The 144,179-nt window shown below is 41.4% G+C and overlaps 1 protein-coding gene, 1 long non-coding RNA gene and 1 pseudogene across 2 annotated transcripts; 2 read left to right on the forward strand and 1 right to left on the reverse strand.

Annotated features, from left to right (window-relative positions):
- Nucleotides 1-7,549: 7,549 nt before the first annotated feature.
- On the reverse strand, nucleotides 7,550-102,598 carry LOC147021223 (uncharacterized). Its single transcript, XM_085890425.1, is given in 5 exon segments — nucleotides 7,550-9,086; nucleotides 66,358-67,468; nucleotides 67,604-67,732; nucleotides 98,516-98,948; nucleotides 101,684-102,598. Coding segments are annotated over 5 exon segments (3,312 nt in total). The 5' UTR covers nucleotides 101,786-102,598.
- Nucleotides 10,277-34,755, forward strand: LOC147021224 (uncharacterized). The gene is made up of 3 exons (XR_015061335.1): nucleotides 10,277-10,549; nucleotides 10,650-10,829; nucleotides 27,548-34,755. It is a non-coding gene; the product is annotated as an uncharacterized LOC147021224 (long non-coding RNA).
- On the forward strand, nucleotides 23,553-23,698 carry LOC147021225 (U1 spliceosomal RNA; annotated as a pseudogene).
- Nucleotides 102,599-144,179: the final 41,581 nt, after the last annotated feature.

Genomic DNA, 144,179 nt, shown 5'->3' on the forward strand with positions numbered 1-144,179 from the left:
CTGAAGTCCTCCATCCATGTTGGGTGACTTTCAGTGGCATGTCCAAGGCAAAGGGATCTGTTCTGAATCCAAATTGATCCGAGAGGAGGCTGTTGAATAAAAGCTTTGATATTATGTCAACTGTATTGATGGATTCACTGACTTAGCTTCTGATTGGAAGAGAGCTCGAGTTCTGGGGTTCGGCTTTTCCCCCTTTTTACGCAATGCAGTGATGTTAGCTGATTTTCAAGGAGATAGAAGGTGACCTCAGGCAAATGATAGAGTGAAAAGGGAGAAAGAGGATGTGCAACAGCCCAGGAGAGGAGACCACTTTTTAGGTTTTTGAGTGCAAAAGTTTGGTTAGGTGTTTTTGGGGTGATAACGACTGGGGAATCTAAATATGCTTTTCTTGTGAGCTGCAACCCAGGCGATGATGGTGAAAATTGCACATTTCCATATGACCATTGCCCCCCGTTTTTCCAACAAAATTGTGGTGTTGGGCAAACACAAATGGGCCGAACTGGATTTATTTTTTCTCAAAATATTACAAATTACCCCGATAAATTGATCATATCTAACCCCCCCCCCCCCTTCAGACGATGTAATCACTTTCTCAATTACATCACTCATTCGGTCAGTAAAAGTTACAAAGTCACAACATTCAGATGCTTAAAATTGGTACAATACCAAAAATTTCAACATGAAATAGATTATTGATATTTTCACAATTCCAACAGCTATATTTTCCAGAGGAAAGACAAAGAAACATTTTCGAATGGATTAGATCATTGTAAAGAGCTTGACACACCATAAATTCTCAAGTCAGAATTGAAATGTAATTGTCGGCGATAGGAATAACAGTATATAGAACTGGGTGTGGCAATCACAATAATCAAAACTTTAAATGGTGTGCCTATTCATCAGAAGACCATAAATTACCCCCTCAAAATGATTGAATTTGTACGTTCTTCTCACCTCTGCCACCTAAGGTGGATGGAGGTTATCTTTTTCACCCCTGCCTGTTCGATTGTTACTTTATATTTTATTTTTTTCCCTTAGTGTTTCGATCAGTTTGGTTAGTTTTTGCCAAGTGTGTTGGTCTTTTGCATTTGTCTGTCTGTCTGTCACACAATTTTTGGACAGTTTTAAAGCAATCGTTCTGAATTTTTTTGTGTATGTCGATGACTGGCCAAGGACAGCAACGCTTCATTTTGTTGGAGATCCAAATCCGGATCTGAGAATTGTTTCAAGCAATTCTGTACCATTGAGAGACGGGGCCACATCTAAGTATTGACTGATATCTCGAATTGTTGTGGACGATTTGTGATAAAACGAGGTGAAAGTGTTGGTAAGGTGACAAGAACAAGGCGATTCCGTTTGGTTGAGGTCTGGATTCAGATCCGGTCTATCAGTGGGATACAAAATTTAAACTGTTCAGCCTCGGAGGTAGGCGCTCTACCGTGTGCCGTTCCGTTTCGTCAAATGTGATTTGTATTCCCGCGCTTTCGAAGAAACGTGGGAATATTGTGATTGTCTCCGCCATCCGTCTTAGCCTGTAACTCCTCCTACACCGTTTGAAATAGGAACTTGACACTTTGGGAGATAGTAGATAGATGTACGGGGAAGTGCACAACACTTTCGGATGTTCGATATGACCCCTCGGGGCTGGGCCAGAGGGGTTGGGGTCATGGGGGTCGATTAAAAAAAAAAAAAAAATATATATACATATACATATACATATACATATACATATATATATACATATACATATACATATACATATACATATACATATACATATATATATACATATACATATACATATATATATATATACATATATATATATATATATATATATACATATATATATACATATATATATATATACATATATGTATATATATATATATATATATATATATATATATATATATATATATATACATATATATATACATACATATATATATACATATATATATACATATATATATACATATATATATACATATATATATATATACATACATATATATATACATATATATATACATATATATATATATACATACATATATATATATATATATATATATATATATATATACATATATATATACATATATATATACATATATATATATATATATACATATATATATACATATATATATACATATATATATATATATATATATATACATATATATATATATATATATATATATATATACATATATATATATATATATATATATATATATATATATATATATATATATATATATATATATATATATACATATATATATATATACATATATATATATACATACATATACATATATATATATATATATATATACATATATATATATATACATATATATATACATATATATATATACATATATATACATATATATATATATATATATATATATACATATATATATATATATACACATATATATATATATATATATATATATATATATATATATATATATATATATATATATATTGTCTTATTGCTTTTTAAATCAAACATATTCATGAGTTGTACATTTAACAACATACTTTTTTTAAACACATGATGATCAGAGGGTGCTTGGGGGAAGGGGGTGCTTAGCGGATCGGGGTTCAAAATATCTCCTCCTACACCGTTTGAGATAGGAACTTGAAACTTTGGGACGTGGTAGATATATGTATGCGGAAGTGCACAACACTGTCGGATTTTTGATATGACCCCAAGGGGCCGGGCCAGAGGGGGTGGGGTCATCGGGGCTGATTTTTTAAAAAGTGTATTTACCATTGTACATGGTAAATTCTTTTATAAAGAACTTACTTATGTGGCCCCCGTGAGTGACAAACAGTCAAAGGTTTTACTGTATTTATCTAATTGATTATGAATAATTATTATAATTAATATTATACACAGTTAGCCTGGTGTTGGCGCAGTGGTTAGGGCAGTGGCTTGGGATCCAAAAGGTCCTGAGTTCAAGCCCCGTTGGGCCACTGAATTAATACACCAGGGGGTTGACTCAGCCTGTCATCCTTCCGAGGTCGGCGAAGTGAGTACCAGTGTACTGGGCCGGTGTATACCCCGGTTAAAATAGGTGTACCATATCCCTGTGTCATAAGAGGCGACCAGGGTTGCGTCAGGAAGGGCATCCGGCGTAAAACATGTGCCAAATCAGTATGCGGATCATACGGATGATCCGCTGTGGCGACCCCTAACGGGAGCAGCCGAAAGAAGAAGAAGAAGAATATTATACACAGTTCATTCCTCTGATTAAATTGATGCACAGTTCTATATTGCTGGACAGTGTTAAATTAATGTTTCATGAAATGTTGACATGCTTGCAATGACTTCTGATTTAGTAAACATAGTAAGTCTTTGGTCATAAAGCACATCAAATAGAAAAGAATAGTCAGTCCATTTTGCAAGATAAAATTTCACCTTAATGAGTTAACGAGTCAAAGCAGTGCGTGCAGGGATATGCGATGGTGTGCCATCGACAACGTAGTTCGAGTTCATGAGTGTGATCAACCATGAGTGATTTTTTTTTTTTACTTGGAGAAATATTTTTTTGCCAAGTATGTTTGTTTGTTCCATTTGTCTGTCTGTCTGTCTGTCAGTCATGCAATTTCTGGCCAGTTTTAAAGCAAATGTTCTGAATTTTCTTTGCATGTCGTTGACCAAACAAGGACACAACACTTAATTTTGGTGAAGATCCAAATTCAGATCCGGATATAAGAATTTTTTTAAGTGATTCTTCACCATTGAGAGATTGGACCAAAAACTATGAAAAGCATGATATCTCTAAAAGTTGTGGATGACTTGCGACAAAACGAGATGGAAGAGTTGGCTGAGGTGACAAGAACGACCCCATTCGATTTTGGATAAGGTCTGGATTCAGATCTGACCTATCGGTAGGACACAATCGCCTTCAGCCCAAACCACTCAACCGATTGTTCTGAAATTTTTAGGAGATGAATGTCACCGACCTTGGAATGGTCCTGCATTGAAGTTTCATAAAATTATGTAGACAAAAGGGGTCGACATGAACGAATCTGCCAATTTGAGCCAAATTTTGTAAAATCCTCAAATTTCATCCAATTAACTGGAAAATTTGAAATTCGGCTGAGACCAAGATATTCCAGAGGTTGCGACATGTGTGAAAACGAAATAAAGCCACAAACTCTGGTGTCTCCAGGCATTTATAAGCATTGCAATGCAATCAGGCATTCGATTATATGAATGAGGAAAGTGAAATTTATCATAAAGAAATCGTTGCGGCCTGTTCCAAGTCAAGGCATTGCAGAGCAGGCCAAAAGCAATGGCGAATCAAAATCCCAGCGATGTGACCAAGGATAATGCTGCCTTGATAAAGGAGAATTAAATAAGTCCGTAAGTTATCTTCAAAAGGTGTATAAATTAACCCAAACACCCAATTTTCATAATGCACGACGTTGGAATTCCCTTCGTGTGCATGCAAAGTTTGGAGTCGCAACATTTCATGGTTTTGAAGTGATGGAGGAGACGTATGGACGGACACACACTGACATTTATTTTTGAAGATTGAAATTGTGATTATGTTGTCTGAAAAGAGAGTTAAGATGCGATAAATGACAGTAGTAATATGGAATCCTGTGACAAAAATCAATCGAGTTATGCTTCTTTATGGTTGCCCTCCCCCATAATTTTGTTGGGAAAGCGGGGGCCATGGCTGCATCGAAATCTGCAATTTTAACCAAGGTCACCCCAGGTTGCCGCTTGTAAGACAAGCATATTTGAATTCCCCAGACAGTGTGACCCATAGAACACCGAACTAGACTTTTGCACTCAAAAACTCAACTCGTGGACTACAAGAGCAGCAGAGCAGGTTTTTAGGACGTGTGAAAATGAGAGTCTGAACTGATTCCAAAGGTCATGAAATGCCATCATGTTTGCTTCAAAATCTTGTGTCCCTTAAGGTGGGTTTTCATGGGACAACTGAATGGTTCGCGAAGGATGCAAATGTCGAAAAAATGGCAAAGTCCAACATTCGTATTTTAGGCTCCAAAAGTTCGCCAAACATGCGCGGGGGTTCGTAAGCATCGTCAATTGTCCGCAGAAGTCGTTTTTAGTTTGGCGGGAATTTCAAAAAAGTTTGATTTGTTTTTTTTTTCAAAAAAAAAAACAAAAACGAATGTTGGACTTTGCCATTTTTTCGACATTCGCATCCTTCGTGAACCGTTCGCGCATCCCGTGAAAACCCACCTCAACCAACCTCTCTTTGCACCCATCTTACCTCATCACAGCCAACTGCTCCGGTCTTCTGTGTCTTTTGCACCTGATAAGTTATTAAAGTTTCTTGCAAACATTGACTCTGCAAATGGATTGGACGGCATCAGCTCATGTGTCCTAAAATCCTGCTCTGCTAATCTTGCACTTCCTCTCTTTGCCCTTTTCACACTCTCATTTACAACCGGTAATCTTCCATCTGCTTGGAAGTCAGCCAACATCACATAAAAAGGTACAAAAAATGGATTCCCTGAACGACAAATCAATCACCTTGCTTCCAATCTTAAGCAAGGTCATGAAATCCATCATTATAGTTGACATAACATCATCCCTTTTCTCCAACAGCCTCGACTCAAATAATCAATTTGGATAAAGACCAGGTCAATTTGCCTTGGAAATGCTGCTCTCACTCTCCCAACAATGACTTGAGGCCTTTTTGGCAAAGAACATGATATCAGGGCTGTCTCTTAGGGTAGGTCTCGAGCTTTCAATATGGCCTGGCATCCTGCATTTCTCTCCAAACTGTCTGCCTCTCGAATCCCGGGCCAACCCCAGCTGAATGGAGTGCTACTCTCCCATCTGGGCTCACTCCCCTGACTCACATCTTGCTCAGCTTGTTGCTGTGGAAACCAAGGCTTTCAACATCAATGGAATCTCTCACGATGAAGCCGAGTCGAGGGGCTTATCACTTTGCCACCACCAACAGATTGGTGGTTTCCATCTTCCTCTGACTCATTTCTCATCTTGCACACTCCACATGCTTCCTCTCACCCTGTTATACACAAGAAACAAGCAGTGCACCAGTTGAATGTCATTGGTTATCACCAGTTGGATTTGAGGGGGTGGGAGGAAGTTCTCAGAGAACTCAAAATCTCCATGCCCGATTGGTAAAGGATCATGATTCATGAACCGAACTGTGAAATGTCATTCTCATATTCTGGTTCCAAGGGCTCTTTTCAAAATCTTCATGGGACCTCCGATGACCTCCACTTTTCCTGAAATGATTTATCAGGACTCAGTCAGGATTTTTTTTAATCATTCCTGCAGCTTTGACTTTCACTGGAATCATTTCAGATTTCTTCAATTTCCAAGTCCTCTTGACCTCATTTTACAGATCCTGGTATTTGTTCATGTTCCTGATTTTTGGAGCATTTAGTCCAAAAGTCATTGGGAACTGAAACCGCAATCAACAATGCTGACTTTTCCTTTTTGTGTTTGAGCACCATTTGCAGACGCAACGCTTTGTTTCTGATGTCGACACTTGACCGGATAATTTTGTCATGAGTGAGCATTACTTTTTCATTTTCAAGGATCGGACTTGGTTTGCATTTCCATGATTGTTCTGGGACCGGGATGTTGAAATGTTTACAAATGTGCCAGTGGATTACTCATCAGACGCCGTCATGTCTTTCTGTGTACAGCTTTTCTGGCAGGAATTGTTTTTACATCCCAAAAGGAGGTGACTGGTACACTCTGTTTCTACCCAACAAAACCTGCATTTGTCCGATTGGTTCAATCGTGCAATTCTCCAAAAGGCATTGGTGTAGAGTCCTTGATGTTGAGCATTTATGATGACTCGTACTCTATACTAATTAATTTGACCTTCTTTGCCATTCCAAGGAGCATTCCTTGTCGATCCCTGATCTGTCCAGCTCTATTTAACATCTTCCTGCACTTTTGTCATTCTCCCATTTGTTGGAGTATATCTGCTGATATTTATTTTTGCAGTCTTTTTTTTTTCTTTGCAATCAACGCGGCTGGGTTTGTTTCTATTTTGTTTTCCTGTGTCGTATCCATCAATTGCACCTTCTTTTTAAAGTTTGATGCTCAATGGAGCAAGGATCCCTTTTCTGGTTTGTTTTCTTGCCCTTGTACAAATCTCATCCAAAAGTCTGTTGAGATATTCACATCCTTCGCTCGTCCGACACACGGTGTTCTGTGCACTTGGTTAAACTCCATCATACCGTCGCCTCCTTCTTGTCTTGCTGACGACAACCTCAGTTTGCATTGGTTTTTGGAAAAGATCTTATGAATAGATCAAGTTTCCTTGTTTTGGTGTCTAAATTGTTGATCTCCAATTGTGACCAGTTTATAATTGCATGGCTGTAGTGGAATACGGGCACTGCAAGTTGGTTTATAGCTTTGGTTTTGTTGGAGAGAGGGATTACTTCAGAATTAGTCTTATTATGCAAAGATACTCTTCGCTGATTATTTTGCACATTTTTTTTGTGTTTAACCTGGAAGCCTTCTTCTGTTCCGAAGTATATAAAGGATGCTTCATTTTCTCGTTCCTGTATGCCCTTGTGTGTGGATCCTCATATGTTTCTTCAAATTGCCTTAATGAGAGAAACCATCATCACATGTGGAGCATTTGAAATGACACTCTCCTGCGTGGATCCTCATATGTATTTTCAAATGGCTTTTTCGAGAGAAATCTTTATCACACATGGAGCATTTGTAAGGACGCTCTCCTGTGTGGATCCTCATATGTATTTTCAAATCGCCTTTTTGAGAGAAACCTTTATGACATATGGAGCATTTGTAAGGACGCTCTCTTGTGTGGATCCTCATATGCATTTTCAAATAGGCTTTTTGAGAGAAACCTTTATCACATGTGGAGCATTTGTAAGGACGCCCTCCTGTATGGGTGCTCAGATGCATTTTCAAATCGCCTTTTCGAGAGAAAGCTTTATCACAGCCAGAGCATTTGTGAGGACGCTCTCCTGTGTGGATCCTCATATGCAGTTTCAAATCGCCTTTTTGAGAGAAACCTTTATCACATCGAGAGCATTTGTAAGGACGTTCTCCTGTGTGGATCCTCATATGTGCATTCAAATGGCCTTTATGAGAGAAACCTTTATCACATGTGGAGCATTTGTTAGGACGCTCTCCTGTATGGGTGCTAAGATGCACTTTCAAACTGCTTTTATGAGAGAAACCTTTATCACATGTGGAGCATTTGTAAGGATGCTCTCCTGTATGGGTCCTCAGATGCATTGTCAAACGACATTTATGAGAGAAACCTTTATCACATATGGAGCACTTGAAAGAATGCTCTCCTGTGTGTATCCTCATATTTGCATTCAAAGAGCCTTTTTGAGAGAAACCTTGATCACATACAGAGCATTTGTCAGGACACTCTCCTGTGTGGATCCTCATATGTGCATTCAAATTGCCTTTATGAGGGAAACCTTTATCACATGTGGAGCATTTGTTGGGATGCTCTCCTGTATGGGTGCTCAGATGCATTTTCAAATCGCCTTTTTGAGAGAAAGCTTTATCACATATTGAGCATTTGTAAGGACGCTCTCCTGTGTGGATCCTCATATGCTTATTCAAAGAGCCTTTTTGAGAGAAACCTTTATCACATATGGAGCATTTGTCAGGACGCTCTCCTGTATGGGTCCTCAGATGCATTTTCAAACCACTTTTATGAGACAAACCTTTATCACATAAGGAGCATTTGAAAGGATGGTCTCCTGTGTGGATCCTCATATGTGCATTCAAATTGCCTTTATGAGAGAAACCTTTATCACATGTGGAGCATTTGTTAGGACGCTCTCCTGTATGGGTGATCAGATGCATTTTCAAATAGCTTTTTTGAGAGAAAGCTTTATCACAGATGGAGCATTTGAAAGGACGCTCTCCTGTGTGGATCCTCATATGTGCATTCAAATGGCCTTTATGAGAGAAACCCTTATCACATGTGGAACATTTGTGGGGGCGTTCTCCTCTGTGGGTCCTCATGTGTATTTTTATGTTTCTTGGTGAAGTAACTTCCACACTGCATATATTACACTTATAATGCATTTGCCTTTCGATCACATTTTTGGGTTTGTTTAATTTAATATTGATCTTTGTGCTGTTTTCACCAGATGTGCACTTGAATTTTGAAGGTTGTGAGTCTGGTTCTTGGAATTGTTTCTTCAAAATAGACATCTTCTTCACTCTTAATCTGCTCCTGGACCTTATCTGTTCCACTGGACTTCTTGTTTGTTCTTCAAAAACAAAGAAGAAGAAGTTATTTTACCTTTTTTGTCAAACTGAAAATGCAAAATATTAAGTGATTTCAAAATATTGAGAAACCTTGAATTCAAAAGATTGAATGTTCATTTTGAGGGTTTCTGCTCACCGGCTGCAGAACAGACAGGACTGCCATTTGTCAAATGAAGCAAAATCTTCATCTTCCTTTTCAGAAGCAGATCTTAAAGTTTCTGAGAAAGATAAACCTTTGTGTCTGGATTCCACATTTACAGGACAGACATCTGAAAATAATAAAGGACATGAAGTTTAAAACACTGTAAATATAAATCTGGTCAATTGGTTGTATGCAATTGATGTCACTTCCACTCCTTAATGCTGTCACAATTACAGGGGACAAATCGAGGTGCTTGATACAAAAACGATAAAATACATACAAGTCGTAGATTAAAGGGGTTTCTAGTGCAGTCATTCAAATGAATGGGGAAAAAGGGGCAACTCTCTGATTTAAGGTTAAAAAGCCTGAAACAGGAGTCTAATTTTCTCCCCGTTTACCCCATGCATATGAATGGGGGGGGGGGGACTCTTATTTCACCCCGAAACCTCTAAATCGGAGACTGGGATAATACAAATGAATTGAAAAAAAAAACTCTGTCTCAAGGCTCAAAAGCTCGAACCAGGAGTTTCGTCTCTGCCCCCTTCCCCTCTTCCACCCTTCAACCCCCCCCCCCACCACCCAATGTTAAATTGGGACTAACTTAAGGGACCGACTTAAATTGGGATTATAATTAAGATCTCTGTCCCATTGAGACACAGATTAAAACATTTCTTTTATATTATCATTCCATTCAAAGAGTGAGCCAATAAATGGGGAAGTTTTTTTTAAAGTGTTTTCAGTTCATGCCGTGAAGATGAGGAAGTTTTCTGTGAGAGACAAGGCCTCATGGTTATATTTTAAATCAGAACACCAACAGGCTAATAAACGGAAGTTTTTTTCAAAATCATTAAAAGTATTTTCATTTTAGGGTTAAAATAAGTTCGATTGCTTGAGAATGTATCGCCCACGTATTTCACAAGTTGTCTCGCCCAAACCGGCATTTTCCATCTAGTACACACCCTGGAAATTCCAAGATTACGTAATCCCACTTCCTCAAAGTTGCTTTAAAAGTCGACGCTCACTCATGCACCGTTTGAAGGCTTTATAATTTTTCTCATCTTGTGGATTGAAAAAACGACTGAAACATGAACTATTTTTCATCTGATGAAGAGTCCTGAATAATCTGGAGAAAAATATTGGTAAGTTTGTGTATGCTTTCTCTGAGAATGACAGTGATGCAACTGATTATTAATTAAATCACTGTATGATTAATTATTATTATTTGTTTTCTCCTAACAGCCTATCTTCATTGCTAATCGCGTCTGTGGAGAACGATTTATTTGAATTACACAACAAATGCATACAGATGTATAATGTTATTCAAGAGATTTATTCCTTTCATCTTCAATTGAAAGGAATCATTACCGAATGTGAAACATTGTTGACACCTCCTCTAATCTTAAAAGGCCCGACTTCAAGGTGAGAAATACGCACGTGAATGTATGAGTTTGTGTGAGTGTGTTTATCTGTTTGTCTCTATATTTCTATTTATCCATCTGCATATATCTGTTTATATGTCTCTGTCTATTTATTCATCTGCCTATATGTCTCTGCTTATCTCTGGCAATCTCCATTTCTCTGGAGTTTTGTCACATTTTATTTCTATTTTTCAGTTTAAACCCTTGACTGGATGAAACAAGCATACAAGTTAATCATCTGCGGGAATCTGACATGAAACTCAAGGCATCTGGCGCAGACTGCTTGGAAATATTGTTACGAATTCGCGTCCGCCGGCGTGCGACCGCCGCGTAACTCCAATTGCAGCCGCGTCGCCCACCATTCGGACAATTGTCGTGAACCTCCTTGGAACTACCACCAGGAGCTAGTCACGGGTGGGGGTTTAACCTCACCACAACCAGTCCGCATTCTACCCGCGTGAAATAGGGTGAATCGCCGAATGTCGATATACCTAAATACCCGCGCGGGTAACCTACCGAGGAGTTGCACCACGCCGCAGGTCGGCTCAGGACACGAACCGCTTAAGCGGTTCGTTCCGTACTACAGGGATAACCGAGCGGTGTTATCGCCGACCTCGACGGTTCCGATTACTTTACCAGGTGTTTAAAACTCACTACCAATTATTCCACGATTCAAGATGGCACTTTCAAAAAAGGGAATAGGACGCAACGAACGGGGAACAGTTCGACAAGCACATTTACTCCACAAACAACACAAGCAAGACCATTTATTATGCAGCACACGTATTCACAAGCAACAATCAAGGCAGTAATGCAATTTACAGGCAAGAAAACAATACAACCAAATAAAGCAAAGTTCATTTACATGCACAGACACTTTAGCAGTTTCTACTTACAGACACGGCGCCACAGCATCCATACAAAAATAAAAGAAAAGAAAGACCTCCCTTTAGAGGCTCTTGAGTCCACCTCCCACGACCGTTAGCGTGGTCTCGCCTGGTTCCGACCTCCCACGCGGCCCCCGAACCCTCTCCGGCACCCCTCGTCCAGACGCGCAGGTCCACCACAGGCCGCACTGCGGCGCCTCCCATCCACGTCTCCACCAACAGGCCACGCCGGGCCACGAGCGCTGGAATGAGCGAGGAGGAAGGGAGCGCGAGCTTTTTGGAGGAGAGACAGAGAGGGCAGAGAGAGCATCCGAGACAGCGAGCCCCACATCTGTTCGCCTTTTGTAAGACGGGGCTCCGCCCTTCGCTCCGCCCCGTTCGCGGCTCCTCCTCCCTTCTCGAAGCTTCCCAAAAAGTGGCGTTCCTCACTCCCGACTGCGTCACACTGCGCGTCCACCAATCGGGGGCGAGCCGCCCCACCCGCTTCTGTCACACTCCTCGGAGAAACAGGCCAGAAATATCAGCGCGCCATCGAAACACCTTCTTTTTTTCCCCTTGCGTTCGATGGTTTTCAACACGGTTTGGGTTGTAGCGTGGACAGTGGAGGATGGCGTTCGTCAGCGGGGGTAGTGGCGAAGATGGTGGTGGTTGTTGTGATAGTGATTTGTTGCGTGGTTGTTGTTTGCGTGGAGGTTTGTTGCGTGCTTGGCATTGCGGTGTACTTGGTGGCGCTCGTTGTTGTTGGTGTGTAGGTTCAAAATAACGAGAGGAAAAAGAAAAATGGCTACCTCAGAGTCGCAGCCCGGTGAACACACAAATTCCCTTTAAACAACGGTGTGGAACTAACTGCACATAAACTTACCGGCATAACTGATCTAAGGACCTTTCTGGTGTTGTGCAGATTTCCATAGCCATAACAATATTATATATTTTTATAACTGAAGATTTTATATTTTCAATGTTGTTTAATTATAAATGCATCCCTTACAATTATCTGATTCTTAACTACAAAAAAGAATAAAGACATGAAAATGAGGGGGGGGGGGGTAGGTGCGCTCCCCTCAACGACCCATCACCTCCCTCATCCCACCCCCTCCCCTCCCCGTGTGTGTGTGGGGAAGGGTGGGGAGTGGGATGAGGGGGTGGTGGGTCAAAGGTGGGGGCACACAGGGGGGATGAGGGGGTGGGGCTTGTGTGGGTGGGGTTTGTGTAGGTGGGGTTTGTGTGGGCGGGGTTTGTGTGGGTGGGGCTTGTGTGGGTGGGCCTTGTGTGGGCGGGGCTTGTGTGGGCGGGGTTTATATGGATAGATGGATGGGTGGAGCTTGTATGGATGGGTGGAGCATGTGTGGATGGGTGTAAAAATATTTGAATAAAATAAACATGTTGTGTGTGGAGAACTAATTAACTAATTATGTGAATATGATGAATGTGGGTGGAGCTTGTGTGGGGTGGGGATTGTGCATGGGGTTTGTGTGGGTGGAGCTTGTGTGGGGTTGGGTTTGTGTGGGTGGAGCTTGTGTAAGGTGGAGTCAAAGTCAAAAAAAATTCAATTTCTCTTTGTCTTTTGCAATTCCTGTGAATAAAATGAACCTAAAATCTCTTCCACTTCTAAATCATATACCTGAAAAGTCCAAGGAACTGAATCTATTACATCAACAATTTTAAAAAGCTCATTTGTCCATTGCTTTGCATATCCCTTTTGAAAATGAGATTTTCACCTATATATTCTTACAATTTCACCAACATTGAACTTAGGTTTTCTGACATTAATCTCTTTTTCATATTCTAATTTTGTAAATGTTTCTGACGGTTTCATTCGTTGACATGTGAATCGTGTCATTATACTTATCTACAATATCCTGCAGAAAAGATGACCATTGTTGAGAACCGAGTTGTGTGAATTTTTTATATGGTCTCTCTTTTAAAGAATGATGAAAGTGCTCAATAACAACAGCTTTTCCTTCATTAAAGGTACTGTATAATGTAATGCTGTTATTTTTTAGAAAATTCATAAATGTCTTGTGATAAAACTCTCTACCCTCGTCAGTTCACAATTTTTTTAGGTTTTCTCTTACTTTTATTAAATATCTATTGAAAGGCTAACATAAGAGTATTACCTGTTTTGTTTTTTAAAGGGAAAACCACACATATCTACTCCTCAAATCAATAACAGTTAAAGCATACTTGTACCCCTTATCATTATTGAGTTCAATAAAATCAGCAGTTGTTCAACAAAATCAAAGTTCAACAAAACCAAAAACAAAATCATTATTGAGTTTAAAAAAAACAAAAAAACAAAATCAACAAAAAAAAAACAAAATCAGATATAATCAACTTCCTTGGAATAAACCTTCCTTCTATGAAACTTTGTGAATATTGGTTTATGTAATTCATCAGCTAATTGCTCTTCAGTCTTAATGACATCATGAGAGCTTATAAGTTTTTTGAATTTCCAAGCGCCAAGTTTCAATTTAGTACTGATCATCTTCTTCACGATTAACCTATCAACTTTTTCTCTCAAGGTTGGATTTTGTATCAGAGACAAATTATATAACATTTCTCACTCAGCTTCATGCTTTTCCTCCAAAGTTGTGGTATTCCCATAATCAATACCATGCCTCATGCCCACTTCATCAACCCCATTGATCGGTTTTTTACTGCATGGTGTAGGATTGTCTGCCTCATCTAATCTTTTCTCCAAGTTTGTGCCCGGACCACAGAAAGAATACCCTGGGAGATGCAATTCCCCTGGTATTCCAGTAGTGGAAAATTTACTTCCTGACAAAATCTTTTGGAGATCTCCTCCGAGTTTGTGTTTGGAGATAAATTGATTTTTTTTTGAACCACACACCGAACATGAACCTTTTTGTATAACCCTGTTATTTTTACTTTTAAAATATGAAATTTTTTAGTATCAGTTTTCTTTTTACATTTGAGACAATAACTCATTTATTTATGAGAAAAATTCCTACAGAGTGCAAAAACCTTTTTAGTTTCCAACATGCACATTTGAATCTAAATTTATAAAACATAAAGAACCCTTAGAAACGTCTTTACTCTCTCCTCCATTTATTCAAGGAAAAAATGAGAAACTTCAATTAAATACAATATCTTTCTCTTGAAAACGATGTCAATAGTCTTGTCGAAAAAATTTCTAATAGACTCGTCAATTCTTTGTTTTCCTCCTCGGTGCGTTGAGATTCATTAATTTTCTGTAACACCCCCAATCTTTGTTTTATCTCACTGGTTTCCATATTTTTATATTTATTTATTCTCTCCTTCTCTCTCTTCTCTCTTTCCTCCTTCTCTCTCTTCTCTCTTTCCTCCTTCTCTCTCTGCTCCCTCTCCTCCTTTTCCTCCTCTTCTCTCTCTTCTTCTGTCTCAGTTTCTTCAACTCCTTCCTCATCCCGTACTATCCTTGAATCACTTACACACCATAGAATATCAGACATATATTCATCTTGTTATTCCTGTACCCAAAATAATTTTTTTACAACAGGATACCAATAAAATTCTCTCTGAATTTCTAAAGGAGCCTTACGTTTTCTTAACTTTATAATTTTTTAATTAAATCCAAAGTTGTCAGTTTATCAACATCAGTATAAAGCCAATCTTTTATTGAAAATACCTCATTCTTATGTTGTAGAAAATATTTATTAAAATACCGAATACCCTTTTGTTGAAGGTATGCTTGGACACAGAAATAATAATTTTCTTGAAGCCTTCTTGCTGTCATTTATGTTTTAGAAATATATGACAGAATAATATTATGACATGAAACACCTCCCCATCTTCCCAGAGTTCAATCATTTTGTATTTCCTTACTTATTATGAAAAATCCTGTTTTTCTGTTTTCATGATATAAACTAGGGCAAAACCATTATTATATTTACCCTTATTAAATTATTTTATTTGTTGTTCAGCAATCGTGCTTCCACAAAACTCATTCTCTATACCAAGTGGATAAAATTCTTCCTTGCGAGGCTGATTTTATTGTTCCAAGTCTTCTCGGTCACTTTCAAATGACCAATTATACCCGAAATCATTCATATCATACCCCCATTGTTCTATTCTCATACAAATGAGACGCCCTTCTTTATAAAAATTTATTTTAATTGGAACTGTGAATTCTGTATGACCTGAAGATAAAATCAACACTTCTGTGTCTTTGGAATACACAGCCATTTTATTTAAGGATATATATTGTGATAAATCACTTAATCTCACAAAGTCATTCGCATCAGTTGGGCTTGGATATTTTATTAATTTGTCAGCATTTTTCATATCAATATTTTTGTTATACTATATTTCTGTCATTCAGCCTGTGCCTTTGTGTAATAATTTGCTTAATCAATATCCAGTTCTTGGGATACACCAAAAATAGAAACGTCTTTACCAACATAAGTCATTGATATGAGATTAAAAATAATTTCATTAAAAAAATATTTTTGTTGAGTTGAAATAACACATATAGGCATAATTGACCACAACACTTGGAATTTAATTATTGGACTTGAAATGTTTGATAAACACCATTATGTAAGAATTTTATGACTTCAACAGGTGGTGGAAGACCAAAACTATCAAAATAATATTTGGCTTGATAATTAAAAATACAAACCCAATGAGAACCTTTCCCATTATTATCTTCTAAGTTCATAATAAAATTCTTTGTATGTTTTGGCATGTTTGTTAATTCATCTCTCATACAAATAACCACATTATGAATTTTTCATTTCTTACAATATTTGACAAGTTGTAAATTTGATGTTGTATTCTTTCCAAATTCTTTAAACCACTCATCAATGCTCATTTATTTATTAGAAAGATATAATCCATTTCCCCTTTCAGTTAATTTTACACCTGCTTGTGTGATAGAACAAAGCATATCTCCAACTAACAATCTCGCTTTATCAGGCAGACTTTCAAGTTTTTCAGCAAAATCAACAATTACACGACTTGCATTAATTTGTTTCTACAACTCTGTTGTCTTTCCAATTCTTTTTGAGCCTGGAGTTGAGCCTTCCTCTCATTGGAAGCTTTCGCCGCTGTTGAAATACCATCCGTCAATGCTCCAGCCGCAGTTAAACCAGCAAATAAAGGAATTAGAAATGGGAGAATTCCTCCACTCGTCTCTCTTATTGAATTTTTTTTTTTACATTGGTTTTGTCATTTTAATTTTAAGTGAGCCAGTATCGTTCAAGATTTTCACCTGTTCTCTTGTGAGAAAAACTTCAATTCTTACACCTTTTCTCTGAATTGTATTAACGTTAATCGTACAAGGTTTTTGATTTTGAACACAAGATGATAGTTTATGAAGATTGATTTGATGAACATATACCCCGGTTGGTACTTTGCCACTCATTTATTTCACAAAAAATTACATGAGACTAATCATAACAGCATTATCTGTAATTTTGTTTCTTCCAAAAGCAAACAATAAGTATCAACTTCTTCACTCTCCCCAATTTCAATGTATAGGGAAGTATCCACTCGATTAGACTTTATGGTTTCCTTTTGTCCACTCACATCAAACGCTTAGATTGGATACAAACTTTTAAATGCCGTAATATCCAAAATAGGTTCTTCATTTCCATTACTTTCACACACCTTGTATGCTTCAGCAAAATCATTTTTTCCCAATTAATTTCCAATCTATCTCGTGGATAAAATGTTCCATCAAGAGAAACACAAAGTTGTTTCACCTTAGCATTATCACTCAATGCATTATTCTTATCAGTAGTAGTATCGCCATCTGGTTTAAAAAAAAAAATGATCCACAGACATTGTGGCTTTCCTTCCAGAACACTTAAATTCCACGTGTACGTGGTTTAGTTTAATTTGACGTGTTGATCTTCTTTTAAGGTATGATACATTGAGTGGTTTCTTTGAGTTAAGTCTTCTATTCAACATCTCTTCTGTTTTAAGATTAGGAGTATATTCACCAATATGCCAATTCATTTCATCAATTACAAATTTATTTTGATCACCAAAAGCACATGCAACACCAAAAAGTAATCTATTTTCATTATCATTCCTTTGTTGTTGAAATCTAATTTTAAGACCATGCAGAACTTTATCATGATCACAAAATCCAAATATACCTTTAAGAGGAACTGCCACAGTAAAACTATAAACTGATTTTGTATCATCATTATACATTCCTTTCCTTTGACTATATCCAGGGTCAGTGTTTGTTCCCGTTAACATATCAGGAATAAAACCTTCTACAGCCCCCTTTCCCGTTCTATCACTGAATTAATATTGTGTAAATTTCATCATTTCAGATACAGCAGAGACATAATCAACCGCTTCAACTTCTTGTGTCCCAATGTATAAACGAACACTATCAAACATTTTCCAGAAGAAATCATTTACGAGTGTAGCGTTTGTGTTATTTCCAGCCTTAGTGAATTTAAATTTACACAACAAGAAACTTTTGGATAATTTCAAATAAGTTTGTTGATTATGTATTACAAAACTTTTTGTACCATTTGCATTCCAGTCTGTTCCAGTTATTGCATTTATCTTGAAGTAATCTTCTTTTCAATGGAGTTTGAGATGATAATAGTATCATCCAAATCATAGATACTATCAATTGCTTCCCTACTTGTATTTATTTAGGAAAAAAAGATGTTAAAACTTTTCAAACCTTGACCCAAATATTTGAATTATTTTCTGTCGTTCTTGGGGAGACAACTGAGTTTTGCCTTTCTAAATTTCTTTTATTGCTTGTAATTTATGAGATTCCTTTTGGGCATCTTTTATACTCTTTATAGCACCTGCTACATTTCCCACAGCAGAAGCAGTTGAACCAATTAGGTCTTAATGTTTAAGAGTATTTGAACCGATACCCATTGGAGTATCAATTATCCCATCTCCTCTAAATTGATGTCCAACACCCCTTTGTCTCTTTGGTTTAGAGTATCCTCTACCAAGATACATACCGTCACCCTTGTAGTATGGGGAAAGGAACATCCCATCCCGTGGAATTATTTTATATTTGCCCAACTCGTGTTCCCTCACAATAACCATCATATTTATTTATTGGAAAACTTCACACAGGTGAATTCTGATGGATTTTACTTCTCCATAAAAAGAAATCATACAATAATCTTGGTCGGTTATCCTAAAATTTACTCTGTGTATGGTTTTTCCTGACACAGGGAGATAAACCAGATTTTTGGGTTCCATATTGAATTTATAACCAATTGGGGTTGAGTATGCGCTGAATGAAAATATTGTATTTGTTCTTATTCCATCATTATAAGCACCATCAATCAAATCACAGTGAATTAATACCGAATTTATTCCTGAGGATATTTGAATGACATTATCACTCTAAAACATCCCATTAGTTTCAATCTTTTTTGAGGAGAAACCCAAAAACTCTCAAAATGAATTATCAATTGTGAAATCAACCTTGTAGTTATTTTTAAGTTTAATCATTGATTTTGAAGTATGTTTTTGAATATGTATGACAATATTTTTTGGTTCATCTCCCTGTTCTTTCATAAGACGAGCAATTTCGGAAGATATTTGAGAAATCTCATATGCTCCGGGTGAGACTGTTATCGTTTCGTATCCACTTCCCGGATTATAAATAAACTTGTCATTTTTCTCGGTAATATTAAATAAGTTATTATAAGTTTCCATGGATAATAAAGATGCCTCATATTCTTTTGTTATGTCAAGTTGAAGAGGCTATTGGAACGAAGATGTGTGGTCATTTGTTATGAAATTAAAACTAAGGATTGTGCTTCTCATCTTATTTAATACAAGATAAAATGTTTTTATATTGGAATTTATTAATTATTTTCATGTTCATCATCTGGTCTAAAATGGCAGATAATTCATTAAAACAATTGTTATTTCCAGCCTTCTTACTACCTAACAACAATAACAGTCCATTAACTAATTGTGATGGGTCATTTGGAAGAAAACTAATACCTGAACCAAGGATACTTAAAGCCTCAATAATACGTTTCTCCTTCTCATTTCACCAGAAAGACTAACCCTATAATTCACAGAGTCCAGCAGATCAATATATACTCTATCATCATTAGTTTACATATCCAATGGTTAATCAAAATACTTTGATTCATTCCTCACAGATGAAGCTTGTCTTCCATCTTTTGTGAGAAGAAACATTAATCTGGGGGTTAATTAAACAGGGGGTTGAGCAGAACTCAAGAACCTTAATTCATCATTAAATATCAATACCTTTTCTTGAACAAGATGAAATATTGCTGGTTGTTCTGTTGGAATGAGTCCTGCTTTGGTTTTTGATTCCGTTGAATATTCATTGTTTTGAAGAGCATTCACAATATAATCAGGTGGTTGATTAACCTCTCCCACTTGTTGAAATAATCCTTAATCATCATATTCTAATTTTCCTATAATATCTAATTCTTCCTCTGTCATTTGACTGAAATCTTTTAACATTTGAAGTTTTTTAGGAGTATATTCTATTGTGGGAACTGTGGAAACATCTTTAATTTTTTCTTGGGAAGTTTTTAAAAGTGGTTTAAAAATTTTCTCTTGTTTTCTTTCAAATGCTTCTTCACCCGTTAGTTTCTGTCTGCGTTTCTTCTTTGTCTTCCTGTTGTTTTGCAACTTTTGAAACCAACTCTTGATGTTTTTTTTTTTTGTATACCTTGGTCGAGGCTCGTATGAGAGCAAACACACAACTCACAGCAAGGAGGCATGAGACAATAGGGGCGGGAGTGGAAGGGACAAAACAGTGGGGAACAGACACATTAGGTGAACTGTGGAAGGGAGAGGGATGGGGATGGGACGGGGAACATGGCGAAGAGAAGATGGACATTTCAGGGACTTTCAGGAAGGAAAGCAGGAGAAATGAAGGAAGTGGGCTTGGGTGGATTATCGGGGGTAGAAAAGATCGAGGATTTGGATGGGGGAAGATAAGAGGTGGTGGTGAACAGCTGTTTTGAAAGCCTGGAGGGAAGAATGGGAAAGAATAGAATGTTCCTTAAATCTTCTTTCTCTTTCTTTCACATCCATTTATTTATTGGAAAATATCATTTCATGAATTATAAAGATCAACAGGGAAATTTTCCTTTTCTTCATCATCCAAGTAGATGTGTTCAAATAAATCCTTGTCTTTAAATATTTCATCAAATTCTTTATTAACATTAATACGAGTTGTAATTTCTTCTTCACCAATACTTGTATCTCTGCTTTTCATACGTCTGCGTTGAGTTTCTTCATCAACATCAAAACCGAATGATAAAATCTTAACCCCACTCAGATGTTTAATAATTTGTCTCATTCCTTCTGGATTAGTTCCTAATATCCCAAGACCACCAGATTTTAGTTTCTTTAACTCACTCTTACAATGTGAATATTTTGTTGCACCAAGAGAAACCTGCTCAAATATTTGGCCTTCATTCCTCAATCGCATATGCTCCTCCACTGAAATATAGTGATAATCTTCACCTTTTACTTCTCCAGGTCTTATTACTCTAGTTGTTGTTGATACAATGCGTATCACGGTGTTTTTTTTTTTTAAGTAAATTTACGATATTCTCATTTGTACTACACAAGAACCTTGATTTATGAAAGTTTTTTCCAGAAGCAGATTCACCCACAAGATTTATAATAATCGTTGTCATTTATATATGTAATCGTTTATAAAACAAAAAATATATCCCTTAATATCTCATCTTGTTTCACAACAATATATTTATATTTTTCAGTCGTGTGCTTCATGTAATCCCCAAATTCCTTTTTACTACATAATGTAGAACAATTATCTCTCCAAAAATTGTTTATCTCTTTTGAATTTAACTTGAATAAAATAAATGTATTAGCATTGTTTCTTATGGAACGACGAGGAAGTTGAAATTATGATTGATAAAGATAAATAAAATTACAAGAAGAATGTCTCCCTCTTGTGGTGTAGCTGTCCATTACCGTTTGGTTCCTCTCAACACAATCATCAAAGATAACGAGGTTCTTTTTTGATTTATCCAAATTTTGGGGAGAAGGTATATCATCCGTATTATCACGAAGAATACAAGTTATCAGTTTTGATTTCTTTTTATATCTCTGTGTGTCATAAAATAGTTGTATTATGTCTTCAATGATACAATCATTTAGATTGATTTGAAGTTTAAATAAACTGATTATATCTTAATTTTGAAGACCAGCATTAAAACCTTGTGATAGTCGTTGATACTCAGGTTGAAAACTCGACTTTGTGAAAATTATTAAATTATCATAATCTCAGAAGTTGGGAGTCAGGAGCATCTTCAAAAATAAGCAGGTTTTTCTACATCTGCTTGAACCAACTCTGAGACATCTTCATGAACTTGGAAGATTATTATGATTGTTAAATTTTATCTTATTTTCCCATATGGGTAAAAAAACCATTCATTTATATATTTGGAAAACAGGTTATTTAATTTATTATTGGCTTTTTTAGAAACTCTATATTTTATCCTAAGTTCGGGTTTAAATTCAAGATAATTCATTATTTTATTTATACAATATCTTGTGTTGATATTTCCCTGAAAATGACAATCGTGAATAATATACTGTATAACAACAATCCTTTGAACATTTCTCTAATGCATTCAGCTTCTTCCCTTGTTAGGAAAGGTATCTTATCACCCTCATACTTTACATTCATTTCTCTAATCAATTTTGTAAAGTAATTCATTTTTGGTGTAAATCTAAAAGAATTATTTTCCTTTTTATATTTTTTATAGTCTTGAATTAGAAGATAATCACAGAATATACATTTTTTTATAGGCTTTTGACTCTGTGTTTAATCCTACTCTATCACATGCAGGACAATTCTCAAATTTGTCATATGGAGAATCAGGGAATTCAAGAGTCTCAAAATCTAACATATTTACAAAGTAAAACTTTTCTTAAACTGAAATTCATCTTCGGTATTGTGGAGGAAATATTTATATTAATGTATTCTAAATTGTAATTGAGCTGGTGTTCTATAAATTTAAATTTTATGCTGCAAGTCGAATTGGCTGTCAAATGAGATTTCAGACTATGCTAAAAGTGCCCCCTTCGCTTTTTGGCCAAGAGTCCTTTGCCCTAAATGTTGATAAAATGTCTTGTTGTGGAACGATTTGACCTGGGCTGATAACAGCCAACTCTTGCCATGAATTGTCATTTGCTTTTTCACCTATAAGACACGTATGCAGTTTGAATTGGCAGCCCCCACCACTCTCCCATGAAAGTATAAAATGTAAAATTGTTTTAGTGCAAGCACGTGTGATGTATGGCATCTGTGGCTTGTACTCCTTGGGATTGACCAAGTACCAAGTAATAATAAAACTCTCTGATGTAATGTACTTGAGATGTGGAAAGTGAATTAATCGGATTGGTTTAGTTAACTAAAAAGTAAGATAAATACAAATAGAACCAAATAATATTGCAACAAAAGGGGGTTCTGTTTGTTCATTGTCTGAAGGGATTTAAAACCGAGTCGGCTAGACGTTAAACCCTGGAAGTTAAATAAGATTCCACAACAACTTGAAGAATTCTAACAACGATCACTACGAGGTTCAAGGTGAAAAATCCACATCAGTTGGTGCTGTGACTCGGATGTGCTTAATCTGCTGGAGGCAGTGCCTGGAGAAACGACAAGTGCTTGAGCAGAGGTAAGCAGAGAGCGTTCCTCGAGGGTGAGCTCTCTTAGCGGGTAACGAATTCTCGAACAAAGAAAAGTACATTGTCAGATAATTTTATTGATCGAAAGAATAGGGTCCTGCAGAAAGAGTCCGTTTTAAAGTAAACGATAAGTACTGTAGTTGTTTTATAAAAGTGCTGGAGGAGAAGAGGAGTGCAGAGGACTTACCTGATAGGAGAGATACTGTGATCATTGAGGCAGTATTCTCAGGGCGAGGCCTATCCATTGCACTTCATATCAGGAGGGAGGTTGACCCTTGCGATTTCCACAAATGTGGGAAACTTGACTGTACAATTTGAGGAGTGCAGAGGGCACAGTACAAGAAGAGGTTCGACGAGGAGCCAGAGGAGCAATTAAATGGGCATGACGAAGCGACATGCCACAGACCGCGCAGAGGATGCGTGAGATATATATATTTGCATTGATACGGACCGGCTGAGAGAGAGGCCGAGGACACGGCTGAGACGCCGAGATAGGGTTATGTTTAAGTGGAAAATAGATAAATATTATAACTTACCTGTTTGTAAGAGTTATAAGAGTTACCTTTTGTTCATTGAACTCACTGGAAGTTGTTTGCAGTGAGGTTGTTATAATATATTGTGTGGAGGTTTTACGGATTTGTAAATGCAATAATTTGCACGAAACATTTTGTAGAGTGCAGGAGACGATTGACCGGCTGGGAGCGTGGCTGGTGATTTGCATTGAGATGCATGTGTTGCTGAGTGAGTGTGAATTCAATTCAATGGGAGTCTGAATTGGAAACGATTGTGAGCTCGATAAGGATTTAAAAGATTACTGGACGATGTGATACATGAATGTCTTGTTAGAAATAATAATATTGCAGCAGATAAAGCGTGAAGAGAGATGGACATTCATAAAATAATATTAATAATTGTGTGAATTACTGTGGGATCTGAGATTTTTGCTTCGACCGATGTTATGGGTTCGTTTTAAAGTCAATTTAAATTCTGTTTTTATTTTTGATAGTCGTTGAGCATGTTTAATATTTGATTGTCGAAAATCTGTAGAAAAAAACTGATATTTTATGGGGTTTATGCCGAGTGCAGTGTCTCAGCGAGGCAATTTGATCGAGCACGTAAGAGGGTTGCAGGTTGCAGATTTGTCACGGGTCACGTGATGCCGTGGGTTTTTGCAGACAAAAGCCTGAGAATTGTCCCATTGGTGGACTACTTATCATGAGGGTCTACGAGATGAATGATAACACTTTAGAAGGTTTAAGAACGTCCTTCATGGGTTTCTGTAAAAAAAATTCCGATGAAAAAATGAATATTTTAAGGTTTTGTAAAAATATTTGTCACACGATCACAAGCGAGTCTGAGACGCAATGTTCGTGAGTGTGCGTGTTGAAGCCATGACAGAGTAATGCCAAACTGGGGTTTTGCCTGTCTTAGAGTTTTTTTCCCCCACCGGATGTGGAGAGAACTTCCTGTTCCTTGTTGCTTGGTGTTTGTGGCACACCCTCTCCACTGAATCTGTTTTAAGTGAAGTCCATTTAAGGAAAAAGTGTTGAAGTTTTATTTAAAAGCCATAGGGATTTTGGATAAATTGAAATAACAATTGTGAATGTTTCGAAGATTCAGGAGGTGAGCTCTTGCTGACATTGTGATGATTTGTGATTACTCAACCCGGCATGGTTGAGTGCTGGGCAAGCTCTGAGGACGTGTCAGAAATGTTTCGAAGATTTTGATTTAAATGTAGAAACGTGATTTGGAATGATTTTAAAAATGATTTGATGATGTTTAGCACGTGGGGCGATTCACAGATAATAGATGATGCCCTCGGATGGACGTTGAAATAGGCATATTGCTTTATTCGTCTGCGAATGTTGAGGGTGCCTGAACTAGTGCTGGGAAGGCAATGGCAAACAACCCAGTGTAACACTTTGATTGATCCAGTCAAGATAAAGTCATGATTTAATTGGACAGACGCTGAAGATTTTATTTTTGATTTATGGATTTTAAAAGAAAATATTGTTACGCTGTGGAAATTCGCAAAACATCATAAAGGTCCTCAGATCAGTTATGCCGCTAAGTTTATGTTCAGATAGATTTCCCCACCGTTGTTTAAAGGGATTTTCTTCGTGTTATCTGGGCTGTGACCCTTTGAGGTAGGTTTTTCTGTCGCTATCGTTATTTTGAACCGACCATATCTCGACCACCATTACAACAACCACAACCACCACCAACCACGCCACAGTGCCAACCACTCTACAATCACCCAAACAACAACCACCATTTAACCATCTTCGCCACTACGCCAGCTTTCAAATGCCATCCTCCACAGACCACGCTACAACCCCCTTTCCGCGTCGAAAACCGTCCGAGAACGCGGGCGTAAAGAACAAGAAGGAACTCCGATGGTGCGCGGCTTCTCCCGCCTGATTTTCCCACCTGATTTTTCCCCGCGCTTTGGTGTGAAGGAAGGGCCATGCGGGTCAAAGTTCAAAGGTCATGTGAAGGAGGGGTCTAATTTTGGGGGAATAATTCCTTGGACCTGAGCCAAAACTGACTTCCCCCGTCCCCCGCATGGCGCGCAGGGAGGGGGCGAGAGGGCACGCCCCTTTTCAAGAAGCCTCTCAAAGAAGCTCGAAGGGAGGCGGAGCCGAAAACGGGGAGGGCGAAGCGCTGAGCCCCCTGGAGATACAAGGCGGACAGCACACGAGCTTCGTGGCTCTTGTGTTTGGGTGGTGGAGTTCGTGCGGTCTTGTCTGGTGGCTGGTCCTGTCATGGTCAGGGTCTGCGAGGAAGCGGTCCGTGGAGCCACCCGTTCATTGGAGGTGTGGGTCGGTGGAAAGTCCGGGCGACGCACCGGAGACGCGGACTGGAGGCGCAGCTCTGCCAGCTGTGTGGCGCGAGCCTGCGCGTCCATGTGGGGAGCGCCGGAGAGAGCTTGCCGGCCACGCGAGCGGCCCGGGATCAGCCGCGGCTACGCTAGCGGCCGTAGGGACGGGACGTCGTGATTCACCGACCACCGAGTGGGGGGTGGGGGGGGAGGTAACCTGCTACAGTCTCGCGGGACCCGTTCGGTCTTCCAGGTCCCGTGTCATAAAGGTCCACGGACCCTGTCTGCCACTCTCGTCTTTGGGGGTGGCCATTCCTTTGCTTTTGAGTGAATGTTGTGGCGCCATCTGCCAAGTAAAACTGTTTAAGTGACTGTAAATAATAATAATATTCGGTTGTAAGGCTTTTGTTTCTGGCCTGTAAATTGCATGACTGCCTTGGCTGTACATACATGCGCTTTTAATAAATGTGCTTGTTGAAATGTTCCCCGTTCGTTGCGTCCTTTCCCCATTGAAAATGCCATCTTGCATCACGGAATAAATAGTTGGGTTTTAAATACCCATTAAATAGAATCGGATCTGGCGAGGTCGGCGATAATACCCGCTCGGTTATCGCTGCAGAACGGAACGGACCGGTTAAGCGGTTCGTGTCCCAAGCCGACCTACTTGGTACGTACGACCCAAGGTACGGTCGCCAGGTTGACTACCCGCGCAGGTACTTAGGTATATCGAGTTCGGCGAGTGACCCTATCTTGTGCGAGCAGACAATTGGCACGGCCGTGGTGAGGTTAAAGACCCACCCATGACAGGGTTCCGGCGTAAGCTCTGGAAAGTCATGACTGAATTGTCCGACCGGTGGGCGACGCGGTTGCGAATCAAGGTTCACGGCTGATCGCATGCCGGCGGGCGCGAATTCGCAACAATATTTTATTGTTTTGACCAAAAGTTGTTTCAAAAAGATTGGATGTTTTATTAGTCTGAAGTTTAAGATGCCTCCCCAAGACCGTGATGAAGTTTGGGAAGGTTCTCGTTACATGTGTGGACGGAGTGTTTGAGCTGAAATTTAAATGATATTCGCCTGACGACAAATTTGACAAATGAGTTGACAATTTTTTTTGTTCAACTTTTAAACTGTATTTAATTGCTTTGATAAAGGAAATGGATTAGTAATTGAGAAGATCAGAGGAAGTGATGGATGGTTTGTGTATGTGAGTTGGAAATGGCAGCAAATTGCTGTTTTGGTGAGAGAGAAGTGGATAGATGGAAAATGTCAGAGATTTAAAATGTCGATGGAATTCAGTGTTGATGATAGAGATTCGTTAAACATTATTTTTGAGATATTTTACGCTCTGCAGCCAAGGTGTGATCTGCAGCTCAGCAACTCAATGTGAGGATGGCCGAGCGGAGTGGAACTCCCATCCTGGGGGGGGGGGGTGGGGGGGATGGTTGTACACTGTTTTGTTTTTTTGACCTGTATGGTAGTGATGGGAATAATCTTATGGTCAAAAGGACCAACAAGTGATACTCATGATAATGTTTGGATGCACGGGGTTTGTTGTCACATGCTTAAACTTGGGGAACAGTAAGCAAATGGTGGTTGTGCAGAAACTGTGTTAGTTACTTTCAGATTTAGCTCATTAAAAAAAAAACTCATTGAGAACGAACCATCATGTTTCTCTTGGTTAAAATTTGAAATGAACTTTCGTTTTGAGATTACAATTTGAGAATCCTTTTACCTAAGGACTTTGATCATCTGTTAAATGAGTATAGGGAAAAGTTACTGAGTATTGAATCAAGATAATATAATGGCAGCTGCTCTGGAACTACTTGTGAATGAAACTGCAAATTGTTTAGCAGATATGAATGTTAAAATGGTAACTGTGCAAAATGGAATTGCTTTGGATTCGGTTCTTGAAAGAAGTAGCTAACTTTCATATTTTTTTGTATAGATGATGGAATATTTTTGTGAAAATAATTATTGATTGGAAATTGGGACCCTGAGAAAGACCATTTGCTTTTACATGGGAATAGCAAATGAGATGAATGTTTTGAGTACACATGCAACTGAGATTTCTGTATATTTTAGTTGTCATTTAGGGAAATAATAAGGAAAGAGATAAAATATTGATAATGCAAGTTGAATGCTTTGTAAGAACCTTTGTCAATCTTGTGGAAATACATGAACCCATGACGTTTACATGATGACATGTTTAATTGATGTTAACCTTGATTTTGTTTTTTTTCGGAGTGTTGAGAGCAGTTTAACTATGCAAATGTACAATTTCGTCTAAATGAAGCTTTGAAAGAACTTCCACCGAACGATTGGACGATGGGGAGAACCCAGATTTGGATGATTGGGCATTCAACACGTGATCATGAAACTACCCCCTTCCTGAGGAGATGAGATGAGCAATGTGAAAAAAAAGAAAACAAAAAAACCCACTGAGGAGAGGGTTGAGCAAAGTCTTAACGTCGCCGTTGTGTGGTGCCTGCCTGGAGGAATGTCTGCTCTGCAAATACATCGTAAACTTGCTGCGGTTGCTTCAATAAATGACGAAGGCCTGGAGGTCCACACGGCGAGTCCTCTGCAACATGTGTTCAATGGTGCAAATGGGGGCTCATGCTGCCACCGTGACTGCATCTAACATGCACAGCTCGCTTGGTGAATGACACCTGATTGCACAAAGTGCTGCTGCGAGGCCCCAGGCTCTGTTAGGGCTGAATCTCTGTTCACCTCTTGAGTCCTTTTCATCTCCTTCAACCCAGTGTCAGGCCCAAGCTCATACTTGCCAACATCTACCTTCTCCTCAGCTCAAGGAGTGCTTCGACTGTGTTTCCCCTTGGGTGCTGCTTTATCTACACCCTGACCTGTTTATCTTCTGACTTCGGGTAGCATGTTTTCAATGTGTGACACATGCTAATGAACAGGCCATAAATTAAATGGAAACGCACTCACTTTTCTGATATGAGCATTCGCTGCCATTGTTGATTAAACTTGAGTAATGAATATCTTTTCTCCTTCAGGAACGGGATATGGTAATCGTGTGTAATATAATTATTCAAATTTTCCTGAGAAGGAAAAAATGGGGGACTGTGGAGGAAATATTTATATTAATGTATTCTAAATTGTAATTGTGCTGGTGTTCTATAAATTTAAGTTTTATGCGATAAGTCGAATTGGCTGTCAAATGAGATTTCAGACTATGCTATAAGTGCCCCCATCGCTTGTTGGCCAAGAGTCCTTTGCCCGAAATGTTGATCAAATGTTTTGTTGTGGATCGATGTGACTTGGGCTGATAACAGCCAACTCTTGCCATTTGCTTTTTCACCTATAAGACACGTATGCAGTTTGAATTGGCAGCCCCCACCACTCTCCCATGAAAGTATAAAATGCTTTGAAATGCAAAATAGTTTCAGTGCAAGCACGTGTGATGTATGGCATCTGTGGCTTGTACTCCTTGGGACTGACCAAGTAATAATAAAACTCTGATGTAATGTACTTAAGCTATGGAAAGTGAATTAATTGGGTTGGTTTAATGGCTAACTAAAAAGTAATATAAATAAAAATAGAACCAAATAATATTGCAACAAATGGGGGTTCTGTTTGTTTATTGTATGAAGGGATTTAAAACCGAGTCGGCTGGACGTTCCACCCTGGAAGTTAAATAAGATTCCACAACAACTTGAATAATTCTAACAATGATCACTATGAGGTTCAAGGTGAAAAATCCACATCAGTATAATCTTCGGTACTTTCACAATCATCTATAAAACTACTTTGATAACTATCGTTTGCAAACACAAACTCTCGGTATCATAATCACTCTCATAATCTTCAAAATCTTCAGTTGAATAACGACTCATAATTAATTAGTAGAAAAAAACATTACCATCTATGTCTATATACTTTTTTTCATTAACAGATTCAACTAATACATTTTTTATATTAAAGGTAATTTTAAAATGATCCATAACTACAATTGAATGAAATGTCATTTCACCTGATATATTAACATCCTTTATTTCATCAGGATTTATATATTTAGGGTTGTTGAAAAAAATACAAATTTCTCCTTCCATATTACAGATGGTCTTATGTTTTCTTTCTTAAGCTTCATCCATAAGGTTTTTATTTATTGATACTTTTCCTTGTTTCATTGCTTTTTCTAGTTTTGAATATATTACCAGAAGGACAGGAGAAACTTTTGTTGGAGATACTTTCATTGATGTTCTTCCAGATATACTAAAAGCCCTTCCACTGAAGGAAATTGAAGAACTCATATTATTTACCATAATTGTTTTTATCCAATAGTTGTTATATTTATCTTTGTTCAATTTTACATCCTTGACATATTTCTCAGTATCTTTAACAAATGAAGAGATTGCTGGAAACTTGTCTTTTGTGTCTTGAAACATTGTATTTATTAAGTGAAAAAAGTTGGAGGATAAAATGGTTTTAAGCACAGATTCACCAATCAACAACCACCATTTAACCATCTTCACCACTACGCCAGCTTTCAAATGCCATCCTCCACAGACCATGCTACAACCCCCTTTCCGCGTCAAAAACCATCCGAGAACGTGGGTGTAAAGAACAAGAAGGAACTCCGATGGTGCACGGCTTGTCCCGCCTGATTTTTCCGCGCGCTTCGGTGTGAAGGAAGGGCGATGCGGGTCAAAGTTCAAAGGTCATGTGAAGGAGGGGTCTAATTTTCATTTCACGAAATTTTCATCAAGAAAATTTTAGTTTAAGTAAAGTTTTATTACATAAACATGGTGAATACAATGTACTGCAATGTTTGTAATCATGAATATAAATATTATAAAAAACACCTTCACACCAACAAACACACATTCAATCTCTTCAGACAAATAGCTCCACTTGACCAAGAAACAAAACATTGTGATAGATGTGATAATGATATTCTTCAAAAGAATTATAATAAACATCTTCAATCACGCAAGCACAAGAACAATGAAGAAAGGGAGGGCCCCACTAAATTCTCCATTGAAAACACTGATGAAGCATTTAAAGGACATATAAAAATAAGATTGTTTTGCTTTCAAGACCCCAGACCATCCTCAACCATGGAAGCTGTTGATATGGTAAAACAAAGTATTGAAACTATAATAAAAAACACATTAAGTGAAATGAAAACTTGTAAGTTTTATATGGGAGTAAAATTGAAAATGGTAAGACAAGACGATGAAACTACTCCCCATATGAGCACAAACCTTCACTTTATCTCATAATTTCAACATTTTGTAAGATGTGATGTTTTCAATGATATCCAGAGACAAGAATAAGATGGTGATAACAGTCTAGTAGGTAGTGGATTTACTATCACAAAAATAATCTTTTCAGATATACACATCTTAAAATCAGATCCTCTTCAAGCATCTTCTTATATTGATTTCACAAAAAAGATAAAACTTAAGAAGGCGGTTGTTAATATTCAAAACAAAGATAATAAATGTTTTCTATGGTCTGTTCTTGCTCACTTACATCATTCACAATGGAATCGTGAAAGGGTTAAACATTATAAGAAATATGAGTATACATTAAATGTTAAAGATTTAAAGTTTCCAATGTCATTGAGAGATATTCCTAAATTTAAGAAAATGAATAATCTACCTGTTAATGTATATGGATTAAGGTATACAAACAAAGTTCAGATATTAAAAATTTCAAACAACTATAAAAATGATGAAACACACATTGACCTTCTCCACTTTACTTCAGAGGAAAAAAGCACATTATGCTTTCATCCAAAATTTCTCAAGATTAACCAAATCACAAATATACAAGATAAAATGTAAAACGTATCCTTGTAAGAGATGTCTCAACTCCTTTCACACAAAAGAATGATTAAATCAACATTCAAAATATTGTAGTAATCATAAATCAACCATAATCAATTTACCAAAAGCAGGTTCAAACATATCATTCAAAGATTTTAACAAATCTATAAAACATCCATTTGTGATATATGCTGATTTTGAAAGTATCCCTGAAAAGATAGACACTGTTTCTCCAAATCCAAATGAATCATACACAAATATATACCAAAAACATACTCCTTGTGGTTTCTGTTATTATATCAAATCATCTGTTGGTGATGAATACAAGTTAGAACTTTATAGAGTGGAAGATGCCTCAGAGGAGTTTGTAAGACGAGTGGAAAAAGATTGCATAAGACGAAGAGAAATAATGGTGAAAACCTATAAACCAATGTCAATAACAAAAGAAGAGGAAAAGGAATTTAGAGAGAACAGTACCTGTCATATTTGTGATGAGGAAATTGAGGGAGAGGCCCAAGTTAGGGATCACTGTCATCTTACTGGTAAATATAGAGGTCATGCTCATTCTTGTTGTAATATTAATTGCAAACCTCCAAACTTTATTACCGTCTTTCTTCACAACAACGCTCACTATGACACACATGTATTTATAAATGAACTTTCAAAGACATTTGGAAATATTTTCATCATTCCAAACACAGATCAAAAATACATCTCATTCACAAAAACAATTTATACATACCCCATAACCCATATCAGATTTCTTGACACATACAAGTTTATGGGAGATTCATTATCCCAGTTAGCATCAAATATTAAAAACTTCGAGTCTAAAATCATGTTTCTCAAATCAAGAAGAGATTGATCTCCTATCACAAAAGGGAATATATCCGTATGACTATATGGATTCATTTGAAAGGTTTAAAGAAACACAACTTCCTTCAAGGGAAAGTTTCTATGGTAAGTTGAATGAAACTCATATTTTCTGATGAAGATTATACACAAGCTAAAAAGGTTTGGGGAAAGTTTAATATTAAGAATCTTGGGGAATATCATGATTTATATCTTTTATATATGATTTATATGACTATTACTATAAAAATTTAAAATTAAAGTATAAAGATAATGTGTCATTGTTATAAATGGATACAGACAGTTTTATATTAGAAATAAAGACTGGAGATGTATATGAGGATATGATTGATAATATTGATATTGTTACGGCTGTGGAAATTTGCGGAACACCATAAAGCACCTTAGATCAGTTATGCCGCTAAGTTTATGTTCAGGTAGATTTCCCCACCATTGTTTAGAGGAGATTCTTTGTGTTAACTGGGCTGTGACCCTTTGACATTGGTTTTTCTTTTTCTATCGTTATTTTGGACCAACCATATACCAACCCCCAGTACAACCAACTTCACTCCCAAATAACCACAACGCCAACCACAACCAAATCACCACAACCACACCACCATCACCACAACCATGATCGCTACCATCAACAACCACCACCAACATCGTTCCCAAATGACCACAATGCCAACCACGCTACAATCACCACAACAATTACGCCACCACCCAACCACCTTCGCCGCTACGCCAGCTATCGATTCCCTTCTCCTCCACCCACATGGCAACCCTCTCCGCTCATACAACCTTCTCCACAGAGCACAAGGAGCGAGGGTATTCGGGAAACGCGAGTGGAAAGACAGAGAAAAGAAGACCTCCAGTTGTGCGCGGATTTTTCCCGCCTATTTTTCTCCGCGCTTGGTGTGGGGGAAGGGTGAGGCAGATCGCTCGCCATTGGTCGGTTCATGGAATGAGGTGCTGGGAACTAAGAAACGCCCCTTCTCTCGAAGCTTCTCGCAGGAGCTCGAAGGGAGGCGGAGCCAAAAACGGGGAGGGCGAAGCGTTGAACCCCAGGAGATACAAGGGCGCACAAGACGCCAGGGGAGGTCTTCTTGTAGTGGACGTCTTCGTGGTGGTTCAGTCTTTTGGTGGCTTCGTGGAATGACATGGTTTTGAGCTGGAGCTTTGTCTTCGTCGTGGTGCTGATAATGCCAAGTCGCGAGGGTTGTGTGCGGACGACCAGCTCTGCCGTGCAGTCGGGAGGAGAGTGCCGGAGAGAGCTCGTCAACCATCGAGGAACCTCGAGGGTGCAGGTAACCTCAACCGTCTCGCGGGACCCATTTTGTCTACCAGGTCCCGTGTCATAAAGACACAAGTGGTGCAGCCTGACCCCCTTGTCTGTGAGGGGGTCTTTTCTTGTGTTTATTTTAGGCTTTGGAATGAATGTTGTGGGCAGAGTCTGCGAAGTAGCACTGTATAAGTGACTGTATATTTATTAATTATATTTGGTCGTAGTGCTTTCTCCTGCTTTTGTTTGCCTGTATATGTGCTTGCTTGTGTTTCATTGCCTTGCTGTACATACGTGTAAATTACAATAAATGTGCTTTGTTGAAATGTTCCCTGTTCGTAGCATCCTTTCCCTATTGAAAATGCCATCTTGCATGGCAGAATAAATAGCTGGGTTTTAAACACCCGTTAAATAGAATCAGATCCGGCGAGGTCGGGCGAAAATACCCGCTCGGTTATCACTGCAGAACGGAACGGACCGCTGCAGCGGTTCATGTCCCAAGCCGACCTGCGCCAAGGTATGGTCGACTGGTCAGCTGCCCGCGCAGGTACTTAGGTATATCGATATTCGGCGAGTGACCCTATCTTGCGAGGGTAGACAATTGGCTCGGCTGTGGTGGGGATTAGAAATCCACCTGTGACTGGTTTTCGGCGTTAGCTCCGGAAAGTCACGACTGAATTGTCCATCCGGTGGGCGACGCGGCTGCTATTAGAGACACATGGCCGATCGCACGCCGGCGGGCACGAATTCATAATAGTGCGATTGATAACCGTAAGAGTGGACACAAGATTTCAATGCAAACATCGAGTTTAGGCATTCAGCTTTTTCACGTGCGGTGGTAGCAGTGTGACCATTTGAGATAAGGGAGGGGATTGGAGGGGGAACATACACCAGAAACAGATTTGATTAGATGCCACCAAGATTTGGAGGAGGGAGAGAGGTTTGAGAGTTCAGACTTGAGATTAGAAAGATGTTGTTTTCTGGCTCTCCTGAGGGTAGATACACACTTTTTCAGAGCTTTATGGAAGGAACTGAGATTCCCCTCAGTTGGGTAAGCTTTCCATGAGGCAAAGGCAAGTTGTTTCAGGACATCTGCATTATCACAAGCTTCAGTGAACCTTGGGTGGGAGGGAGAGTAGGACAACTGATGATGAGAGGGAATAAATCTGTGCCTGAGAGAGAACAAGTTTCTTTGATAGAATTCCCAGGACGAAGTGATGTTGGAGAAAGTAGCGACGGGAGACAAGTATGGAAGTTTGATGGCTGCTTGGAGACCCTGCCAGTCAGCCTGAGTGAAATGTAACTCGATGGCACTGAGGTGGTTCTTCAATAATAGCCAGAGAGAGGGCCACTTTGACAAGCACGTGGTCAAAAGAACCAATTGGAGGGGAGGAAGAACAGCAGATATTTTCAGGGAAATTTGTCAAAATCAGATCCAGAAGAGATCGAGTACCATTTGGTTGAGATCCGGGTCGGGAAGTTGATCGATCGAGTCAGTCTCAAAAGTCTTTTGCTGAAGTGCCATGGCAGGTGAGAGAGGTACCCACACCAAGCCAACTGGCATGATGACAATTGAAGTCGCCACATATGAGGAAAAGAGAATTCGGATGAGAGGAGAGAAGTTGGTCCATGTTTTCAGATAGTGAGGTGTAAATGGAGTCATTACTGTTTGGTGGATGGTACAGTGCACATATCAACATGAGGTGGGAGTGGAGGGAAGCCGTAGCCAGAGGTATTCCTGGGAGAGTGGGGAAGTGAGGTCAGTGCATGGAGAGTGAGGAATAGAGTCTTTGATGAACAGAGCAACTCCTCCACCAGGACGAGGCTCAGGTCCATCAACTGGAGGACAAAGTAACAGGGAGAGATACGAGGGAGTCAGATACGTCTTTTGGGAAGAAAGTTTCTGTTAGGCAGTGGCAACCTTTGCGGAAATATATGTCATGTTTGAGTGAAGGCACGGATATTTGAGGTCCACACTGTTAATAAAGAGGGAGGGAGGAGGCTTTGGGTGCAGGGGATGGGGAGGGTAGGACAAGGGTGGAGGGGTGGGAGGTAAGGAGAGTTATTGAAAGTGTGGGGGATAGCAGAAGAGCTCGTTGAGGGGGCCAGATGAGTAGGAGAAAAGGCTCTGTGCTGCTGGGTTGAGGTACAGTGGGGAGTAATAAGAGAGGGGCAGAAGGCAGTTGAGAATTTGAGGAGGTAGAGTGATGATATGGAGGGGAGAGGGCAAGGGAATGAGGCAGCTTTGTGGATGTGAGGGGGGGGAACTTTGAGAAGGGTGAGTGAGGGGTGAATGGAGGGAGAAGGGTGAGAGGTGGGGAGTTTTTGAGAAACGTGAGAGGAAAGCTTGGAGGGGAAAGAGTGTGATGGTTGTTTTGAGAGGTATGATGGTTGTTCTCACACCATGATAAAGGAGTGAGAGAGGTGAATTGGCACTGAAGTTGAAGTTGAAAAAACCCACAATGGTTGATGGAAAGAGAACACTCCAAACAAATTGGTTTTATTTAATTTTCCGTTCAGAGATTCAACCAAAGACATTTCTTGAGGGAAGTAATAAAGGGGAATTAAGGGAATGGAGAGAAGAAACGCTGCAACACAAGGTTTTTTTCGACAAGGTCTGAGGGAAAGGTCGAATTGAGAGAAGTCTGTTGGAATAGAAGAAGAATCGTGACGTGTGATCGTCATGGGAACCACACGTGTGGAAGAGGAAGATGAAGCACTTTTACAGATAGTTTTTATTATTATTATTAATATTACAATTTTGATAAAGATCACATCAGATGAGGTAAAGGAAAAGTTGAAGAAAAAATCGTGAGGTGAATTCGGATCGGTAAACAAAGGGGGTGGAAACAGATCACGTGGTTACGTGAGAATAACGTGGTTCTGGGAGGTGGATATCTCATTTGATTTGGAGATCAATTTGGATTTACAAGTTAATTATAAAAGGTTTCTGGAAGTTTTGTATTTAAAAGGAAGAATGAGGTCTAATGATGAGGTGATATAAAACGATGTGGTGAATAAAACAAAACGAGTGAAAAACACCTCATTAAATAAAACAAACACCTCAACAAACATTCGATAAAAACACCTTTAACTTACCTTCATTGCCATCACGTGACAGAATATTATTTTATATTTAAATTAACGGTTCACAGATCTTTCTCAGTGTTAAATGAGAATTCCGAAAATACCTCTTCCAGTCAGTTCCGTCCCGACCACGAGGACCTGAGTTCGAGTTCTGGTGTAATGGTTCAAGGGAAGATCAACCCGGAAGTTATTATTATTATTATTATTTTTTTTGCCATAGGTTCTATACACGACACGCACATAAACGTGGTCAAAATCGTTTATTTAATTAAGAAATTTAAATCTATTTCCCACAATCCTTCAGGAATTTTAGTGCCAGTTCACAGAGTTGAGGGTGTTTCTGGTTCATCAGAACCCGGAAGTTCTTCCTCTTCGTTTCCCGATGAACGCACATCATTCTTCTTCCTCTTTGTCGTAATCACTTTTATTAACATTTTAATCACTGATTTCCACCATCGGTATCGTTTACCCGATTCAAAGTTGTGTATTTTACCTGTTTGATTTCGTTCCAGTTTAGCTTCGAGGTTTGGTTGTTTACCGGACGTGACGTCATCTGTACCACGGAACTGAAAATCTCTCTTCACCCAAACTACACACGTGCACATTCTCTCGGCTGTTCACTCTCCTCCTACGTGTGTGTGTGTGTGTGTGTGTGTGTGTGTGTGTGTGTGTGTGTGTGTGTGTGTGTGTGTGTGTGTGTGTGTGTGTGTGTGTGTGTGTGTGTGTGTGTGTGTGTGTGTGTGTGTGTGTGTGTGTGTGTGTGTGTGTGTGTCATTTTGTTCATTTGTCCGTCTATCTTATATAATGTTAGTCTTCGTGTCTGTTTTTCCATATATGTGTCTATCTATCTCCTGGAAATACAGAATATGTGTCTATGTGTGATTTTTATACACACACACACACACACACACACACACACACACACACACACACACACACACACACACACACACACACGAGCAAATACCACCCGTCGCTTCGCAAATGATAATACTAAAAGGGGGAGGGAAAAATGGGGAGGGTGGTGGAGATAGAGTGGGGAAAATGAAGAGGTGGAGGGAGGGGGAGTGAGGAAGGGTGGGGAATGGGGAAGAGAAAACAGTGTGAGGTGAGAGGAAGGGAAGGCATGTGCGGTGGAGCGTTAATTATAATTCACACCATCTCATCATGATTCTCCACAGAATAACAGTGAAGATGGAAACAAAATAATGTCTGAAATCCATTTTCTATCAGTCATATTATAAACACGGCCTGCAGACAAACTCGTGTCGGCACATGTCTGGAGGCAAACACCGCTCAGACCCGTCCTGAGGCAAGCTGGCCAGAGACAAACATTGCACGGACAGGTCTGGAGACAAACCCTGCACGGACACGTCCGGAGACAAACACTGTCGGGATATGTCCAGAGAGAGAGAGAGAGAGAGAGAGAGAGAGAGAGAGAGAGAGAGAGAGAGAGAGAGGGAGAGAGAGAGAGAGAGAGAGAGAGAGAGAGAGAGAGAGAGAGAGAGAGAGAGAGAGAGAGAGAGAGAGAGAGAGAGAGAGAGAGAGAGAGAGAGAGAGAGAGAGAGAGAGAGAGAGAGAGAGAGAGAGAGAGAGAGAGAGAGAGAGAGAGAGAGAGAGAGAGAGAGAGAGAGAGAGAGAGAGAGAGAGAGAGAGAGAGAGAGAGAGAGAGAGAGAGAGAGAGAGAGAGAGAGAGAGTAAGAGAGAGAGAGAGAGAGAGAGAGAGAGAGTAAGAGGTGCGGAAGGAGGGTATTGCACTGTGTTGGGAGGGGATAGAGCAAGAATTCCACAGAGACGGAGAGAAAGAGAAAGAAAGTCCTTTTTGTAAATCACAAAATACAAAGATATATACAATTACACCAACCATTGGAACATAAAAGCAATGAAACAAAGGAAGCTCCAGAAAAATACTAAAATACAATTCAACAAATAGGAAATAAAAAAACGTAGAAAAAGAGAAGAAAAGAAATGAAGAAGGAAGAAAAGATTAACTTTATGGACTACCCACAGCACATCACAAAAGTATTTTCAGTTGGTTCTCAGGAACCTCACAAATTCCTTCCTGACACCAAGTATTGGTGAACTCATCAAGCGTTTTAGCATCTTGGGAGAAAAAATTATTCAACTTTTATTCTCACTCACACGAGAGCATGAAAGAAGAACATGGCATTGCGTTGCCCAATGGGTTTTCCATTTAATTTTCCTTTCTTTCAGAGATATGTTGCCAATTTGGCAGTTACTCCGAGAAGCCTCATAAGCATATTTAACTTATTAGGTCTGGCATGAAAACCAAAAATAAAGGAACACAACGAAAACACAACATTAATTTTGTGTGATACAAAATTAAACCAATGAAATACAGGGAGCAATCTCACACAATGAATGAAGGCCTGGAACACATCTTTCGTACATATGCAAAACGTGCAGCACGTGGATGCAGGAGAGAAATGATTAATTAGTCTCCTGGAATGTACTATACAGAGGATCAACCTTCACTGGAGATCACCGGACCTTTTACTTATGAACTTGCAAAACATAGAGTCCCAAGCAGGTTCAGAGGGGGTCCAGCAGACATCAGTGTCTTCCACCGGGTTACTCCCTTCAATGGCGTATCCTCTTTCAGATAATTAACACAAGACTTGCACAATTATTTACTGCTCGCCTTTTGAAAGAGGTTTGACCCCATTCTAATGGGGGGGGGGGTCAAGTTGTTGGGAATAAACTATGCACATAATCTGAGGAAAACCCACTCATTGAACAATGCTTCATGCTCCTGGGTCCAAACTAATCCCAGTTGGAACCCTATTCGTATGACCTTTCCCAAGACTTTTCCAATCACTCTTTTAGAGTGAGCTCCAGTTCGGTTGGCTATTTCTTGAGCAGATTTCTACCCACAACCTAAAACATGCCGGAGGTGCCATACTTTTGTAATGCCAGCTGATGTAAAATTTTGGCAGAAGTCCCAACTTCTGGAAATACTGGGGAAAAGAAGATTATAGAACAAAGGTTCTTGTGCAAATATCTTCGTGACATAGGTGTCCTGCTGGGGGCACACTGAAAGGCTCTGCCAGGCGTTCAACAGACTCTGATAAAAATTAGATAGAGAAGATATGTCAACACATTGAAGCAGGACCAGAAAACATTTACAGCCATATCCAAGCCCACCTGCTTGTTGCAGAATGTGAGTAGCCAGGAGATGGTTTGTTAATTGCTCTTCTGATAATTTTTGTGCAGAGCATAGCCGAAAGGCCATTATCCGGCTCCTGATGTCGACCATCCCCTGGCCACCTTCGGCCAATGGACGGCATACAATGTTTGGTCATAACCTGTGATGGCCTCCCCAAAATAAGTCCAACAGTTGCCTTTGCACTCCCTTTAACAAGCTTTCCGGTGGTTACAGGCAGATGAACCTGTGCCATAAAAAAGAGGCAACTAAATTATTGATTACCAGGACCTGGTCTCGACACGAAAGGTGAGGCAAACCTCTCTAATACTTACTCAATCTCTTATTTTTTTTTAACACGTTCAGCAACACCATCAACGGTTTTCTAGCCATAGTGTGGGGATCCCAGAAATACCCTGACATATTGAACACCTTCGTCCACCCATTTTAACATTGCAGGAAGGTGTACTGGCGGGACTCGTGCCATTCCAAGTGAATTGCTTCTCACACAGGGAACGCATTGACCTTTGCTTTTTTTCCCAGTTATATTTCAGAGACAAAGCTAAACAAAACAAATCTAAACACTTATCAAGAGCAACAATGTCATTATTATCTTTAACAACCACCGATACATCACAACTGCTGGCAGTGATCACCGGGTACCAATACTCCCCGCTTTGATTGGAGACCTGACCCTTTCCCATGCCATCTTTCATTACCGTTTAATTGATTTTACAATCCGATTAAAATAAATTAAATTCAAATCAAATGGAAGACCAAAGATATATTTCTGCTTTGGAGTCATCAGAAGGATCTCGACCAAGCAAAAAGCAAAGATGAAGTCATCAGGAGAAACCTGGATATGATTCACATACCAGTTGCTACTCCTCCACCCTCAATCCCATCCAAGCACAGCAAAGTGAGCCTTAAAAAAAAAAACCCCAATCAAAAAATCAAATTCTGGCTGCTCAACCATGTGTCCGATCAAGTTGAAATTTACAACATGTATTCCGCGTCACCACGAGATCACAATTGTGAAGTTTCACGTTGATCGATTAAGCGCTTCCAGAGAAAGTATTATTTAATATATTCTTAAATCCAATATGGCTGCCAAACCATGTGACATCACTCATCAATCGCAATATAATGGGCGTAAGCCTGGAACTTCAAACACACTTTTCTCCGAACATATTCTGTTCATACTTCCGAAATCTTCACATTATGTGTTCCATGTATTTACACAGATGATAGCGGATTAAAAAAATTGAATCTTGATAGAATTTTCAGAGGGAATCGATGATGTCACAGTTGGCAGAGTTCGGCAGCAAACCGATGGCAGGGTCCCAGACAACGTGCTTTACTTAATTAAGTCCGTGAGTTCAGGACATTTGTTCAACTCAGCAGTTACGACTTTTATACTGCCATGTTGTTAATCTGTTGATGGAGATAAGAGAGAAATGATGAATATATCAAATAATTCGTGTTACTCATATGGCACGATGTGTCAAGGCCAACAATCTAAAGCGACCGGTCTCAAACGCTGCCATGGGCACCCAGAGACACCACCAATATGAACTGAGCTGTTGAATGCGGCGCAAAATATCCAAAGAAACTACCATAACCGAGTATTGTGATCCATCCTGTACCCCATACCCGTCGTATACCTTAGGGAACATTTATGTAAAGTTTCCCCTTGATCTGTCCATCTGTTCTGGATAAGATTTTTATGTTTTCGGATAAATCCAATATGGCTGAAAACCTATGTGTCCGATTACATGATACGTGTGAACATTTTGTTCCTCATGAATTGGCAGTGATATTGTGCAAAGTTTCATCTCGATCTGTTCAGCTATTTCAGAGATGATTTTTGAAGGTTTTAAAAAAAAACGAAAAAAAGGCTGCCAAATCACATGACCAATGACGAGCCGAAAAAATTTTGATGGACCATTTTATCCTATGATGACACTCAAAATTTTCATGCTTGATCGGATGTGGTTTTCTATATATACAATTATGACATCATAACGAAGGCACATATGACGTCATAAAAAAATTATAACATTCCCCATGAGGAGAACTTGCTATGTGCCAATTTAGAATTTTTTCCTTTGTGCGGTTTCAGACACAGAGATCCAAATTTTTACCAACATGGTTGCCACACCACGTGACCGTTGACGTCACAATTATTAAAACATTCCACATAAGTAGTCGCACCAGTAGTGAAAATTTCGTCTCAATCCGACAAGAAGTTGTGTAGGTAAACATGAAAGTTCTGAGCAGATAAATAAACAAACGGACCCAAATGCAATTCCCTCTCTCCTTCTGCGAGGGTAATTACAAGCCCCCATTTTACTTGTCCTTTCTGACATGTATGGAATGCAGTGAAGAAGGTCTTGCGCTTATGAGCAGATTAAACAAGAAGGGCACTGGGAAGAGTGCAAACCTCCCCCAAACTGATTAGTTTACATTTTGGATCCCACTAATGGGCCAGATCTGGATTCAGACCTGAACCAACATGGAATCGGCTTGTTCTCGTCACCCAACCAACTCATCCACAACTTTTTGAGACATCCTGTGCACACAAGCAAAGAGAGGTGAAGGTAATGAACTGTTGTTATTTATTGGCAAAGAAGCTGTGAACATCCAAAGGATTTTTTTCGTGAATGAACATGGCTGGAAGAATGGCCTGGAGGTCCACACACTCGTATCAGAGCCATCCAGCCAGGGTTCGAATTTCGGACCAGCTTCAACTATCGATTGTGCTTTGAAGGCAGGGAGAGGTGACCATGTGTGCTGTCCAAAGGATGGAAGTTCAACTGGACATCCCATCCATGAATAATAGTTGGTGAACGTTGAAGATCTCACAGTGTCCTTCGCAAAAAGGTGACCTATCGTTGACCCACGAAACAAGTCACAAATTCTTGGCCTCACCTACTGGGGCCACTGCAACAGCAGCATAATCATGGTTACAGCAAAAATGCAACCAGTTGCCAAAGGCTGCCTTCAAAATAAGTAAATGAATGAGTGAATGAATGAACACGGCTGCTGCTCTTCATTGGTTCTTGCATTCTTCCCTGCTAAACTTGATGTTGCAGGATTGGTTGCTGTGGATGCATTTCCAGACTTGGATGTGGAGGACATCTTGCAGTTCAAAAAAAAAAAAAATTGAAATCATTGCTTGAAAAATAGTTGGAGAGTTAAACATAGTTCTGCTGCAGCCATGTTTTATGTGTGTCGTCACCTTCAGGGACACTGATAGGTTTTGTTTTTGATCAACATGCGACCAAAATCGATTATCGTGTGCCATTACATATTCCCAAGACCACAGAGAGAGCAATTCCGATATTAGGACTTTTCTTTATTCTGAAACTCTTGAAATATTCAAGTTTCATAATAAACAGTCTTCTTATTATAAACAATTTCAAAATATTCACGTTCTCCCAATATTCTATTCGAGCAGGTGCCCACACAACTTCAACGTAATGTAAAATGGCTGACTTCACAACACAATGCAAACAACAGTCAAATGTATACAATAATATCTGAAGTTAATAATATACAGCTTTCTGCTCTCAAAAGATGCTGCTTAAACCATCCGGCACTACATCAAGTTCTCAACTCCCCCAGCCCCAAGTCTTCAACTCCCCCATGTGATTTGCCCAAGAAAGATCATGGCTGATCATGAGAGAACTTCATCAAGAGTATGATGAAGAAAGTAGAGGGGGAGGGTTTGCCCGTTGATCCATTTGGAGAGAGATAGTGGGAGTGGGAGATGTGTCAGGATTGAAAGACATATTGCAAGTGTTGGACCAGCTTGTGATCTTTTTTCAAGGTCTGAAGAGAGGAAAGAGGTTGCTGCTTGTCTGTAAGAAGAATGAGGAATGTCATGGCACAGGGTGGAGTCATCAGGAAATCGATGAAGGGGATTTTACAGTCAGAGAGATTATTCCGGATTCCGGTGAGTCCCACACGTTGACTGCGCGGGTAGATGAAGTCAGGAAGGCATGTGTGGAATACCTAATTACTCACGTGGTCAAGCTCCCGGGGAATTCACACCTCGACATACATCGAGCAGAACGAGCCGTTACCGATCCGTGTGTAACCCGAGCGGAGGTTACCAAGGCCTGTCGGACCAAATGAACAATTTATGGCCTCGCTATTTCTCAACACACACCGGGCCAAGCCAATGAAAGAAACACAGAAACGAGCTGGAACATTTAACAAAAGGGATATTTATTTATAATGGGGCAGGGGGAGCACACAAGAAGGCAGAGTTAACCGAATAAAAGGAATGCAATTTGCACACACACGGCACTGAAACGCTTCTACTTAAAAGATGGGCCCACACGCAGACACCCCCCCCCCAAAAAAAATGGTGGTTGCGGCCTTTATTGAACCCCCAGCTCGGAAGGAAGGTGAGCGGGAGGGAAGGATCTGGCTTGGACCTTTCCGCTTCGTGCAGTTCTCGATGATCTGGCCTGGCGGGACTCGAACCCGCAACACAGTGATGTTTACAGTGATGACTCCATCTACACCTCACTATCCGAAAACATGGACCATCTTCTATCTTCTCATCCAAACTATCTCTTCCTCTTATGTGGTGACTTCAATTGTCATCATGCCAGTTGGTTAGGTGTGGGTACCTCTCTCACCTGCCATGGCACCTCAGCAAAAGCTTTCTGCGACTCATTGGGACTGACTCAATCGGTCAACTTCCCGACCCGGATCTCAACCAATGGTACTCCATCTCTTCTGGATCTGATTTTGACAAATTTCCCTGACAATATCTGCTGCTCTTCCTTCGCTCCAATCGGTTCTTCTGACCACGTCCTTGTCAAAGTGGACATCTCTCTGGCTGTTATCAGAGAACCACCTCACCTCCGTCGAGTCTGGCATTTCACTCAAGCCGACTGGCAGGGTCTCCGAGCAGCCATCAAACTTACAGACTGGTCTCCTATCACTACTTTCTCAAACATCAACTCATCCTGGGAATTCTTTCAAAGAAACTTGCTCTCCCTCATGCACAGATTTATCCCCTCTCGTGTTCAGTTGTCTTACCCTTCCTCCCGCCCTTGGTTTACTGAAGCTTGTGGCGAGGCAGTTGTCCTGAAACAACTTGCCTTTGCCTCATGGAAAGCAAACCCAACTGAGGGCAATCTTAGTTCTTTTCACAAAGCTCGGAACAAGTGTGTATCTACCCTCAGGAGAGCCAGAAAACAACATCTTTCTCATCTCAAGTCTGAACTCTCAAACCTCTCTCCCTCCTCAAAATCCTGGTGGCGTTTAATCAAATCTCTTTCTGGTGTATGTTCCCCCTTCATCCCCTCCCTTACCTCAAATGGCCGCACTGCTGATTCCACACGTGATAAAGCTGAATGTCTAAACTCGGTGTTTGCAGCTAAATCTTGTGTCCTAAACCCATCACTATCTCTACCCACTTTACCCAGTCGCACCCAACTGTCCCTAGACTCTGTATCCTTTTCTCCTGACAAGGTGGAGAGCTTGCTTTCAAACCTCGAGTCAGATTCTGCAACCGGTCCAGACGGCATCAGCCCACGTGTCCTCAAAGCCTGCTCTTCTGCTCTTGCTCACCCTCTCTCTGTTCTATTCACCCTCTCATTTGCCCAAGGTCATCTGCCATCTGCTTGGAAATCTGCTAACATCACTGCCCTGCATAAAAAAGGTGCAAAAACAGATCCCTGTAACTACAGACCAATCAGCCTTCTCCCAATCATCAGCAAGGTGATGGAATCCATCATCGCTTCAGACATGAAATCCTTCCTCTTCTCCAATGGCTTGATTTCCAATCATCAATTTGGTTTCAGACCAGGTCACTCTACCCTGGATATGCTGCTTCTGCTCTCCCAACAATGGATGGAGGTCCACAATGCCAGACAGGAAATCTGAGCCGTATCCCTGGACATATCACGTGCTTTTGATACAGTCTGGCACCCTGCACTACTCAACAAACTCTCTTCCCATGGTATTCAAGGCCATCTCCACTCATGGCTCGCAGACTTCCTCTCCTGTCGCAGTCAACGTGTGGCCCTAAATGGAGTTCTTTCATCCCCTCTTCCTGTCCAGGCTGGAGTTCCTCAAGGTAGCGTTCTGGGCCCTGTTCTTTTTCTGGTTTTCATCAATGATCTCTCGGAGTCTCTGGAAAATCCTCTATTTCTCTTTGCCGACGACTCCACCCTCTGCCGTACCATCTGTCATCCCTCAGACCGGCAAGCAGCAGCTTCTTCGCTCACTGCAGATCTGGATAAAATCACAAACTGGTCCAACACGTAGAACATGTCTTTCAATCCAGACAAATCTCACACTCTCACTATGTCTCTTCGAAAGGACCATTTACAAAACCCCCCCCATCCACTTTCTCAACAATCCTCTGGAAGAAGTCTTTTCTTTCAAGCTTCTAGGTCTCACTATCTGCCATGACCTTTCCTGGGAAAGTCACATTTCCAACCTCGCCTCAAAAGCCAGTCGCCGACTGGGAATCCTCCGTCGTGCTAAGTCCTTCCTCGGCCCTCTTGAGCTCCTGACCACTTACAAAGCTTTTGTCCGTAGCCTGATGGAGTACTGCTCTCCCCTCTGGGCTGGTGCTCCTGCCTCCCACCTTTCTCGGCTTCACGCTGTCGAAACCAGGGCATTTAAGATCATCGGCATCTCCCGCAATGATGCTGAGTCTTTGGGCCTCTCACTCAATCACCGCAGGTTGGTCGGTGGTCTTTCTGTCTTCTACCGACTCCTCTCCAGCCTTGCCCCCCCTGCTCTCTCTGCGATTTGTCCCCACCACATTTCCACAGGGCGCTCAAGGTCCGCCAACAACCCCCTTCTGGTAAAACTACCAAAATCAAAAATCACTGCTCATCTTCACTCTTTCATTCCTCCTTTTTCCCGCCTTTGGAATAAACTTCCTCACTCTATTCTTTCCCATTCTTCCCTCCAGGCTTTCAAAACAGCTGTTCACCACCACCTCTTATCTTCCCCCATCCAAATCCTCGATCTTTTCTACCCCCGATAATCCACCCAAGCCCACTTCCTTCATTTCTCCTGCTTTCCTTCCTGAAAGTCTCTGAAATGTCCATCTTCTCTTCGCCATGTTCCCCGTCCCATCCCCATCCCTCTCCCTTCCACAGTTCACCTAATGTGTCTGTTCCCCACTGTTTTGTCCCTTCCACTCCCACCCCTCTTGTCTCATGCCTCCTTGCTGTGAGTTGTGTGTTAGCTCTCATACGAGCCTCGACCAAGGTATACAAAAAAAAAACAAAAAAAAAAACACGATGCCGCTCCAAGCACCAGGTACGGAGGGTAGCGTCAGGCGCTGGCACACTCCACCGGCAAAACAGGCGATGAGGCAGGCAAAGTCAGCAAGGCCGGCAGGCAAGTGATTTCCTCTGGCTCACAGGCAGGCGATTCACGGCGGGAAGACTCTATCGGCTGGTCGCCCCTGAAATTTATCCTTTTTTCTTGACAGGTGGGAGGGATCCGTCTCATGTCATTCCCCTCCTCATTTGACAGACATGTCGGGAGATCTCCCGGCCATCCGAGATTGATCGGAGGGGGATGCTCATGTCTCCACCCATCGACCAGGAAGTCAAGCAGCAATATGTTGCATTGGCTCCCCATTGGCCGAGAGGCAGCAGATGTGCTCGCACCCCTCTACTTGGCTGAGAGGGGCGCCATGCCCATATTTGGAGTGAAATTCCAAGACGCCAAAGTCTAAAGAAACCCCGCCTGGCACAATGGAATCCGCCCACGGCTGTGCTTGACACGCATGCACGTGGGAAAGGCCGATGGTGAAGAAGCGAAGATGGGCGTTGTTGTTGTTGAAGTTTAAAATGTAAAAATCCGAGCTATAAAAATAACCCACAGTGCACGTACAATTAATCACCCATTAAACATAGGACGGGACCCTAACTAGAAACACATACTTACCGATACAACTGATCTATAGGACCTGGCTGTTGTCTGCAGTAAGCTTCCAAATTCGCAACAATATGTCCAAGCATTTATTTTCAATCAAGTGAGGAGAGGTATCTGGCACAGTAATTTGGGTTTCTTGGTATGTGCAACAGAGGACAGCAAGGAATTTGTGGGGTGTGACATAAGGCAAGCAATTTACAAAAGCAAACACAGAGCAGACTCATCCCGTTATCAATTCCACAATCCTAACTTATGCTTCGACAGGAGCCATCACACGCGTGCATGCGCGCGCACACACACAGTGAAGATTAGATAGCCAGAAAGAGAAACAGCAGATGAGGACAAATGGCCTCACCATACCTGGCGCGGTCGGACGACCAACACAACCCGGTATGCTTAGGGGGAGGTAGGAGGCAGAAATACTGATGGTCTGAAGTGTGGGAGTGGAAGGTGTGGTGTTGTGCAATTTGGGGGGGGGGGGGTGCGGTGTCGTGCTTGAGGAAAATGGGATTGCGAGTTGGTAATGATGCTCTTATGTCGGTCCACAGGGGACGAGATATAGTGTGGCGTGTCTGCTGGTGTGGTGTGTACCTCCATGTGATGCTCTGCTTGAGTGATGCCACCTCGAGAGTTGGTGGGTTATCTCCAGGTGAATCACTTTGCCAGGCCTCGTGGCAACGTGCGCTCCGCACCAGCCCTCCGGAATAAGCATGTGTCAGTCACACACCAACCGCGAGTGAAGAGCCAGCGAAGGGCAGAGGCAACGAGGAGCAGCCAACGCAGAGCCAAGACGAGCAGAGAAGAAGGTGGCATAGAAGAGAGAGAGGGAGAGAGAGAGAGAGAGAGAGAGAGAGAGAGAGAGAGAGAGAGAGAGAGAGAGAGAGAGAGAGAGAGAGAGAGAGAGAGAGAGAGAGAGAGAGAGAGAGAGAGAGAGAGAGAGAGGGAGAGAGTCTCAACACTCCCTTTATAAGTCCGAGATCAAGGGTGGGGTGACAACCTAAAGTCGACGTGCTGTGACCCAAATCCTGCTCCTCGATTGGGTTACAGAGGCCTGAGCCACGCCCTGCCAGGCTCTCATGGCCGGAAATGGTCTCATGTGCACAACTGGCATGACAGGGCCTGGAGCTCCTGACTCAACATGGTGTACAAGCCGGAAACCTTGCCCCAAACGTGCTCTGAGTGCAGTCTGAATGCCGAAGAGCAATGTACAACCCCACCCACAGGCTCCTTCCCATGAGCCAAAATGCACACCCGGGCCCCGTACCAAAAACTTATGGATCACCCTTCCCGTGACGTCTCCTCGCCGCCCCTGTCTTGCCGTGTTCTGGTGACAGGAGAAGGGTCATATCAATCCCGCGTGCTCACCCGGGACACTCCCGACGAGATGGGTTTGGTACGATTAACGCTCGTTGCTCGTCCCCGCATAACACAGTCCAAGTACAGCCCGAGTTGTGCAGCACACTTCTGTTTAGTGGGAAATTGTGGTGATGCAGAGGTATGAGGGTGTGCTGGAATATTTTTCCTGTGTGCTGGAGGTGTTTTGTATCGTCAGGTCAGGCCAGATCAGATCCGTGACTTGCTGCAGGTATCATGTAAAGCTGCACTAACCTGCTCCATGGTCAGGTTGGCGGCGAGTCAACCATCTCGCCCACCAGGTTTGCTGGTGAGGAAGGTCTTGGATATGGACACCCAGCAGGATTAAAAACACAACCTGTCAAAGGGTGGAGGAGCACCTTGTGAGCCAACGACCATCCATATCTCGTACCCAGTTGTGTCTGCGGACGTCCACCTGCAGTTGGGTTACTTCTTATTGGGAGGTTGGTGGCAGGAATTGCACTCCAGCCACCGAAAAACCCTTCATTCCAGAAAACACAAAAACGCAAAGAAATCTGAAAACCCACTCCATGGAAGTACCTCCTGTGCAGCTTCCCTTCACAGGGCAGCTCACCGGATGATGGTATTGGGGCAAAGCCTTCGGAACCCCCAATCTTTGATGAGAGGAGGGAAACCACAGGGTAACATTCCCAGGTCAGATTGCGAGAGAGTGTGTCAGAGTAGTGCTGAGGTGTCGTCCACGAGACAGCGGTCTCCATGGGTTAACCTGAGGCAGTTCCCTTTGGGTGTTGTTGCATCCCGAAGTGTGTGGGTGCCTGGAATGTGCCTTAAATCCAGGACAATGGTACCATCCCAGCTGAGGCTGGATGTTGGATGTTGGCAAACTCAAAGATGAGAGGGTAGCTGAGGAGTTTGCGAACAAGGTGAGTGGAGATTGGGGGGTCTGGGTGCTTTGGGAGATCCTGAAGAGTTGTGGAGTGCCTTCAAGACCACCATCCTTGTTGTTGCCGGTGGAAGTCTTGGAACTCACCGGAGGGCGAAGAAGAATTTTGACTCTCAAGGGATACAGGATACCATTGACCAGAGTCGCAGCGCCAGGCTGAATGGCAGAGCTGAGCTGCACAGGGAGCGGAGGCGTAAAACTGCACATGCGCAAAGGGTGGACAAGGAGGCCATTGTGTGAGGAATCTGTGAGGGGGTAGAGCATCACCTGTGGTCAAATGATTCTCATCCTGCTTACAGGGGAATTTGTGCATTTCGTTCATCCGAGCCCATCCCTCAGTATAATGCAGTTGGAGCAGAGTGTGGTTGGCTCTTGACAGAGGAGTCCGAAGTGAAGGCCCGTTGGGCCGGTTACTTTGAGCGATTGCACCAGGTTGATCCACCAGCTGTCGAGTTGGACGTCAGGGGTGTTACAATAACTGTTGCTGACCCTCCAATCAGCTGTGATCCACCTTCGCTTGTGGAAACACAGGCTGCGGTGAACCGGTTGAAATGGGGTAAGCTCCAGGTATCTGTGGCATCCATGCTGAACTTCTCAAGGCTGGTGGAAATGCTGCACTTGTGTCATTGCATGCAGTTCTGTGTTCTGCCTGGAACACAGGCATCATCCCAACTGATTGGAATAGGGGGACTTGTTCTCTCTCTGGAAAGGGAAAGGTGATCGTCAATACTGCAACAACTACCGAGGGGTGATGCTGCTCTCAGTGCTGGGCAAGGTCTTTGTTCGGATAATTATTGATAGGGTTCGCCACCATCTGCTTGAGCACCAGCGTACAGAGCAATCAGGCTTTACACCAAAGAGGTCAACAATTGACCGGTCCTCACCGAACGCAGACGACAGTTTCGCTAGGGGCTGCTTGCAACCTATGTTGATCTCTGTAAAGTGTGATTCAGTGAATCGGGATGTCCTCTGGAGGATTCTTGGTGAGAGTGCTGTGAGAACTCTGGTGAGAGTACTCTGGAACTGAGAGTGCTGTGAGATGTGGTCGTGCCATCTCTGACTTATTTCCATTTGTTACTGGAGTTCCTCAGGCGTGTGTTCTGGCCTCCACACTTTTCAGTGCTTGTTTTTTCTTTATGGACTGGATTATTGGGAGGAAGTCGGAGAGATCAAGCTGTGGTGCATTATTTGGGAATGCCAAGATCTCTGACCTTGATTTCTCAGATGATGCAGTCATCTTTGCTGAGACTTTAGATATCCTTTTGCAAGCCCTCGAGGTGCTGAATCAGGATTCGGAGGTGCTGAATGAGGAGTCGGAGGTGCTGAATGAGGAGTTGGAGCCGCTGGCATTCTGGGTTTCCTGGGTCAAAACTAAGATCCAGGCTTTCAAAGATATCTTGGATGCTGCTGCCCTGTCTGTGCCTGTTTGTGGTGAGTATGTTGAGGTCACGGAGAGATTCACTGACCTTGGCAGTGATATTCATGTTTCTGCTGGCTGCGAGTCAGAGGTCAACAGACATCTGGGCCGGGCCTGGGGAGTCACGCATTCAATAGATCATGGGGTGTGGCGCTGCCGGTACCTGTTCGGTAGGACGAAAGTCCGCGTCTTCAGGTCCTTGGCGCTTCCAGTCGATCTACAGATGTGAGATTCGGACTCTGACCAGGGATCTGAGATAGTATAGATATTTAATTTCTTTGGTACCACGTCTCTTTGGAAAAGCCTTGGCTATCGCTGGTCGGACTTTGTGTCCAATGAGCGGTTGCTGAGAGAGACTCAAATGAGATTTGTTCCCTGCACAGTCCGTGAGCGTCAGCTGTGGCTTTATGGACATGTGGCTCGTTTTCCTGATGCTGATCCTTCTCACCCGATTCTCTCAGCGACAGAGTCTCGTGAATCGATGAGTCCAATGGGCCGACCACGTGCCTCGTGTTTGCAGCACGTTGATCAGCATCTCAAGAAGATGGCGATATGCCAGGCATCTGCCTGGGGGATGGCCAGACGGAGGACCTTGGAGTACCAGAGGTACCAGTAACCTGACTTGACCTACTTCACAATCTGCAATTTTTATCACGTGCTTGAGATTAGGCAGTTCTGTGTTTACATTGACCATTAGGTGTAAACACATGCTTTCCAGTCAAAACCTGATCACTATTCACCGAGAGAGTTTACACACCTTCGGCAATCTTTATTCTTTGTTCCTTTCATGATTTTAAAAAAAATCTTTCTCCTTATTCATTCTCATTCTTGGTCTTTCCTTTTTTGAATCTCTTTTACGTTATTTCTCTCTTTCTTTTTCGATCTGTCGAGAAGTGAATTCTGGCAGAAAGTTTTCTGGAAAGGCTCACTTTGCTGCGTTTGGATGGGTTTGAGGGCTGTGGAGTGGTCGCTGAACCCCAAATGATATCCTGATTCCTCCTGATGACTCCATCTTTGTTTTCTACTTATTTTGATTCCTTCTGATGACTCCAATTCAGTATTTGGTCTTCTATTGGATTTCTCAATTCACCACTGATATACATCTTGTGAGCAGTAAGGAGAATACTGCATGTGATGCTTCATTAATTCGCAATATCAACACCATCGACACAAAAACCTCCTTCGATTTCAACAGGATTGCCAATACACAGCAGGGGGGTGAGGAACTTCAGCATCTCAGAGCCTGCTCCACCTCACTGAAATTCAGTGAAGTGCCTCTCTCAATTTCTGAAGGCACAGTACCATCTTTTGTGACCCATCCACTGCCACACCTCATCCTTAAGTTCTGGCCAAGTTCACAGATGCTATATTTGATAGTTTGCACAATCTATCTTACCTTCATATCATAGTAATGCAGCCCCTTGTGATTCAACATCTTATCTGGTGTGGAGTGGAACTGGAATGTGAGAAACTGGTCCAAAGCTAGTCTGTGGTGTGAAGAAGTAAAAGTACATCATCACCCACCGACACCATTATCTCCTGATGTCTGCTTTGAGCATGTACACATTGATTTTGTCTGTCCTCTTCCAACATCGACTCACATGTGTTGACCATTTTACCAGGTGGCCGGAACCTATTCCAATACCCGACAGAGTGGCGCAGACCATAACCAAAGCATTTGTTTGCGGATGGGTTGCAGTGTTTGGTGCTCCATCTAACATCACCACTGACAGAGAATGACAGTTTGAGTCCACACTTTTCAAAATGCTGACTGAGTTACTTGGAAGTGAACGTCCTGGAACTACCTCTGACCACCTCACTGCAAACAGGCTTGTTGAATGGTTCAATTGACAAAATAAATCCTCACAACTAAATCCACGTCGCAGGACGGAAAAACTACCAGTAGTGCTTTTGGGCATTCATGCCATGATGAAAGCCGATCGAGTTTGCAGAGCAGCCTAGTTAGTTTTGGATCAACACTTCCTCTTCCTGGACAATTTGTTACTCCAACAACCATTCATATCAGTTTGGACAAGCAATTCTGTGGACAGACTGTGGAGGACAATGTGAGTGACATCACACCCCCAACAGAGTTCATCAAAGCTCAACACATCTACACCATGATCTTTCGTATTGTGCTCATGTTTTTTTTTTTGAAAACTGTCGAGACTCATATGAGAGCGAACACACTATGCACAACAAGGGGGGGCATGAGACAAGAGGGGTGGGAGAGGGAAGGACAAATAGTGGGGAACAGAGACACTTGGAGATCTGTGGAAGGGAGAGGGATGGGGCAGGGAAGATGGGGGTATACACGATGGACATTATGGGGACTTTCAGGAAGGAAAGCAGGGAATTTGAAGGAGGTGGGTTTGGGGTGGATTAATGTGGGTAGAAAAGATGGAGGTTGTGGATGGGGGAAGATAAGAGGTGGTGGTGAACAGGTGTTTTGAAGGCCTGGAGTGAAGAATGGGATTGAAGAGAGTGTGAGAGTTCATTCCAAAGGCGGGAAAAAGAGGAATAAAAGAGTGAAGATGAGCAGTGATTCAAGATTTTGGAAGTTTTACCAGAAGGGGGTTGCTGGCAGACCTTGAGTGCCCTGCGGAAATATGGGAGGGACATATCGCAGACAGATCGGTGGGGGGGGGGGGGTGAGACGGGAGAGGAGAGAGTAGAAGACAATAAGACCATCGATTGACCTGCAGTGAGAGAGTGAGAGGCACAAAGACTCAGCCTCATTGCCGGAGATGCTAACGATCTGAAATGCTTTGGTTTCCACAGCATGATGCTGAGAAAGGTGGGAGGCAGGAGCACCAGCCCAGGGGGGAGAGCAATACTTCATGAGACTGCAGATGAAAGCTTTGTATGTCGTCAGGAGCTCAGGTGGCCTGAGGAATGACTTTGCACAATGGAGGATTCCCAGTCGGCAACTGGCAAAGGAGGCCAGGTTGGAAATGTGGCTTTCCAAAGAAACATCATTTTGTATGCGACGACACTGTCAAGGCTTCTCTGCAACTTCACTACTGGGGCCCCTGTTGAGTGATCACCAGGAAGCACTGGAATTTCATCCTGGATTTTAATGGGATGTCTGAAACAATCAGTTTTGACCAACTCAAGGTTGCCTACACAGAATGAGTGTGATTGAACTCATCCTCCTGCAAGAGCAGATCAAACTCCAGGTACATCATCTCCAACTGTTCTAATCAGCCACACAAAACAGCACCGAGTTCAGCCCAATCGACATCTGCATCATACATGAGGGAAACTCGTTCCAGCAGACATGTTCATTGGCTTAAAATAATTGTGCAGGCATTAAATTGGGGCTGAAGTTTCAGTGTCGATAGTTTCTTTCGTTATCGATCCAGTTGGGAGCTGGTGTGGTGTCTCATCAATTTTTCTTTGCATTTGCCAATATTGGAAATCAGATCGTGATTATAAAAAAGGAAACTCATGAATATCACTGGCCAATCCGTGGAGTTATTCCTGAGAGCCAATGTGTGATGTGGACACAGTTTATTTCCAGAGCTAGTTTCATGACATGGACCAGCTTGAGGTGCTCTTTCCCACGCAGGACATTCTTCGTTTATTTCAGGAGTGACACAGAATGTCAATATTTTATTGTGACAAATTCCACAGCACCACAACCATTGAGTGAAATGGATATTGTTTCCTGGGTTGGGCAACCACAGCCACAATGGACGAACACTCTTAATTTTGCATTCTGTGCCATCTTGAGGCCTCGGCGTCTCAACCACGAAGTAATCCATTGTTCTTTGGAAGCAGCTGGGGGCATGATAAATGATTTTTCATCAAAGTGACTTCATTTAAAGGAAGCTATTGAGTTTTAACTGTGCGTGAGTTTTCTTTTGTACTGGTTTTAAACACCATTTCAGAAAGACCACACCAAAAGGGAACATCACCATATGTCCATCAAGCCAGGCCTCAGTGATGAAGTACACACAGCAATTACAAATTCTCCCTGATATCAACATAGCATGTCTATTTTGTTGCAGAGGGAGCCAACATGAGCATGGATGGTTGGTAACGACAGATGAGCTTTGCACTTACGCTCTCGTTGAATGTTCGAACCGCAAGAACCTCGACTGGAATCACTGACAATACTACTGATCAAATTGAAGCACAAATTAACATCAGACTCCAACTCACCACAGTTGTTTTGACTCAGTAAAAGTTCCTCCCTGTTGTGGATTCATGACACACATTGAAAAAAACAAAAAAGAAAAAAACAATGTGAACACACACAGCCGTGTTGCCGTAGGTTGGCACCATATTAATTGGTATCCATCCTCCCCTCGCATCGAACATGAGGCACTGTATCAGCATGAACCCAGTCATCTTAGACTTCCCACCACAGCGGGTAACAAGACAAATAAAGCCCGACACCTTGCTGAGGATGTCCGGACCAACGTGCCGGTTTTGATGTGGTTGGTCCAATTCGTACCAGGAAACTGCGATGGCCCGATGACATCAACAGTATATTGAGTATCACGTACCTTGGTAATTGCTACAATTTTGAACATTTGTTCCACAAATGAAGAGTGGGTTTGTCCTGAAATTCCATATTAAACAAGAAAAAGAGCAATCAGAGATTGCAGCCCCTCACCAGGACTTATTTTGTGGTGTGTTTGTGGAGTTTTGTGTTTTGTATTTTGTGTGGCGTTTGTGTACTGGTGTGTGATGTAATTAATAAAAGACATAATTAGAACTGCTACTTCACAACTGCTGGCATTGATCACGGGGTACCAATACGTCCCGCTTTGATTGGACACCTTCCCTTACCCATGCCATTTTTCATTATTATTTCATTGAATTTACAATGCGATTAAAATAAATTAAATTCAAATCAAATGGAAGACCAAATCGGTACATTTCTGCATTGAAGTCATTAGAAGGAACCCGATCAAGCAAAAAGCAAAGATGAAGTCATCAGGAGGAACCTGGAGAGGATTCACATTTCAGTTACTACTCCTCCACCCTCAATCCCATCCAAGCACAGCAAAGTGAGCCTTAAAAAAATAAAATTAAAACCCCAATCAAAATATCAAATTCTGGCTGCCAGACCATGTGTCCGATCAAGTTGAAATTTACAACATGTATTCAACGTCACCACGAGATCACAATTGTGAAGTTTCACGTCGATCGATTAAGCGGTTCCAGAGAAAGTATTATTTAATATTCTCTTAAATCCAACATGGTTGCCAAACCATGTGACATGAATCATCAATCATAATACAATGGGCGTAAGCCTGGAACTTCAAACACACTTTTCTCCGAACATATTCTGTTCATACTTCCGAAATCTTCAAATTATGTGTTCCAGGTATTTACACAGGAGATAGCGGATTCAAAAAATCGAATATAGATCGAATTTTCAGAGAAAATCGATGATGTCACAATTAGCAGAGTTCGGCAGCATACCGACGGCAGGGTCCAAGATGACATACTTTACTTAATAAAGTCCATGAGTTCAGGACGTTTGTTCAACTCAGCAGTTACGACTTTTATCCTGCCATGTTGTTAATCTGTTGATGGAGGTAATAGAGAAATGATGAATATGTAAAATTGTCAAGGCCAACAATCCAAAGCGACCTGTCTCAAATGCTACCATGGGCACCCAGACCAGGGGTACAAATTAACATTGTTATCCACCGCCAGCAGGGCCGGTGACGAGAAAAATAAAGACAAAAGTCACAAATTTGATATCAAACACTTTTAATATACTCACATGAGTAAGTTTGATGAGTGAGGTTGGTTGGATGAGTGAGTTTAATGGAGGAGGTTTGAAGAATGAGTGAGTTTGATGGAGGAGGTTGGGTGGATGAGTGAGTTGGATGGATGGATGAGTGAGTTTGATGGGTGGGGTGGAGGTGGGGGGATGATGCAGGGAGGAGGTTGTGGGTGATGGGGGGCAGGGGGGTTGTGAGTAGTGCTGGGGGGGCATTTTTGTGGGTGATGGGGTGGTTGTGGCTGATGGATGATGGGGTGGAGGGGGGGGGTTGTGGGTGATGGACAATGGTGGGTGTACTACTCGTCCACCCAACATCACATATAAACCCACTCATCTACCTAACCTCACCGATCAAATTCACTCATTCACCCAACCTCACCCATCAAACTCACTCATTCACCCAACCTCACCATCAAACTCACTCATTCACCCAACCTCACCATCAAACTCACTCATTCATCTAACCTCACTCATCTAACTCACTCATTAACCCAAAAGCCTCATCAAACTCACTCATTCACCAAACCTCACCCATGAAACTCACTCATTCACCCAAGTTCACTCATTTAACCAACCTGGGCATGAGAAAATGCGTCCAAACCGTGCCAAACTGTCAAATCTCGCGAAATAATGTGTGATTTGGAACGAGATGAAAACAGAAAATGGCCGCCGCAGAATTGCTGGTGATTTCTACGGACAAAAACAGTAGTTCCAGTTGTACCTGCCCAGCACAAAAGTTAGGCGCCATTGGCGACCGGGCGGCTGTTAATTTGCACCTCTGACTGACGCCACCAATATGAACTGAGCTGTTGAATGCGGCGCAAAATATCCAAAGAAACTACCGTAACCGAGTATTGTGATCCGTCCTGTCCCCCATACCCGTCGTATACCTGAGGGAACATTTATGTGAAGTTTTCCCTTGATCTGTCCAGCTGTTCTGGAGAAGATTTTTATGTTTTCGGATAAATCCAATATGGCTGCCAAACCACGTGACTGATTACATCAAACGTGTGAACCTTTTGTTCCTCATGAATCGGCAGTCATATTTGCAAAGTTTCATCTCGATCTGTTCAGCCATTTCAAAGATGATTTTTGAAAGTTAAAAAAAAGAAGAAAAGAAAGGCTGCCAAATCACATGACCAATGACATGACCAATACATTTTTGGTGGACCATTTTATCCCGTGATGACACTCAAAATTTTCATACTGATTGGATGTGGCTTTCTACATATACAAAGACGTCATAACGAAGGCACATATGACATCATAAAAAATAATAACATTCCCCATGAGAAGTAATTGCTATGTGCCAATTTTCAATTTTTTTCTTCGTGCGGTTTCAGAGATACAGAGATCCAAATTTTTTCCAACAAGGCCACACCACGTGACCGTTGACGTCATAATTATCAGTAAACATTCTACATGAGTAGTCGCACCAGTGGTGAAAAATTCGTCTCAATCTGACAATAAGTTGTGGAGGTAAACATGAAAGTTCGGAGCAGACAAACAAACAAACGGACCCAAATGCAATTCCCTCTCTCCTTCGGCGAGGATAATTACAAGCCCCCATTTTCGTTGTCCTTTCTGACACGCAGGGAATGCAGTGAATAAGGTCTTGCCCTCATGAACAGATTAAACAAGAAGGGCACTGGGTTGAGCACAAACCTCCCCCAAACTGATTAGTTTACATTTTGGATCCCACTAATAGGCCAGATCTGGATTCAGACCTGAACCAACATCGAATCCGCTTGTTCTCGTCACCCAACCAACTCATCCACAACTTTTTGAGGCACAAGCAAACAGAGGTGAAAACACAACCTCTATCCACTTTTGGTGGGTGAAGGTAATGAACTGTTGTTATTTGTCGGCAAAGAAGCTGTGAACATCCAAAGGCTTTTTTCGTGAATGAACTTGGCTGGAAGAATGTCCCCACACTTATATATGAGCCATCCAGCCAGGGTTCGAATTTCGGACCAGCTTCAACAATGGATTCTGCTTTGCTGGCAGGTCGAGGCTTCCCTGTGTGCTGTCCTTCGGCTGGAAATGGGCATCCCATCCACTAACAATAGTTGGTGAACGTTAAAGATCTCATGGTGTCCTTCGCAAAAAGAAGGTGATCTATCGTTGACCCACGAAACAAGTTACAAATTATTGGCCTCATCTACTGGAGGAACTGCAACAGCAGCATAATCGTGGTGCCAGCAAAAATACAACCAGTAGCCAAAGGCTGCCTTCAAAATAAGTAAATGAATGAGTGAGTGAATGAACACAGTTGCTGCTCTTCATTGGTTCTTGCATTCTTCCCTGCTGAACTTGATGTTGCAGGATTGGTTGCTGTGGTTGCAGTTCCAGACTTGGGTGGGAAGGACATCTTGCAGTTCAAAAAAAATAATTGAAATAATTGCTTGAAAAATAGTTGGAGAGCCAAACATAGTTCTGCTGCAGCCATGTTTTATCTGTGTCGTAACGTTAAGGTACACGGATACATTTTGTTTTTGATCAACATGTGACCAAAATCGATTATCGTGTGCCATTACATATTCCCAATACCACAGAGAGAGCACTTCTGATATTAGCACTTTTCAATATTCTGAAACTCTTGATATATTCAAGTTTCATAATAAACAGTCTTCTTATTATAAACAATTTCAAAATATTCACGTTCTCCCAATATTCTATTCGAGCAGGTACCCACACAACATCAACTTAATATAAAATGTCTGACTTCACAACACTATGCAAACAACAGTCAAAAGTATACAATAATATCTGAAGTTAATATTATGCAGCTTTGTGCTCTCAAAAGATGCTGCTTAAACCATCCCGCACCACCCCAAGTTCTCAACTCCCCCATGTGATTTGCCCAAGAAAGATCATGGCTGATCGGGAGAGAACTTCATCAAGAGTATGATGAAGAAAGTAGAAGGGGAGGGTTTGCCAGTTGGTACATTTGGAGAGAAATCGTGGAAGTGGGAGATTTGTCAACCCATATTCCAAGTGTTTGACCAGCTTGTGAACTTTTTTCTAGGTCTGAAGAGAGGAAAGAGGTTGCAGCCTGTCTGTATGAAGGATGAGGAATGTCATGGCACAGGGAGTAGTCATCAGGAAATCGATGAAGGGGATTTTACAGATTCAGAGAGATCATTTCGGATTCCGGTGAGTGCAACACATTGACTGCGAGAGTTGATGAAGTCAGGAAGGCATGTGTGGAGTTGGCCTTGGACGTCATAAGCAGAGACTTTGAAGAGTAAAGAAGAATGCCAGAGTGTATCCAAAGCACTATGTGTACAGAGAGATGACCTTGATCTAATTTCTGATATTGAAGGCCTCCATCCATTGTTGGGTGACTTTCAGTAGCATGTCCAAGGCAGAGGGACCTGTTCTGAATCCAAATTGATCTGAGATGAAGCTGTTGGGGAAAAGGTATGATTTTATGTCAACTGCGATGACGGATTCCATGACCTTGCTTATGATTGGAAGTGAGCGAGAATTTAGGTGTTTGGCTTTTCCCCCTTTGCAGTGATGCAGTGATGTCTTATGCAATGCAGTGATGTTAGCTGATTTTCAAGGAGATAGAAGGTGACCTAAGGCAAACGAAAGGGTGAAAAGGGGAGAAAGAGGATGTGCAACAGCCCAGGAGAGGGGAGCACTTTATATGTTTTTTAGTGCAAAAGTTTGGTTCAGTGTTTTTCTGGTAATAACTACTGGGGAATCCAAATATGCTTTTCTTATGAGCTGCAACCCAGGTGATCATGGTGAAAATTGCACATTTCTATAACCATTGCCCCCGTGTTTCCAACAAAATTGTGGTGTTGGGCAAACACAAATGGGCTGAACTCGATTTATTTTTTTTTTTTATCATAGGATGACAAATTACCCCAATCATTGATCGTCTCGAAACCCTCCTTCAGACGATGCAATCACTTTCTCAATTACGTCACTAATTCGGTCATTAAAGGTCGCAAAGTCACAAAATTCGGAATGCTGAAAATTGGTACAACACAGAATATTTCACCATAAAATAGCTTATTGATATTTTCACAATTCCAACAGCCATATTTTCCAGAGAAGAGTCAAAGAAACATTTTCGAATGCATTAGATCATTGTAAAGAGCTTGACACACCATAAATTCTCAATTCAGAATTGTAATGTAATTGTAGGCGATAGGAATAACAGTATACAGACTGGTTATGGCAATCACAACAATTAAAACTTTAAATGGTGTGCCTGTTCATCATAAGACCATAAATTACCCCCTCTCAATGATTGAATTTATACTTTGTTCTCACCTCTGCCACCAAAGGTGGATGTAGGTTAACTTTTTCACCCCTGCCTGCTTGATTGTTACTTTATATTTTATTTTATTTTTTCCCCTTCGTGTTTCGATCGGTTTGGTTAGTTTTTGCCAAGTATGTTGGTCTTTTGCATTTGTCTATCTGTCTGTCACACAATTTTTGGCCACAGTTTTAAAGCAATTGTTCTGAATTTTTTTGTGTATGTACTTGACCGGCCAAGGACAGCAGCATTTAATTTTGGTGAAGATCCGATTCCGGATCTGAGAATTGTTTAAAGCAATTATTTATCATTGAGAGACGGGGCCAAATCTATGTATTGAATGATATCTCGAATAGTTGTGGACCACTTGTGATAAAACGAGATGCAAGAGTTGGCTGAGGTGACAAGAACAACCCCATTCGATTTTGGTTAAGGGTCGGATTCAGATCTGACCTATCGGTGGGACACACTCGCCTCCAGCCGAAACCACTCAACTGATCGTTCTGAAAAATTTTCTCAGATTAATATCACCGACCTTGGAATGGTCATGCATTGAATTTTGGTAAAATTAGGTCGAGCAAAAGGGTCCACATCGACGAATCTGCCAATTTGAGCCAAATTTTCTAAAATCCTCAAATTTCATGTAATTGACTGGAAATTTTGAAATTCGGCTGAGATCAAGAGATTCTGGAGGTTTTGGCATGTGTGAAAATGAAATAAAGCCACAAACTCTGGTGTCTCCAGGCGTTTATAAGCATTGCAATGTATCCAGCAATTTGTCGGTATGATGATCAGGCATTCGATGATATGAATGAGGAAGTGGAAATTTATCATAAAGAAATCGTTGCGGCCTGTTCCAAGTCAAGGCATTACATAGCAGGTCAAAATCAATGGCAAATCAAAACCCCAGGGAGGTTACCAAGCATAATGCCACCTTGATAAAGGATAATTAAATGAGGCCGTAAGTTATCTTCAAAAGGTGTATAAATTAACCCAAACACCCAATTTTCATAATGCACGACCTTGGACTTCCCTTCGTGTGCATGCAAAGTTTGGAGTCGCAACATTTCATGGTTTTGAAGTTATGGAGGAGACGGACGGACGGACACACACTGACATTTATTTTTGAAGATTTACATTGTGATGATGTTGTCTGAAACAGAGTTAAGATACGATAAATTACAGTGGTAAGATGGAATCCTGCGACAAAAATTAATCGAGCTGTGCCTATTTATGGTTGCCCTCCCCCATAATTTTGTTGGGAAAGCGGGGGACATGGCTGCATCGAAATCTGCAATTTTCACCAACGTCGCCCAGGTTTCCGCTTGAAAGACAAGCACATTTGAATTTTCCAGACATTGTAACCCATAAAACACCGAACCAAACTTTTGGACTAAAAAACTCAACTTCTGGACGACAAGAGCAGCAGAGCAGGTTTTTTAGGACGTGTGACAATGAGAGTCTGAACTGATTCCAAACGTCATGGCATCCCATCATGTTTGCTTCAAAATCTTGTGTCCCCAACCACTCTCTCTCTTTGCACCCACCTTACCTCATCACAACCAACTGCTCCTGTCTTCTTTGTCTTTTACACCTGATAAGTTATGAAAGTTTCTTGCAACCCTTGACTCTGCAAATGGATTGGACGGCATCAGCTCACGTGTCTGAAAAGCCTGCTCTGCTGCTCTTACACTTCCTCTCTTTGCCCTTTTCACACTCTCATTTACAATCAGTAATCTTCCATCTGCTTGGAAGTCAGCAAACATCACATAAAAAAGGGACAAAAAATGGATTCCCTGAACGACAAACCAATAACCTTGCTTCCAATCTTAGGCAAGGTCATGAAATCCATCATCACAGTTGGCATAAAATCATCCCTTTTCTCCAACAGTCTCGACTCAAATAATCAATTTGCATAAAGCCCAGGTCAATTTGCCTTGGAGATGCTGCTTTCACTCTCCCAACAATGATTGTAGGCCTTTTTGGCAAAGAACATGATATCAGGGCCATCTCTGTCAGTATATGTTGGGCTTTCAATATGGCTTGGCATCCTGCATTTCTCTCCAAACTGTCTCTTGCATCCTCTCGAATCCCAGGCCAATTGCACTTTTGGATGACTGACTTCCTCCACTCTCGTGCAAACATGTGGCTCTCAACAGAATCCTTTCTTCTCCTTTCCCTGTCAAGGCTGGAGTTCCACCATCGCAGTGTTCTCAGCACCATTTTATTCCAAATCTTCATTAATGACCCCACTGTCTCTCTGGAAAATCCTCCTTTTCTCTTTGCTGATGACTCCACTCTCTGCCATGACGACCCTCATCCTTCTGACAGACAGCAGCCTCTTCCCTCTCTTCAGCCTTTGACAAAAATCACAAACTGGTCAAACATCTCTCTCACCCCCTCTCTCCAAGGACCATACCACTTTCTCAACAACCCCCCTTGAAGTCACGCAAACTCTTGGGTCTCACTCTCAGCCAGCCACATTTCTAAGTTGGCTTGCAAAACCCGACTGGACAACCTGCATTGTGCATAGTTCTCCCTTAGCACACCTGAGCTCTTATCCTCCGACATCGATTTCATCCACAGCTTAATGGAGTGCTGCTCTCCCATCTGGGCTGGCTCCCCTGACTCACATCTTGTTCAGCTTGATGCTGTGGAAACCAAGGCTTTCAAGATCATTGGAATCTCTCACGATGAAGCCGAGTCGATGGCTTATCACTTTGCCATCGCCGAGAGGTCGGTGGTTTCTATCTTCCTCTGACTCTTTTCTGGTCTTGCAGCCTCGACATGCTTTCTATCCCAGTTACACACAAGAAACATGCAGTGCACCAGTTGACTCTTGTTGGTTATCACCATTTTGATTTGATGAGGTGGGAGGAAGTTCTCCGAGAACTCAAAATCTCCATGCCCTATTGGTAAAGGGTCATGGTTCATGAACCAAACTGTGAAATGTCATTCTCATCGTCTCGTTCCATGGGCTCTATTCAAAATCTTCACTTTACCTCTGATAGGCTCCACTTTCCCAGAAATGATTTTTAAATACGCAGTCAGGATTTTTTTTTTTTAATCATTCGTGCAGCTCTGACTATCACTGGAATCATTTCATATTTCTTCAATTTCCAAGTCCACTTAACCTCATTTTAGAGATACTGGTATTTGTTCATGTTCCTGATTTTTGCAGCATTTCGTCCAGCAGTCATTGGGAACTGAAACCACAATCAACAATGCTGACTTTTCCTTTTTGTGTTTGAGCACCATTTCCAGATGCAACGCTTTGTTTGTGATGTCGACACTTGATGGGATAATTTTGTCATGTGCGAGCATTACGTGTTCATTTTCAAGGATCGGACTTGGTTTGCATTTCCATGATTGTTCTGGGACCAGGATGTTGAAATGTTTACAAATGTGCCAGTGGATTACTCAACGGACGCTGTCATGTCTTTCTGTGTCCAGCTTTTCTGCCAGGAGTTATTTTTACACACCAAGAGGAGGTGACTAGTACACTCTGTTTCTACTCCACAAAACCTGCTTTCGTCCAATTGGTTCAATCGTTGCCATTCTCTGAAATGCATTGGTGCTGTCTCCTTGATCTTGAGCATTTATGATGACTCGTTCTCCATCCCAATTAATTTCTCCATCCCTTGTCGATCCGTGACCTGTCTAGCTCTTTTTAAAATCTTCCTGCTCTTTTGTCATGGTCCCATTTGTTGGAGTATATCTGCTGATATTTATTTTTGCAATCTTTATTTTTCTTTTCATTGCAATCATTGGGTATGGGTTTGTTTCTGTTTTGTTTTATTGTGTCATATCCATCATTTGCACCTTCTTTTTAAAGTTTGTTGCTCAATGGAGTAAGGATCCCTTTTCTGGTTTGTTTTCTTGCCTGTGTACAAATCTCATCAAAAAGTCTGTTGAGCTATTCCCATCCTCTGCAAGTCCGACACACGTTGTTTTGTGCACTTGGTTAAACTCCATCACACCGTCTCCTCAGTCTCGACTTGGTAAGTCCAACCACCGTTTGCATCGGTTTTTGGAAAAGATCTTATGAATAGTTTGAAGTTTCCTTGCTTTGGTGTCTAAATTGTTGATCTCCAATAGTGACCAGTTTATAATTGCACAGCTATATTAGAATAGCAGCACTGCAAATTGGTGTATTGCTTTGGTTTTGGTGGAGAGAAGAGATTGGAGAGAGGGATGACTTCAGAATTAGTCGTATTCTGCGAAGATACTCTTCACTGATTATTTTGCACATTTTTTTTGTGTTTAACCTGGAAGCTTTCTTCTGTTCCGAAGTATTTGAAGGATGCTTCATTTTCTAGTTCCTGTATGCCCTTTTGTGTGGATCTTCATATGTATCTTCAAATGGCCTTTTTGAGAGAAACCTTCATCACATATGGAGCATATGTAAGGACGCTCTCCTGTGTGGATCCTCACATGTATTTTCAAACTGCTTTTTCGAGAGACACCTTTATCACATATGGAGCATTTGTAAGGACGCTCTCCTGTGTGGATCCTCGAATGTATTTTTAAATGGCCTTTTCGAGAGAATCCTTTATCACAGGTGGGGCATTTGTAAGGACGCTCTCCTGTGTGGATCCTCATATGTATTTGCAACATATCTTTTCGAGAAAATCCTTTGTCACATGTGGAGCATTTGTGAAGTCGCTCTCCTGTGTGGGTCCTCATATGTATTTTCAAACTGCCTTTTTGAGAGAAACCTTTATCACATACAAAGCATTTGTAAGGACACTCTCCTGTGTGGATCCTCATATGTGTTTTCAAATTGCCTTTTCCAGAGAAACCTCTATCACACGTGGAGCATTTGTAAGGACGCTCTCCTGTGTGGATCCTCATATGTTTTTTCAAAATGCCTTTTTGAGAGAAAGCTTGATCACATATGGAGCATTTGTCAGGACGCTCTCCTGTATGGGTCCTCAGATGCATTTTCAAACTGCTTTTATGAGCGAAATCTTTATCACATGTGGAGCATTTATAAGGACGCTCTCCTGTGTGGATACTCGTATGTGCATTCAAATTGCCTTTTTGAGAAAAACCTTTATCACATGTGGAACATTTGTAAGGACGCTCTCCTGTGTGAATCTTCAAGTGGTCTTTCAAAATGCCTTTTCGAGAGAAACCTTTATCACATATGGAGCATTTGTGTGGGCGTTCTCCTCCGTGGGTCCTCATGTGTATTTTGATGTTTCTCAGTGAAGTAATATCTGCACTGCATATTTTACACTTATAATGCATTTGCCTTTCGATCACATTTTTGGGTTTGTTTAATTTAATATTGATCTTTGTGCTGTGTTCACCAGACGTGAACGTGTATTTTGAAGATTGTGAGTCTTGTTCTTGGGATTGTTTCTTCAAAATAGACATCTTCTTCATTCTCAAGCTGTTCCTGGACCTTATTTGTCCAACTGGACTTCTTGTTTGTTCTTAAAAAAACAAACAACAAGAAGTTATTTTACCTTTTTTGTCAAACTGCAAATGCAAAATATTAAAAGATTTGAAAATTTTTAGAAACCTTCAATTCAAAAGACTGAATGTTCATTTTGATGGTTTCTGCTCACCTGTTGCAGAACATAGAGGACTGCCATTTGTCAAATGAGCATCTGAATCTTCCTTTGCAGAAGCAGATCTTAAAGTTTCTGAGACAGATAAACATTTGTGTCTGGATTCCACATTTACAGGACAGAAATCTGAAAATAATGAAGGACATGAAGTTGAAAACACTGCAAATCTAAATCTGTTCAATCGCGAGTATGTAATAGATGTCACTTCCATTCTTTAATGTTGAGCCTTCAGGCTCATTAATGCTGCCGCTTTACAGGGGACAAATCGATGTGTTTGATACAAAAACAACAAAACACACACACAGTTGTGGACGTGAGGTCGGGCGCGAGAAGACCACGAGGGGGGAAGCCACTTTGGGTTCTCACCAGACTCTCCGGAATTGCACAAATAATTTCGTGACACGGAGGGTCGCTAATTTACCGTGAATGCCAATAACTCGACCACGTGACTTTTGGTCCTCCATGTTATGAATACCATTTACGTAATTATCACGTGATCTAATTACCAGGGGACACACCCTCGGTCTACCTTGTTCAAACCGGATCACCTTACCGGATCAGTTACAGCCGAGCGTTACTGCCCAATGACATACCAGCAAGAGAAACACATCGTTGGAGGATAACGTCGCGGCAAAGCCAGAATAAGAACCATGCTGGACCAATGAAGGAAAAATATGAAAACGAGCTGGGAACATATTGTTGCAGTGCCGGGTATTGGTGGCGAGGACGACCGCTTGCGGGAGCAGTAGAGTCGGCCCCACCGTACACCCAGAATTTAGGTCGTGACTCTCGGATAAGTGCGAAAGGCACGGCTCCCTCACTGGACCATGAATCGCCAATAATTCAACCGCGTGGGGAAGGGTCAATTGCCAAACTTCAATATACCTAATTACCCACGCTGTCATGCTCCCAGGGAATTCACACCCTCGACGGAACTCGAGCGGAACGAGCCATGACCGAGCCCGAACCATGTGCAACCCGAGAGGAGGTTACCAAGGCCCGTTGGACCAAATGAACAATTTAGGGCCTCGCTATTTCTCAACACACCATGCCAAGCCAATGAAAGAAACACAGAAACGAGCTGGAACATTGAACAAAAGTGATATTTATTTATAATGGGTCAGGGGAGCATGCAAGAAGGCAGAGTTAACCGAATAAAAGGAACGCAATTTACACACACGGCACTTCAACGCTTCTACTTAAAAGATGGGCCCACACGCAGACACACCCCCCCCCACCCACCCCCCCAAAAAATGGTGGCCGCAGCCTTTATTGATAACCCCAGCTCGGAGGGAAGGTGAGCTGGAGAGAAGGATCTGGCTTGGACCTTTCCACTTCGTGCGGTTCTCGACGATCTGGCCCAGCAGGACTCGAACCCGCAACACGATGCCGCTCCAAGCACCAGGTATGGAGGGTAGCGTCAGGCGCTGGCTCGCTCCACCGGCAAAACAGGCGACGAGGCAGGCAAAGAAAGTCAGCTGGGCAGGCAGGCAAGTGATTCTCCTCTGGCTCGCAGGCAGGCAATTCACGGCGAGAAGACTCTCTCGGCCGGTCGCCCCACACAATTATCCCTTTTTCTTGACAGGTGGGAGGGATCCATCTCGTGTAATTCCCCTTCTCATTGAACAGGCGTTTCGGGAGATCTCCCGGCCGTCCGAGATTGGTCGGAGGGGGGTGCTCATTTTTCCACCCCTCGACCAGGAAGTAGAGCAGCAATATGTTGCGTTTGCTCCCCATTGGCCGAGAGGCGGCAGACATGCTCGCATTCCTCCGATTGGCTGAGAGGGGTGCCAGGCCCATATTTGGAGCGAAATCCAAGACGCCAACGTCCAAAGAAACCCCGCATGGCACATTGCACTCCGCCCACGGCTGTGCTTGACACGCATGCATGTGGGAAAGGCCGATGGTGAAGAAGCGAAGATGGGCGTTGTTGTTGAAGATTAAAATGTAAAAATCCGAACTATAAAAATAACCCACAGCGCACGTACAATTAATCACCTATTAAACATCAGATGGGACCCTAACGAGAAACACATACTTATTGATACAGCTGTTCTATCGGAGCTGTTTTTTTGTGTGCAGTAAGCTTCCAAATCCGCAACAATATGACCAAGCATTTATTTACAATCAAGGGAGGAAAGGTATGTGGAACAGTAATTTGGGTTTATTGGTATGTGCAGCAGAGGATAGCAAGGAATTTGTGGGTTGTGACAAAAGGCAAGCAATTTACAAAAGCAAACACAGAGCAGACTCATCCCGTTATCAATTCTACAATCCTAACTTATGCTTCGATGGGAGCCATCACATGCGCGCATGCATGCACACACATACATGGAAGATTAGATAGCCATAAAGACAGCAGATGAGGACAAATGGACTCGCGATACCTGGCGTGGTCGGCCGACCAACGCAACCCAGTACACTTAGGGTGAGGTAGGAGGGAGAAATGCTGGTGGTCTAAGGTGTGTGAGTGGAAGGTGTGGTGTTGTGCAATATGGGGCGTCCGGTGTCGTGCTTGAGGAAAATGGGATTGTGAGTTGGTAATGATGCTCTTTTGTGTGTCCAAAGGGGACGAGATATTGTGATACGTGTCTGCTGGTGTAGCATGTACCTCCGTGTCATGCCACCTCGAGTGTTGCCGCATTATCTCCAGGTTAATCACTCCAGGTGGACCTCCATGTGAGTGTTGCCACCTCGAGAGTTCTCGCGTTATCTCCAGGTTAATCACTTTGCCAGGGCTCGTGGCAACGGCGCTCCGCACCAGTCCTCCGGAATAAACAGGTGTCAGTCACACACCAACCGCGAGTGAAGAGCCAGCGAAGGGCAGAGGCAACAAAGAGCAGCCAAAGCAGAGCCAAGACAAGCAGCGAAGAATGTGGTGCAGAAGAGAGAGAGCGGCTCCCCACTCCTCCTTTTACAAGCCCAAGGGCAAGGGTGGGGTGACAACCTGAAGTCGATGCACAATGACCCAAATCCTGCTCCTCTATTGGGTCACAGAGGCCCGAGCCACGCTTTGCCAGGCTATCGCGACCGGAAATTGTCTCATTTGCACATTTGGCATGACACGGCTCCTCACTCAACATGGTGCATAAGCGGGAAACCTGGCCCCAAACATGCTCCGAGTGCAGTCTGAATGCCGAACAGCAATGCACATCCCCACCCACGGGCTCCTTCCCATGGGCTAAAATGCACACCCAGGCCCCGTACCAAAAACTTATGGATCACCCTTCCCATTACGTCTCCTCGCTGCCCCTGTCTTGCCATGTTCTGGCGGCAGGAGAAGGGTCATATCAATCCCGCGTGCTCACCCGGGACACTCCCGGCGAGATGGGTTTGGTGCTAGTAACACCCATTGCTCGTCCCCGCATCACACAGTCCGAGTACAGCCCGAGTTGTGCAGCACGCTTCTGTTTAGTGGTAAATTGTAGTGATGCAGAGGTATGAGGGGGTGATGGAATATTTTTCCTGTGTGCAGGAGGTGTTTTGTATCGTCAGGTCAGGCCAGATCAGATCTGTGACTTTCTGCAGGTATCATGTAAACCTGCACTAACCTGTTCCATGGTCGGGTTGGCGGTGTCTCTACAGTCTCGACCACCAGGTTTCCTGGTGAGGAGGGTGTTGGATATGGACACCCAGCAGGATTAAAAACACAAGCTGTCAAAGGGCGGAGGAGCTCCTTGTGAGCCAACGGCCATCCATATATCGTACCCAACTGTGTCTGCAGACATCCCCTGCAGTTGGGTTACTTCTTATTGGGAGGTTGGTGGCAGGATTTGCACTATGGCCACCGTAAAACCCTTCATTCAGCAAAACACAAAAACACGAAAAAAATCTGAAAACCCACCCCATGGGAGTACCTCCTGTGCAGCTTCCCTTCACAGAGCAGCTCTCCGGATGACAGGATTGGGGCAAAGCCTTTGGGACCCCAATCTTTGATAGGAGGGAAACCACGGGGGAACATTCCCAGGTCAGATTGTGAGAGTGTGTCGGAGTGGTGCTGAGGTGTCGTCCACCAGACAGCGGTTTCCTTGGGTTAACCTGAAGCGGTCCCTTGGGGTGGTATTGCATCCCAAAGTGTGTGGGTACGTCGAATGTCCCATGCCGAAGAGAGGATGATCACCTGTGTCTGATATCATCTGAGCTCAAGCGTTTGGACATCGGTATTGCAGCACTCTGAGGTTCAGAGACTGGATTGCGGCGAGATCATGGCGGGTGGCCACACATAATATTGGTCTGGTCGCTCTGATGGTTACCATTCCCAAGGAGTTGCTGAAGCTGTGTCCAATAAGCAGACTCCAATGATAATTGAGGTAACACCGGTCAACAAGCATATTATGAGACTAAGGATCCGTCACTCATTGGGTGTCATTACCCTGGTCTCTGTTTTTGCTCCGAATAAGGCAAATGATCTCACCATGAAGGATGCATTCCATGCCACGCCCTGAGTCTGTGGTTGATCAGTGCCCCAGGTGAGATACACTTCTCGTCTTGCGGGATTTCAATGCATCGATTGGATCTGATAGGGATGGTTATGGGACAGGTGTTGGTCCCCATTGGTCTGGAACTGTGAACCTGAATAGCATTAAGTTCCTTCACTTTGCAAGAAGTCATGGACATCGGGTGGCCAGTTCATGGTTTCAGCGCTCACAAGCTCATCGCTGGACTTGGTATTCCAATGCTGGCGGTGTGGCAAAGGAGATTGACCAAGTGCTCGCTGATGGTCGCTGGAGGATGATCCAGAACTGCAGAATCGACCGGAGTGCTCAGTTCCTCAACACTGACCACCGGCTTGTTTTAGAAACTCTCAAGTTGCACCTTAAATCCAAGAGAATTGCACCATCCCAGCCGAGGCTGGTTGTTGGCAAACTCAAGGATGAGAGGGTAGCTGAGGAGTTTGCGAACAAGCTGAGTTGAGATGGAGGGGGTTTGGGTGCTTTGGGAAACCCTGAAGAGTTGTGGAGTGCCTTCAAGACCACCATGCTTGATGTTGCTGGTGGATATCTTGGAACTCACCAGAGGACGAAGAAGAATGTTGTCTCTGAAGGGACACTGGATACCATTAACCAGAGTCGCAGGGCCAGGCTGAATGGCAGAGCTGAGCTGTACAGGGAGCTGAGGCGTAAAACTGCACGTGCGCCAAGGGTGGACAAGGAGGTCAGAGGAATCTGTGAGGGGGTAAAGCATCACCTGTGGTCAAGTGATTCTCATCCTGCTTACAGGGGATTCACGCATTGCGTTCATCCAAGCCCATCCCTCGGTGTAATGCAGTTGGAGCAGAGTGTGGTTGGCTCTTGAGAGAGGAGTCCGAAGTGAAGGCCCGCTGGGCCGGTTACTTTGAGCGGTTGTACCAGGCTGATCCAACAGCTGTCGAGTTGGATGTCAGGGATGTTGCAATCACTGTTGCTGACCCTACAATCAACTGTGGTCCACCTTCATTTGTGGAAACACTGACTGCAGTGAACCGGTTGAAATGGGGTAAAGCTCCAGGGATCTGTGGCATCCATGCTGAACTTCTCAAGGTTGGTGGAAATGCTGCACTTGTGTCGTTGCATGCAGTTCTGTGTTCTGCCTGGAACATGGGCATCTTCCCAACTGAATGGAAGAGGGGCCTTGTTCTCTCTCTCTGGAAAGGGAAGGGTGATCGCCAAGACTGCAACAACTACCGAGGGGTGATGCTGCTCTCAGTGCCGGGCAACGTCTTTGCTCGGATAATTATTGATAGGGTTCGCCACCATCTGCTTGAGCACCAGCATCCAGAGCAGTCAGGCTTTACACCAAAGACGTCAACATTTGACCGTATCCTTTCTCTTCGGGTCCTCAGCGAACGCAGACGAGAGTTTTTGCAGGGGTTGCTTGCAGCCTATGTTGATTTCTGTAAAGTGTTTGATTTAGTGAATTGGGATGCCCTCTGAAGAAATCTTGGTTTTCCTGGAGTGTCACCAAAACTGATCGATCTGATGTCTGAACTCTACTCTGGTACTGAGAGTGCTGTGAGATGTGGTGGCACCATCTCTGACTTATTTTCAGTTGTAACTAGAGTTTGTCAGGGGTGTGTTCTGGCTCCCACACTTTTCAGCGCTTGTTTTTTTTATGGACTGGATTCTCTGGAGGATGTCGGAGAGATCAAGCTGTGGTGCATCATTTGAGAATGTCAAGATCTCTGACCTTGATTTCGCAGATGATGCAGTCATCTTTGCGGAGACTTCAGGTATCCTTTTGGGGGCCCTCGAGGTGCTGAATGAGGAGTCGGAGCCGCTGGCATTACGGGTTTCCTGAGTCAAAACGAAGATACAGGCTTTCAATGACACCTTGGATGCTGCTGTCCTGTTTGTGCCTGTTTCTAGTGAGTTTGTTGAGGTCATGGAGAGATTCACTGACCTTGGCAGTGATATTCATGTCTCTGCTAGCTGTGAGTCATCGGTCAACAGACATCTGGGCCGGACCTGGGAAGTCATGCATTCACTGGATCATGGGGTGTAGTGCTGCCGGTACCTGTGCGGAAGGACGAAAGTCCGAGTCTTCAGGTCCATGGTGCTTCCAGTTGATCTACGGATGTGAGACTCGGACTCTGACCAGGGATCCGAGATGGATACGCAATTCCTTAGGTACCACGCCTGTTTGGAAAAGCCTTGGCTGTCGCTAGTCGGACATTGTGTCCGAGCGGTTGCTGAGAGAGACTCAAATGAGATTTGTTACCTGCATAGTCCGTGAGCGTCAGCTGCGGCTGGATGAGCATGTGGCTCGTTTGCCTGACGCTGTTCCTGCTCACCAGATTATCTTGGCAAGGGAGTCTTGTGAGTGGAGGAGGCCAATGGGACAAACACGTGCTTCGTTGTTGCAGCAGGTTGATCAGCATCTCAAATAGATGGGGATGGGCCAGGCATCTGCCTGGAGGATGGCCAGACGGAGACCCCTGGAGTACCGGTGGAAAGTGGACGCAGCGACGCGCTGCTCTGGCACATGCTCCCAAACCTGACCTGACCTGGGAGGTGTTGGTGGTCGAACTTGTGAAGTATGGTGAGCAAGGGGTGAAGTAAGGTGAGTTGCCATTGGAAATTGGCACAAATTAGAATGAAGTAATGGTGCACCATGCACTTGCTGTATAGTGTGTAGTGTGCTTCTGTTGATTCTCAGCCACGGGAGGCTGTGTGGTGTGTGCCATTCATAACATGGTGTGTTTGCTTGCTTGCTTGAGTTGTAGCATGACTGAAGGGAAAGTGTTGGATTTGAAATCAGAATAGAAGATAGAGATGTAGTTCATAGACCTAGCTATTGGACCCATGCAACGCACTTCATCCCGTTAACCTACTAGATATGAGGGGAAGGTTTAACTGCACAGAGACGAATGAAATAACTGCGTAGGGATCACTGAATGTTGGGTGTTATAGCCTTTGAGGCATGCGGTTTTGGAGAACCGCAACTATATCTATTTATCTGTATGCTTTGCAACTTGCCAATGCCGAATCAAGTACTGTCGAGTACCTCGAGCGGTGTCGATGCCTCGGATTTAATTGATCATGTCTAAACGTGTATTGAAGGAGCTGTGGGAAAAGGGAGAACATGAAAGATTTTAGATTTAATGAGAATCAAAAATAATGAAAGATTACAATCTCGGTGTGCATGTTTTCAGTGGCACAGTAGGAATGAAAAGTTGACAATACATTGAAAGAAATGAAGAGCTGGGAAGGTAATGGCGAACCACCCAGTGTCAGCATTGCCAAGCATCCAAGAACCTTTCTTCAGGCAAAGTATACAATCAAACAATTAACTCAAGCCGTTTCTCTCTTTTTCACGCACAATTGTTATCTTCTCGAATTCTCGACTCCTTGAGGGTGTGCAATTCTGGTGTGGAAGGCTGGCATGCCTCCACTTGTCTTTTTCACTTTTGTTCTTCCACTTTTCTCCATTTTGTCTGTCAATACCTGTGTTTATTCTGCTGACACCATCTGTCTTCCTCAAATGAGACGATCAGGGTGAGTGGGGTGAATATACTGATTCTGGCTCACTTTTCCCCATGTAAATGAATGGGGGATTTTCAGCGATTCATTTTATTTTCCCCGAAAAAGTAAACCCTCTTTTTATCTCAAGGTATATTTATTTGTCTCCCCTTTTAACCTCGGGAGATTTTTTTTTCAAATAACCAATGCAATAAGATAAAGATTTGTTCAAGTAGTAAAGAAGTAATGTGATTTGTAAAAGTGTGATTCTAAAGAAATATCTGAAACATCTAAGCCTCGGCACACTCTTTTTCAAATAACCAATGCATATTGTTTCGCTCACTAATTGAACCTATAAAGATTTGTTCATTCTCAAATTCCTTTAATAGTTTAATTTTCTTTGCACAATAATCCCCATCTAAAATATTTAAAAACAAAACATTTGAATCCATATATTTTTTAAGATACCCCTTTTGTGCCATTAAGAAATTATAAACTTCTCTAAATGCTCTTTTTTTACCACCTCCTGAGCCACAGGTTATTTTTTATTAAGCCACGCCCACTTTTCATAAGCCCCGCCCATGCCCTAATGAAATTTTTATAAGCCCCGCCCACTTTTCTTTAAGCCCCGCTCACTTTTCATGAGGTATTTTTGTAAGCCACGCCCACTTTTCCGAAGCCCCCCATTTTTAATGAGGTATTCCGTAATCCACGCCCACTTTTCCTAAGCCCCGCCCACTTTTGCAAAGCCCCACCTACTCTTACATCATTTCCAGTTCATCTCTGACTCACAAAGAAATCACTAGAAAATTCTGGAATGTTATGGTTTTGAAAAATTTCCCAAATGAAGGCTTGCCTGGGCTTGCCCAGGGAATTTCCAAAAGAAACCACACCCACCAGTCTTTCCCTATAAAAGCCTCAAGCCCAGGCTCCATTTTAAACATTTTTTTTTGCTGGCAATGGTGTGCTGTGTGCTTGCCTGGAACTCTCCGACTTGTATGGAACTAAACCTTCAAGTTGATGAACTGGATTCAAACCTCTTATCCATTGAGGTAAGATTTTATTTCCCTATTTTCAGTTTGATTTAAGCATCGACTCATTTAATAATTAAATAACTTAATTAATACATTATTATTTTCTCTCACAGGAAATTGTATCTGAAAATACCGATTTTGCCACAACTTTGGGCGAAATTGTTGGCTTGGTTGAAGACCTTGTGAGCGACCAAGACCCACAGAACGAGCAAGACCTTGAGTGGGATGACTTTGGGGTTCCTTGGAGATTGACTACTTGTATGGAACTAAACCTTCAAGTTGATGAACTGGATTCAAACCTCTTATCTGTTGAGGTAAGATTTTATTTTCCGATTTTCAAACTTTGATTGAAGCATACTCATTTAATAATTAAATCACTTGATGAATATATTAATTATTATTTTCTCTCACAGGAAATTGTATCTGAAATACGAAATGAAAATACTGCTTTTGCTACAACTTGGGGCGAAATTGTTGGCTTGGTTGAAGACCTTATGAGCGACCAAGACCCACAGAACGAGTTCGTCCTTGATGATCCAACCAAAGAGTTATACCTTGGAGACCAGCAAAGTCCTGAAAAAGAGTTTTGCAACAATAGTACTCATTGTGAGTTATCAAGACCATACCCCCTGAACAAGTTATACCTTGATGAGCCAGAATACAAGTTTTACCTTGGAGACTCACAATTTTTCAGACATTTTGAAAAATGGAGTTTTCCTTGATGATCCACAGTTATACTATGTGAGATCTATCACTGAAACCCATAAAAATTGGAAAAATGGAGTTTTCCTTGATGATCCACAGTTATACTATTTGAGATCTATCACCGAAACCCACGATATTTCTGGAAATTGTGATTCTACCTTGGAGTCTTGGACAGATGGTTATATTTTTGGAGACTTGAAATGTGGGTTCTGGCTTGATAACTCACAATGTGATACGTATCTTGGAAACTCAACAGGAATGTGGTTATACCTTGGAGACTTGGAAAGTTGGGTTTATTTTGGAGACTTGAAATGCTACCACTCTTTGGGATCGAAACCTATCAAGAAAGTTCTTACTCCCCCTTTCTACATCATCAAACCTGAAAGCCTTAAAAGACAGAATTGGAAGAAGAGGAAAAAACATTAAAAAAAAATATTGTTAGTTCTGGGAAGAAAGTGCAGGCTTACTCCCCCTTTCTACATCATCAAACCTGAAAGCCTTAAAAGACAGAATTGGAAGAAGAGAAAAAAAACGAAAAAATATATATGGGTGGAAATCTCATTTTGAAAAAGACATTGTGTTGGGCGAGGATTGGGGGGTTGGGGTTGAGATTTTGAATGTGAGGGTTGGGGTTAAGATTTTGAATGTGAGGGTTGGGACACACACACACCACCAAACAAAAGTTAAGCCTTGACTATTCAGTTGAGGATTCTGTGTTTGGGGTTCACAGATCTAAGAACGTCCCCCTTGACACACATTATATACTGTTATACACCTCGGACTTGGCCCTCGAGTGTCCACAACGGTGTATAGTAGGAGGGAGTGAAGCGCTAACCCATTGCTCCCATTGCACACACACACACACACACACACACACACACACACACACACACACACACACACACACACACACACACACACACACACACACACACACACACGTTAAGCCTTGACTCTTCAGTTGAGGATTCTGTGTTTGGGGTTCACAGATCTAAGAACGTCCCCCTTCACACACATTATATACTGTTATACACCTCGGACTTGGCCCTCGAGTGTCCACAATGGTGTATAGTAGGAGGGAGTGAAGCGCCAACCCATTGCTCGCATTGCACACGCACACACACACACACACACACACACACACACACACACCAACAAACAAAAGTTAAGCCTTGACTATTCAGTTGAGGATTCTCTGTTTGTGGTTCACAGATCTAAGAACGTCCCCCTTCACACACATTATATACTGTTATACACCTCGGACTTGGCCTTCGAGTGTTCACAACGGTGTATAGTAGGAGGGAGAGAACGACCAACCCATTGCTCCCATGGGTATTATCTGCTTAGTTTTGTCTTTTGTAATTTCTGTGAATAAAATGAACCTAAAATCTCTTCCCTTTCGAAATCATATATCTTAAAAGTCCAAGGAACCGTATCTATTACATAAACAATTTTTAAATGTCAGTTCGTCCATCGTTTAATATAACCTTTTTCAAAATGAGATTTACACCTATATATTCTTACGATATCACCAACTTTGAACTTAGGTTTTCTGATATTAACCTCATTTTCATATTTTAATTTTGTAAATGTTTCTGATGGTTTCATATTCGTTGACGTGTGAATCGTGTCATTATACTTATCCACAATATCCTGAATAAAAGATGACCATTGTTGTGAACCGAGTTCTGTGAATTTTTTATATAGTCTCTTTTAAGGTACGATTAAAACTTTCAACAACAACGGCCTTCCCTTCATTAAAGGTACTGTATAATGTAATAGTTATTTTTTGTAAAATTCATAAATGTCTTGTTATAAAACTCGACCCTCATCAGTCCACAATTTTTTAGGTTTTCTCTTACTTTTATTAAATATCTGTTGAAAGGCTAACATAAGAGTATAACCTGTTTTGTTTTTTAAAGGGACAACCCATGCGTATCTACTCCTCAAATCAATAATGGTTAAAGCATACTTGTACCCCTTATAATTATTGAGTTCAAACAAATCAGCGGACCAGATATAATCAACTTCCTTGGAATAAACCTTCCTTCTACGAAACTTTGTGAATATTGGTTTATGTAATTCATCAGCTTATTGCTCTTCAGTCTGAATGACATCATTAGAGCATATAAGTTTTTTGAATTTCCAAGTCCAAGTTTCAATTTAGCACTGATCATCTTCTTCACGATGAACCGATCAACTTTTTCTCTCAAGGTTGGATTTTGTCTCAGAGACAAATTATACAACATTTCTCTCACGGCATCATGCTTTTCTTCCAAAGTTGTGGTATTCCCATAATCAATATCGTGTCTCATGCACACTTCATCAACTCTATTGATGGGTTTTTTAACAACAAAAACGATCTTATAATGCTTCATCTTCCTCTCTCACACATGTGGTACTCTTTACTGTTTCACAATGCACTACTCTTCTGCTATTTTAACAGACTGCTCTCATTTCGACCTCTCCTTCATTCCTTGCCTAAAAAATCCAACGATTACAGCGCTTCTTCTCTCCATGCTCTGAATTCGCCTTCATTGCATCTATCAAGAATTGTGTTAAATCGCATCTCTGACCTAAAACTTTTAAAAACCACAGTTTGCCATGGATGCTCGCTTTCCATCAACCATTCTTTTTTTCCAACTTCAGTGCCAACTCACCCCCCTCACCCCTCACTCTCACTCTCAAAGCAACCATCCCACTCTTCTCCCTCCAAGCCTCCCTCTCACCTCTCTCAAAAATTCGCCCATCACCTTTCTCCCACCTTTCATCCCCCTCACTCTTCCTTCTCAAAGTTGCCCCCTCTCTCATCCACCAACCTACCTCCCTCCACTGCCCTCTCACCTCCATCTCTTCACTTCACCTCCTCAAATCCTCAACTGCCTTCTTCCTTTCTCTTGTCCCCCCCTCTCCCCCAGCATCACAGAGCCTTTTCTCCTCCTCATTCGGCCCCCTCCCCTCGTTATTCTGCAATACCCCACACTCCTTCAGCAACCCTCCTTACCTGCCCCCCTCGTCCCTTGTCCTACCCTCCCCCTCCACCTCCTGCACCCAAAGCCTCCTCCCCTTCCTCTTCATTAAAAGTGTGGACCTCAAATATCCGGGGCCTTCGCTCAAACCTTTCAGATCTTTCCATACAGGTTGCCACTGACAAACCAGACATTATCTGCCTAACAGAAACTTTCCTCTCCCAAGACGTGTCTGACTCCCAAGTATCTCTCCCTGGCTACTCCCTCTTACGGTATGACAGACCTGAGCCTCGTCCTGGTGGAGGTGTTGCTCTCTTCATCAAAGACTCTATTCCTCACTCTCCATGCACTGCTCTCACTCCCCCACACCCGCAGGAATACCTCTGGCTTCGGCTTCCCCTCCACTCCCACCTCATGTTTATATGTGTACTGTACCATCCACCGAACAGTGATGACTCCATCTACACCTCACTATCCGAAAACATGGACCATCTTCTATCTTCTCATCCAAACTCTCTCTTCCTCTTATGTGGTGACTTCAATTGTCATCACGCCAGTTGGCTAGGTGTGGGTACCTCTCTCACCTGCCATGGCACCTCAGCAAAAGCTTTCTGCGACTCATTGGGACTGACTCAATCGGTCAACTTCCCGACCCGGATCTCAACCAATGGTACTCCATCTCTTCTGGATCTGGTTTTGACAAATTTCCCTGACAATATCTGCTGCTCTTCCTTCGCTCCAATTGGTTCTTCTGACCACGTCCTTGTCAAAGTGGACATCTCTCTGGCTGTTATCAGAGAACCACCTCACCGCCGTCGAGTCTGGCATTTCACTCAAGCCGACTGGCAGGGTCTCCGAGCAGCCATCAAACTTACAGACTGGTCTCCTATCACTACTTTCTCAAACATCAACTCATCCTGGGAATTCTTTCAAAGAAACTTGCTCTCCCTCATGCACAGATTTATCCCCTCTCGTGTTCAGTTGTCTTACCCTTCCTCCCGCCCTTGGTTTACTGAAGCTTGTGGCGAGGCAGTTGTCCTGAAACAACTTGCCTTTGCCTCATGGAAAGCAAACCCAACTGAGGGCAATCTCAGTTCTTTCCACAAAGCTCGGAACAAGTGTGTATCTACCCTCAGGAGAGCCAGAAAACAACATCTTTCTCATCTCAAGTCTGAACTCTCAAACCTCTCTCCCTCCTCTAAATCCTGGTGGCGTTTAATCAAATCTGTTTCTGGTGTATGTTCCCCCTCCATCCCCTCCCTTACCTCAAATGGCCGCACTGCTGATTCCACACGTGATAAAGCTGAATGTCTAAACTCGGTGTTTGCAGCTAAATCTTGTGTCCTAAACCCATCACTATCTCTACCCACTTTACCCAGTCGCACCCAACTGTCCCTGGACTCTGTATCCTTTTCTCCTGACAAGGTGGAGAGCTTGCTTTCAAACCTCGAGTCAGATTCTGCAACCGGTCCAGACGGCATCAGCCGACGTGTCCTCAAAGCGCGCTCTTCTGCTCTTGCTCACCCTCTCTCTGTTCTATTCACCCTCTCATTTGCCCAAGGTCATCTGCCATCTGCTTGGAAATCTGCTAACATCACTGCCCTGCATAAAAAAGGTGCAAAAACAGATCCCTATAACTACAGACCAATCAGCCTTCTCCCAATCATCAGCAAGGTGATGGAATCCATCATCGCTTCAGATATGAAATCCTTCCTCTTCTCCAATGGCTTGATTTCCAATCATCAATTTGGTTTCAGACCAGGTCACTCTACCCTGGATATGCTGCTTCTGCTCTCCCATCAATGGATGGAGGTCCTCAATGCCAGACAGGAAATCCGAGCCGTATCCCTGGACATTTCACGTGCTTTTGACACAGTCTGGCACCCTGCCCTACTCACCAAACTCTCTTCCCATGGTATTCAAGGCCATCTCCACTCATGGCTCGCAGACTTCCTCTCCTGTCGCAGTCAACGTGTGGCCCTAAATGGAGTTCTTTCATCCCCTCTTCCTGTGCAGGCTAGAGTTCCTCAAGGTAGCGTTCTGGGCCCTGTTCTTTTTCTGGTTTTTATCAATGATCTCTCGGACTCTCTGGAAAATCCTCTATTTCTCTTTGCCGACGACTCCACCCTCTGCCGTACCATCTGTCATCCCTCAGACCGGCAAGCAGCAGCTTCTTCGCTCACTGCAGATCTGGATAAAATCACAAACTGGTCCAACACGTGGAACATGTCTTTCAATCCAGACAAATCTCACACTCTCACTATGTCTCTTCGAAAGGACCGTTTACAACCTCATCCCATCCACTTTCTCAACAATCCTCTGGAAGAAGTCTTTTCTTTCAAGCTTCTAGGTCTCACTATCTGCCATGACCTTTCCTGGGAAAGTCACATTTCCAACCTCGCCTCAAAAGCCAGTCGCCGACTGGGAATCCTCCGTCGTGCTAAGTCCTTCCTCGGCCCTCTTGAGCTCCTGACCACTTACAAAGCTTTTGTCCGTAGCCTGATGGAGTACTGCTCTCCCCTCTGGGCTGGTGCTCCTGCCTCCCACCTTTCTCGGCTTAACGCTGTCGAAACCAGGGCATTTAAGATCATCGGCATCTCCCGCAATGAAGCTGAGTCTTTGGGCCTCTCACTCAATCACCGCAGGTTGGTCGGTGGTCTTTCTGTCTTCTACCGACTCCTCTCCAGCCTTGCCCCCTGCTCTCTCTGCGATTTGTCCCCACCACATTTCCACAGGGCGCTCAAGGTCCGCCAACAACCCCCTTCTGGTAAAACTATCAAAATCACGAATCACTGCTCATCTTCACTCTTTCATTCCTCTTTTTTCCCGCCTTTGGAATAAACTTCCTCATTCTATTCTTTCCCATTCTTCCCTCCAGGCTTTCAAAACAGCTGTTCACCACCACCTCTTATCTTCCCCCATCCAAATCCTCGATCTTTTCTACCCCCGATAATCCACCCAAGCCCACTTCCTTCATTTCTCCTGCTTTCCTTCCTGAAAGTCCCTGAAATGTCCATCTTCTCTTCGCCATGTTCCCCGTCCCATCCCCATCCCTCTCCCTTCCACAGTTCACTTAATGTGTCTGTTCCCCACTGTTTTGTCCCTTCCACTCCCGCCCCTCTTGTCTCATGCCTCCTTGCTGTGAGTTTTGTGTTTGCTCTCATACGAGCCTCGACCAAGGTATACAAAAAAAAAAAAAAAATTGATGGGTTGACTCCATGATTTAGGATTGTCTGCCTCATCTAATCTTTTATCCAAGTTTGTGCTTGGACCACAGAAAGAATACCCTGGTAGATGTAATTCCCCTGGTATTCCAGTAGTTGTAATGAAGCCTGGTGTTGGCTTAGTGGTTAGGGTGGTGGCTTGGGATCCCAGGGTCCTGAGTTCAAGCCCCGTTGGCTGCTGAATTAACACCAGGGGGTTGACTCAGCCTGTCATCCTTCCGAGGTCGGCGAAATGAGTGCCAGTGTACTGGTCCCATGTATGCCCCGGTTAGAATAGGTGTACCATATCCCTGTGTGTCATAAGAGGCGACCAGGGTTGGCGTCAGGAAGGGCATCCGGCCATAAAACATTGCCTCAAGAAAAAGCCAAACCCCTGCACAGCAGGGAAAAATGGCTGTAAAAAGTCATTTTTATTTTTTTTATTCCAGTAGTTGTAATTTACTTCCTGATAAAAACTTTTGTATATCTCCTCTGAGTTTGTGTTTGGAGATAAATTGATTTTTTTTTGAACCACACACCAAACATATACCTTTTTGTATAACCCTGTTATTTTTACTTTTAATATACGAAATATTTTAAGTATTAGTTTTCTTTTTACATTTGAGACAATAACTCATTTATTTATGAGAAAAATTCCTGCAGAGTGCAAAAACCTTTTTAGTTTCCAACATGTACATTTGAATCTAAATTTTTCAAACATCAAGAATCCTGAGAAATGCCTTCACTCTCTCCCACATTTATTCAAGAAAAAAAAATGAAAAACTTGAATTAAAATGAAAATCTTGCCGATGTCAATCGTCTTGTCGAAAATATTGCAAATAGACTTGTCAATTCTTTGTTTGCCTCCTCGGTGGGTTGAGTTATTTTCTGTAATACCCCCAATCTTTTATTAATCTCACTGGTTTCCATATTTATTTAGTCTCGCTCTTTCCTCACTCTCCTCCTCTCTTCTCTTTCTTCTCCCTCTCCTCCTCTCTCTTCTCCTTTTCCGCCTCTTCTCTCTCTTTAACTCCTTCCTCGTCCCTTACTTTCCTTGAATCGCTTACAACCCATAGAATATCATACATATATTCATCAGGATTTCTTGTTATTCCTGTATCCAAAATAATTTTTTTTCCAACAGGAAACCAATAAAAAAAATTTTGAATTTCTAAAAGAGCCTTACGTTTTCTTAACTTTATAATTTTTTCATTATTTAACATTCTAATTAAATCTAAAGTTGTCGGTTTATCAACATCAGCATAATGCCAATCTTTTATTGAAAATAACTCATTCTTATGTTGTAGAACATATTTATTAAAATACCGAATACCCTTTTCTTGAAGGAAAGCTTGGACACAGAAATGATAATTTTCTTGAAGCCTTCTTGCTGTCATTTATGTTTTAGAAATATATGTTGGAATAATATTATGGCACAAAACACCTCCCCATCTTCCCATAGTTAAATCATTTTGTATTTCCTTACTTATTCTATATAATCCTGTTTTTTCTGTTTTCATGATTTCAACTCGGGCAAAACCATTATTATATTTACCCTTATTAAATTATTTTATTTGTTGTTTACGAATCGTGCTTCCACAAAACTCATTCTCTCTACTAAGTGGATAATATTCTTCCTAACGAGACCGATTTAATTGTTCCAGGTCTTCTCAGTCAATTTCAAATGACCAATTATACCATAAATCATTCATATCATAACCCCATTGTTCTATTCTCATACAAACGATATGCCCTTCTTTATAAAAATTTATTTTAATTCGAACTGTGAATTCTGTATGACTTGGAGATAAAATCAACACTTCTGTATCTTTGGAATACAAGGCCGTTTTATTTAAGGATATATATTGGGATAAATCGCTTAATCTCACCAAGTCATTCACGTCAGTCGGGCTTGGATAATTTTTTAATTTATAAGCATTTTTCATATTAATATTTTTGGTTTTATTATATTTATGTCGTTCAGCCTGTGCCTTTGTGTAATAATTTGATAAATCAATATCCAGTTCTTGGGATACACCAAAGATAGAACCATCTTTATGATCATAAGTCATTTATATTAGATTAAAAATGTCATAAAATATTTTATTTTTGTTGAGTTGAAATAACACATGGAGACATAATTGACCACAACACTTGGAATTTAATTCTTGGACTTGAAATGTTTGATCAGCACCATTCTGTAAGAATTTTATGACTTCAACAGGTGGTGGAAGACCAAAACTATCAAAATAATATTTGTCTTGACGATTAAAAATAAAAACCCAAAAAGAACCATTCCCATTATTATCTTCGAAGTTCATAATAATATTCTTTGTATGTTTCGGCACATTTGTTAATTAATCTCTCATACAAATAACCACATTATGAATTTTACTTTCTTACAATATTTGACAAGTTGTAAATTTGATGTTGTATTCTTTCCAAATTCTTTAAACCACTAATCAATGCTCATTTATTTATTAGAAAGATATAATCCATTACCTCTTTTGGTTAATTTTACACCTGCTTGTGCGATAGAAGAGAGCATATCTCCAACAAACAATCTTGCTTTATCAGGCAGACCTTCAAGTTTTTCAGCAAAAGCTACAATTACACCACTTCCACTAATTTGTTTCTCCAACTCTTTGTTATGTCTTTCCAATTCTTTTTGAGCCTGGAGTTGAGCCTTCCTTTCATTGGCAGTTTTCACCGCTGTTGAAATACCACGCGTCAATGCTCCAACCACACTTAAACCAGCAAATAAAGGAATAAGAAATGGGAGAAATCCTCCACTCGTCTCTCTTTTTGAATATTTTTTCAACATTGGTTTTGTCATTTTAATTTTAAGTGAGCCAGTATCATTCAAGATTTTCACCTGTTCTCTTGTGAGCAAATCATCAATTCTTCCTGCTCCTTTTCTCTGAATTGTATTTACGTTAATCGTACAAGGCTTTTGATTTTGAACACAAGATGATAGTTTATGAAGATTGATTTGGTTAACATATACCCCAGTTGGTACGTTCCCACTCATTTATTTCACAAAAAATTATGTGAGGCTAATCATAACACCATTATCTGTATTAATCTGTAATTTTGCTTCTTCCAAAAGCAAACAATATGTATCAACTTCTTCACTCTCCCCTATTTCAATGTGTAGGGAAGTATCCACTCGATTAGACTTTATAGTTTCCTTTTGAGCGCTCAGGTCAAACGCATAGATTGTATACAAATTTTAAATGCTGTCATATCCAAAATAGGTTCTGCATTTCCATTACTTTCACACACCTTTTCGTAAAACTTGTATGCTTCAGCAAAATCATTTTTTTCCCAATTAATTTCCAATCTATCTTGTGGATAAAATGTTCCATCTCGAGAAACGTGAAGTTGTTTCACCTTTGCATTATCACTCAATGTATTATTCTTATCAGTCGCAGTATCACCATCTGGCTTTTTAAAAATGATCCACAGATGTCGTGGCTTTCCTTCCAGAACACCCAACTTCCACGTGTAAGTGGTTTGGTTGAGTTTAAGTGTTGACATCTTTTGAGGGATGATACACTGAGTGGTTTCTTTGAGTTGTCTTCTTTTCAACATCTCTTCTGTTTTAAGATTAGGAGTATATTCACGAAAATACCAATTCATTTCCTCAATTACAAATTTATTCTGATCACCAAAAGCACTAGCAACACCAAAAAGTAATCTATTTTCATTATCATTCCTTTGTCGTTGAAATCTAATTTTAAGACCATACAGAACTTTATCATAATCACAAAATCCAAATATACCTTGAAGAGGAACTGCCACAGGAAAACTATAAACTGCTTTTGTATCAGCATTGTACGCTCCTTTCCTATGAGTATATCCAGGGTCTGTGGTTGTTCCCGTTGACATATCAGAAATAAAACCTTTGACAGACCCCTTTCCCATTCTATCACTGAATGTATAGAGTGTAAATTTCATCATTTCAGATACAGCAGAGACATAATCAACCGCTTCAACTTCTTGTGTTCCAATGTACGAAGGCACACTATCATTTTCCAGAATAAATCATTTACGAGTGTAGCGTTTGTGTTATTCCCAGCCTTCGTGAATTTAAATTTACACAACAAGAAACTTTCGGATAGATTCAAATAGGTCTGTTGATTATTTGTTTCAAAACTTTTGTACCATTTGCATTCCAGTCTGTTCCAGTTATTGCATTTACCTTGAAGTAATCTTCTTTTTTAGTGGAGTTTGAGATAATAATAGTATCATCCAAATCATAGATACTATCAATTGGTTCCATACTTATACTTATTTAGGAAAAAAGATGTTAAAACTTTTGAAACCATGATCCAAATATTTTAATTATTTTCTGTCGTTCTTGGGGGGACAACTGAGTTTTGCCTTTCTTAATTTCTTTAATTGCTTGTAATTTATGAGATTCCTTCTGGGCATCTTTTATGCTCTTTACAGCACCTGCGACATTTCCCACTGCAGAAGCAGTTGAACCAATTAGGTCTTTATGTTTAAGAATAGTTGAACCAATACCCATGAGAGTATCAATTTTCCCATCTCCTCTAAATTGATGTCCAACACCCCTTTGTCTCTTCGGTTTATAGTATCCTCTACCAAGATACATACCTTCACCCTTGTAGTATGGGGAAAGGAATATCCCATCCCCTGGAATTATTTTATATTTTCCCAACTCGTGTTTCCTCAAAATAACCATTGTATTTATTCATTGGAAAACTTCACGTAGGTGAATTCTGATGGAAAAACTTCCCCATTAAAAGAAATCATACAATTATCTTGGTCGGTTATCCTAAAATTTACTCTGTGTATGGTTTTTCCTGACACAGGGAGATAAACCAAATTTTTGGGTTCCATATTGAATTTATAACCAATTGGGGTTGAGTTTGCACTGAATGAAAATATTGTATTTGTTTTTATTCCATCATTATAAGTACCATCAATCAAATCACAGTGAATTAATTCCGAGTTTATCCCTGAGGATAATTGAATGACATTATCACTGTAAAACGTCCCATTAGTTTCAATCTTTTTTGAGGAGAAACCCAATAACTCTCAAAATGAATTATCAATTGTGAAATCAACCTTGTAGTTATTTTTCACTTTAATTGTTGATTTTGAAGTATGTTTTTGAATGTCTATAACAATATTTTTTGGTTCATCACCCTGTTTTTTCATGAGACGAGCAATTTCGGAAGATATTTGAGAAATCTCATATGCTCCGGGTGAGACTGTTATAGTTTTGTATCCACTTCCGGGATAATAACTAAACTTGTCATTTTTATCAATTATATGAAATAAGGTATTATAAGTTTCCATGGACAATAAAGATGCCTCATATTATTTTGTTTGTCAAGTTGTAGTGGGTATGGGAATGAAGATGTGTCGTCGCTTGTTGTGAAATTAAAACTCAGGATTGTGCTTCTCATCTTATTTAATACGAGATAAAATGTCTTTATATTGAGATTTATTAATTATTTTCATGTTCATCAACTGGTCTAAAATGGCTGATGCTTCATTAAAACAATTGTTATTTCCAGCCTTCTTACGACCTAACAACAATAACAGTCTATTAACTCATTGCGATGGGTCATTTGGAAGAAAACTAATACCTGAACCAAGGATACTTAAAGCCTGAATAATGCATTTCTCCTTCTCATTTTTTCTACTTTTGCCAGAAATACTAACCCTATAATTAAGAGTGTTCAGCAGATCAATATATACTCTACCATCATTATTTTTCATATCCAATGGTTTATCAATATACTTTGATTCATCTCTCACAGTTGAACCTTGTCTTCCTTCTTTTGTGAGAAGAAACATTAATCTCGGAGTTAGTTTAACAGGGGGTTGAGCAGAACCCAAGAACCTTAATTTATCATTAAATATCAATACCTTTTCTTGAACAAGATGAAATATTGCTGGTTGTTCTGTTGGAATGAGTCCTGCTTTGGTTTTTGAATCCGCTGAATATTCATTGTTTTGAAGAGCATTCACAATATAATCAGGGGGTCGATTAATCTCGTCCAGTTGTTGAAATAAACCTTCATCATCATATTCTAATTCTCCTAAATGCTCTAATTCTTCCTCCGTCATTTGATCAAAATCTTTTAACATTTAAAGTTTTTTAGGAGTATATTCTACTGTGGGAACTGTGGAAACACCTTTCATTTTTTCTTGGGAAGTTTTTAAAAGTGGTTTAAAAAATTTCTCTTGTTTTCTTTCAAATGCTTCTTCGCCCGTTAGTTTCTGTCTGCGTTTCTTCTTTATGTCTTCCTGTTGTTTTCCAACTTTTGAAACCAACTCTTGATGTTCCTTAAATCTTCTTGCTCTTTCTTTCACATCCATTTATTTTTTGAAAATATCATTTCATGAATTGTAAAGATCAACAGGGAAATTTTCCTTTTCTTCATCATCCAAGTAGATGTGTTCAAATAATTCCTTTTCTTTAAATATTAAATCAAATTCTTTATTAACATTAATACGAGTTGTAATTTCTTTTTCACTAATACTTGCATCTCTGCTTTTCATACGTTTGCGTTGAGTTTCTTCATCAACATCAAAACCGAATGATAAAATCTTCACTCCGCTCAGATGTTTAATAATTTGTCTCGTTCCTTCTGGATTAGTTTCTAATATCCCAAGACCACCAGATTTTAGTTCCCTTAACTCACTCTTACAATGTCAATATTTTGTTGTACCAAGAGAAACCTCCTCAAATATTTGACCTTTATTCCTCAATCGCATATGTTCCTCCACTGAAATATAGTGATAATCTGCCCCTTTTACTTCTCCAGGTCTTATTGCTCGAGTTGTTGTTGATACAATGCATATCACGGGGTGTTTTTTTTAAGTAAATTTACAATATTCTCATTCGTACAACACAAGAACCTTGATTTATGAAAGTTTTTCCAGAAGCAGATGTACCCACAAGATTTATAATAGTTGTCATTTATATATGGAATTGTTTATAAAACAAAAAATATATTCCTTAATTTCTCATCTTGTTTCACAACAATATATTTATATTTTTCAGTCGTGTGCTTCATGTTATCCCCAAATTATTTTTTACTTCATAATGTAGAACAATTATGTCTCCAAAAATTATTTATATATACTTAATTTAACTTGAATAAAATAAAAGTATTAGCATTGTTTCTGATGGAATGACGAGGAAGTTGAAAGTACGATTGACTAAGATAAATACAATTACAAGAAGAATGTCTCCCTCATGTGTCGTAGCTGTCCATTACCGTTTGGTTTCTCTCATTAACACAATCATCAAAGATAACGAGGTTCTTTTTTGATTTATCCAAATCTTGGGGAGATGGTATATCATCCGTCTTATCACTAAGAATACAAGTTATTGGTTTTGATTTCTTTTTACATCTCTGTGAATCACAAAATAGTTGAATTATATCTTCAATGTTCTAATCATTTAGGTTTTTTTGAAGTTTAAATAAACCGATTATATCTTCTTTTTGAAGACCAGCATTAAAACCTTGTGAGAGTAGTTGATACTCTGGTTGAAAACTCGACTTTGTGAAAATTATTAAATTATCATAATCTAAAAAGTTGGGAGTCAGGAGCATCTTCAAAAGTAAGCAGGTTTTTCCACATCTGCTTGAACCAACTATGAGACATCTTAATGAATTTGAAAGATTTTTATGATTGTTAAATTTTATCTTATTTTCCCAAATGGGTAAAAAATCATTCATTTATATATTTGGAAAACAGGTTATTTAATTTATTATTGGCTTTTTTAGAAACTCTATATTTTATCCTTAGTTCAGGTTTAATTTCAAGATAATCCATTATTTTATTTATGCAATATCTTGTGTTGATATTTCCCTGAAAATCACATCCAAGAATAATATAAAACAACAATCCTTTGAACATTTCGCAAATATGTTCAGTTTCTTAGCTTGTAAGGAAAGGTGTGTTATCACCCTCATACTTTACATTCATTTCTCAAATCAATCTTGTAAAGTAATTCATTTTTGGTGTAAAACTCAATGAATTATTTTCCTTTTAAAATTTTTTATGATCATAAATTAGAAGATAATCACAGAATATATATTGTTTTTCGGCTTTTGACTCTGTGTTTCATCCCCGTCCTTCACACGCAGGACAATTCTCAAATTTGTCATATGGAGAATCAGGGAAGTCTAGCATATTTATAAAGAAAAACTTTACTGAAACTGAAATTCATCTATTCTTTAAGTTGCATATTAACTCATATTTAATGATATTACCATCGATATCCATATACTTTTTTTCATTTCCAGATTCAACGACAACATTTTTTACATTAAAGGTAATTTTAAAATGATCCTTTACGACTAATGAATGAAATGTCATTTCACCTGATATATTAACATCCTTTATTTCATCAGGATTTACATCTTTTGGGTTGTTGAAAAAAATACAAATTTCTCCATGCATATTTCAGATGGTGTTATCTTTTCTTTCTAAAGCTTCATCCATAAGGTTTTTGTTTTTTGATACTTTTTCTTGTTTCATTGCTTTTTCTAGTTTTGAATATATTACCAGAAGGAGAGGAGAAACTTTTGTGAGAGATACTTTAATTGATGTTTGACCAGGTATGCTAAAAGCCCTTCCACTGAAGGAAATTGAAGAACTCATCTTATCCACCATAATTGTTTTTATCCAATAGTTGTTATATTTATCTTTGTTCAATTTTACATCCTTGACATATTTCTCAGTATCTTTTACAAATGAAGAGAATGATTGAAACTTGTCTTTTGTGTCTTGAAACATTGTATTTATTAAGTGAAAAAAGTTGGAGGATAAAATGGTTTTAAGCACAGATTCACCTATAAATGAAACTAAATTTTCATCAAGAAAATTTTATTATATAAATATGGTGAATACAATGTACTGCGATGTTTGTAATCACGAATATATGCATTATAAAAACACCTTCGAACCAACAAACACACATTTAATCTATTTCATCAAATATCTCCTCTTGAGTTGGAAAGAAAACATTGTGATATCTGCTCAAAGGATGTTCTGAAGAGTAGTTATAATAGACATCTTCAATCACAAAAAGACAAGAAAAATGAGTTTAAAGTAAAGGGAGACTATTATATTGAAAACACTGATGGGGCATTTAAAGGGCATATAAAAATAAAGATTTTTCAATTTGGAGAACCCGGTCCATCATCAACAGCTGAATCAATTGAAATAGTGAAACCTGATGTTGAAAAAGATATTAGAAAGACATTAAAAGAAATGAAAACTTTAAAGTTTTATATGGGAGTGAAAATGAATATGAAAAGACAAGATGAAGAACGAACTCCTAAAATGAGAGCAGATCTTCATTTTATAACATCATTTCAAGATTTTTTGAATAGTGGGGTTGATGAAGAACTCTCAAGACAAGAGAAGGATGTTGATAATACAGTGGTCGGACGTGGATTTCATATTGAAAAAAATCATCTTTTTAGATATACACATTCTAAAATCAAACCCTCTTAAAGCTTCTTCTTATAATAAATTACCAAAAGAAATAAAACTAAAGAAGGCAGTTGTTAATATGAAGAACAATGAAAATAAATGTTTTCTCTGGTCTGTTGTTGCTCAATTACATCCACAAAATTGTAATTCAGAAAGAGTAAAACAATATAAGAAATATGATAATACCTTGGACATTCAAGATTTTAAATTCCCAATGCCACCAACAGATATTCCTAAATTTGAGAAAAAGAATAATCTTTCCATTAATGTATATGGATTCTTGGATACAAACAAAGCTCAAATATTAAAAGTTTCAAACAAATATAAAAATGAAGAAACACACATTGATCTTTTATATTTTAGTGTTGGAAAGCATTCACATTATCCATACATCAATAATTTATCAAGATTAATCTCTTCTCAGGTCTTCAGAACAGCAAACAAAATATATCCTTGTAAGCGATGTCTTAATTTATTTCATACAAAAGAACGATTAGAACAACATTCAAAATATTGTAGTAATCAAAAATCAGCTGTAATTACAATGCCGAAATCTGGTGAAAAGATTTCTTTTGAAGATTATAATAAATCTATCATGCACCCATTTGTGATATATGCTGATTTTGAATGTATCCTAAAAAAGTTAAATACTGCTTCTCCTAATCCAAAAGAATCATATACAAATGAATACCAAAAACATATTCCTTGTGGTTTCTCTTATTATATCAAATCATCTGTTGGAGAAAAGTATAATAAACTTGAACATTATCGTGGAAAAAAAGCTTCACAAGAATTTGTAAAATGATTAGAAAAGGATTGTATAAGACGAACTAAATTAATGAAAGAAACAAATGAACCGATGAAATTAACCGAAGAAGAAAAATTAGAATTTAGAAAGAACAATATCTGTCATATTTGTGAGGGGGAAATGAAGGAGTCTAAAGTTAGGGATCATTGTCATCTTACTGGTAAATATAGAGGTCCTGCTCATTCCTGTTGTAATCTTAATTATACATTTCCTTCTTTTATTTCAGTCTCTTCACAACAGCGCCAACTATGATACACATCTATTTATAAATGAACTTTCAAAAACACCAGGGAATATTTCTGCCATAACAAACAAGTCAAAAGTATATTTCATTTTCAAAAATGATATTCACAAAACCTTTAACTCATATTAGGTTTCTAGATTCTTACAAGTTTATGGGATCACCACGAGCCTACCGAGCATCAAATCTAAGCTCCACGGGGTCTTTTCCAAATCTTAATTCATTCTTTCCAAAAGAGGAAATTCTAACTAAAGAGGAAATTCAGATTAAAGAGAGAATTCAAAGTAAAGAGGAAATTCTAATTAATGAGGAAATTATTGAAGAAATTCTAACTGAAGATGAAATTCGATTTATAAAGAAAATTCAAACAATGAATGAAATTCTAACTAAAGAGGAAATTCTGATTAAAGATGAAATTCTGATTATAGAGGGAATTCTAATGAGAGAGGAAATTCAAACAAGGAATGAAATTCAAAGTAATGATAAAATTTTTAAAAGTAAGGGAATTTATCCTTATGATTACATGGATTCATTTATGAAATTTAAAGAAACACAACTTCCTTCAAAAGAAAGTTTCTATAATAACCTTTATGAAGAAGAGATAAGTGATAAGGAATATAAACACGCACAAGAAATTTGGAAAACATTTAAGATAAAGAACCTTGGAGAATATCATGATTTGTGTCTAAAAACATGTTTTTTTGTTCGCTGATGTGTTTGAAGCTTTTAGATCACTCTGTCATCATAAAAATTGTTATGGATTAGATCCTTCCCACTATTTCACAGGTCCTGGTTTAGCTTGGAGTGCCATGTTGAAAATGACTAAACAAGGTATCGATTTAATCAGTGATGTCGATATGCTTTTGATGATTGAGAAGTCTAAGAGAGGTGGAATATCACAAGTATGTCCAAAAAGATATGCGAAAGCAAATAATAAATATCTTCCAAATTATGATAGTGAAAAAGATAGTAATTATTTGATGTATTTTGATGCTAATAATTTGTATGGATGGGCAATGTCTCAATCTCTGCCTTATGGTAAATTAGAGTGGGTGGAAGAAAAGGATTATGAAAAGGCTTTGATGAATATTGTTATTTCTTCTCAAGAGGAATTGAATGAGGAAGAAGAAGGTTATTATTTTGAAGTTGATTTGAGGTACCCGAGTGATCTTCATAATAAGCATAAAGACCTTCCTTTTGCATGTGAGAAAGAAACTCCAAAGAAAGAATGGTTAAGTGATTCTCATAAAAGTTTTAATATTAAAGGCAAATCAACAGAAAAGTTATGAACAACATTCTATGAGAAAGAGGGATATGTTTTGCATCAGAGAAGCTTAAAACAGTTTTTGAGAGAAGGTTTGAGAGTAGCAAAAATTCATAGAGTTTTAAAATTTAAACAAAGTCCTTGGATGAAAAAGTATATTAAATTCAATACAGATACGAGAACAAATAAAAAAGTAAAATTTGAAGGGGATTTCTATAAATGGATGAATAATGCTGTCTTTGGAAAGACAATGGAGAATGTTAGAAACAGGCAAAACATTAGATTTGCAACATCTTGGAATGAAGCTTCCAGATTGATAAATAAACCAAGCTTTAAGAGAGAAGAGGTTTTTTCAGAGAACTTTTCTGCTATTCATATGGAAAAGAAAAGTATTGTAATGGATAAACCAATTTATATTGGAACAGCAGTTCTTGATTTATCAAAGATATTGATGTATGATTATTTGTATAATGGCTTAAAGAAAGAGTATGGTGAAAATGTTTCATTGTTGTATATGGACACTGATAGTTTTATCCCAGATATAAAAACTGATGATGTTTATTTGAGATATGAAGAAAAATATTGGAGTATATGATACAAGTAATTTTCATAAGAAGAGCAAGTTATTTTCCAAAAAGAATGAAAAGGTTATTGGTAAGTTTAAGGATGAGTTGGGTGGAAAAGTAATGAGTGAGTTTATTGGATTGAGAGCAAAGGCATATGCTTATAAGTATGGTGATTAGATTGATAAGAGGTTAAAGGGAATAAATACATATGTAATAAAGAAATCAATAACTTTTAGAAATTACTACAATTGCTTGATGAATCAGAAAGAAGAATATAGGAAAATTAATACAATAAGAAGTTATGAACATAACATATATCGTGAAAAGTAAATAAAAAGGCATTAGGAGCCTTTGATGATAAGAGATTTATTTTAGATAATGGAATAGATTGTGTTCCATATGGATATTGTATGATAGAGTGTATAGAATCGATTGTATTTTAACAATGGGAAGATGGGTTAGTTTTTTTTTAAGGGCTACCACCATGTTTTTTTCACAATATATAAATGGTCAAACCAAGTATTAATAAAAAACTTAAGAGTGGAGAAAGTCTCAGTGTTGGTATATAAATGGAAAACATAATGAATGTGAAAAATATCAAATAAGTCTTCTTGAAAAAATAACTAAAACAAAGGTAAAAAAAACAAATAAGCGAATCAATTTAAAAACTAGTAAGTTAGAAGATGTAAAGAAAAAAAAATATCCTTGAATGGACTGAAAACTTTGATGGTTATCAATTGAACAATGAAAAAACAATTTACTCTAATCTCAAAATGATATGTGGCTCAGGAGGTGGTCAAACAAGAGAATTGAGAGAAGCTTATCATTTCGTAATGGCACAAAAGGGGTATCTCAAAAAATATAAAGATTCAAATGTTTTGTTGTTAAATATTTTAGATGGGGATTATTGTGCAAAGAAAATTAAACTATTGAAGGAATTTGAGAATGAACAAATCTTTATTGGTTCAATGAGTGAGCTAAACAATATGCATTGGTTGTTTGAAAAAGAGTGTCCCTTGGCTTACATGTTTCAGATATTTCTTGAGAATCACCTTTAAAAAATCACATTACTACTTTACTACTTGAACAAATCTTTATGTTATTGCATTGGTTATTTGAAAAGAGTGCCCCTAGGTTAAAAGGGGAGACAAATTAATATACCTTGTGATAAAAAGGGGGTTTACTTTTTAGGGAAAAATAAAATGAATCGCTGAAAATCCCCCATTCATTTACATGGGGAAAAGTGATCCAGAATCAGTATATTCACCCTACTCGGGTGAACCCTTACTCGGACATTGCACTTCATTTTGCCTCGGTTTCTGTGATATGTTTATAGGTTAAATATGCTTATTCTGACATGTTGGAAGAAAAATAAAAGCATTAAGTAATACAATCTTCATTTTGCTTGCAGAGAAAGACAGCTTAATTGGAAAACGAACAAATTCCGCCTCAAGCGCAACAAGCACAGGTTCGGTGCACCACACTCAATGGATACAAAATGGCTCCCAATTGAAAGTTGTCAAGACTCCTTGTATGTCGGGATTTCTACTGGAAACATCCCCCCCCACCTCCCCATCCGCAACACTCCATAACATTTGGATAAACACCCCCACGACAACCCTCAAGTGTTATACCCATTGAAGAAAAACCTTCTTCCTCTAAAAGCTTTTGAAAACGTATTAAAATGCTTCTCTTCCTTCGATTATCTGGCATCTGCACCCAACGTCTTCTTCTCATCATTATTTATTATTCCCCCTGCTACTCCCCATCCTTTTCTTCTTCAACACAGGCATATTTTGCAAACCTGTCTCTCACAGAAATGCTGGTTCTGTCAATAATACTCTGGTTGCTGCAGCATTGAACAAAAATGTCATCCACCCTTCCCACGATGTTTATCTCACAAAGTTAAAAATGGGAATCTTTGGAAGGTGTTTGTCAAGGTCATCTCCACACAGCAATCAAATCCCATTCACGTTGTTTTGCAGTGTCAAACTACTCCATGTCAGTGCTCTCCCAAACAACTGCAAGCCCATGCCCTTCTACATGTCCCCCTCTTCAACATCCCTCCACTGCATGTCCCCATTTCTGCATCCATCTCACCCCACCTCTCCAAGCTGCCCCCCCCTTCCCATCTCCCCACTAATCCTGCCCCTCTTAGGCTACCCCTCATCTTACCCCCTCCCACATTCCTCCCATCCTGCTACCTCCCACTCTCACCTTCTCAACCTTCGCTCCCCCCCACCTCCCTCCCCACGTCACTTCCCCTGCAAGTGCCCAACCCTCCCAACATCTTCTCCCCTGTCCCTCACTGTGTACCTCAAACATGAGGCATCCGCTCCATCTGACAGATCTCTCAATCCAGGCTGCAAATTACAGCCCAGATATCATCTCTTCCACAATGCTTCCTCCCATAGGATGTCCTTCTCACTGTCCATGCCGATACGAGAGGTAAACAATCTACTTCCTGCATGCGGATAATTTAAATGTGCTGTCAAACAAGGAACAATTTGGAATTTGTGATTCAGAAGAAAAAACAATGACTGCATATCAAGAATCTAAACGTCTCCAACAATACCAAGTTGTTCCAAAAGATTCCATAAGTTAAAAGAAATTTAAAAAAAACCACATCAATGATTGAACAGCAAGGTATTTCTTGACATGCTTGGGTGTATAAAATAGTGACATACCAGACTTGGGTGTGAATCCATCATCCTGATCGTGGAGGTTGCAGACATCACTGAAACAGATTCCCCAGAAACCAGGAACATTTTCCAGCTGCACATTTTGAAATCCACTAAACTTTTGGCAGAAACTGGAAAGTTCTCGAATAACATTCTCCAAGTCGACGAATAGACATCCCAACAGAGAAGAGCCTGCAAGCTGGACAACCTGCGGCTTCAAAAAAGATTTCACAAATTTACAGAAGTCGGCATACATTGCAAATTTAAATTTCTCTTTGGCAAGAGAGAGGAGCTCTGTTCGCAATGAAACGGAGTCTGTACAAGCTCGAAGAACCTTCTGATTCTCAATTCCAAGTACACCGATCACTGCTTGGGCTGTTTCTGCTCTCAGACCTTGTGATTGGAGCCATTCCAAGAAGTTGCCCATTTCACCAATGACCTGCCAGGGACACAATGCATTTATGTTAACAAAGGAAAGGTTATGCATGTTATTTTTAACCTCCGTCATCGAAGATCGGAGGTTACTATTTTCACCCCTTTCTGTTTGTTTGTTTGTTTGTTTGTGAACAGTATTACGGAAAAACTCCTCGACGGATTTCGACGAAACTTGGTGGGGGGGGGGTTCGTTTGGTCCAAGGATCATGCCATTCGATTTTGGACTTTGTCCCCCCCCCCAAAAAAAAAATTGTTTGAGAAAAAAAAAGTTTTTTGCAACTTTTTTTTCAACAAAATTTCGATATCTTTTTTTTGCATTTCTACATGTTTTAAGTGATTTTCAACCCCCCCCCCCCCCAAAAAAAAATGTTGGAGAAAAGAACTATAAAACTCTGTCAGCACTGTTGACATCATATTTAATGAATAAGATATAAAGTTCACTTGAGTGACCCAGCAGTATTGGCGGCGGAGGTTTTGCACTCTCCCGAGTGCTCCCCCTCGAGTCTTTACTCTGTATTTATCTAATCATTGAGGGGTTTTACAGCCAGTTTGTTCACCCCATTTGGGCTGACAGGGTGGCCTTGAGGTCGACACACTTGCCCCTGAGTTGGCCAGCTTGGGTTTGATTCCCAAAGCAGCTATAAATTCTCATGGTGGTTCACAGATCGGGAAAGGGATCAATGTGTGTGCTGTCCTTCAGATGAACAAGCAACTGGGCATCCCCTCTCACAGCATTAGCTGGTGGACATTAAAGATCCATTGGCATATTTCTCGAAGAGTAGGCCAGCTGCCACTGGTGCGCGAGTCAAATTCCACATTCCTTCTCTAATTTACAATGGATACTACATCAGCGGCACAGCCACACTCCCAGCAATGACACAAGCAGCAGCCACTGCAAACAAAATAAAAGATTTTTTGCAAACTGCAAACTTTACCGTGGGCCACACCAAAGATTTAAAACTAAAAGATTTAAAAATAACTGCAAACAAAAAATAAAACACCTGCACTCCCTTACCTTGCTCTTTCATTGTTGTTTCATCATTGAGCATATAATCCAATATAGCTGCCAAACCATGTGACCTATGACTTCATATGTGTGAACCTTTTGTTCCTCACGGACAGGCGGTCATATGTGGAAAGTTTCGCCTCGATCTGTTCAGCCATTTCAGAAAAGAAGATTTTTGAAGGTTTTTTTTATATACAATATGGCTGCCGAATCACGTGACCGATGACATAATCAAATATTTTTCTGTGAACCATTTTATCCCCAGATGACCCTCAAAAAATTTCATACTGATCGGATGTGGCGTTCTACATCTGCAATTATGATGTCATAATGAAGGCACCTATGACATCATATAAAATCCACTCATTCCCCATTCCCCACTCAAAAAACACACAAACAAACAAACAAGCAGTCAGACTGGTACTTACAAAATCGTCAACTTGACCTCTGACCTTGTCTAATAAAAGCTGTCTCTGGAGAAGGTAGCGACGCAAACCAGAAGTTTCTACGATGATTCTGTACCAAACCATCAAAAATCGAATGTTTCACCACACTGTGACCTCGACCTTTGATAGATTTTGACCAAAATCTAATCAGCGCTAAAAATCGCACTCCTGAATCACGTGGTGTAATTTGACATTGGTAGCTTCTTCCGTTCTCAAGTTATCATTTTTTGGATGTTTGACCTCACTGTGACCTTGACCTTTGACCGATTTTGACCAAAATCTAATCAGCGCAAGCCATCACACTCCTGAATCACATGGTGTAATTTGACATTGGTAGCTTCTTCTGTTCTTGAGTTATCGTGCCTACAAACAAACACACAAACACACACACAAACAAACACACAAACAGAGGACGGAAGGCATCAATATACTTACGAAATCTTTAGATTTCGTAAGTAACAAACAAGATGATGTCATGCAGAGCATGATTTTTGCAGAATCCATAAAACAAATTTGACCTCAACAACACTTTGTGGTTGAATTCAATGATCCAACATGAAACTCCTCTTCAAATTTCAAGTCAATCGGATGAAAATTGAGGATTTTAGGAATACAACCCTAGTTGTTGACTTTGGGACTATATGGACCTTTTGGTCGATGTTGACTTCAAAAAGAATTGGCTGGTTTAATTCAGGGAACTGAAACATAAATCCTCTTCAAATTTCAAGTCAATCGGATGAAAATTGACAATTTTAGAAATTCGGCCTATATTGACCCCAAAAATAAATGGTTGTTCAGGTCGCGACGCAAACCAGAAGTTTCTACGATAATTCTGTACCAAACCATCAAAAATCGAATGTTTGACCTCACTGTGACCTTGACCTTTGACCAATTTTGACCAAAATCGAATCAGCGCTCCCAGAAGTCTCTACGATCATTCTGCACCAAACCATCAAAAATCGAATGTTTGACCTCACCGTGACCTTGACCTTTGACCTATTTTGACCAAAACCTAATCAGTGCTAGCCATCACCCTCCTGAATCACGTCGTGTAATTTGACATTGGTAGCTTCTCCTGTTCTCAAGTTATCTGTAGCAAACCATAAAAAAAAAATCGAATGTTTAACCTCACTGTGACCTTGACCTTGGACCAAAATTTAAGCAGCGCAAGCCATCACCATCCTGAATCACGTAGTGTAATTTGACATTGGTAGCTTCTTCCGTTCTCGCGTTATCGTGCCTATAAACAAACAAACACACAATAAGCAGTCATAGACTGGTACTTACGAAATCGTCAACTTGACCTCTGACCTTGTCTAATAAAAGCTGTCTCAAGAGAAGGTAGCGACGCAAACCAGACGTTTCTACGATGATTCTGTACCAAAACATCAAAAATTGTAACGTCGACCGAAGCAAAAATCTCCATTTCTCCACGTAATTATTTTATATATATTTTTCAAAGTCACAAAATCGTAATATTCGGCCATCCACAAACAATCTTTACATAATCCAACGGCTCAGCGAGTCAGGCATGCGACGATAACCTTTATTGGGATAAAAAATGACTTTTAAACACCATCTTTATCGAAAATACCGTCAGCGCGCACACGGAAAACTTTTACGTGACTCAACGATGCGTCTGCTCAAGCGCGCTGCATCATGGGACGACCCGTGATGCGTAGAGTGAAATATTTTTTATACAATCTTAAAATGTCTCCAAAACATCCGATTTTTACCAGAATTTCGACAACCGAGTTTAAAGCGTCATAAGCGATCACAAAAACCGAAGACAAAATTAAAATCGAAGTTAAAGGGAAGTCGTAACGTCGAGCGAAGCAAAAATCTCCATTTTTCCACGCAATTATTCAATATTATTTTTATCAAAGTCAGAAAACCGTAATATTCGGCCATCCATCAACAATCTTTACATAATCCGACGGCTCGGTGAGTCAGGCATGTGACGATAACCTTTATTGGGATAAAGAATGACTTTTAAACACCACCTTTATCGAAAACACTGTCAGCGCGCACACGGAAAACCTTAACATCACTCAACGACGCGTCTGCTCGAGTGCACTGCATCATGGGACGACCCGTGACGCGTCGAGTGAAATATTTTTTGTACAATCTTAAAACGTCTCTAAAACATCCAATTTTTACCAGAATTTCGAAAACCGAGTTTTAAGCGTCCTAAGCGATCGCAAAAACCGAAGACAAAAATTAAAATTGAAGTTAAAACGAACTCGTAACGTCGAGCGAAGCAAAAATACTCCATTTCTCCACATGAATTTACGGAATTACGTTTGACCTAACTATGACCTTGACCTTTGACCGATTTTGACCAAAATCTAATCAGAGCGAGCCATCACCCTCCTGAATCACGTGGTCTAATTTGACATTGGTAGCTTCTTCCATTCTCGAGTTATCGTGCCTACAAACAAACAAACAAGCAGTCATAGACTGGTACTTAAGAAATCGTCAACTTGACCTCGAACCTTGTCTAATAAAAGCTGTCTCCAGAGAAGGTGGCGACGCAAACCAGAAGTTTCCATGATGATTCTGTACCAAACCATCAAAAATCGAATGTTTTGGATGTTTGACCTCACTGTGACCTTAACCTTTGACCGATTTGGACCAAAATCTAATCAGCACTAGCCATCACCTCCTGAATCACGTGGTGTAATTTGACATTGGTAACTTCTTCCGTTCGAGTTATATGTACCAAACCATCAAAAATCGAATATTTGACCTCACTGTGACCTTGACCTTTGACCGATTTTGACCAAAATCTAATCAGCACTAGCCATCACCCTCCTGAATCACGTGGTGTAATTTGGCATTGGTAGCTTCTTCCGTTCTCGAGTTATCATGCCTACAAACAAACAATCAAGCAGTCATAGACTGGTACTTACGAAATAATCAACTTGACCTCTTAGTGTAGCAGCATAGCAAACCTGTTGTGCATTTTGTGATACAAGCACCAAATTTGGCACAAATGTACATTAATATGTTGCAAGCATTTTCAGATATTGGGCCACTTGAAATTCTCTCTTTGTGTCTGCAATATTGGATTTCAAAATGGCCGCCACTTGAAATCTACATTTGCTATTATCTCTGGACGTAATGCAGCTATTGACTTGATTCTGGAATCTAAATGTATGTTTTTGGGGGCAAGGAATCCAATGGTACCATTTTCAACTTAATATTATCACAGTTATAATATTATAATATTATAATATTATCACAGTCTGTTATATAATTTTATTTGGAAATTTTCTCGGCAAATATTGGATTCAACACAATACTTTGAAAAGAATGTCTTTGTTCTGTAAATGTCTTAGGTATAATACTGACATGCTACATGGTCTAGTATTTGAGGCTAGATGTACTGGTATCTGAGGCGAGGTATATACCGGTACTGAAGATACGTGTACATAAACAGTGTCATGTTAACAAGTTTAGCATTGCCACAAGTACATGTATGTTGTTGACTCATCGTCATATGCAGTCCCCTTCACACACACAGAGGGCTGTGCACTTAAGGGCAGCCTTTTTGCACTTGCAGCGCCTCACACACCCTTTCTTGCACTTGCAAGAAACCAGCTCAATCCAGCTGTGAGCTGCCTCAGTTAGCCTGGTCCAGTAAGGTGTGTACTGTCCTTCTCCAGTCCTTGACCAACCCCAGTTGGTTGGTGGAGGGAGCTCTGGTGCTGGCAGCAGTATCTGACCCCACACATGTCCACCTTGATACACTGCCCTCTTGACATGTTCCTCCAGAGCTGCCTTCGTTGGAGGGATGAGCTGCACATTGTTCTTCCTTGCGAAGAGTTTCCTCCTGGCTTGGTCAATGTCTGTGCATTTGCTGGTTCGATCATACAACAGGATCACGAACCTCTCGATGATGCGCATTGCATCGTCTGGTATGTCACGAGGTGCAGAGGACAGCAGCAGCAGCGCCTCAGTGAGTTCTGGCAGTACCGTCCAGACTGCCCACGCAGTCTTCTTGCCATGTCTATGAAAACTAGACACAGTGTGACATCCAGTTAGAGCGTGGAACATTGGCAGTGCACGAGCCTTCTCTCGTCCCAATCCAGCTGCTATTTCGTGTACTGCTAGGTATCGGAAACTCTGGCCTGTTCCGAATGCCAGCCACAGTTTGTCTTCTGATTGCAACTCCTGTGTCAGGGACACTGCCAGCACCACAACATCGGTGTCTACAGTCTGGATGAGTATTGCATGGTGTCCATGCTGGACTGCGTGAGATGCATGCAGCAACATCCGACTGTCAGCTTCTTCATGGTTACATGGGGCGAGTGAGGTCAGATCTGGCAGTAGTGGCTTGCTGAGCACTGCCTCTCCATCAGTAATGATGAGTTGCTTGTCCTCCTGGTCTAATCATTCCATGAGAGCTGCTGAGAGGAACCTGAACAGCTCGGTCTTGTTGCTGTCCACTCGTAGAAAGTTCTGATAGCTTCCTGGTATGGCTGCGGCAGCCACCACACACCTTGTCCCCACTTTGCACATGTACTACCTTTCAGTGAATCAGCAAGGTAAGTATCCCAGACCAGATCCAGGCGTGACACTGTTTGCAGCTTCCTGGACATATATGGGATGAAGATCTGTTGTGCATACTCTTCAAAGGTCTTTTATGCAGCCGGCTTCAGCATCTGGATGATGGCTGCTCCATTAAGCACAATACAGATCATGACAGGAGTCTCTGTCTTTGCGCCAGAGACTTCTTCCAAGCATGTGAGGAGATCACTCTTGGTACCAGTGAAGAGGCTTCCACCATCAGACAATGCAGGAGGACATGCCTGATTCTCTTGACAAAAGAACTCCTCAAGGTTTCCATCCCTCGTCTGGCAGCCAATGTACAGGCATGCGAAGACTTCATGGTCATTCTTGATGGAGGCGAGCTGTTGCTGACCTATGCTCTGGCTTCTTGGAGTGGAAGTGCTGAACACCTTCAGCTTGTTACAAGGAATGGGTGCATCCACTGCCTTTGTTCTGTCCAACAGACACTCTCTGGTGTAAGCCTCGAACTGCTCTTGGCCAATCCTCTTGGCATTCAGCACGGTCTCCACAGCAGCAGGATCTGCGATCTCCTTTGTTTCCAGTTTGACTACATCCTGACTCTCCTCCTCGAATGGGTTGCCCATCTCCTCTATGACACCCTAACCCTAACAGCGAACATCTTTCACAAATGAGGCCTGTACACTTGGCGTCTGATCATGATGACGTGTGTCGCTGTTTGCCATCTACAGTGTTGGTTCCCATCCTGGAATTCTTCGATCACCCTGGCAACTTCTGGTCCCGCAACCATCCAGCGATGTTGGGCACTTGGGTTGTGAGTGAGCCCAACTGCTCCACCATCTCCTTTGATGCAGGCATTATTCTGCTCATGTGCCTGGTCAATCGGGATTGAAGAGAACACCCTCTGTGTTTTCTGAACGGTGAAGTGGCTTTCCCTGAATTTCCTGGCTTCATCTGGGTGTTTGATGGTGAGTTCGGCCATGTCCTTCAGGTGCACTGGTATCCACCGAGCATAGTGGGTGTGATCCAGTGCATGGAACCAGGGGACCAGCTCTGTCAGAGCATCGAGGTACATCAATAACGATCCCTGCCTGACAGAACGCATATACACTAGAATCAACAGTTCTAGTTCCAGCACAGTTGCCCAGTAGTGAAACTGGGGGATGTCTTCTCCTCTCTGGCAACACCAGTCTTCAAACTCCGGAAGGTCCTCTGCATCCCTGGTTTCTCCCAGACAGTAGTGGTTGTAGGCACGGTGTTGCAGGATGTACAGTGATGCTGCAGTCACTTGATGTGCTCTTCTTGTGCGCAAGACATGGGATGCTCGCAGGAATGAGTCTGCTGTCCCTGCTGTCGCAATCTCGGCTTGCACAAATGCTTGCACCCAACTACTCCCTTTCAGCCAGTCCCCCAGTGTCCTCAGTGCCGCCATCTCTATGTGGAGGCCACCAAACATCACCACTATCTGGTCTTCACCATAGCTCTCTGGCCACTTCCACTGTATCTGCTTGGCCAAAGCAAACAGTGACTGATCAACGGTGACCACTGATGTCTGTCCAGGATTCAGGTGTTCCACAGCATTCTTCAAGACGTCCATTGAGTGCCGGATCATGGCCATTGTGTGGGCACTCTCCAGGAAGAGTGGAAGCAGCGACGTGGGGCAGATGACTCGAGCATCTGGTGGCTGTCGGCTGGCATGAAATGCAGCCCAAGATGTGTTGTAATTGTCCACTGTACCAGTGTTGTCTTCCAGGACTCGCTTTGCATTGCCTAGCCATTGGTATTCTTCAACAGTCTGCAGTTTGAAGTCTCCTCTGGTCAATGACACCACTTTAGCAGCTGGGACAGGCGATTTCTTGATGCTGCTCGTGACAAGGGGTACATCAGTGTAGTAGTGCAGCAAGGGGGCGACTGTCTTGGACCGTGCATCCCCAGATCCTCCAACAATGACGATACTCCGATCCACTCCTTCACCAGTGTAAGAAGGATGTTGTATGAGGGAGATAGCGGTACCATGGAAGGAGTCCTTTGATGTTGTTGCACTGGGGTTGTGATCTATGTTGTCTACAATTATATAACAGACTGTGATAGATAATATTAAGTTGAAAATGGTACCATTGGATTCCTTGCCCCTAAAAACATACATTGAGATACCAGAATCAAGTCAATAGTTGCATTACGTCCAGAGATAATAGCAAATGTAGATTTCAAGTGGCGGCCATTTTGAAATCCAATATGGCGGACATAAAGAGAGAATTTCAAGTGGCCCAACATCTGAAAATGTTCGCAACATATTAATGTACATTTGTGCCAAATTTGGTGCTTGTATCACAAAATGCACAATTCTTTTGAATATTTGGGCTAAGCCAACCCACTATCTGGCCTTGCTAACAAAAACTGTCTCTGGAGAAGGTAGCGAAGCAAACCAGAAGTTTCTACGATGATTCTGTACCAAACCATCAAAAATCTAATGTTTTGGAGGTTTGACCTCACTGTGACCTTGACCTTTGACCGATTTTGACCAAAATCTAATCAGCGATAGCCACCACCCTCCTGAATCACGTGGTATAATTTGACATTGGTAGATTCTTCCATTCGAGTTATCCTTTTTTGGATGTTTGACCTCACTGTGACCTTGACCTTTGACCGATTTTGACCAAAATCTAATCAGCACCAGCCATCACCCTCCTGAATGACGTGGTCTAATTTGACATTGGTAGCTTCTTCCGTTCTCGAGTTATCGTGCCAACAAACAAATAAACCAATGTCACCCGCAGGGTGACCCATATCTTGCCAAAAGGTGACCACGTGTGACTTCTTTAAGGTCACACTGAGGTGAACAGAGCTGCTATCCACCAGGAGCGACTCCTTGAGGAATATCTGCCTACGAGAGATTCCGATGAGAATCGTTCTACAGAGTAACCATGAAAAATATGCGTTTGCCCCATAACGTCACCAAATGACGTCATAATGTCTCAAGCTTGACATATCTAGAAAGCACTCATCGAGGTGTTCAATTTGAGGTACTAAACGATATGGTTCCTAAAACTTGAAAATTTGATCTTGGGGTCAAATATGTTTGACCTTAGGTGCTAACCATGAAGGTCAAGGCCAATCGCCACCAAAAATTAATCAGCTGAGCGCCAGACCATGAACTATATTCCCATGAAGTTTGAAGATGATCCGATCAAAATTACTCAAAAAATAAGGGTTTCGTCGACTCCTATGATTTGCGACAAAGTGACCTTGACCTTTGACCTATGCGCTGAAAGGGACCTCTATAGGCCTCTGATATGCGAAGTTACAAAAATTTCCAATGATAACTGTGCTCTGCAGAGTGATTTATACGTGATTACAGACCAAAAAAAAAAAAACATATGAAGGTCAAGGCCAATCGCCACCAAAAATTAATCAGCTGAGCGCCAGACCATGAATTATATTCCCATAAAGTTTTAAGACGATCCGATCAAAATTACTCAAAAAATTAGGGTTTCGTCGACTCCCCTGATTTGCGACAAAGTGACCTTGACCTTTGACCTTGACTTTCAAAATTTTGTGCACTGAAAGGGACCTCTATAGGCCTCTGATATGCGAAGTTACAAAAATTTCCAAAGATAACTGTGCTCTGCAGAATTTTTTATACGTGATTACAGACAAACAAAAAAAAATAAACCAATATCACCCGCAGGGTGGCCCGTATCTTGCCAAAAGGTGACCACTTGTAACTTCTTTAAGGTCACACTGAGGTGAACAGAGCTGCTATCCACCAGGAGCGACTCCTTGAGGAATATCTGCCTACGAGAGATTCCGATGAGAATCGTTCTACAGAGTCACCATGAAAAATATGCTTTTTCCTCATAACGTCACCAAATGACGTCATAATGTCTCAAGCTTGACATATCTAGAAAGCACTCATCGAGGTGTTCAATTTGAGGTACAACATAATATGGTTCCTAAAACTTGAAAATTTGACCTTGGGGTCAAATATGTTTGACCTCAGGCGCTAACCATGAAGGTCAAGGCCAATCGCCACCAAAAATTAATCAGCTGAGCGCCAGACCATGAACTATATTCCCATGAAGTTTGAAGACGATCCGATCAAAATTACTCAAAAAATAAGGGTTTCGTCGACTCCCCTGATTTGCACCAAAGTGACCTTGACGTTTGACCTTGACCTTCAAAATTTTGTGCACTGAAAGGGACCTCTATAGGCCTCTGATATTCGAAGTTACAAAAATTTCTGATGATAACTGTGCTCTGCAGAATTTTTTATACGTCATTATAGACAAACAAAAAAAAAAAAAAAAAAAAAAAAGAAAACATACAAGCTGACGAACATATCTTGCAAGAACTTCGTTTTGGCAAGAAAACAAACACACAAACAAACAACAGAAACGGAAGTCATCAATATACTTACGAAATGTTTAGATTTTGTAAGTAACAAACACACAAACAAGCACTCATAGACTGGTACTTACGAAATCGTCAACTTGACCTCTGACCTTGTCTAATAAAAGCTGTCTCTTGAGAAGGTAGCGACGCAAACGAGAAGTTTCTCTGATGATTCTGTACCAAACCATCATCAATCAAATGTTTGACCTCGCTGTGACCTTGACCTTTGACAGATTTTGACCAAAATCTAATCAGCGCTAGCCATCACCCTCCTGATTCACGTGGTCTAATTGGACATTGGTAGCTTCTTCCGTTTGAGTTATAACTTTTTTTTGGATGTTTGACCTCATTGTGTCCTTGACCTTTGACCGATTTTGACCATCATCTAATCAGCACGAGCCATCACCCTCCTGAATCACGTGGTGCAATTTGACATTGGTAGCTTCTTCCGTTCTCGAGTTATCGTGCCTACAAACAAACAAACAAACACACAAACAAACACACAGAAACGGAACTGATCAATATACTTACGAAATCTTTGGATTTCGTAAGTAACAAACACACAAACAAACAAACACACAAACAAACAAACAGAAACGGAAGTGATCAATATACTTACGAAATCTTTAGATTTCGTAAGTAACAAACAGAGGACGGAAGTCATCAATATACTTACGAAATCTTGAGATTTCGTCAGTAACAAACGGACCCAAATGTTATACCCTCTCCATTGGTGAGGGCACCAAGCAGAAAAGCCATGGTTGAGAAGAACCTCTTATTCCTTTTCTTCTTCCTAATTTCCCTTTCATGGACACCCAGCAGTATTAACTACAAATCCTGCCAAAGGGAAGGGGATCTCCTTGTGAGCCAACGGCCATCCATATCTGGTGCCAACAGAGGGGTCTGGGAAGGATTTATTTAATCTGAATAGTTGTGTTGGTGGAACGCAGGCGTGACAGACCAAATTTCCTTGTTAATGAACCTGTTGTATCTTCATCACAGGCTCACTCAAAGCCCGACACCCCAAGCAGTCAACTGGGTCGCTTGCCCCTAAATCCGGCCCTGGCTCCACCATCTCCATATAATAATAGACTAATGCTGTCTATCTGTCCCATCCTGAACCACAGAAACACTTCTTGGAGAGAAAAATACGATTGAATAAAAGTTGTTTCAAATTAATCCAAACCTGCAGGAAAACTACAATTTCTTTTCAATCAGATAATAAATTTTAACCAGGGTGGTGTATAAGGCAAAACACCGCTTCTTCGATTGCTCATGATTTTTATTTTTCTTCAAATAAATATGCAGTGATGTTTTTGCTGTTAAATGTGATTATTTTGGAATTTCTCACGAAATATCTTTACAATAAAATGCTGGGTCATCCATTCGTTTGTGTGTAACATTACTTGCACCTGTGAAAGACACGATGAGACCACCATGTTGATCAGGTCAAAGGGGTCTCCAGGGTATAAGATGGTCTTCAAAGAAAAGATTACAGCAAACATATGCTGAATGTAACAAAAGCACACTTTGTAAACCAAGCACAGCATGCCAAGTCTGAACATCATATCATATCTCTCATTGTAGGTGTGGTTTTAAAGAACATACTCTCAGCAGGATGAAGATCACTCAAACTCAAATAGTGCCAGCATGGCAGTTACAGAGGGAATGGCTGAAAGGGAAAGAAGAAAAAAAAACCCGAGTTTTCTTTTACCTTCCCGAATTTTCTGCAAACACTCCCAAAGGTTGGCAGGAAGCAGACTTAAAGTCTGTTGCATAATAGAGAGGAACAAAAGGAGAAGAAATATACATCAACGAAGAAAAAAGTCCTCCAAAGCCTGATGTTGGCTGAATGGTTCAGGTGGCTGGCTTAAGATCTTAGGGTCTTCGGGTCGTGAGTTTGAGCCCGTCAGCCATCAAGCTAACACCAGGTGGGGTCATCCTTTCAGCCAGTCATCCTTCCAAGAATGGCAAAACGAGTACCATTGTACTTGTAATAGAGGGGCACTGCATCAGCAGCAAAGCCGTGCCCCCAGAAAATGATGCAACCAGCAGCCACAGGCTGCACGTCACAGCGAGCGAGCTTGGTTGGACAGCAAGTTCCAGGAAGAGTCTGGGTCATTCCATACTCTTTCCATTTCCGAATGATGGAGCTCACTGTGCTCTTGGGAACTTTCAACATTCGAGAAATTATTTTATACCTTTCCCCAGAGCTACACCTCCTCACAATTCTATCTTGGAGTTCTGCGGACAGTTCCTCGGACTTCATGGTAGCGTTTCTTCTCTGATATGCACTGTCAACTGTGGGACCTCATAAAGAAAGGAGTGTTTCTTTCTAAATTATGTCCAATCAATTTAATTGGCCACAGGTAGACTCCAGTCAAGTTCTGGAGACGTCTCAAGGAAGATCAAAGGAAATTGGATGCACCTGAGGTCAATTTGGAGTGCCACAGCAGAGGATTGAATACTGATTGACTCAATACATTTCAGCTTTTCATTTTTTATTAATTTGTTTCAATTTCGAAAAACATGTTTTCACATTGTCATGATGGGGAATTCTGTGTGGATCGGTGACAAAAAAAATAGATTTAACCCATTTTAATTTCAGAGTAACAATAAAATGTGACAAAAGTCGATGGGTGTGAATACTTTCTGAAGGCAATGGGGAGAGGTCTGATTGTTTTCAAAACAAGATCACTCCAAATGGCTTTACATAAAACCCCTCTAACACTTCAGCATGACATCCCCAACTCCACTCACGACTATAACTACTTCTTCTTACATAGGGCATCTTAGCTGCCGGGGTCGCCATCACTTCTTAGAAGCGCGACTGCCGCTGATGCAGTGCCCCTCCACCAGTACACACTGGTACTCATTTTGCCGACCTCGGAAGGATGACAGGCTTTGTCAACCACCTGGTGTATTAATTCAGTAGCCGACGGGGCTTTAACTCAGGACCCTAGGATCCCAAGCCACCACCCCAACCACCAAGCCAACACCACGTTCACTACAACTACTGCACAACTCCAATCCATCCATCCAACCATGGGGACCACACTCTGTGCAGAGTGTTGGTGCTGCCGAAGCAGTCTCTTTGGTTGGCTATTGGGCACAATCCTGGAAGTGTCGACGACAACAATGGTCCAAATATATCCATCCTTTTGTGGACTCGGCCATGGGATAAGTTTGGGCCAGTCTTTCACGAACTGGCTGGCCAAGCTTGACAATCAACTGAAGGCGATCAAGGAATAATTTGTGATGGTACAATCCAAAACAACTCGAAGCAGCAATTGCTGCCAAAGGAACTTCAACAAAGTATTGACACAGGGAGCAGATTACTTTATGTAAATTAGATATCAGTCTCATTTTGCATGAATTTGTAAAAATTTATAAATAATATGTTTTCAGTTTGTCGTTGTGGGGTATTTTTTGTGTGTCGGTGGCAAAAAAAACTTAAATTTGACCAATTATAACTTCAGGCTGTAACACAACAAAATGTGAAAAAGCCAAGGGGTCTGAATACTTTCTGAAGGCACTGGATGGTCATGAACTGCTTTAACTCAATCTCCCAAAGATTGATGTTATCACTTCCTCTGTACATGCAGAGTGTAATCAACACCTGGCAAGCTTTATCACTGCGTCGTGAGATCAGTTCCTTCATCGCCTCAATGTTTCGAAACGAAACAATTTTCTACAACCCCCTTTTTGCAGCCATTCCTTCTTCCAAGACTTCTGTGCAGTCCTTTGTGGGGTCACATTTTCTTTCAGTCCATAATTTGATGAACTTTCATGGAGAAAGATGGAAGTCTTGTCATTAAATTACTGCCCTCGGGTTTCAGGTCCATTCGGATTATTGACCAGATTTTTTTTGTTGAATCTTAAAGGCATTAAATAATCTTGGAATACAATTAAGGAGCTTTTTTGAGTCGGTGGGTTTGCGCAACCAATGCGGTCTCCCCGTTTTACTTTTGACTTCGAACAGCAAATCTGTAACTTTTAACTGAATTGAGAAAGAGACTTCAAATGACTTTTGTATTCGTTTTGTTATTTGATGATTGGGTAAAAGGCCCTTTTGGGGTTGAATGGAAACAGCATCTGTCAGCTTCTTCTCCTGTTACTCCTGAATGGTGAACTCTGTATACACCTCCAATTTCTAAGCTTTCAAATGACATGCAATGGAGATTGGCACAAAGGATTCTTCCAAATGATGCACAAATTCTCCAATGAAATTTCTGAAGAATTGTGAAATGCTTTATCATGCAAATGTTCAGGTGCACAAGACTTGTTCCTCTGTTTAAGTTGCTACATTACTATTTTGAAAATGGATCTTTCCTTTTCTTCTGTGAAATTTATTCGTGGTTATCCTATGTCCTCTATCCTTCAATCTGAAACTGCTTTGGCTAACTTTTTGGTTGCAGAGATGAAAATGCAAATTTACAAAACAAGAAAAAAAGAAGGTAGAAGGAGGTGATCTTTCTATTTGTAATATATTATTGACCTTTCGAACTTTAATTATTTCTCAGACCCAGCTGGAGTACCTTCACTGGAGCAAGTACATGAAGGAGGAAGGGTTGTCTGTGTCTCTGCTTGTCAGTGAAGAGATATAGTCCGTGAGCGAGACAAAAATTCAGTGTCAAATTTGGGGCAAAGAGAGACCTCACTTTTTTGGTGAGAAATAACCTATATTTCACGAAAATGTTTGCTGGCCCATCATCCATGTTCGTTTTTAGGCGTTATCCGCTAGGGGGCGCTCTTTGAGGGTCAAACTAACCGATAATTTTTCTTTGCAGGTTTGCGAAGTAAAATGTATATCTTATCTAACTGTCAAGATCAATTTGTGTTTTGATGACAATAATATGGTGTAATTATGTTATATATGTAATTTATTTAATGATAATGAACTACTTTTTCAATCTTTAAACGCGTTTTTCTCCAATATCTTTAAAATCAACAATACCGACTTTGCAGAAGTTCGACTGGAGCCCATACTAGTTGGCATTTTCTCGATTTGCAAACTGAAATGGGAAGAGGCAAGTCTCTGCCAAATAAGTGCCGCTGATTGCAGTCAGCATAGAAAATGTCACGCCTACATCACAATATGTTAAACATACTGCCACTGTCCAATATTATTATTATTATTATTATTATTATTATTATTATTTATTGACCACCATCACATACAGAGGGTAAAGCATGAAAGTATACACATCTTCGATATATAGTAGTAGTCCATTAATATAAACTGAATTTAGTCGTGTTCATGGAGCGGTATGCTACAAGTCAAGATGGAAAATTTTACTTTTGTTAAGAATCAATAGTCGTAAATCTGTTTAAGAACTTTGTGGCAAAATTTTGTAACGGAAGACGGATCGCTGTTCATTCTAGTTGTAACGGAAGAGCTATCATGGACTGCATGATTAGTCCAGAGATTTTCGTCTCGAATAACTTCAAATGATTTTATTAACGAGATGCTTTCTGTAGAGCACAAGGTCCAGTCTAATTGTGAGATCCATATCTTACGTTGTCGAAATGTCATCCCGCCGTTACAGTGAAGATTGTTATTATTAAAGTGGTTTATAGGCTGAACGTTCAGCTCTTTGCACAAATCGAAAATAATTTGACCGTGTTGGTTTGATCTCGTGTCTGGGTTTCTTGTGTAATAACCGTTTTGCGAGTTAAAACGTCCGAGGTTTGGTATTCTTGCATTAAGGTCGCCCATAATAAATACCTTTTCTTCATTAATGCATTTTTCATGTATGGTAGCAAAAACATTGAGTTGAAAGTATGGGGAATCCGACGGAGGGATGTAACAAGCCCCAAATATATGATTCAGAACGCACGACAGACAAAACCAGACTTGATCTTTCTCTTTTTTGACATGTAGACTTGTGGCCATAAGTAATTAGCCACAAGTACCCCGAAAATACAATGTTCACCACTACGTTTCATTGGCAATTACATACAACATAGTGGGAGGCAATGATAACAGCTGTCTGATTGTGAACTTTGCACTTATTCTTCCCCACTGTCAGATTCTTCCTCTGAAGTATAGCCATCGGTAAGGTTGTCCTCTATGTTGTCTGTCATATTGGTACAGTCTTTCAGCCTACACTCGTCTGTGCACTTCAAGCCATTGACCATACAGTCGCAGGTTGGGAGTTCACAAACACGGTGGCATTTGCATGACATGAACTCTAGTACTACTTGTGGTGCAGGTGGACCACTCATCCACAGAAGATCCAGATTGCCATCGTCTACAACGACCCAGCCATACCCAGGCTCAGGAGCTGGCACATCAGGATTGGCCTCCAAGCTCCGTCACCAGACTGCACACTGATAGTTTGCTCGATGTGCATGTTGTTCCAGGCAGTCCTTGCATGGAGGTAGTTGTCCAGACTCGACTCCCCCCTTATACGCTCGTCACATGCTGAACCTCAGGGCATTCACGCCTGTTTCGGGAGTCCTGGCTGCATATAGGCGACAGGTGAATGACTCCAGTGCCGACAACATGTCAATTGTGAGGGACCAGGTTTCGCCTAGAGCTGCGAAAGTATCGCGGAACACCTTTTCCTTGCACATCAGCTTGAAGCCTTTGATTTTGCCTACACCAGAAAAGGCACTGACCGTATCACATCCAGTATATGCATGTAGACCAGGCAAGGCCAGACAAACTTCATCCCCCATCATTTCTTCCATTTTGTCAATGCTAAGTATCCTGTTCCTGCCCTTTGCAGCGACGCGCATGTATAGCCTGCACAGTATCCTCCTGCAGAATGCCAGACATAAGATCAAGACATCAGTGTCTTCTGACACTATGATGACTGACTTGAATTTGGATTTCCTGGCATGAGCTGCATGCAACAATAGCTGCGTATCAGCTTCTTCCTGGTTTGAAGCAAGTTGCTGAACATCCAATGTGACTCCCTCCTCTGTAATCCTGAAGCACTTGCTACCATATGTCACGAACAGCTCCTTCCCACCAAGTTTATTCTGTTTATTCTGCCAGTCCTGAGTGAAGAAGTGGGTAAGGTTTTCCTTGCTAGCAGAACATGCCAACAAACGCCTCCAGTTCTTTATTCGATGTGTTGGGATGATAACCGAAAATAGGACTCCCTGAGATGAACCACGCTTTACTCGTTCTGCATTCTTGATGGAGAAATCCTGATAGACATCGAAGACGACGTCTATGTGTTTTCTGCCTGGGTAGGTCTGCAAGACAGTTTGGAACAGCTCCTCAGAAACTTCTGCAAATGTTCGGTTGTCACGACTCATCTTATGGACCAGGGCCATGCCGTCAATGATAGAAGCACTTGGTAACGCAACGTCATTTGCAGGAGAGATATCCTTATATATATCAATATCAACTCACTCTCGCCAGATTCCAATTTCCGACAATATTTCTACTTCCAAACTAGCAAGAATATTAGAAAGATGTATATATTTTGGTGTAAAACAAATTTGACAAAATGGATATTAGCTGCGTGCAGTGAAATAAGAGAAAAATCGCATTTAAACGTTTGAAATTCAATTCATTTGCAGTTAATTTCCACTCTAAATTTAAGGATTTATCGACTTTATAATAGGAAATCACCTCAGTCGAGCATTGGATAAGATGCAGGATACGAATAGACGTAAAATACCGCGAAAAAAGGAATTGTTATTTTTACACCTTACTAGCGCCCCCTAGCGGACATCACTTAAAAACGAACCTGCATGAAGGGCCAGCAAGCAATTTCCGAAACTAAACATTATGACCTCCCAAAAAAATGACATGCCGCTTTGCCCCTCGTTTGATACCGATCTCTGAAATTTGGGGGTGCAGCTCACAGACTAACAGGAGGTATTTGCTCATCTACAATAATCTGTGTGCGTGTGTGTGTGTGTGTGTGTGTGTGTGTGGGTGTGTCTGTGGGTGTGTGTGTGTCTGTGCGTGTGTGTGTGTCTGTGCGTGTGTGTGTGTGTCTGTGCATGTGTGTGTGTGTCTGTGCGTGTGTGTGTGTGTCTGTGCGTGTGTGTGTGTGTGTCTGTGCGTGTGTGTGTGTGTCTGTGCGTGTGTGTGTGCGTGTGTGTGCGTGTGTCTGTGCGTGTGTGTGTGTGTGTCTGCGCATGTGTGTGTGTGTGTGTGCATGTGTGTGTGTGTGTCTGTGCGTGTGTGTGTGTGTGTGTGTGTCTGTGCGTGTGTGTGTGTGTCTGTGGGTGTGTCTGTGCGTGTGTGTGTGTGCTTGTGTCTGTGCGTGTGTGTGTGTGTCTGTGCGTGTGTGTGTGTGTCTGCGCATGTGTGTGTGTGTCTGCGCATGTGTGTGTATCTGTGCGTCTGTGCGTGCGTCTGTGCGTGCGTGCGCCTGTGCGTGCGTGCGCCTGTGCGTGCGTGCGCCTGTGCGTGCGTGCGCCTGTGCGTGCGTGCGTCTGTGCGTGCGTGCGTCTGTGCGTGCGTGCGTGCGTGTCTGTGTGTCTGTGGTGTCACTTGTGCTACCTGTGTTTTTGCACGTACTGTCACTCTGATAAATGTGACGGAAAATACATCCTATTCTCCTTTGTAATAACTGGTCGATGGATCAAAGTGCATGACCTGTGTTGTTATGCAGTACGTATGGTGCAGCTATTGTTTTTTTTGTCCACAACAGATCACATCGATTCCCATGTGTGTGTGATCTGCTTTAATTTAGGATGTTATTTATGTTCATTACAAGCTTGTAGTGGTTATCTTCTATATGAAAGCGAATGAGATGTTTGTCACAAACATGCAATAAGAAATTCATAACTTGCAAACACGCAAGCCACCACCTGACGCAGGGAAGGAGGCAGGGGCAAGGAAGGGAGGTGGGACGGGAAGGGGAAAGGGTGGGATGAGTTAGAGGATAGAAGTTGATCCATGTTTTCGGATAGTGAGATGTAAATGGAGTCATTACTATTTGGTGGACGGTACAGTGCACATATAAACATGAGGTGGGAGTGGAGGGGAACCCGTAGCCAGAGGTATTCCTGGGGGTGGGGGGGAGTGAGGTCAGTGCATTGAGAGTGAGGAATAGAGTCTTTGATGAAGAGAGCAATTCCTCCACCAGGACGAGGCTCAGGTCCGTCACACCGGATGACAAAGTAACAGGGAGAGATACGAGGGAGTCAGAGACGTCTTTTGGGAGGAAAATTTTTGTGAGGCAGTTCGAACCTTTGTGGAAATATCTATCAGGTTTGAGCGAAGGCTCCGGATATTTGAGGTCCACACTGTAAATGAAGAGGGAAGGGAGGAGGCTTTGGGTGCAGGGGATGGGGAGGGTAGGACAAGGGTGGGGAGGCGGGAGGTAAGGAGAGTTATTGAAAGTGTGGGGGATTGCAGAAGAGTTCAGGGAGGAGGGGAAAAGGCTCTGTGGTTCTGGGTTGAGGTACAGTGGGGAGTAATAAAGGAGGGGGCAGAAGGCAGTTGAGGATTTGAGGAGGTAGAGCGATGAGATGGAGGCGAGAGGGCAAGGGAAGGAGGCAACTTTGTGGATGTGAGGGGGGGTGAATGGAGGGAGAAGGGTGAGGGGGGAGTTTTTGAGAAACGTGAGAGAGAAGCTTGGAGGGGGAAAGAGTGTGGTGGTTGTTTTGCGAGGGTGGAGTGAGAGAGGTGAATTGGCACTGAAATTAGCAAAAAAAAAAAAAAAACCCACAATGGTTGATGGAAAGAGAACACTCAAAACAAATGTTTTATTTAATTTTCCGTTCAGAGATTCGACCAAAGACATTTCTTGAGGGAAGTAATAAAGGGGAATTAAGGGAATGGAGAGAAGAAACGCGGCAACACAAGGTTTTTTTCGACAAGGTCTGAGGGAAAGGTCGAATTGAGAGAAGTCTGTTGGAATAGAAGAAGAATCGTGACGTGTGATCGTCATGGGAACCACACGTGTGGAAGAGGAAGATGAAGCACTTTTAGACTTTTCATTATTATTAATATTATTATTTTGATAAAGATTACATCAGATGAGGTGAAGGAAAAGTTGAAGAAAAAATCGTGAGGTGAATTCGGATCGATAAACAAAGGGGGTGGAAACAGATCACGTGGTTACGTGAGAATCACGTGGTTCTGGGAGGTGGAAATCTCATTTGATTTACAAGTTAATTATAAAAGGTTTCTGGTAGTTTTGTAGTTAAAAGGAACAATGAGGATTAATGACGATGTGATATAAAACAATGTGGTGAATAAAACAAAACGAGTGAAAAACACCTCATTAAATCAAACAAACACCTCAACAAACATTCGATAAAAACCCCTTTAACTTTCCTTCATTACCATCACGTGACAGAATATTATCTTATATTTAAATTAACGGTTCACAGATCTTTCTCAGTGTTAAATGAGAATTCCGAAAATACCTCTTCCAGTCAGTTCCGTCCTGACCACGAGAACCTGTGTTCGAGTTCCGGTACAAGGTTCACGGGAAGATGAACCCGGAAGTTATTCCTCTTATTATTATTTTACAGCCTCTATACACGACACGCACATAAACGTGGTCAAAATCGTTTATTTCATCAAGAAATTTAAATGTATTTCCCACAATCCTTCAGGAATTTTAGCACCAGCTCCCAGAGTTGAGGGGGTTTCTGGTTCATCAGAACCCGGAAGTTCTTCTTCGTTCTCTCTATTAACGCACGTCGTTCTTCTTCCTCTTTGTAATAATCACTTTTATTGACATTTTAATCACTGATTTCCACCATTGGTATTGCTTACACGATTCAAAGTTGTGTATTTTGCGTGTTGGATTGAGTTCCTGTTTACCTTCGAGGTTTGGTTGTTTACCGGACGTGACGTCATCTGTACCCCGGAACTGAAAATCTCTCTTCACCCAAAATACCCACGTGATTTCGATGAAACTTCACCACAACCTTCATCTCCCGTGATGAACCAAAGATAGTTCAGGGCACAAAGATAATCACGATCTGGGAGATCTGTGGGGGGTTTGAATGATTGTTACTCCTGATCCAGGTGAACTTCAGGTAATATTTTTTTAACATCGGGAGGATTCATGAGGTTGTTTATGTATTACGTCCACAATAAATCACACCTTCTCGTCGGGTCGGCGGAGGGAAGTTTGATCCAAGTCTTTTCACGAACCGGTTGGTGCCGTCGATATCTCCACAGATTGGAGGGGAGTGTGTGACGTCACGTCCTGTTTCACGTCCATCCGATGGACGACACTCACATTGATGAATCACCCTGACTGCAGCACACATGGACATTCTCTCGGCTGTTCACTCTACTCATACGTGTGTGTGTGTGTGTGTGTGTGTGTGTGTGTGTGTGTGTGTGTGTGTGTGTGTGTGTGTGTGTGTGTGTGTGTGTGTGTGTGTGTGTGTGTGTGTGTGTGTGTGTGTGTGTCTCATTCTGTGTATTTGTCCGTCTATCTTATATAATGTTAGTCCACGTGTCTGTTGATCCACATATGTGTCTTTATCTATCTCCTGTATATACAGAATATCTGTGTCCAAATGTGATTTTATATGTACACACACACACACACACACACACACACACACACACACACACACACACACACACACACACACACGCAAATACCACCCGTCGCTTCGCTGACGGTACTACTCAAGGGAGAGGGAGAAAAAAATGGGGGGGGGGGTAGGGAGAGAGGGGTGGTGGAGATAGAGTGGGGAAAATGAAGAGGTGGAGCCATGGAGGGAGGGGAAGTGGGGAATGGGGAAGAGAAGACAGTGTGAGGTGAGAGTAATGGAAGGAATGTGCGGTGGAACATTAAATATAATTAATACCATCTCATCAAAATGATTCTGCACAGAATAACAGTAAAGATGGAAACAAAATAACGTATAAAATCCATTTTCTATCAGTCATACTATAAATACAGCCTGCAGACAAACTACTGTCCAGACATAAACAACGCCCAGACACGTCCGGAGACAAACACTGTCCGGGTATGTGAGAGAGAGAGAGAGAGAGAGAGAGAGAGAGAGAGAGAGAGAGAGAGAGAGAGAGAGAGAGAGAGAGAGAGAGAGAGAGAGAGAGAGAGAGAGAGAGAGAATGCGGGAGAGAATGCGGGAGGAGGGTATTGCATTGTGTTGGGAGGGGGTAGAGCAAGAATTCTACAGAGAGGGAGAGAAAGAGAAAGAAAGTCCTTTTATGAATGATCTGCGCATTTTATGATCTGCGCATCCATCCACAATCTATGTTCTAATGAAGTGCAGTAGGAATAATAAAAAGTCGGATGAACATGCACTGTTTAACTACCATAATCTTCAAAACGAATTTTGAGGGGCCTCTTAAGGAAGACAATAATATCATTACTATATATGGCAAAGCTTGTTTCATTTCATGCAGTAACAAAAATCTGATGGTGGAACAAAAAAAGGGGCGTGCCGAAATATTAATATAAATTTCATTTCATGCAGTAACAAAAATCTGATGGTGGAACAAAAAAAGGGCGTGCCGAAATATTAATATAGATAATCATCAAAACGAATTTTGAGGGGACTCTTAAGGAAGACAATAATATCATTACTATATATGTCAAAGCTTGTTTCATTTCATGCAGTAACAAAAATCTGATGGTGGAACAAAAAAAGGGCGTGCCGAAATATTAATATAGATAATCATCAAAACGAATTTTGAGGGGACTCTTAAGGAAGACAATAATATCATTACTATATATGTCAAAGCTTGTTTCATTTCATGCAGTAACAAAAATCTGATGGTGGAACAAAAAAAGGGGCATGCCAAAATATTGATATATATATATATATATATATATATATATATATATATATATATATATATATATATATATATATATATATATATATATATATATATATATATATATATATATATATATATATAACCGGGCGTAGTGGCGTGCGCCTGTAATCCGGCTACTCGGAGGCTTGGGTTGGAGGATCGCTTGAGGACGGGGGCTCTGCACTGGGCAGGGTCTGGAGCAGCCCGGAATCATGGCGAAACCCAAATCCTGATCCCTGTGTCATAAGAGGCGACCAGGGTTGCATCAGGAAGGGCATCCGGCGTAAAAAAAACCTGTGCCAAATCAGTATGCGGATCATAACGGATGATCCACTGTGGCGACCCCTAACGGGAGCAGCCGAAAGACGAACAACATATATATATATATATATATATATACAAAATTACACCAACCATTAGAACATAAAAGCAATGAAACAAGGGAAGCTCCAGAAAAATACTAAAATACAATTCAACAAATAGGAAAAACAAGCTCAAATGAGCTAAGATCCTCGTCCTCTAAATGATGACGTCATAAAAACGAATATGACGTCATTGTGATGTATCAGGTTTGCGATAAATTATCTGTGCTAATGCCCGGCTTGATTCCCGCAATCAAAATTCAAACAGCTTGCCTAGTTTCGGAGATAAAGGTATAGGCGATTTCCATTAGCTGCGATATTATGACGTCAACTTTTTTTCTCAGAAGAATTTCCAAAATGGGAGATGGTTACTGCCTGCGCGTGGGCTTTCTGCATATACATGGCAAGTTTCACGAAGATCCGATGAAAACTCTGGGTTATGAAGCAAAAAATGTCAAAAAATAGGAATGACGTCATAAAAATTGATATGACGTCTTGGTGATGTATCATATGTGCGGTAATTCATCACTGCTAATGCCCTGTTCGGTTCCCACAAACAGAATTCAAAAAGCTTGCCTAGTTTGGGAGATAATTTTTTAGGCGATTTCCATTAGTGGAGATATTTTGATGTCATAACTTTTTTTCTGGGAGGAATTTTCAAAATCGGAGATCATTACTGTCTGCGCAGGCTATTTTTACATATACATGCCAAGTTTCAGAAGGTTTTGATGAAAACTGTAAGCTGTGAAACAAAAAAGTCCACAAGAACAACAACGTTAGTAAGACTTGGAGATCTTCCACGAGGATCTAAAAAAAGAGTAGAAAAAAAGAGAAGAAAATAAATAAAGAAAGAAGAAAACATTAACTTTTTGGAGTACCCATAGCACACCACAAAAGTATTTTCAGTTGGTTCTCATGGACCTCACAAATTCCTTCCTGACACCAAGTATTGGTGAACTCATCAAGCGTTTTCGTATCTTGGGAGAAAAAAAATATTCAAGTTTTATTCTCGCTCACACGAGAGCATGAAAGAAGAACATGACATTGCGTTGCCCGAGGGGTTTTTCCATTTAATTTTCCTTTCTTTCAGAGATATGTTGCCAATTTGGCAGTTGCTCCGAGAATCCTCATAAGCATATTTACCTTATTAAGCCTTAGTTATTTAATAAGTTGGCTTCCGGATCCGCCGACGGTATATTTGCCGAAATGAAATATAAATATAAAACACATTTTTAGCCTTTTATATTTATATATTTTCTGCCGAAGGTGCAAAAGTTTCAAAACCCGAAATGTAAACGTCGGCATTTTCAAAATATAATTTCGTGCGCGTGTGCCAAAATGCCGAGTCCCCTTTAACCAAACTGTGCAGTAGAGATGCGCAGTAAGTAGAACTGCGCAGTCGTCTTCGGTCATGGCGTCTGAGCAGTGGTCAGCGTGGTTCACATTGACTGTGGTTTCTGGGGTGAAAGTGATTGTTAAGAAGTATGTATGTCAGCGGTATAAATTTGAGTGACTGTATTGGTGTTTTAATCACGCAACATCTTGACGATGAATATTCTGGCCGAACGATTGCATCAATTCAGTGCAGCAGCAGGGATGATTCGCAGGCTACTCTCGATCGTGCCAATTTTATTTCCATCGAAAGTTGTACACCGCTGTTCGTATTGAAAGATTTCGGTGCCAAGTACGTCAAAGTTTCCCTGCGAGATGCTGACATTCAGCCTTCAACGGACCAGAAATCAGCCTTTGATGTGCTCATGGGGATGGAAAGACGGTACGATCAGATGCCCTCTGAAAGGTAAGAGCTGGTTATGGCTCTGATTGACCGTTTTGAGCATGTTGACTCCAAGTAGACACCTTTTTAAAATCATATCCAATACTATGCACTGGTGTGCATGCACAGATTGTCGACTTGGACAGTAATTTTCTCAGCATTGTCTCCATTCGTTTGATGATCCAACAGGTTTCGATAAGAAAAACATGCCAGACTATATTGTAAAAACAAGTTTTAATCCTTCTTTATTGTTTTTCACATCAGATGATACAGTGAACATGGGCATCCTGCATTTGAATGGTCTTCCATCTTCAATGTTTTCTCAGATCCTCCTGGTCTGGGGTTGATATTTATTTCCCCCGCCCCCCCCTATCCTTGTCTTTTCCATGGAACATCCGAAAAAAAAATCATAAAAATATATAATTTCTAAAAATTGAAACAAAAATATTGAAATATTTATATTTCGACCTACCGACCCTACATTTTAGCTGAAGAACTGCGTAAACCAAGTTATAAAATAACTAAGGCCTAAGCAGGATGAGAATCACTTGACCACAGGTGATGTCCACCCCCTCACAGATTCCTCGCACATGGGCCTCCTTGTCCACCCTTAGCGCATGTGCAGTTTTATGCCTCAGCTCCCTGTGCAGCTCAGCTCCGCCATTCAGCCTGGCCCTGCGACTCTGGTCAATAGTATCCAGTGTCCCTTGAGAGACAACATTCTTCTTCACCCTCCAGTGAGTTCCAAGACATCTACCGGCAACATCAAGGATGGTGGTCTTGAAGGCACTCACCAACTCTTCAGGATCTCCCAAAGCACCCAGACCTCCCCAAATCTCCACTCAGCTTGTTCGCAAACTCCTCAGCTACCCTCTCATCCTTGAGTTTGCCAACATCCAGCCTCGGCTGTGATGGTACCATTCTCCTGGATTTAAGGTGTAACTTGAGAGTTTCTTCAACAAGCTGGGGTTCAGTATTTCGGAACAGCACTCCAGAAGACCCTGCAGTTCTGGATCATCCTCCAGCGACCATCAACGAGCACATGGTCAATCTCCTTTGCCACACCGCCAGCAATGGAATGCCAAGTCCAGCAATGAGCTTGTGAGCGCTGAAACCATGAACCGGCCATCCAAAGTCCATGACTTCTTGCAAAGTCAAGGAACTTAATGCTATTCAGGTTCACAGTTCCAGACCAATGGGGACCAACACATGTCTCATAACCATCCCTATCATTTCTCATCGATGCATTGCTATCCCCCAAGATGAGAAATGTATCTCCCCTTGGGCACTGATCAACCACAGACTCGAGCGTGGCATAGAATGTATCCTTCATGGTGAAATCATTCACCTCAGTCAGAGCATAAACAGAGACCAGGGAAATGACACCCAATGAGTGACGAATCCTTCATCTCATAATATGCTTGTTGACCGGTGTTTCCTCAATTATCATTGGAGTCAGCTTGATGGACACAGCTCCAGCAACTCCTTGGGCATGGTGACCATCAGAGCAACCAGACCAATAGTAGGTGTGACCACCCACCATGGTCTCGCCGCAATCCGTTGTCCGAACCTCAGAGAATGCTGCAATACCAATGTCCAAATGCTTGAACTCAGATGATAACAGACACAGGTGTTCATCCTCTCTTTGGGATGGGACATTCCAGGCACCCACTCACTTCGGGATGCCATACCACCCAAAGCGACCGCCTCAGGTTAACCAAAGGAGACCGCCGTCTGGTTGACGACACCTCAGCACCACTCCGACACACTATCTTGCAATCTGACCCGGGAATGTTACCTCGTGGTTTCCCTCCTATCATCAATGATTGGGGGTCCCGAAGGCTTTGCCCTAATCCCGCCATCCGGTGAGCTGCCCTGTGAAGGGAAGCTGCACAGGAGGTACTCCCATGGAGAGGGTTTTCAGATTTCTTTGCGTTTTTGTGTTTTCGGAATGAAGGGTTTTACGGTGGCCGGAGTGCAAATCCTGCTACCAACCTCCCAATAAGAAGTAACCCAACTGCAGGAGGACGTCCATAGACACAGTTGGGCACTAGATATGGATGGCCCTTTGCTCACAAGGAGCTCCTCCACCCTTTGACAGGCTGTGTTTTTAATCCTACTGGGTGTCCATATCCAACACCGTCCTCAGCAGCTAACCTGGTGGGTGAGACGTAGTCCAGGAGCCCAGAAGGTTTATTCAAGTGAAAAAATTGCCGGAACGTTTGACCTCATGGGCTGATGGGGTCATCCACCGACATCACAAAAATGCATTGCTGCCGGGTCTGACCACTGGCTTTCGCCCTAAAATCACTCAATTGGTGACGCCATTACGATAAACCTATTTTTCTCAATATGTGTAAAAATATGCATGACAATGTAATGAATAAGGTGTCTGCACCTATGTTTTCATGGTCAATCATTACACTGACACCCGCATTATTGCCAGAAAATATACAGTTTACCGTGGAAATGTTTAGTTCACCCACTCAGTTCGCAACACCATTGTGGAAAAATCTGAAGATATCTTCATTTTCATTGATATCTGAAAAACACTGCATGATAATATCACAAATAAGGTGTCTCTTCCCATGTTTTTATGGTGAAATATTACAATGCCAACTCGAGTGTTTGAAAATGTTGAGATCACCCTGAAAGTTGCCTTCTGGAGTCGTACCATCTCTGTCTTTTGTTACAATGTGGCAAATAATGCATTGGTCGCTATCCCTTTTTGTTATTTACAGATCATGGCAAATAATGCCCCATTTGTATAATTTGCAAAGAAAGAGGAGAAAAGAAACGTGCCCCGAAGTCTTTCAATCCAAGCAACTGGGAAACAGCCAAAAATGCTGCTCGACGGCGAAAGGCAATTCAAAGTGACAAGTTTTCGAACACCTCGGAAGAGATCAGAACAGCTGAGTGCCCAGAAGGCAAATATTACCACTGAGTTTGTCTCAGTCGATTCTGTGCTGTTAAGAGAGGAGCACCTCCAAGCACAGAACCATCTGAACCACCTCAGAAGACCACTTGTTCAAGTTCCGATCATCCTTCTCTGAGCACGAGAGGCGTCCTAGGACAAGAATGTCTTTTTTTGTGGACAGAAGAGGAAGTTGCTGAAAAATGAACCCCTTGTCCAATGCTTGATAACAGATGGGAGAAGGGAATTTGTCTTTGGATGAATCTCAGCTGTTGCTGCCGAGCCAAGTGATGCACTTGATCTGCATCACATTCTTCGCTACCCGGTTACAGAAGTACCACCTTCTCTTGCGCATGGTGATGGAACTCCGCTGAAGACGGACAAGGCATCTCTCACAAAGAAACTTGAAAGCAGACAGGAAGTGTTTCTCGATGACAACAGTCTTCCCCCAATAACAGCCACAGTGATTGATGGTGGTATTATCCTCCATGAAACTGTGCTGCAGCACAGCAAGTCCACATATGCAACCATGGCAAAGGATCTTTTGGCAAAAGTATGTTTGTATTGTGGGGAGCAAATACATTTAGTGCTCGACAAGTACCAGTCACCATCAATCAAAGATAACGAGCGAAACCTGAGTTCAACTACTCCTCAATCATTCGTCATTACTGGACCTGACCAGGCTCAGTGACAGAGTGGCACAGAGTTATTCAAAAGTGGATAATTCAAGGAAGAGTTTGCCCAGTTTGTAATGGAGGAGTGGAAGAAGCTCCAATATGGTTCAATTCTTGGAAGAAACACACTGTATATTTCAAATGCTGGTGTGTGTATGGAGGTGAAGAACAACGAGGATGATGTGCTGCAAATAGAGGAACCGAATCACCTCCAATGTCGACATGAAGAAGCTGACACACTCATTGCCTTTCACGCAAACAACATTTCCACTGGTAACATTCCAGTGAGGTCCACTGATACAGACTTCTTCATATTTCTTCTTGGGCTTTCTGGAAGTTCGGAAGGGATCAACATCATCATGGACTATGGATCTGGCAACCACCGAAGGTACATTGACGTCACTAAACTAGCTGACATTCTTGAGAAGAAACAGACTGGTATCACTGAAGCACTAATCGGCCTTCATGCCTTGACTGGTTGTGATTTCACATCGTGTTTCCACAGAAAGGGCAAAGTGAAGCCCCTCCAGTGGATGGAGTCAGATGCAGCTCATGTGATGGCATTGCGATCTCTAACAGCTGAGGAGGTAGATGCCCAAGCTGTTCCATCCTTTGTCTGTGTGCTGTATGGCTTCAAAACCTCTGACATTAATGAAACCAGATACAAGGCATTCATGCGAATGGGTGGTGGTGAGGAAAAGGAGCCCCTTTCCAGAATAAAGAAGATAAACTGTCTCTTCTCCCATGCGCCAAGACACTTGGTAATCATATGAAAAAGGCGCACTATGTGGCAAGAATCTGAAAGAGAGTTGATCAGACAGATCCAACTGGTAGGGCGTGTCCGACAGACTATGGATGGAAGTTGTGTCAAAACTGCTTTGAACCAAACTGGTATCCAGGAACTTCAGTTCCAGAGTCCCTCACAAGCCCACATGAGGATGATTGGGATGGCATGGAAGATAATTCAGCGGATGAGGAAGATTCAGATAATGCTTGGAGTGAGGACAGTGATGAGTGACAAAAGTGATAGAGAAGACTTGTAATGCCAAGAGGACATCAAGTTAATTATGTGAACTGCACATTTGCAAGTTTTCCATATATCGTTGTTCGGTCATGGCATCGCTTCATGAGCGGGTGGGCTCCACATTTACATGGTAAACTACACATTTCCCAGTAATAACACAGGTGTCAGGGTCATGATTGACCATAAAAATATCGGAAAAGACATTATTTGTGATGTTATCACGCACAGTTTTTCAGAAAGTGAGGTTTCGGTAATGGCGTCGCTAATTTAGTGGATGAACTATGCATTTACGTGGTAAACTATACATTTTCTTGCAATATGCACAGCATCAGGGTAATTATTGACCATGAAAATATAGGTATGGACACTTTATTCATGATGTAATCATGCTTAATTTGCTCGATATTGAAGAAATTAGGTTCTTCGGAAATGGCGTCACTAATTGAGTGATTTTAGGGAGGAACGCCAGGGGTCAGACCTGGCAGCAATGCATTTTTGTGATGTCGGTAGATGACCCCATCAGCCCATGCAGTCAAATGTTCCGGCGCTTTTCACTTGAATAAACCCTCTGGGCTCCTGGACTAACGGTTGAGTCGCCGCCAACCTGACCATGGAACAGGTAAGTGCAGGTTTACATGATACCTGTAGCAAGTCACAGATCTGATCTGACCTGACCTGATGATACAAAACACCTCCCGCACACAGGAAAAAATATTCCAGCACCCCCTCATACCTCCGCATCACTACAATTTGCCACTAAACAGAAGCGTGCCGCACAACTCGGGCTGCACTCGGACTGTATGATGCGGGGACGAGCAATGGGTGTTAATAGCACCAAACCCATCTCGCCGGGAGTGTCCCAGGTGAGCACGTGGGATTGATATGACCTTTCTCCTGCCGCCAGAACATGGCAAGATGGGGGTGGCGAGGAGACGTCATGGGAAGGATGATCCATAAGTTTTTGGTATGGGGCCCGGGTGTGCATTTTGGCTCATGGGAAGGAGCCCATGTGTGGGGGGTGTGCATTGCTGTTTGGCATTCAGACTGCAATCAGAGCACGTTTGGGACCAGGTTTCCAACTTGTGCACCATGTTGAGTCAGGAGCTCCGGGCCGTGTCGTGCCGATGTGCAAATGAGACCATTTCCGGCCGCGAGAGCCTGGCAAGGCGTGGCTCGGGCCTCTGTGACCCAATAGAGGAGCAGGATTTGGGTCACATCACATCGACTTCGGGGTTGTTTCCCCACCCTTGGCCTGGGGCTTACAAAAGCAGTAGCGTGGAGCCGCTCACTCTCTTCTGTGCCACCTTCTCTGCTCATCTTGGCTCTGCATTGGCTGCTCCTTGTTGCCTCTGCCCTTCGCTGGCTCTTCACTCGCGGTTGGTGTGTGACTGACACGTGCTTATTCCGGAGGACTGGTGCGGAGCGCACGTTACCACAAGCCCTGGAATAGTGATTAACCTGGAGAGAACGCACCAACTCTCGAGGTGGCAACACTCAAGCGGAGCATCCCACGGAGGCACACGCTATATATACCAGCAGACACGCTACACGATATCTCGTCCCCTTTGGACACAAAAAGAGCATCATTACTAACTCGCAATCCCATTTTCCTCAAGCATGACACCGTACCCCCCATATTGCACAATACCACACCTTCCACTCCCACACCTTCGACCACCAGTATTTCTCCTTCCTACCTCCCCCACAGCATACTGGGTTGCATTGGTCGGCCGGCCGTGCCAGGAATGGCGAGGCCATTTGTTCTTATCTGCTGTCTCTCTTTCTGGCTATCTAATTTTCCATGTGTGTGTGTGTGTGTGTGTGTGTGTGTGTGTGTGCGCGCGCACGCACGCACGTGCGTGTGTTGGCTCCTCTTGAAGCATAAGTTAGGATTGTAGAATTGATAACGAGATGAGTCTGCTCTGTGTTTGCTTTTGTAAGTTGCTTTCCTTTTGTCGCACCCCACAAATTCCTAGCTATCCTCTGCTGCACATACCAATAAACCCAAATTACTGTCCCACATACTTTTCCTCACTTGATTGTAAATAAATGCTTGGACATATGTTCCCAGCTCGTTTTCATCTTTTCCTTCATTGGTCCAGCATGGTTCTTATTCTGGCTTAGCCGGGACGTTCTCCCGCAACGATCTGTTTCTCCAGCTGGTTGGTCATTGGGCAGTTATGCTTGGCTGCATCTGATCCGGTAAGGTGATCCGGTTTGAACAACGCGTACCGAGGGTGTGTCCCCCGGTAATTAGATCACGTGATGATTACGTAAATGGTATTCATGAGATGGAGGACCCAAAGTCACGTGGTCAAGTTATTGACATTCACAGTCAATTAGCGACCCGCCGTGTCATGAAATTATTTGTATAATTACTGCAATTCTAGAGAGTCTGGTGGGAACCCGAGGTGGCTTCCCCCCTTGTAGTCTTCTCGCCTCCGACTCCGGGTCCGCAACTGTGTGTGTGTGTGTGTGTGTGTGTGTGTGTGTGTGTGTGTGTGTGTGTGTGTGTGTGTGTGTGTGTGTGTGTGTGTGTGTGTGTGTGTGTGTGTGTGTGTGTATTTTGTCGTTTTTGTATCAAACACCTCGATTTGTCTCCTGTAATTGCAGCAGCACTAAGGAGTGGAAGTGACATCTATTGCATACTACCTATTGACCACATTTATATTTGCAGTGTTTTAAACTTCATGTCCTTCATTATTTTCAGATATCTGTCCTGTAAATGTGGAATCCAGACACAAAGGTTTATCTTTCTCAGAAACTTTCAGATCTGCTTCTGTAAAGGAAGATTCAGTTGTTCATTTGACAAATGGCAGTCCTGTCTGTTCTGCAACAGGTGAGCAGAAACCCTCAAAATCAACATTTAATCTTTTGAATTCAAGGTTTCTCAAATTTTTGAAATCTTTTAATAGTATGCATTTTCAGTTTGACAAAAAAAAGTTAAAATAACTTCTTGTTCTTTGTTTTTGAAGAACAAACAAGAAGTCCAGTTGGATAGATATGGTTCAGGGGCAGCTTAAGAGTGAAGAAGATGTCTATTTTAAAGAAACAATCCCAAGAACAAGACTCACGACCTTCAAAATACAAGTGCACATCTGGTGAAAGAAGCACAAAGATCAATATTGCATTAAACAAACCCAAAAATGTGATCAAAAGGCAAATGCATTATAAGTGTAATATATGCAGTGGAGATATTACTTCACTGAGAAACATCAAAATACACATTCAGGACCCAGAGAGGAGAACGCCCACACAAATGCTCCGGACGTGATAAAGATTTCTCTCGTAAAGGCTTTTTGAAAGAGCATATGAGGATCCACACAGGAGAGCATCTTAACAAATGTTCCACATGTGATAAAGGTTTCTCTCAAAAAGGCTATTTGAAAATGCATCTGAGGACCCATACAGGAGAGCGTCCTGACAAATGCTCCACGTGTGATAGAGGTTTCTCTGGAAAAGGCAATTTGAAAATACATATGAGGATCCACGCAGGAGAGCGTCCTTACAAATGCTCTGTATGTGATAAGGATTTCTCTCGAAAAGGCAATTTGAAAATACATATGAGGATCCACACAGGAGAGTGACATTAGAAATGCTCCACATGTGAGAAAGGTTTCTCTCGAAAAGGCAATTTCAAAAAACATATGAGGATCCACACAAAAGGGCATATAGGAACTAGAAAATGAAAGATCCTTCAAATACTTCAGAACAGAAGAAGGCTTCCAGGTTAAACACAAAAAAATGTGCAAAATAATCAGCAGAGTATCAAAGCAGAATAAGACTAATTCTGAAGTTATCCCTCTCTCCAATCTCTTCTCTCCAATAAAACCAAAGCTATAAACCAACTTGCAGTGCCGGTATTCTCATACAGCTGTGCAATTATAAACTGGTCACGATTGGAGATCAACAATTTAGACACCAAAACAAGGAAACTTCGAACTATTCATAAGAACTTTTACAAAAACCAATGCAAACTGAGGTTATACTCACCAAGACGAGAATGAGGAGACGGTGTGATGGAATTTAACCAAGTGCACAGAACACCGTGTGTCGGACTCGCGGAGGATGTGAATAGCTCAACAGACTTTTGGATAAGATTTGTACCCAGGCAAGAAAACAAACCAGAAATAGGCATAGCTCGATTGATTTTTGTCACAGGATTCCATATTACCACTGTAATTTATCGTATCTTAACTCTCTTTCAGACAACATAATCACAATGTAAATCTACAAATATAAATGTCAGTATGTCCATCTGTCTGACCGTCCGTCCATCTCCATCACTTCAAAACCATGAAACGTTGCGACTACAAACTTTACATGCCCATGAAGGGAACTCCAAGGTCGTGCATTATGAAAATTGGGTGTTTGGGTTAATTTATACACCTTTTGAAGATAACTAACGGCCTTATTTAATTATCCTTTGTCAAGGCGGCATTATCCTTGGTCACCTCGCTGGGGTTTTGATTCGCCATTGATTTTGACCTGCTATGCAATGCCTTGACTTGGAACAGGCCGCAATGATTTCTTGATGATAAATTTCACTTTCCTCGTTCATATCATTGAATGCCTGATCATCATACCGAGAAATTGATGTATGCATTGCAATGCTTATAAACGCCTGGAGACACCAGAGTTTGTGGCTTTATTTCAATTTTCACACATGCCGTAACCTCCAGAATCTCTTGATCTTCGCCAAATTTCAAAATTTCCAGTCAATTTGATGAAATTTGAGGAATTTAGAAAATTTCGCTCAAATTGGCAGATTCGTCGATGTCGACCTAATTTTACGAAACTTCAATGCGGGACCATTCCAAGGTCGGTGACATTAATCTCCAAAATATTTCAGAACGATCGGTTGAGTGGTTTGGGCTGGAGGAGAGTGTGTCCCACCAATCGGTCAGATCTGAATCCGGGCCATAACCAAAATCGAATGGGGTTGTTCTTATCACCTCATCCAACTCTTCCACCTCGATTTGTCCCAAGTCATCCACAACTTTTAGAGATATCATGCTATGCATAGTAGTAGGGTAAATATACTAATTCTGGCTCACTTTCCCCCATGTTAAGTGAATGGGGATTCTTCTTCTTCTTCTTCTTCTTCCTTCGGCTGCTCCCGTTAGGGGTCGCCACAGCGGATCATCCGTATGATCCGCATAGTGATTTGGCACATGTTTTACGCCGGATGCCCTTCCTGACGCAACCCTGGTCGCCTCTTACGACACAGGGATATGGTACACCTATTTTAACCGGGGTATACACCGGCCCAGTACACTGGTACTCATTTCGCCAACCTCGGAAGGATGACAGGCTGAGTCAACCCCCTGGTGTATTAATTCAGTGGCCGAACGGGGCTTGAACTCGGGACCTTTTGGATCCCAAGCCGCTGCCCTAACCACTGCGCCAACACCAAGCTATGAATGGGGATTCTTAGAGATTCATATTTTTTCCATAAAAAATAAACCTCCTTTTTATCCTAACCTGTTCAATTCTCTGCTGTTGAAATATCTAAAACATGTAAGTGAATGGAGATTTTAAGTCCCTGTCACACCTTGACGATTTAGCCAGTGTATGCCGACGTATGAAAAATTTGTCTAAAACGCTGGCACATGTCTGATACGTTATGGGTAAGTTTTCTATACGTTAAGAGCACGCTGGTATATGTCGTAGTATGCTGGTATACGTCGTAGTATGCTGGCATGCGTCGTAGTACGCCGAGCTCCTCGACAAATTTTAGCATGCTTGAAATTTCACGACATATGCCAGTGTATGACTCACACGTTCCGCATACGCTGGCCTTAAGTTGTAGGCACGTTACGCGATCGTTGACACACGTCAACACACGTTACTTGTGAGTTACTCATCAGTGGAAACACGTCGAGGTAATGTTTAGCGGACCCGAAAGTTATTTCTAACCCATTAGTAACGTGTTGTAGGCACGTTACGCGATCGTTGACACACGTTTCTTGTAAGTTACTCATAAGTCGAAACACGCCGAGGTAATGTTTAGCGTACCCAAAACTTATTTCTAACCTATGAGTAACGTGCTTTGAACCTATGTGTAACATATCTCAAACACATATTGACGTATGTAGACGTATTTGACATCTTCCGGACGATCACATACCTTATTGAATGTGTTTCTAACTTACAGCTAATGTATAACGGCATATTGGCAGCGTTTAGGGGAATTGGTATCTAAAAATGGGGTTCACACGAGGAACCCGTCAGTGTTCCAGACTCCATGGTGCGTACATGTCCATGTCATCCGAGAGATAGAGGATCCGGCAAGGCTGAGATGACAATACCTACTACCTGTCCTCCAACATCAACATGATCTCATCGATTGGACACTGCACCAGTTGCATGACAATAGAGCCAGGAGAAGAAGAGGTGAATGGAGGGAAAGGAACTGGGTGAGACAATGGATCGGGAAGCGAAGGCATTTTGGCATGTATGACCAGCTAATGGTGGAACTCTGTAACGAGGACCATGCATCCTTCACCAACTTCATGCGTATGCCCCCAGCGATGTTCGATGAGCTGCTAGCCAGAGTGGGTCCAAGGATAACCAAGCAGTACACCTTCCACAGAGATCCGCTTGAGCCTGGCATGAGGCTGGCACTGACTTTGCGTCACCTTGCCTCTGGAAACCGGTATGCCTCGATGAAGTTCGGATGGAGGGTCCCTCATAACACCCAGTCCCTAGTGGTCAGAGAAGTCTGTCAAGCCATTATTGAGGAATACGTGGATGAGGTGCTTGTTTGCCCAAGTACTCCTGATGGTTGGCGCGACCTACCTGACAAGTTCTTCCAACGATGGAACTTTCCCCATACATGTGGGACACTTGATGGGAAACACGTGGCCTGCCGCTGTCCTCCAAAGAGTGGGTCCCAATACTTCAATTACAAAGGATTCTACTCCAATTTTCTGATGGCGCTTGTAGATGCTGACTACAAATCCATTTGCACAGACTGTCGGCGGTACTGGATCAGCATCGGATGCGCAAATCTACAATGACTGTGAACTGAAGGAATGCGCTGAAGATGGTACCCTTGGTTTCCCTGACCCTGATCCTCTTCCAAACGACAACCAGGACGTACCTTACTTGTTCATCGGTGACGATGCCTTTGCCTTACGACCAACCATGATGAAGCCATACATCCTCCGTGGTCTGACGAATGAAAATGCATCTTCAACTACAGGCTTAGCCGAGCAAGGAGGGTAGTAGAAAATGCATTCGGTATCCTGGCTAACAGATTCCAGGTTCTGCTAAGTAACATGCAGCATCACCCCTCCACTGTCAAGCTCATTGTCAAAGCATGCTTGATCCTGCACAACCTCATGAGGACCAGGTAATTCATATTTACAAAGCATATGTTATACAGTATACAATGCAATTTAACTTTTAGCCTATGCTTATAAAAATTATATGATTTACCTTAAATGTTATATGTATCATTATATTATTTTTTTTATTGTACAGCGCATTAGAATATGTTTTTATTATAGGTGCGCTTTATAAGTAAATATAATAAAATTCAAATTCCAGGTACCCAGGACTACAGAACCAGCAGCTTGACCCGGCAGAGAATGAGAAATGCGACCTTGTTCCAGGAGCATGGCGAGAGGGACAACACTTGGAGGATACACAGACAGCTACTGGCCACAACACTGCATCCAAGGACGGAAAGAAACAGAGGAATCTCCCCAAGCACTGGGGTAACCCCCCAGCTGGCGCAGTTCCGTGGCAAGATAGGATGATTTAGATATTTGTATTACTGCATTGTTCAGGCAATAAAGGACCTCAGGGACAGTAACATTCCTCTTGCAATGAACATCGTTTCATTTATTTACAAAGGATATAGACATAAGGGATAAGGCCATAATTTATTGGCTGCTCTCGAGAGCACCCTTATTCTGGACATTTCCATCTGTCTGTCTATCCGCGAAACTTTGGTCAAGCCTCGGGGCTAAACCACTCAACCGATTCCAATGAAATTTGGTAGGTAGGACCAATATTTCTGGGAATCGTGTGCTTTCCAATATGGGACCCCAGACCCTAGCAACGGCATAGCAACGGCCCTTTAAAGTGGTCAAAAAATCCCCCCCCCCCCCAAAAAAAAACGAAAAATCGAAGCTCAGAGTTCTGTGCGCAATCTATCTCCCTCCCTTCATGCCAATTTGCAGCCCTAACAAAAAATATTTGTAGGAGGAGATAGGTTTTGGGCGAGTACATGTCGAACATTTCAGAAACAGTTAATTGCGAATATCTCTCAGAAAAAGTGTCTGATTTTGATGAAACTTGGGTGAAATGTGTACGATGTGGCGAGCATGTACACAAAAATGAATGCTTGCTATGCACACCTCCGTTGCCTAGCAACAGATAAAATACTTTATCGTACATCGTACCCTTATTGTGGACTGTATATAATAAAAAAATCAATACCTCCGAGGGACCTGTTTTTTGTGCCCAAGGAGAATGTTTTACAGCATCATATAAAAAAATAAAATCTTTAGCGAATAAATAAAAGGAATTACCAGGGCTGCCATTTGTTAGAGTCTCTTTGGAAACATGCCTGAAATTTCACAAGGCGGGTTTCTGGGCGCAAACTAAGAGGGCTGTGATAATCATATTTATTGTGCAAAATTGATTGATAGCATGTACATGAATATCGGCTAGTCGCGTCGGCCAGCTTTCCATCTAGAGCGAGCAGCCATGTCGCCTACCAGCTTGTTATTGTTAATTCTTGTTTATGAATTAAATATTTTTAAAAATAACATCAACAACAATAAAGAGTTTGCTCAATTTTTATTCAGTGCTCTGAAAAATAATGAAACATGATAACACTGGTCAAACGTATATAGTAAATGCCACAAACATGGCCAAAAAAATGTCTCTGCAAAGCTGGAAACGTGCACAACTGTCATTGTATCTCGTTGTTCTTCTCTGGTGGTGGAGGTGTCTTCAGCTCCCCAGACGGGGTGCTTGCTGAAATAGGATCGCTGGACAAGTTGAGCATTCCTGAGAGTCCAGAGATGTTAAATATACTCTGACCGCTCGTGCGCTTGGGCTCTGATTCAGTACCTGGTCAGCCGAGCCGAAAGCTGCAGATGCAGAGGCAGAGCTTGGCTGCTGCGTAGTCAGAGCAGGAGGAAGCTGGAACCAATGTTGAGGAGGAGGAGGCATCATCTGCTGCCACTGTGGCTGCTGCTGTTGGTACTGTGGCTGCAGTGGCTGCTGCATGTACGGGTCCACATAGACAGTTGCCTGTGAGCCTCAGGCTGACGCAGCAGGTGCCTTGTGTCTCCACATGTGGCGAGGTGGCTGGTACGTAGCTGGTGCTATACTTGTTCGCACGGAAGCAGGAGCAGGGACGGTGTGTACTATGGGAGGTTCTTCCTCATCACTCTCCTCATCCAACAACTCACTGAGGATTACAGTGAAGCGTGACCTTGCCTTCCAGAACTTGCGCTTAGACATGCTGAGCAGGCTGTCACACATGTAGTTGGCGAAGGCTACGGTGGCTGTGATGGCCTGAGACTGTGCGAGAGCTTGGAGGAGCTCCCCAGCCTCGTGCACCCTCATCTGTAGTGACTGCAGCAACCGGTCATCATCGTGGCCACGCTTCCCCTTTGCCTTTGTGCGGATGAATAGGGAACAGGGGAGGGCGTGCTGTCGTCAACAACCATGAGCTCTGCACAGGCAGCCTCGGCAGCCTCGAGGTCCCCGCCGTGTGCTGTAATTGTTTCCTTTACCTGCAATTATGACAATTGATTAGTAAAATACAAGGCAAAAATACGAGGCAAATTCAATGATTTGTAGTAATTAATGATTAATTTGCTTAGAGATCTGTAGTACAGTAAAACTAATATAAGTAAATATTTGTATTGATATTAATATGTGTTTATACTTACACTATTGACGGGCTCAGAATGATGGCGGACCACAGTCTTGAGGAAGCCAAAGTTTGCCTTCACCCACTGCTCCCTCTCAGTCATTTCTGGGGTGCCGTCACCGCACTTGTTCTTGTCGCGACGGGTGTGGGTGTCTCGCAGGGACTTGAACCACCCTTGAAGGTGCTTGACAGACTTCCCCATGGCCTTGCCTTGATCCTCCCAGAGCTTTGCCTTCTTGTCCACCCTCCGCTAGTCCATCCTCTTTATGTCTCAGATCATGGCGTTCTCGCGAAGAAAACCGCACATGAGCTGCTCCTCTTAGAAATCAAGACAAAACTGTGTCTTCTTGGCCCTCTTCTTCGCAAGGGTTGCTGGAGAGGTGGAGGCCACGCACGCAGCTATCGATGCCCCTGACGAAGCCCGAGAGGCGTTGGAGCCAGCAGCATCCTCTCCGTCAGAGGGTGTGTGATGGGGAGGGTTTTGGTGATGATGGATCCTCCTTGCGTCCGCCTCCCCGGCTCCGGCCAGGAGACTTCTTGGTAGCATTCTTCGAACTTTTCCTTGGCATGATGATGATGTTGACACTTCGATGTCTAGCTTGGTTATGATTAAAATCGTCGAGCGGCAGTGTCCATTTCAAATAGTCGAGCGGCAGCGATTTAATAAATCGTTGAGCAGCAGCGATTTAAAAATCGTTGAATGGCAGCCTATGAATAGCTTACGCCACGTGTTCGTCGACGATACGCTGACGCACGCTATGCATACGTTAGACTATTGTTGGGCATATGTTGTGAACGCCGCCAACACGTTATACATTCGTTGGTATAAGTTATCTAAAAGTGATCGAAATGTTCTGTGTACGTTACTAATACGTTATGCGTACCTCCAACACATTATGAATATGCCAAAAACTTTAAAAAAAAACATCAATCGTTCAGCGTACGCCAGAGTGTTACATACATTTTCATACGTCGGCATACGCTGGCTAACACGTCAAGGTGTGACAGGGCCTTTAATAGCCTCCTCTTTTAGCCGAGGAGCACTTTTTTCAAATAACCAATGCATATTGTTTAGCTCACTCATTGAACCTATAGAGATTTGTTCATTCTCAAATTCCTTCAATAGTTTAATTTTCTTTGCACAATAATCCCCATCTAAAATATTTAAAAATAAACCATTTGAATCTTTATATTTTTCAGGATACTCCTTTTGTGTCATGATGAAATGATATGCTTCTCTTAATGCTCTTGTTTGACCACCTCTTGAGTTGCAGATTATTTTTTGCATAAGCCACGCCCACTTTTTCAGAAACCACACCAACTTTCTTCCTAAACTCCGCCCACCTTTTAAAGCCACGCCCACTTTTCATGACCCACACCAACTTCACTTAAGCTCCGTCCATTTTTTCTAAGCCCCGCCCACTTTTACTAAGCCCCACCCTCTTTTGTGAGGACCACATATTCTTACATCATTTCCTGTTAATCGATTTTCAAAAGAATTCTCCATTTTGAAAAAAAATTCTCCATTCTAACAACATCTAACTTACAAGGCTTGCCTGGGCTTGCCCAGGGAATTTCCAAAGGAAACCACACACACCAGTCTTTCTCTATAAAAGCTTCAAACCCAGACTGAATTTAAACATATTTTTACTTTTACTGAGAATGGACTGCTGTGCTGAGCTAGAGTGGGATGACTTTGGAGTTCCTTGGAGTTCTACTACTTGTATGGAACTAAACCTTCAAGTTGATGAACTGGATTCAAACCTCTTATCTATTGAGGTAAGATTTTATTTTCCTATTTACAGAGTTTGATTTAAGCAGATAACCAATTTAATAATTAAATCAGTTAATTAATACATTATTATTTTCTCTCACAGGAAATTGTATCTGAAATACAAAATGAAAATACTGCTTTTGCCACAACTTGGGGCGAAATTGTCAGTTTGGTTGAAGACCTTATGAGCGACCAAGACACACAGAACGAGCTCGTCCTTGATGACCCAACCAAAGAGTTATACCTTGGAGATCAACAAAATCCTGAAAAAGAGTTTTACAGCAATATAACTCATTGTGAGTTATCAAGACAATACCCACTGAACAAGTTATACGTTGATGAGCCAGAATACAAGTCTTACCTTGGAGACTCACAAATTTTGAAAAAATCACTAAATGAGTTCTGCCTTGATGGTTTAAATAACTACCTTGGAGACTTGGGAAAAGGGTTCTGCCAAGATGGTTCTAAATATGGAACCTACCTTGGAGACTCACAAATTTTGAAAAAATCAGGAAATGAGTTATCCCTTGGAGGCTTTGTAAGTTGGTTTTATTTTGGAGACTTGAAATGTGGGTTCTGGCTTGATTACTCACAATGTGATGCATATCTTGGAAACTCAACAGGAATGTGGTTATACCTTGGAGACTTGGAAAGTTGGGTTTATTTTGGAGACTTGAAATGTGGTTTCTACCAAGAAGATTCTTGGGGATCTAAACCTATCGATGTAGTTCTTTGTTGGATGATGCTTGATGAGAGCAATATCAAGAAAGTTCTGCGAAGAACGTGCAGGAAAGTTCTTACTCCCCCTTTCTACTTCATCAAACCTGAAATCCTTAAAAGACAGAATTGGAAGAAGAGAAAAAACATAAAAAAATATATATTGTTAGTTCTGGGAAGAATATGCAGGAAGGTTCTTACTTCCCCTTTCTACTTTATCAAACCTGAAAGCTTTAAAAGACAGAATTGGAAGAAGAGACAAAAACATAAAATATATATTGTTGAAATAAGTATTTAAAAAAAGATATTGTGTTGGGCGAGGGTTGGGTTGGGGTTGAGATTTTGAATGTGAGGGTTAGGTCGGGTAAGGTGGGTTCGGGATGGGTTGGGGTTGATTATGCTCCCTGTTATATTATCACACACACACACACACACACACACACACACACACACACAAACACACAAACACACAAACACACAAACACACAAACACACAAACACACACACACACACACACACACACACACACACACACACAAACACACACACATACACACACATACACGTTAAGTCTTGACTGTGTAGTCAAGGATTCTGTGTTTGGGGTTCACAGATCTAAGAATGTCCCCCATTGCACACACACCAAAAAACAAAAGTTAAGCCTTGACTATGTAGTCGAGGATTCTGTGTTTGGGGTTCACAGATCTAAGAACATCCCCCATTGCACACACACCAACAAACAAAAGTTAAGCCTTGACTGATGATTCAGTTGAGGATTCTATGTTTGGGGTTCACAGATCTAAGAACGTCCCCCTTGACACATATTATATATTTTTTAAAATTTAACCCTCGGCAGATGCCACCTGTTATACACCTCGGACTTGGTCCGTGAGTGTCCATAAAGGTGTATAATAGAGGGGAGTGAAGCACCAACCTATTGCTCCTATGAGCATTATCTGCTTAGTTTTGTCTTTTGTAATTCCTGTGAATAAAATGAACCTAAAATCTCTTCCCCTTCTAAATCATATACCTTATAAGTCCAAGGAACTGTAGCTATTACATCAACAATTTTAAAAAAGCTCATTTGTCCAGCGCTTTGTATAACCTTTTTCAAAATGAGATTTCCACCTATATATTCTTACGATATCACCAACTTTGAACTTAGGTTTTCTGACATTAATCTCTTTTTCATATTCTAATTTTGTAAATGTTTCTGATGGTTTCATATTCGTTGACGTGCGAACCATGTCATTATACTTATCTACAATATCCTGAATAAAAGATGACCATTGTTGTGAACCGAGTTGTGTAAATTTTTTATATAGTCTCTCTTTTTAGGTATGATTAAAACATTCAATAACAACGGCTTTTCCTTCATTAAAGGTACTGCATAATGTAATACTGTTATTTTTTTTACAAAATTCATAAATGTCTTGTTAAAAAAACTCTCTTCCCTCATCAGTCCACATTTATTTTAGGTTTTCTCTTACTTTTATTAAATTTCTGTTGAAAGGCTAACATAAGAGTATTACCTGTTTTGTTTTTTTAAAGGGACAACTCACGCATATGTGTCGAGATCAGGTTCCATGGCTGATTGAAATCAAGCAATGTCAACACTGATCGTAGTAGAGAAGAGCTTTTAATACGCATCAAAAAGTGTATACACGAGAGTAAGTGAACACAGACTACCTACAGTATACCAGCTCAGTCAAACTCTGGCTCGCAAGCAGTTTGGTTTACTATATATATATTTTGTTCTGCTCCCCCCCCCTCCCCCGTTGTAGGGCATCTGTTTCTTGATTTACCCAACTTCCATCAGGTTTTTATTTCCTTTCTCAGAGTTCGTATTCCTTTAAGATAACAACACCCAAGCACTGTTTTTCTCTCCTGGACTGGCAAAGCATTGATCTTTCACTCGCAAGAAGATCTGTTGTTGGTTAATGTGACAGGCAGATCTTTATCACAATATATTTTATCTTTTCATTTTACTCGCCAGATGTTCCATTCTGAAGATGAATCAATTCAATGAGGAAAAACACTTTTTATATTTTTAAAAGGTTACTTTCGATCGTTTAAAGTATTTTCACCAACACTGGCTGAATTTTCAGTGTTGGCAGATGTTCAACAGCTCAACAATTGCCCCTTTGTTACTTAGAAACAAAGTAAAGAAGGAACACCACAGTGACACAAAAACTTTTGAGAGATGGGATCTCGATGGATCGGAAGAATGGCAGGCAGGTGTCTTCTCTACAGGTGGTCCACTCTTAAGGTCAGCTGCAAGTGGCCCATAACGTCACGAAGGCTCTGCCTGCACCTTCTAACCTCATAGAAAAGCCCCCTCTCCACCACCCTAACCGGCCCACCAACACCCCACCCCTCTGTAGAATAATGGATACATTTCAACAATTATGAAATCGGCATAGGTCATGAGGAAGCAAAGTTACCTTCCAAAACGACTCACACAAAGTTATTTTATGCACAAAAATATATATATTTTAACTCACTACAATGTTCATTATAAACAATTGAGAATATTTTTTAGCTAACTATTGTTCTTTATGAACAAAAAAAACAACAATATATATATATATATATTTTTAACTGCAAGCCAGAGTAAAAATAAGAAAGTTTAAAAATCCCAATATTTTCCAACAAGGCAATGTTTAGATAATATTTCTTTCCACCCCCTTCATTGGTACAAGCAATTCGAGACACTCATCCAATGTGAGTTTGAGCAGTGGGTGAACAGTCCCATCAAGTTCACAGTAAATTTCAGGTTCTATGGGTTGGGAAAAAAGAGAAGAGTGAATTATCGGGGAGGGTCGAGACGGCGGAGGTGTTGGCAGCGGCTTGACCACAGCAATCACAGCAGGCTTCCCCAGGACCGTCTCCGTTTTTGTTGTTTTCTTTGCTGTGGAAGAACATCGTCCCAACGATCCCAACGATGCTGCCAAATTGATAATTTCTCTTGCACTT

Source organism: Eptatretus burgeri, chromosome 8 (genome assembly GCF_056783735.1).
Source record: "Eptatretus burgeri isolate ZD-2024b chromosome 8, Ebu_testis_v1, whole genome shotgun sequence".
Classification (NCBI taxonomy): Eukaryota; Metazoa; Chordata; class Myxini; order Myxiniformes; family Myxinidae; genus Eptatretus; species Eptatretus burgeri.